The sequence below is a fragment of the Diuraphis noxia genome, unplaced genomic scaffold (assembly GCF_037042655.1).
Source record: "Diuraphis noxia isolate RWA-SAM2 unplaced genomic scaffold, SU_Dnox_SAM2 contig0005, whole genome shotgun sequence".
NCBI lineage: Eukaryota > Metazoa > Arthropoda > Insecta > Hemiptera > Aphididae > Diuraphis > Diuraphis noxia.
This window is the reverse complement of record NW_028301715.1, coordinates 27,959,473-28,072,500: the sequence shown is the minus strand read 5'-3', so window position 1 is coordinate 28,072,500 and position 113,028 is coordinate 27,959,473. Positions and strand designations below refer to the sequence as shown.

At 29.0% G+C, this 113,028-nt stretch overlaps 1 protein-coding gene across 3 annotated transcripts; it reads right to left on the bottom strand.

Annotated features, from left to right (window-relative positions):
* Positions 1–31,969: 31,969 nt before the first annotated feature.
* On the bottom strand, positions 31,970–104,400 carry slo (calcium-activated potassium channel slo). Of its 3 annotated transcripts, none has more exons than XM_089229328.1 (28): positions 103,316–104,400; positions 80,375–80,436; positions 80,197–80,293; positions 78,308–78,419; positions 77,998–78,149; positions 77,291–77,458; positions 69,506–69,597; positions 68,215–68,325; positions 67,864–67,969; positions 64,587–64,739; positions 63,834–63,989; positions 59,084–59,268; positions 54,386–54,541; positions 53,513–53,589; positions 52,341–52,397; positions 50,905–50,955; positions 47,166–47,228; positions 46,358–46,387; positions 44,953–45,079; positions 44,550–44,612; positions 43,663–43,834; positions 43,332–43,556; positions 43,044–43,227; positions 41,346–41,596; positions 40,276–40,388; positions 38,323–38,484; positions 35,264–35,357; positions 31,970–34,240 (listed from the first exon to the last, which is right to left on the bottom strand). In XM_089229328.1, exons 1-28 carry the CDS (start codon positions 103,658–103,660, stop codon positions 34,154–34,156), a joined length of 3,651 nt encoding a protein of 1,216 aa, XP_089085454.1. In that variant the 5' UTR covers positions 103,661–104,400; the 3' UTR covers positions 31,970–34,153. The 3 variants fall into 3 exon arrangements, with proteins under 3 accessions (XP_089085454.1, XP_089085453.1, XP_089085455.1); XM_089229327.1 differs by lacking the exon at positions 67,864–67,969 and adding an exon at positions 66,167–66,272 and having other exon boundaries at positions 103,316–104,399; XM_089229329.1 differs by lacking the exon at positions 67,864–67,969 and adding an exon at positions 66,167–66,272 and having other exon boundaries at positions 59,084–59,196; positions 103,316–104,396.
* Between the last annotated feature and the right edge of the window lie 8,628 nt (positions 104,401–113,028).

Sequence of the window (113,028 nt, the reverse complement as noted above, 5' to 3'; positions counted from 1 at the left end):
TCTTCGTATGGTCTGTCAACTGTGATCGTAGAACAGCTAAAATTTTATCTGTTGTACACGTGACCATCTTTGTAAAATTTTCTATTTTAATAAAATATATCCAATTGTTCAATGCAATGTATGCTTTGTCTAAATCTTCTTTTTCCAGCATAAATTTAATACTCACATCGTTACACAGTTCTGGTATAAGTTACAGAATGATCCATTAGACGAAAGTTACTCATTTGAAACACTCGAGCTTTTTTAATAATTTTGAGTTGATACGAAATAACATAGATGGTATACAAAAATTAAAATTTGGAAATGTGGCTTATTAGTTATAATGTATTTAAAGATAAAATAAGCTAATTAGTGAAGCAATATTTTATGAGTTATCCTATAATATCACTTCACTAGTTAGTTTAGCAGAGAATAGATTTCAGTTATAAATTCCACCCATAACATTTCTATAAGTAAATTTTAATAAATTATCGATAAAAAACTATGATAATTATAATTTTATTGTTACTAATTAGAATGGAAATTTAGACAATATTCACACCAAGAAAGTCTTGTAATGCACAAATATATCATTTGAATGATTGATGAAAGCGCATTGGATATCTATGTATATAGAGATGAAAAACCGAGCTTTGTCATCAACAACAAACGTCAAAAAAATTTTCCGATTTCTGAAAATCAAACGTTTACTGTGTCGGATTCGAAAGATTGTTATAACAAGAATGTCATAAAATATATAAAAATGTAAGTGAAATTTAGGATCGACCAAATATTATATAAGAACCAATATGCTATGATAATAATGTAGTCAACAAAATCATGGAGAATCTGGAAATAGCATTTCATAAAGGGTTGGCATAACGAAACTACCTACATATAAAAATGTGTTATCAATTTATGTTCACTTCAAAACAGCGTCTTAAATAAAAATCTGTCAATAAACTATTAAGTATTAATTAAATTATTTAAAGGATTTCGGCTATGCGCATATTTCAGGAGTACAAAAAAATGTTAGTGTTATATGTTACTGTGTATAAACGATTTTTAAGAATGAGTTTAAATAAAATAATAATCAGTACCTATAAGCAATTAGATTGCTAAATGCTGCCGTTATTCGATGTATATGTACACAAATAAACTTTTTTTTTTATTCTATTATTTAACTGATTTTTATTTGGTAAGTATTATATTACTATACAATATATTATATAATAAACGCATCAAAGCGCTGGTTTGAATTCAATTAATGGGGCTTTGGAATTTGAGTATTTTTTACAGATTAGAAGTACAGTGAAAAAAAATACGATGATATCTTGCGAAGATAGATATGTGTTATAAAGCTCTTCGTGGATTTAGATTTGTCCTAATTTCCTGATCAATATATATATTTTAAATGTCTGTTTGGAATTTTACTATTTTCATTGGTATAACAGTGGACAACATAAATTTGAAATGTTTTTATCTTTTATTTTAAAGTATTCAAATATGATTTAATTAAAACAATATCTTGGTATTTCAAAAAAATTAGTTTAGAAGAGTATCTTTTAGTTTTCAAATTATGGTTTAGTTAAAATATAATATAGTTTTAATGAATAATTAATATACAAAGAGTTCAAACTTTATTAAACAAGTCATTGGTATAAAGGTATTGAATATAAATATTGTAAGTTTGAATAATCCCTTAACAAGAAATTAATTAATTCATATTTGCATTGGCCCCTGAAAAGATAGCCAAAAAAAAAAAAAAAAACAGTTTTATTTCCATCTAAAACTCAAATTTACATTCAAATATTACAAAAATCGTTTATTCATACGAAAAAAAAAAAATAAATAGATATGGTTAGTAAAAAAATCTTAGCATTTTTAATCAAGATAACCATTTATCAACAAAAAGCTACAACGTTAAACACCATGTGATTAATATAACTAAAAAATCAATTAACTATTTTCATAAGATCAAAGTGATGGAAAAATTATGTTTAATTATACTAAATACTATTTAATTTCATATTTAATGCATAATAATTTTAAAGTAAAAAGTTAATTTTTTACGACAATATTTAACACTAAAAGATTGATGATGATGTAGTATAGTTTTAAGTTAATTAAAAAATTATCAAAACAAAATATAATCTAATTTAAAATTAATTTTCAGATATCTCGTAAACATACATAAAATTATTGCTATAAAAATATAAAATATTGATTTCAGTTTGAATAAATTGTTCTAATATTATTTCAGCCAACGAATGAAGAATGTTCATTTTTTAATTTATTTTGTTTGACATAGAGAACGGATTTTAAAAGAAACGTTTGTAATTGGCTGTTAATTATTATAATTTAATATAACTAGATATTTTCGTATAAAAAATAAGTTGACAATGTATAATTTACAAGGTTGTGTTATGTTTTTTAGCATCACATTCAGAAATTAACTCGATATGTGCATTTATTTAACTGCAATGATACACTTTCAAGACAAAATAAATTGTTCGCTTGTTTACGATGTTAACGTGCTTTAAAAGTTGGACGTAACATATTTTATGATACAATAGTCCCGAAAACTGCGATACTATAATGACTATGCTTTGGATGGGTGTCAAAAGTGTGGAATCTCCATAGTTTGTCGAAAAAAGAAAACTCGACAGCCGAATTTACGGTCAAACCTTCAACATATTATATATTCTACTTTTTTTTTCTGTTGTTTTATTTGTAGACTCTTTCAATGAGAAAAAAAATACAAGCGAAATAATTTTTTCCAAACGGCATGACCGGCAAGAAAGAAGTTATCTCTTAACAACCCATTTTAATACACTTGACTTTAATTACGCTTATTATGAATAATATAATAGTATTCATAATGTAATGATTAATCATTGTCGGCAATGATTTCTTTGCAATGATAATTGTGTGTTGTTTCCTTCCTCCCAAATAATTTGTTCTATGGTAGCCGGTAGGTATATAATAACTCATAATATTATATGTAGCAGATGGACGCCAACCACGCACCATGATAAGTCTTAGAACCAACCTCCTCTCCTTCTTCTGGCTACTCTTACACTTTTTAAATCCTGTTCGCACCAATGGTTTTTGATTCAAAAAAAAAAATATATATACTCAAGCTTTTGATATATCCACAAATATTATGACCTATCTACGACGCCTATAAGAATCATCTCAAAACGAAAACCTTTTCAAAGTCGAGTGAAGCCATATCAAAGCTACTCTGAAATATCGACTTGCATGTAAATAAACGCGCAAATAAAAACTTAATAGTAAAACTATTATTTTATAAATGATTAATGAACGAAAAAATTAGTAAAATGAAAATACAATGGATCTACTGCTGAGTATATATTATATTACAGGTAATTTCTGTAATTCGATATAAAATAATTACCAAGATAAATATTCTATAGCCACTGTTGGGACTAACTAATGAATTTAAGAAGTGCTATAAACTTTCAAATTAAAAACATCAGTCTCTCGTTAAAGTATCTATTCATTTCAACGACTAAAAACTTGGAATTTAACAACATTTGAATAACGATAGCGTACTTTAGTATGCTTGTAAATAATGGTTCAATTACAAACGTTTCAAAAAAAAACAAAAAAAAGTAGGTCAGCATTTCGGTGGTGTATGTTTGTCCATCGTCCCTTTGGTCCTCAGACAGGATAGTGTAATTTTACTGTATTCGATTTGAATGCAATGATTGCATTCGATAAAAAACAATTCTGAGCGGACAAAGGAATCTTTTTATTTAATTTTATTCGTTTCTGTGGTGATAAAAAGCGTTATAAGAACAGCTTAAGAACGATTTATATAGGTAATTTATATAATTATAATTATAATTTATAATTACGAAATATCATATAAATGAAAAAAAAAATAAAAAGCTCATAAGTCGCTCAAATATAAGTAAACAACCCAAATTTCAAGTTTTTACGAATGTTTTTAACCGAATTAAAACAAAAAACTCCCAAAATTAAAATGTCTATTAATAGCTCAAAAATGGCTAAAATTTTCCGAACTTTAATCTTTAAGGAACAAAATTAAAAAATACAACAAAAAAGATATATTGTCGTTTTTCATTTTAAGCAATATTTTTGGTAGAAAACGTCGTCTGTAATTATTTTATATTAAAAAATCGTGTAATCCTACGTTTTTTCTCCTTTAACTTCTTTTATTTCGAGTACCGTTTCGAAAATCAAAAAATGACTTGTTTAAAGTACCATCTCAAAAACATTAACTTTCAGAAAAAATGCTATACTTGATACTTTTGAGCGAGTTTAGAAGGAGAAAAAGTGTTTACAGAATAAAAAAGAAATAAACATCATTGTAAAATCAATTCATTCCTCACTACGCTCACAATCGAAAACTGTAGAAATATATTAGTTTTACCTGGTTAATGTAAAATTGAAACTATTAAAATTTTAAAATAACTGTATACCTATACATAGGTTGTCTCAATTTTAAAATTAGACATTTCAGTAACGATTTAATATGTTAAAAATTATGTGTTTAAATAAAATCACTGATACTTTGATTTTTTAGTCACAATATCCGGGTTGAAAGATATAGGAAATTAATTTAAAATATGTATATTATAATTCATCGGCTTAAAAAAAAATTGCTACTTTTTGTGTTCTTATACTCTTACCTAATAAAAACGAAGTAGATTACGAAACAGTACGTAAATGTACTTCCATAAAATATCGGCTTTTAGAAACGTTATACGTGCATATTATAATATAGAGTCAGAGGTATTGGATATTAGAGCTAAATTAAATACTAGGTTTTAAATACAAAATTTAACATAATGTTTCAATATTTGTGGCTTTATTGAAAATAGAAATTGTATTTATTTCAAATAGATGGTGAAAATGTGAAATTACTATAGTCTGAATATTACTATATGAATCTGAAAATCGAAATGAAAAGAAATAAAACGGGCCTTATCAATGGAACATTATAATATGGTTTATAAGAAAGATTATGAAAAACAATTTTTAACATGTAGATTGTAGGTTCATAAAAAATATAAATATTCGAGTTATTTAAATGAATAGTAATATTGATGAAAATATTAAAATATAGTTACCTAAGTAGGTACCTACTAAATATTATGTTTCAAAAGTTACAAAATTGTACAGAAATTCTATCTGTTGGTGGATTTTTTGAGTTTTCTAATAGTGAAATACATTTTAACAAATGTATTAGATAATATATAAATATAGGTACTTATAATATGTCAGACCATAATAATATGATTACTTTTTTCATAATATATATATTACATAATGTTCTTCATTATTTTGTATTCAATTGTATAGTCGTAATTCATTATAAACTAAATAAATCTACGAGTGGGTATTTTTTATTCAGTATTGTTTAAACAAAATTTCATAGTACTTGACATTCAAATATTTTTGTTTTATGAGTAATTATTACCATTCTTTAATAATTGCAAAAATATGATAACTAATAATTTTGTACACAATCTAAATAAAAATATTATTTCAAATTATCGTGTTTTATATTATTGCAATAAGTCTTACTAACAAAGAACAAACGAAGTTTACACAGGAAAGTTCCTATGTCAAACGTGTTATATGTTTTTCCTAAAGGAAATATTTTACAATTCACTTATAGTAAAAAAGTTTCAAGATTTATTACAATTTTGAATTTACTTAGCCATTGCACTTAACTTAAATTTCAAAACTTAATTGTTTCTGGATATTTTATTTCACGAATAATATTTATAAAAACAAAAACATAGAGTTTTTCCATGTAATATGTTTTATTTTATTAGGTAGCATATGTAATAATCAAAGTGAACAGTTGAAATTAACAATTATAGTTATTACTGCACAAAGCCTACAAAAAGAGTAACTAATTAACTAAGCATTAATTAAATATATAATATTATGTATCAACAGTAGTGACGCTATTGTATTGTTTATTATTTAAATAGATTCATTGTATGATTATTGTTCGAGTATGAATTATCTAATTTGAATGTAATATAACCCGTAACGAACTTGAAAATTTTTATTGAATGAAAATAAAATAAAATTTCATTGCTTCATTGTTTTCAATGATTTGAAACTTTGAACTTAAAAGCGCTTGATATTTTCTCATATTTTTAACGTGAATAACACATAATAATACAGATCAATGACAATAATTGTATGTATGAAGTTGGCTACAATAAAAAAAATTGTAAGGTTATAATTAAGTTTTTTTTTAATTCAACACAAGTACTAATACAAATATTATTTATGAACAACAACAATAATGAATAAATCATATTAAAATTATGTTTGTGAATCCGCATCGCGTGAAAACATTATTTTTACTTACATTTTTTAATATAACGAATAATACGTATGTATTAAGTTAAAGAGCAGCTAGGTTTATCGTAATGCACATGAACATTATTTGAATTTAATACTAGGTACAGAGAATACTTTTTACAAAAAAAAAGTATATAGAATTTAAGTTCTACATAAGTAAATATATGTCAAACAAATTTTTCAATCGTGCTGAGGGAGTTACAGCCCTCCAGACAATTTCAAGAAAATTTAAAAATGTTGTAGGTAAGTATATTTTGAATATATTTCTAGGACAATATAATCATTTATTAAAATTATAATTTGTATAACTGTCACTACATACATCAAATATTCAATATTAATAACATTTTATTTATTTTTCAACTATCTACCTAGATTAACTTGTCTTAAAACATTAATTATGTATAACCAATAACAGTATCATATAATACTTATTATTAACTCATAATATGGTGTTTGAACATTTCATTGTAACTGTACTCATCTAACCTATTGTAATTTTGCGCTTTCTTTAACTATTTAAAGTTACTATTTTAAGTTACTTATATTCTTTAGCTATTAACACTATATATTTGTATTTACTTTATATTGATTTACATTTCTATAGTTATTATTGTTACTTAATTTGTTCTACTTATATTCTCTATGCTCTTGGACGCTTATAATTAAAATAAATAAATAATATGTTGTATTATACTCAAGTCATCACCGTACCAATTTTATGAGAGATATAATTGATGCCTCCCCATATACGACAAATCATTAGATCCCCCTTGTCCAAAAAATCGAAATATATATTAAGCCACTTGGTTATATATTATATATTTTATATATATTTACAGCCATACTATTAGAACGGAAAGAGAGAATGGAAATGGTTCTTTGGCAGTGATTTAATGATACGATCAATAAAAATAAAAACAGTAAATAAAGTGCTTAATGCTTATATTACAATAATTTTTATGTAAGTGGGTATACGTGAAAAATAATTGACGTTTACGGCAATATCTTACACTGTAAAGTTTTTCAGCTTATTGTAAACTGTAGATTTCTCAACAGGAACTTTAAATTATGTAACAACAAATTCAATTTTGAAACTTTTAATTTGCATTTCCTTTATTTTACTTCCTTACTTTTTTTAGGTTATTTTCCCTTGTTTTATTTCATTTAAAACTGTTTTTTTATATGCATAACAATCATATTACATGATATCATAATAAAGGACTTTATCACAGTACAATAAGTTTTTTTTGTCCATCATAAGGCACTTACAGCCATAAACGAGAACAGCGCCAAGCTCGAATTGTGTAAACATTAAGTGGACGCAGTGACATGTACCGTTTAAATGATAAGCGTACATGCGAGTACTAACAATTATACGTGAACGTAGATTAACATATATGATAAAATATATTATATGTATAAGTGAAATGCATGAAAACTATTTGACTTAAAGAACGTATTATTAAAGATTATTTAATTGTGATGCTTGCTGTGTTATAAAGCAACTCATAGATAATTAAAACATGAAAATAAAATATTTTATCTAGCCATTATTTTGATTAGAAATTATAAGAGCAGAAAACGGTACTTCCGGGTTAAAACGATTATATATTGTAACCATTTATGTTATGAAATATATGCTAAATTAATTCGGCTAAGTAAGGTTCAATGTTTACGGTGCCATCCCTCGCTGTTCCTTATTTAAACATTAAACCGATCCTAAAGTAACTCAAAAGTTTGAGTATGTGCCCCGTGGTCGGAACTACAAAATGGTGAGTATAATATTGATAACCGGATAACTATTTCCCTCGGTGTTGTATGATGTGTGCCAACAATAATTAAGTAAATGGTCTGCCTTCGTTTACAATTTTTTTCAACTGCGCCGAGAAGACTTTTTACATTTATATTTCCCAGAAGTTTTATGCCAACTCCAACGTGCTCTTAATATGTTTCTTTTGTCTAACTACAGAGTCCTCCAAATAACTACTACTTTAAATGTATCCTTCCCCCGAGATTATTTTTCTTTTAAAAAATAGTCTTCTACTCACTTTTCTATTCTATCTATTGTCGATTTTAGACTTAATTCACGACTGTTAAACATTTTTCTTGTTACTAATTATTCCAAGCAATACCCGTACTCCTTTCATGCATAAATATTGTGATGAAAACCATTCATTATTACTAAAGGACGGATGTTTATGATTTTACATATTTGTTTCTAGTCTATGCAGTTAAATGGGAGTGAGAAATCTTTACGATTCATGAAACACAGAATAAATTCACAGTAAAAAATTTATTTTGCATAAAAAAGCATATTTTAGAGGTTAGAGAATATTTAACACGTTAGAGAATATTTGAGAATATTTTTCTAACATATACATTTCACGTATATCAGCACTTTGATGAATACAATGTTCACTAGATGATTTATTTCTGGGTTTTAATACAAATTAATCTCCATGTATTCCTTATCGATTGCGATAACAAATCGGTTATTTCGTTAGCTGTCACGACTATTCTCGTCGTCTACTAGTCGTCCGTCGCGTCGCATCGAGTGTTGATATCTGAGTGCGATATATTATTGCATACATACTATTTTCTTTCTACTCGTCTCATATTACTATAACTGTCTATAACATACAAATATGCCGAAAACTTCAAGCAGTTTAAAAAGTTTATTTGCTCAATGGATTTCGTCGTACAATAACCAACAAACGATTTTCACGACAGATGGTGCAACAATTTTTTGCCAAGTTTGTGACAAAAATATTCCTTGCACCAAAAAATCACAGGTAACACAACATGTACATACTAATATCCACATAAATGGTTTAAAACGTAAATTCAAATACTGCATCAAGACAATTATTTTTATCAGAAGCTACTCCCAATGAAAACAACTTAAATGATTTTAACAAAGATTTGTATCTAGCCTTAGTAGCAGCTAATATACCTTGGTATAAAATTCAAGTTACTCAATTTCGTACATTTTTAGAGAAATACACTGGCAAACATATACCAGATGAAAGTGCGTTACGTAAAAATTATCTCGAGCCGTGCTACTATAATACTTTGACAAAAATTAAAAATTAAACTGATGAAAATAATATTTGGATTGCTGTAGAAGTAGATGAAACTATAAATACAAACGGTCGTTATGTTGCAAATTTACTGGTGGGAATATTAAAATCAAATACTCCGACTCGCCCATTTCTCATGACATGCAAAGTTTTGGAAAAAACTAATCATCCCACTGTTGCTCGGTTTATCAATGATGGACTAAAATTAATATGGCCGTTGGGTGGAAATGACGAAAAAGTGTTGTTAATGTTATCGGATGCTGCTCCATACATAACAAAAACCGGTGATACACTAAAAGTTTTCTACCCAAATTTAATTCACGTTACGTGTGTAGCTCACATGATGAACAGTGTTGCAGAGAAGGTCAGAGAAATGTTTCCAAATATGAACACATTAATGAGTAATCTAAAAAAAGTATTTTTAAAAGCACCATACCAGGTGCTATGTCCAGGTGTACAAAGAAATATTGCCCAATGTGCCACTACCTCCAGAACCCGTATTAACTAGGTGGGGAATTTGGCTGGAAGCCGTTATATTTAATTGCGATTATTTTGAGGGTTTGAAAAATGTTATAGACAAATTAAGTGAAGAAAAGTCGTCAGTCAGTATTGAAAAATGAAAAAACATGTTACACTTACAGTCTGTAAAAAATGATTTGATTTTTATTAAAACTAATTTTCTTCAAATTGATACAACTATCAAAAGTTTGGAAAAATCAAATACTGCCTTAGTTGATATTATAAATATCATCGAAAACATAATAAAATTAAAAATAAAAATAATTTATGACTATCATTAACTTTGTTTTGTACTTTTTTTAAATCATATTTTTTAAAAATATGTTAGCTAAAATAGATCCAAGAATTTTTCTTACCTTCGGCAATACTTTGTGATTTTTTAATAACTAAAATAAAGTTTCTAGGTATGTAGTTGGAAGATTGAACAATAAAAATTGTACCTAATATTATATCCACCCATAAATGCTAATATTCTATAAATAACCATAGATTATCAAATTATGACTCATTGTTATGAGCACCACGGTTTATAGACTGTGATGTTACGTTATATTTTATATTGTGTCTTCAGTTATATCCGAAAAACGACAATTTGTTGTCCCGTTCTCTGTAGTAGAGGTGAAAACCAAATGATGTTTCGTATATTTAGGTTTAGAAAATACTACACACTATAAATTAATATAATAATATTTATGCTTTATTAACTCTAAGTTATAATTATTTATTCTGTGTTAGCACAATACTTAACTCTAATGAGTAGGTCACTGGACTTAACAGTTAGCAAAACCTATATAAAGTAATCACCCTATCTCGTATAAGCATAAAAGAGATTAGACGCCTACATACCAGCATCTAGCCATTTACTATATTACAGTTAACATAAAGATTAAAGACTACCTTTATTCTAAGTTAAACATAGTATTGGGTACATAACACTATTATTGTACGGATTATTATTATACAATATATCAGGCATAACTAAAATCAAGTTTAAAACAAAAACGAATATTTTTTTTATCAAAAACCAAACAGAAAATTGTTAGGATGTATAAATGTATATTATCTTTAATTTTTATTTTTTAAATTTATAAGCAGTTTATCTACAATATATACAATACATAGGTTCGGTCAGTAGGTAGGACAAAAATTAGGTTTAGTAGAAAGGCTCCTAGCGGGGCCACCTGACAATTTTATATATTACTAGCTGATCCCGCGCACTTCGTTGCCCGTTAAATATACTAAATTTATATGACTCGAACTTTGTTCAATTCGTTATTTAATAATCGGTGTATGGATTTCAAAACTTATCTTAACTTTTCCGTTACCTGGAATAAAAATTCTGATTAGCAGAAGTATAATATTATCAGGTAGGCAATCTACCTGCGGTAGATCGCGGACTTGGTGCTGTTTGTACGTAATTTTATGATTTAACTCTAAAGTATTAAAGTTATACCAAGTTTCCATTTTTACTTAATTCCACTAACGGTGAATTAATATAATCAATTAATACAAAATCTTTGATTATGCTAGCAGTATATTTTTATACATATAAATAGATAGCTGAATTACCCGGCATTGTCCAGGGAAAAAATAGCCCGGGAGGTATTCAACTATTTTATATAAAAAAAATGAGGATGAAAAAACTACTATTTTCTAATATTTTGTACCTTTTTTATTTATTTATTTATATATTATCTCTGTACATATTTCTATTAAGGTTATAATACTTCTTTGTAAACAATATTTATATTTTTTTTTTTGCTCATTTTTTGCTGGACAGATGGAAACACTGTCATTTCATCATCACCTCGTCGTATTCCCGTATTTCCCGGTATTCGTATAACCCGGTAACTTTCTCAAATTTTTCATGCCCAAAACCTTCTCTGCGATGACCTCTTTAATTTAAAAAAAATTGCAAGACGATCCAATAAGTAGTTTCGAAGCCAAACCGTAACAAAGATTTCCTCTTTTGCTTGATTTCGGTTTTATATATATAGATTATTTTCAGTTTAACAGGTTCGTGGGCCTATATTATTTTAAAATTAGGTGATTTTAAGTAGTGGGAATAATACAGAATATAACTTTAATATTGTTTAATCGTTATATTTGTAAATTCTATTATTCCGTAGTAGTCGTGATCACCCGAAGGTATCTGGTACAAAAATATTTAAGATGGTCTTGAAACAAAATTCTGATATTAGAAGGTAAGTAGTCACTATTCTCTGAAACTACACAATGAGTAATAGAAATAATATAAAAATTGCACGTTGCCAACAGATTACCAGACGCACTAAAAAACGATATCCAGAGAGACAGCTCGCTTGATTCGCATAACAAAAATTCTGTTTCCAAAAGTCAACCAATGAATATACAGTGCGTTCCAAAATTATTCATCCGATTTCAAAAAATCATATTTATTGTAAAATTCAATTAATCATATTAAAATAAATTTTACATTTTAATGGGTTATTTTAAGTTTAAGGTAAAATTATGCTTATAAGTTATAAATGTTCAATGTGACCCCCCTTAATGCACGACACACATCTAAGCGATATTCACAAATATGTGAAACGAAAAACCAGTTGAAGCATGTCGACTGTAACCAAGTTGATGGCATCTGTAATGTGACTTTTCAATTCGTCAAGATCTTTTGGAAGGAGAGGTACAAAACTATGCTTTTTATGTAACCTCAGAGAAAAAAATTACAGATTGTAAGATCTGGCAAACGGGGCCATTAAAGAAAAATGGTCCGTATACTTTCTTTCTGGAAACGGCGCAGAAAACGTTAAGTTTGGGCAAATCTCTTTCATGTTCGACAACTACCTGTAGATTCTCTAATCCCCAAATTCGCATATTCCGATGATTTTTAACTTCCCATTCAAATGAAAATTCGTCATTGAAAATGATACGATAGAAAAACTGTTCTACCTCTTCACTCGCCTCTAGAAAAAATGTATAAAATTCAATTCATTTTTGCATATCACCGTCATGGAGAGCCTGCAACAACTGAATTCTGTGCGGTTTAATTCTCAGGCGTCTCCGCTACACACGCCAAACTGTTGTGAGTGTTATTGTAAGTTCTCTAGATGCTCGATGAAATGATTTCTTACAAAACTTAGTCGAATATGTTCAACATTTTCATCCGAAAATCTTAATCTACCTGATGACTCACTTTACATAAGCAACCAGTTTCTTGGAAGGTTTTATGCCATCTTCAAATACTCTAGGGGTGTTGGATTTCAATGTTGAACTTTCGTCGAAAATCACGTTGCACGGTAATAAGAGACTTGCACTTCTCAAAGCGGCCTACACAAAACGCCTTTCGTCGACATTTTGATAACAACTAATATGTTACGCCACATGGTTAAACTGCACATAATCGCGACTTATCGGCAATCGATAAAAACTCGATAACCCCATCTTTCAGATGGTTGGTGCTTCATTTACCTCAAACTACAGGGACAATATTAATAGTCTACTAAAATCAGATGAATCATTTTGGAACGCCTTGTATAGCTTATAATATAATATACAAATAAAATATAATATTTAAATGACGCATGGTAATATTTTAATTTACGAATTTCCTAGGAAACCAAAACCGTGTGTAGTCACTATTATTGTTGAATGACTAAAATATAGTTCGTATTATCCAGTCAATCGAATTGGTGCTCAACGAATCTTTATAATTGTAGAACATTTTTGTAAGACAAACATATTTTCTAGTTCTCTATAATTGATACTTAACGTATAACAATGCTTGTATTGATAAACACTAATAATATTCGGCTTACGAGTGAACGATTTAAAGTCTCCGTCAATCTTTGTCTGTTATTTGTTATCGTTTTTTCGTGTTTGTTTGGACGATCGAATGGCAGACCTATACCAATTACACGTAAGAATATTATACATCTACTAATAATAAAACGTCACGATTCGAGTAAAGATTACGCAGTATAATATTTGTTCAAACGTCGATATTCTGATTTTACAGTACCGTCCAACCAGGATGGCATGATGACAACCGAGTCATCGACTTCATTCAACCAAAACAGTGGACTTTCAATGTACAGCCGTTATTGGATAGCGTATGTTTCGGTACCTTTGTCGTGGTCGACCACGGGTGACAACCAAAGCAATTCACCGACCCCAGACGATCGTAGTTCACCATCAACCGACGACAAACGGGATTCGTCATGCAAGCAGTCGTCGAATCACCGAGAATCGATTTCATCTCCCAACCAGTCGCAGGGTAGCCGACAATCATCGATTTCATCTCCCGACCAGTCGCAGGGTAGCCGACAATCATCGATTTCGTGCGACTACCAACGGCTGTCTCCGTCGCTGGATAACGGTGATATGATGACGTACCCGTCGTTTTCACTAGCTGAGAATGAAGGTCCGCTGTCATCCGATAACGATCCCAGCATTTCATCGTGGCAACCTTTAAGTTTTAACGACAAAGATCGCGAAATTCCAATGATTCTTTTCGATGAACACGGTGAGATGCACAAGAACTACTACGCATCATTCTTAAACCCGTTAATAAACACAAATAACAAAAACAGCAGTGATGAGGCCGATGCCACTTAATGAAATGGCATATGAAAAAGCATGTTTTTGAATTTCGTTTTAATTTTAAAGCAGCTATATCATAGATTAAATTACAGTTTAAATAATACATCGGTCATTTATGTTAACTCTTAATAATACGTTATTTTTCAGCGATTATTTTTTTATAAGATCTTTATTTTACAGAACATAACATTGTTTATATTACATTTTTAATACAATTATGGAATAGGTAATTACATTAAATGTTGCATACATAGATTAGGTAAATAGAGAACATACAATTTTCTCGTTCTCTATTTAAACTGTAAACTGTAACATGCCGTGTAAGTACCTACTGAAATATATAAATCCATTCCAAAGCTGTTTTGGTTTATATTGAAAATATAATTAATTACATAATAAAACTTTACAAAACAGACGTGCCGCAAGCTTAATATTACAATTCAAAAGAATTAGGTTAAACAAATGATTGAAGAATAAAAAGTGAAATAGTTTCTGTAGAACTTTTTGTTCTTTAACTTAAAACATTTACATCATCGTTTATATTACGTTAATTTTTACTTAGAACAAATCCAAATTACAAGTATTGACGCAAATCAGCCATGTTAATTTTCAGATATTTTGACAATCATTAAAAACCATTAATTTCGAAATATGATTGAACAGAAATTTAAAATTTTTCTTCTGAACAATTTGGTTTTTTGTAATAGCGCATTTTTTTCTAGTCCAATTAATTATTCAATCGTTTTCCCAGGCTGTTTAATTCTTTATTCACTCTGCCAAGCTAATGTTGGTGGGATCTATCTCATGATCTCTCTTCATTTGGTTTGTTGATTAAGACTTATATGTATTAAATTTTCATTTGATCACCAGACATTATCAGCTCACTTTACAGCAGTATTTTAGCTTTTGGCTAAATAAAATAAAATGTATGATCTGCTCATTTTTGGATTTAATATAATATGATATTATATATTTTATACCTACATAGTTTTATAAATCAATAAAGAAAAAATCCACTCTATTACAATAACCATAAGGCATATTATTATAATCTTAACTTTGACCATCACGTCCTTATTTTGCGTAAACAATGTCGTGGGCACACTTATATCAATCATTTATCATCAAATAACATTCTACATACCTACGTGCAATAATGTGAAAAACGCGTAAATCTGAGTTTATATATTTATACAATGTTATATATTATTATTTTAACTTGTGTTTTTCTGAGGAAACGAGACCGTAAAACAACAGACATGAAACGAAAATCGAAATTTATGTATGCGCGACGAAGGGGAAATTATTCTTAATGCTCGCAGAGGCCGAACAAGACCATGTATCATGGAACGGACGGTGGCTTTTCGGATCTCTGTATTATTGACATTCGGTCCAAGACTATTTGTTATAATAATACAGACCATATTTTACGAACTGACGACATCCAGAGCTTCCTCTCTCCCACACACGCGTCCGTTACTCAGCTCTTGAGAAATGCGCGCGCACACACTCGAGCACTTTTACTTTTCCGGCTGCTGTTCGTTCGTCGACGTATTTTTTTTGTTTTATTATTATTATTATTATTTTTTTAAAGGAAATTAAACCATAAATAAAAAAAAACCGAAGATTTATGATTCTCTCTCCGTTTTCGTTATAGTTTTTAGGTATCATTTATACGTCGTCGTATATTCGGGTGTGCTAAAATAATAATGTGAGCTCAGTGTGTTCCCGCAAGAGTCATAGTCAATTCCAATTCAGTTAGTAACGCTGCCTTTATCACGATATATATATGTATATATATATATATGTTTAATACAGTAAAAAGTGTTGATTGAATTTGATTTGGGATAGATAATCTATAAATATTTTAAATAAACATCGAACGTACTTATTTATTTATTTATTTTGTCATTAAAAATTCTACAAAAATATTTCGCGAACTTTAAAAGATCTTGTATACAATTTTTAGCAATTTTAAAAATATTTAAATATCAGAGATTATTAAGGAAATAACAAGACTAATTCGAGAGTATCGGGTGTGCGTGACATAGAGGTACGTATCGACTAACAAGATCTTAAAACGATAGTCACTACGTATGGATTAGTCGGTACGTTTTAAAATATTCTTTTTCAATATTTAATATTATGTAACCATCCTTATAGTCTCTATAACAACCTCAGCTTACTGAGACGACAATCATTTATATTTAATGTATATTTAATAAGTATCAATATTGTATTAATTTCTATGTATGTATATTTTATATAAATACATATATATACCTTTGATATTTTTTTTAAATGAATTTTAAATAATAATCATATAATACAATGGTTAAAATGTTATCTGAAGTGAACAATCATCACAGATGATATTCTATGCTGATTTTGAGGAGAAAAATATATGATCTGTTCCATAAACAATAATTGCTATTGATGGAAACAATCTTGAACAATTAGTATACAATCTTAAGAAAGTTAGTAGTATTTTAGAGTTTAAAAAAGATTCATTACCTTAGTAAATGTTGTATAAAAACTTTTGTGTTTCATGATTCTTCGTTACTTACTATGAAAGTATAAAATACAATAATTATTAAGGAATAAAAGGAATTTTACCGATTGCACTCGATTATTTAGCTTGGAAAATAAAAGCGATGATTAATTACAATATAAACTTTTTGCAACTTGCAATTATTTAATGCGATTGTTAAAAATATTTTTAACGGGTTTTTTAATTAGAGCATTTTTTTTTTAGAATACCAATATATTAAAATTGATTCAATAGTACTTAACATTATTGAATATAGTTAATAAAAACTGTAGTCGATTCCCAGTATTTTCCCAGTATTCCCAGTATTTCTCAGACAGGACGTTACTAACTTACACATAATATTATATTGCTACTAAATGATATTAGTATTTCTATAATAATGAAGCATTGATTTAATTTTTAAAGTATCAAAGTAAGCGCAAGTAATGTGATTTGTTGTAATAAAAAAATTAATAAGTAAAATATTATTAAGTAAATAATAAATTAACCATAGAAAGTGTCATCAATGTGTGGCTCCTTTTATCAAATTATTTTCCTGTGAATGTAGGTACTCTCAGCATTTATTCTTGTATCTTGTTGTATTAATAATGATACAGATTGTACATAACTTGTAAAAATAAAAAATAATAAAAGCATCAAAGTACATAATATTATAATATACGATGTAGTATACCTAACCCACCTATCAAAAACACATGGTGTTTTTTTTTTTTTTATCATTGTTTTGAAAACAGAACAGAGTTGGTGCTTATTTTTAACAATGATAGTGTAGTATTATTAATTTAAAATTTATATATATATACTAATTTTGTCTGTACGACACTATATTATATCAAACATTTATATTTCTTTGAGATAACGTTTATAAATATATTTTATTTTTATTATTTATGTGTTTGTGGACAGCCCTCGTGGCATGTACAACGTACTCGTTAAAATGAATTAAACAATTAAACGTTGTCATATATAAACTATAATCGGAAACTGTGTCGAACTATTACGTACGCTATTATGGATAACAGAGCTTAATCGGTGTACGTTTTGTATCGCGTGGAGCGAGATAGCGATCGGCTTAAAGACATCAACAAAATATTATATTGAATGCTAAGTAATTACAATAATATTATGTTTTAATGGATATAATGTGAAATTAGTACATAATAATCCAAAATAATGATAATTTAACTAGAAAATTAAAAATAAGCACCCCATGGGTTTTTAATCAACTAATGACATTACTAATATTATGATAAAATTTAATATACCTTTTTACTCAAGGTTAACGTTATATTATGGAGAAAAAAGTATTTTAGTTTTAACAATAACTTTTTTGTTACTATCGTCCGGTAAGTTTTTACAGATGTGTGCCAAAATAAAATTTTTTTTTTGTGTAACTTTATCATAAATATTATGATATAATAACTAGTAAATAAAATAATCTAGTACATTAATTACTAGTGATACTCTTCCTTGAAACCATAGTTATACAGCTTAGTTATATTATACTAATAACGAAATTCCTCGATGATCAAATAATTGAAATATTATGATTATCAATTATTGTATTATATGTTGTGTATGTTTTTTTTTTTTTAACACTTATTTTTATAGTAAATAATATAAATAGGCGTTAAGTTCAGTTAATCATAGATAAAACACTACGTGTACTTTATTTAATCAGGAAATACATTTAAGACCCTCGTGACTTTTACTATTATCTAAAACTATACTTTCGGAAAACTTTGGCCGACTAATCTTCAACAACAAACGTGGTCTCAATACACAATGAAAATCAAGAGACCTAAGAAAATATTAATCTTCCGAACAATACAATTTCATTTATATATATGGAGACGTCATATCCTTTGTGTAGGCAGGTAGGTAGAACAGACGATGAATAACATTCATTAAAGAAACAAACTTAATTCTATTGCGATCTTGAACACGACATCGAGCTAAGAGATAAATAGAGAGAGTGAGAAATTACGAAACAAAACACATTGCGAGATTCGGTGGCACAATACAATTTAAAATTTAAGCTATTGCGCACCACCCCTAAAGACGACTACGATGACTTTCCGAAAAAAGAATGATCGCGTCTAAAAACCTTGCTAGGTCTGCGATGGACTGAGGCATGACTTAGGTGAACCAATAATGCACTTTTTCGTAACGCCTATTAGAGGTCGAAACCGTCGCTTTCAATTCAATTTCATGATGCTCCCCAAGAAGATCTTCGAATATCATAATAGGTATTATTAAGGTTACACCTAATCCCGAAACAACCGACCAAATGTGAGACAATTTAGCCAACCAAAACAGAATTTTTAGTATCTGCCTAATTATTTTCAATAAATGTGTAAAAAACTATTTATGGCAATTAAATATAAAACTCTATGGTTTTATTTTATTCATTATTGTCTGTACATCTATTGACAAAACATATTTTTTTTGACTCCATGCATATCATTATATCGATAACAAAATTCATGACAAAACACTTGATACGTTTTTTGTATAAATCTTTAGTTCCAAAAAAAAAAAAATACACTCTTGTATTGTATTTCTCTTAAGAGAAAAAAATAGCACAATATTCTATTACATGTAATTTTTGTTACTTTCCTCGCATATGCTTATTGTGCCTAAACTATACAAATGTCATAACTCATAATACACAATAAAATTCAAAAAAAAAAAAATATACAAATAACTGGATTGTTAATTATCCAAATCGCACGATAGTTGTTTCTGCACATACGAATCACATAATATCGTAATATCGTCGTGTGGTTGAGTTCGTGAATTTAACGTTTGTATACACCTACCTTTCCTTATCGATTAGATTATTTATAATTATTTTTTCTACAATTTTAAAATTTCAGTATCTAAACAGTTAATGCTAATGTCTTTGTTATCTGAGCGTTCACACGTTAGTCCGTGTTGTTTCCATTAGTTCATCAACATATTCTCGCTCAGTCGATCTTAGTGTTGGTTAATATTTAAGTAAAAGTTCATTGTTCAGGTTCATTATATATGCATATTTTTTATTATTCTTAAAATTAAACACATTTTTGTTTTTTGTTCTCATTTCGTACCTGAAATTCATAACGTCAAACAATGCGAAACAAGCAGTTAACTTACTGTTCAAAGCTCTCTGGTGGCTATGCTATGTCTTTTAATATGTATATATTTATATATCTTACTGTTAACACGACTTTAACTTGGCGAAAATGAAAAAAAGAATTTGAAACAAGACGAGAAACTCAGAAAAGGTCATTAAAGAAGGGTAGAAACGCGTTGTTCTGCATAAAGACTCTTGTTGTTCGGTCTGCGTCGGAATTAACGATCGGTTTCTTTTAATATAATATACTTGAGCATATACCTATGATGAGTCCATTATACATTTTTAATTAACCGATTTTGTTCCGTTAGTAATTATTATAATCTGACAGCATTTTCATTCACTATTCTCGCTCTTAACTCTTGTCATATTCTATAAATTAAACGTCATCTCACAATAAAAGTTCCGTAAAAATTATTACTATTTTTGTTTTATTTTTTTTAAGTCTTACAAAAATTTAAGATAAATTGATAATAATCATATTATTCATCGGAATCATTATAACTAACAACAACAAAATAAGTTCATTTCTTGCATAATATTATGTGAATCTTCACCATTATCACCGTTAAATTTGATGTGAACTAACTGTTATCCATAATATCAGTATTAATAATACAGCAGTTTACATTATGAATAATAATAATATTAATTACTATAGTTTTGGATTAATTAAATTTTTTCGATTGTGTGCATATCATCGAAACTAATTATTATTTACCATCCAATCAAATCGTGATTGAAAATTGAGCATATATCTCTGTGCCGTCTAATACTTAAAATGTAAGTTACACATAATAATAATAATGACTAAAGTGTATCATTTATAACACATGTAATTATAATAAGGTCACTTCTGCTGCAGGTAATATATTTTGTCAAGCTCTATTATTATAATAATGAACAGTCACTTCATTTTTCTACTTGTACGACGTTGCAATATTCAAACACACTACGACTTTAAACTCGAGACCGATACCGAGTATTTCAACTATTTTCTCAAGAAGGCTTGAGAACTAAAGATTTAATGATTGTTCTCAGTGTTCATTTGATAAATGCTGAAATTACTTGATGGCAACGTTTCTTCTAACGCATTTGCATCCACAAATGCTATAGTGCACTTTGTACCGGTGATGTTCGTAATTAAGAAGATACTCGCCATACAAAGTGCTGGAGACGAAGGTTTGGGTGGTCGCGGCTGGTATCACTTTACCAGGATAGCCGAGTGCACCACTGCAGGAACCTGGATTGTAGTTGAGCCACGTACCCCGGTTAAGCCACAGGTTCAGATTGAAACACGAGTCCTGGTTGAACCATGTACGCCGGTTAAGCCATGAAGTATGTCGGGTTAAATACTAGTGCAGCGGTATCGATGCTTAACCACACTGCCAACTCAGATCTCTAATTTGGATGTTCTATTCATTTATTATTTCTTTTACACACAAATGCGTGTTTATTAGTAAAAACAATTATTACGAATAACATACATTAGACGTATCATTAGTATAATCAAGATAATATTAAATATATAGCATATTATTATTAGTTACTAAGATTTCAATCCTGAATTTTACAGTTTCATATATTCTAACCGGCTTTTTGATCTTTCTAAAACAAAAAACAAACGCGAAGCACATATTATTTCATTGGTATCCTTCATTGTATAGTTATATTATTACATAGGTAATATTTCTAAGGAAATCAACACCTCCAAGTTTTTCAAATTTGGCTCAAATAATTAAAACTATTAATTATCTCTACGTTTGCGATGCAAGGCTATTCAGTTCAGCGTCATGTACAAATACGTTATGTTAAAACAATAATTGCTAGCCTTTTTTGTCACGAGATAAATTAACACAAGAATTCGGTTCGGTCGTCTGCTCATGTATCGATTGGGGTAGCGTTGAAATCGAGATAAAAAAATGTATTTGCTTATTTATTCAATATTTATTAAGACATATTTTTTCAGTGTCTTTAGATCCCTTGCCACACTTTTTTCTACATCGCGTAGCCTTATTTCTGTATAAAACCGATTAAGAAAAATGTATATTATCTTGCGGTTAAAACATACACATGACATAATTATCTTATCATAACTTAAACAATTATTTACCTCTAAATCCATAGTTTTATTTTTTATACCCACGTTAAGCTCCTTTATACTAACGAACGTTGAACAATTTCTGTATTCAATTGCCCGTGTTAATCCTTTGTCGTAACTGACCAATATCATTGAAATAAACTCCTTGTAAAAAACAAGAAATTCTATAAAATTTATGGAATAGAAAGTGATTAACATCGTTCTTAATAACTATAATATTTTCGATGTTAGTAAATTACAGTGGGTACATAAAAAATAATTTTTTTCCGCTTAAATAAATAGGTAAAAAACTATTACCTACTTTAAAATGTCCATATTATAATATTGTAATTTTTTTTAATTTAATTTAATATGGAATACACTAAGTACCATCTTATATTGGTACACGTATTGTGTGTTTTGAAATCCAAGTAAATATTTTACAGATTAATTTTAATTGTTTTAATCATTATAGTTCAAACTAAAATATTTTATTTCAACTAACTAGTTTGGTTAGTTCTTATAATTAAAAATATAATAAACATTACAACTTTTATTTTAGAACATTTTTATAATAATGAAGTAACATCAGAGTTATTATCCTATTAAATATATAACTTTAATAAATATGTTTTTCTTTTGTTTTAAAAATAAATTATAAAATATAAACCTAAGACGAATTTCATTTCGTTCTTCGTTTTATATTTTAATTATTATTTGTAACTTACAACTTGTACTTTCTCAAAAATTTCCAATATTAATTATTATTAATATGTAAATACATTTTATATTGTGTTTAACTTATTTTGAGTTAAAAAAAAGTATTCCTAAAATGTCGATATTCAATATTAAAAATTGAATATTATTATATATCGTTAAATATCTAATAGAATAATTTATATGGCTGTATAAACGTTATATAACCCAATGAAACAAAGTATTTCAGTTTTTGATTATATAATTGTATATACATTTTAATTATTTGAACGATAACCATAAGTGTTAATAATTCTGCTGATGTTTGGTTTTCAACCTAAAATTATGAAAAATGCGTTGGGTTATTTAATATCAGAAGTAATAAATTAAGTAAACAACGTTAAATAATTTCGGTTAGTATTGATAACTACAGAAACACGAGCTATGAAAAAAAGTTCAAGTTTTTATAAAAGTTATTATTTTAATCAACCGTAATTAAAAATGATTATCTAAAAGCCTTGTCCTATATTATATTCTTAAAATACTTTTGAACGTCGAAAAAACGAAGTGCTCAAATTTTATTTCGTCTGAATCTTTGTATATGTTATTATAATCCGTATATAGTTTAAGATAAAACAAAATAGCTCTTCGTACACATTATTTGTACATTTAAAAGGGAAAAAAGAGATCATAATATGTATGTCAATTTATTGTACCTTTCGTTATTTATTTTTTTTCCAATACCATCGGCTATAATATGTTCTTGAATCCACAATCGGATTGCTCTAACTTCATAATTTCGGGTTTAAATCAAAATGCGCGTAAGTGGTACTTAAATGATATAGGCAAATGTTGTTGAACTTGTGTGATAGGTACACATTATACATGTAAACAATAAGTGGTTATTCAAGAATATTCTTTGTTATTTTCTCAAAAATAAATAGCTAGATTTTTAAATGTAAATTTCATAAGAGAATGAAAACCCGAATCGCAAAATACATTTGTTTTAAATAATTCGCTTCGGTTCTTGAACAAGGCCGGTATCCGAACAAAAGATCCTAACAAACTTGATTTTACTCTCAAGGCAGTAAATGACGTTATACTGGATTTCCAAGCCTTCTTATCGGCACAAAAGAGTTTTCGTCATAAGCGCCGGAAACAGGAAACTAGTATAATTAATATTCTCCGCCAAAATATTAATAAAGTATATTTTCTCCTTTATTACTTATAAAAATAATTACCACATAGTAAAAGATGATTCAAAATATTGAAAATTGATTATTAACTCGAAATCAACTTACATTGGACAAAATGTACTTATAACTACCATTTAAAATGTACCTGAACTTTAAACTATTAAATTTTCCAGCATCTATCATTCGTAATATTAATGTTAATCAACCCAAAGTGCTTTCTCTTTATTAAAGCAATAAACTGAGGAAAGGATTTTTAACGAAAAAAAAAACAGTAGTAATACAGAAAAATATGCGAAATAAAAAATTATATCACGTTTTTAATTATAAGTAGTGAATTTCAAACTAAGGAAATGAGTTTTGTTTCATTTCAATAATTAAAAAAGGTACCTTAAATATTTAATTTTTTAAGTCCCATAGAAATGCAACTCGTTTTACTTTAAAAATATTTTTCAAATGAAGTCGAAATAAATTAAATTATGTTTTCAAGAAATGATATAAAATTGTGTCCATGGAAAAAATATTAAGTGTAAATTATAATCAAGGTGTATAAAAAAATAAAAATTAACGGATAATTATTTAAATTGAATATTTTATAATCAAAAATATTACGTAAAACAGTATAACAAGAATAAAAATATTTATTAGTCTAAATGAAACGATTTCTGTATTTCATGTACTTGACAGTGGTTATGCGAGTTTTTTTCATATTTGTGTCTGTGACCTGTGCACACAAAAAATCATTGTACAAAAAATGCTTTGATCGTCAACTTTGCTTGCAAGAAATTGTAACTGGTTGGTAAGTTAAAACAAAAATTCACTATATTTTTGAAAATAAACAGGTAAGACAAAAAAATTTAACAAACATTTCAACGGCAACGTTTCAATATTTAGAACCCTCTCCACGGACGTTTGAACGATGGAAGAACTGTATCATTAGAACTCCTGAGTCCCAATCACGCACATTATCTAACTGATGCTCATTATCCATATACATACATAAGATTATCATTATTATAATGAAATAAAGATTTTTTTTTTTTTTTTAATTCTGATTTCGTACATTCCAGTTTTGTGGTCACTAGACTTCTCAAAAATTATAGACGTTCTAGCACTCGATCGATAGGTTACAATATGTTAATCTCTCGTGAAAATTCAAAAACATTACCACCGGAACGCGTACATCACCGTCGTTCAAAGGTCACGGGGTCAAATACGATTACTTCTGCTGTCGCGATGAAATGGCGATCGCGAACAAGTCATGGTACCACGCTTAGTCGACCATGACACCGGAAGATACTGTAGCCCACCCTGACGAGAACTATTGCGCCACACACCGAAACGCTAGTTGGAAGAGGTATTTACGCGGCGTTTTTACCCATCGGCGCCATCAACATCCGAACTCGTCGCCGGACGATCCGTCTGGGCTGGATATAGGGGGCGGCCATGCGACCCCGGGTGTAGTGTGGTTCTGGTTCGGTGCAGCCTACATGCAGAGGTCGGGTTCAGTGCATACGACGACGATGACGACTCGAAAAAGGGGGTGAAGGGGGTGGCGATGACCGCCGTAAATCTAATCTAGTCACGCGGTACGCACTCACAATCGGTCTGCTGCGGCGGAAGAAGTGACGGCATAGTAATAATACGAGAGGGTATTGTGATGTGATGCTCCTTTGAAAGTCTTAGACTCGACGCCGCGATCCATTGTCAACAAGCCCGCGGACGGTGACGACTTTACAACGATTCAACTCTAAGCATTGTCCCGGATTTGATACGCGTATGTATTATATTTTCAGTATAACAATACCGGTACGTTTTACCACATGATCGGTCGATAAAACGATAGAAATTTTATAATTTCAGTATTGAAACGTTGATCATTTTTCATATACGTTATTACCACACCTACGAGTTTTATTTAATTTTTTTTTCCACAAATATATTTTAATATTAATATAAGCATATATGCAATTTACAGAGTTTGTACTGCCGTTAAACATTTTACGAATACATACACTTTTAGTTTTTTGTATCACGAACAAAAAAATAAAATAAAATAATGGCATATGTCTTACTAGCGCACTCGGGTGCCGTGGGAGGTTAACGTACGACGAGTTTCCCGTGAAATTGTATACAAATATTTACCCCCTCGATGGTTTTCTTCTGTTCGATTAGGTTTATTTATTTGGCTTAAATATAATCTAGTTTGAATTGGGTACAGATATTTCGATTTTTTTGACTCTAACCGATGTCAGGTAACGTTTTTCGTAGTCACGATTACTTATTAACAAAAACGTATTTACGATTTATAGATTTTTCTTGTGGAGGAAAAATATCGAGTAGGTAGCGAAATTATTGTTTTGTTAGTCACTCGTCGATAATAAGCTGCAATATTTTAACGTTTACACACCATGCAAATACGGATTATATCCAACAGCCATTTGATCGGATTATTAAATTTGTACGGGACAATAAAAATTCGTTTCACAAAAGTGACGTTTGATTTAGATTTACCCGAGGTCGACGTCATATAACTACCGTTTTATTTGGCATCCAAGCGGTTTTGTAAATACGTATAACAATAATGTCGTACTCCCGAAGGTATTTGCACACAGCACTAGATTGTGAAATTCGTAAATTCGTTCAATGCGAATTACCAAAAGCTTGATCGATTTCCTGTATGACACGTGAACAAACACGGCACATAAAACGTGTCAATTTGACGGAAAAAAAAAAAAAGGAAGAGAAGAAAGAAAAAATACATCGATTTCACGTCTGACGAAATTTTATGAGGTGCGCGTTAAAAACGGAGTAATAAAATATGCGAGTCGTCGGAAATAATAAAATGAAAGCCAAATTATCTACAGCGCGTGGCGTCGCCGTCGAAACGTTTCCAGAGATAATCAGTTTTATTTTTAATTTTTCAGAATGTTTGTTAATAATATACTTTGTCGCATATTATACTGTACCTATACGACCGATTTTAAACGTCGAGTTCACCAAACGAATTTTTACGATGTCAATAATACTATACGATCGTAGCTAAGCTCTCGACAACTATTGAGATCGAACTGACTGCGTTGCGGTGCAATGTGAACGTCGTAGAGAATTATCTTGAATCTTAAAAAAAAAAAACTATTATATTATAGTTCCTAAACAAATAACCGATGAGATATCGAAACATACGTAAGCACACTTAAGTAAAATATTACACGCTTAAATGATACGTATTCACTTACAGTAAAACCGCGAAGAATTCGAAGACTTTATGGAGCTAATGATAAAAGTGTTTCTCTTGTCAGCAAGGTGTGATATTTATCAAATAAAATCGGTTTTACCTTGTGCAGCATAAAATATTTTTGAGGTGACATCTAATATTATATTGTTTGATTAGGTTGTGAGTACTTATATGTCTGGTAAATTAAAATTGTACTGTAAAAAATTAACACATTTATTATAATATTTCTACGATATGTTTTTTAATACATGGCAATATTAAAAATATTGTTACGCAATAACTTTGTAATTGCAACATACCATTGTATTAAATGTCCACATAATAATATACATTTGGTATTTACATGTAATAGATACATGTTTGTACACGTGTCCTGTAGAAGCATTTCAGGCCAGGTATTTACAAATTTACAAAAATGTAATAAATGATAAGTAAAATATCCAAAAAAGACCTGAACATACAAACCCTCAACGACTTAGCCAAATCCTATAACTTAAAATTTCACTCAAAGCTTCGAGCTCATCTAAATCCCATGGTTAAAAGTATATCCTCTACTTCAATTATTCCTAGAAGGCAAAAAAGACAATGGCCTAGAGATCTGCTCAATGCCTAATAAAAAAAAAATAAAAAATTTAACTAAGGAGAAAATACTAAAAAATTAAAACCCTAAGTTCTTGTCAGGTGACACTACTGGGAGCCTTCCCTTTCTGTATTTAATGTTATTTTGTTATCAAATTTACTTATTATACCATATATAGATTGTAAAAACGCCATTAAAAAAAAAAGTAAAATATTGACATAATCTAAAATACTAAACGTTCAGAAAATTAACAAGAAAAATTGTTAATAAATAATATTTAGTCAAAAAATATAGAGGAAACATTATGATTAATATGTATATTATGTATTCGTCCAATATTTATGAATTATTGTTTTGAAACAATTAAAAATAGAAAATGTATGTTTAATCAGATTGATACATTTTAAATATATATACAGGGTGTCCCACAGAGATCTGATATTCTGACAAATGAAATAACTTTTGTTCTAATCAATATCTTTAAAAAATTTCTTTTAAATATAGGCACTTGCACTACATTTATTTTTCATTTTTTAATACTGAAAATAAAAAACTTAAAAATTGATAAAAAATTTTTTCGAAATATTCAATATAGCCAATTTGTAAATCTGGTTTTTAGAAAAATTTATGTGGTAAAAAAGCGGGTAAGTCGTGGATGTCGCTCTGCTGTACAGCAGGTTACAAGTGGGTTACTGTAATGGATGGAATTAAATTTGAACCCAATGATATTATATCATTGTATACGAAAAACGATTCTGAGCAAAGACGATTTATCTGTCTAGGATATATTATAGATTATTAAAAATTTTCAAATCTAAGATTTGAAAAGAAAATTTTTTATGAATTTCTAGCTTATAATAATTTGCGAATTTTCGTGATTTTTACGTATGTTGTCAAAATTAAAATTTAAATGCTTGTAAAAAAAAAATGTGACTATACATTTCTTGTATTTTTCAACTACTATTGTAACAATATATTATGAGCCTTGTATTAAATTCTCCAATCTTAGAATCAAAAAAAAAAACTTTTATGAATTTCGATCTAAGATAATTTGAAAATTGCCGTAATTTTTACGTATTAAGTCAAAATTTGAACTTTAAATGTTTATAAAAAAAAAATCGTGTCTATATATTTTTAATATTTTTTAACTTCTATTGTAACAATGTGTTAGAAGCCTTGTATTAAATTTTCAAGCTTTTCTACCCAACAAATACATTTTTATCGATATTTATAGAAAAAAAAACTAAAAAAGTTGAAAAATGAAAATGTCAATAAACAAATCTAAATATTTTGAAAATTGTATCAAATGTAGGAAATGCCTATATAAACATTCAGTGAAAATTTCAAGTATCTGCGGTCATTTGTTTTAGAGTTACACCAATATAAGAAAATCGCTAAATGTGAAATCCATTGAAAATCCAATGTTGTAAAAATTTAAATTTCAAATGCTCATAAAAATTTAATTGGAATTTCCGGTGGACATTTTTTTGTGTGATAAAGATTGAAAAACTTTTAAAATTTTTCCTATAATGATGCTTCGAGTTTTCTCTTTAGCTACTTGAAGGAAAACTTATGGAAAACTTAGTGTTGTATTTTTAATCCTTAGTTATAAAGAATATAAACGCAAAAATTTTATGATTTTTCAACTTCAAAATTACTAACAAATTTTCGCATTTTCGACAGATTTCATAAAATTTTGAACTATAAATTATATTAAAAAAAATTTAAACTTACGATTTTTAAATTTTTTTTAGCTACAATAAGAACAACTCATAAGGAACCTTGTATTAAATTTTCAAGTTTTTTTGGTCATCCAACATTTTTTTACCGACACTTAAAATTATACAAAAAATTGAAAATTTCAGTGGTCTATAAATAACTCAAAAAAAGTCAAAACTTTTTGAAAATTAAACTGTATATATATAACACTAACATAAACATTTTGTGAAAATTTCAAGTATTTACAATGATTAGTTTTTTGAAATGGACCTTTATAATGCAACCAAGGATCTTCAATTTTACATCGGAAACCACCCCCAAAGTTTGAAATCGAAGCATTATTTCGACTAGTTATGCTGTACACAGACACAAAAAAAAAACACACATCATTGTAAAATCAATACATTCATCACTTCGTTCAGAATCTAAAAAAAAATATTTTATAAGAATATTTTTAAATAAGTGTATGTTAAAATCTAATTATTTTTTTTATTGTATTTATTTTAATGATATGTGATGTATAAACTATAAATTACTATAATTTACCTAACGAAAATATTGATATTTAAAAAAATTGTAAAAAATCAGCCTTTTGAGTTAAATAAGTGTTTTTACCATATAAATTTTTCTGAAAATCAAATTTACAAATTGGTTGTATTGAATATTTTGAAAAAAAAATATATCAATTTTTAAGTTTTTTATTTTGAGTATTAAAAAATAAAAAATAAAAAATGTATTCTAAAAATGTAGCACAGTGTTTATGGATTATATTTAAAAGAATTTAAAAAAAAATATTGATTAGAACAAAAGTTATTTCATTTGTCAGAATGTCAGATCTCTTTGGGACACTCTGTATATAAATTTAAATGAGTAACAGGAATAGATTACAGTATTCTGTATAAAAGTCTCTAAAGAAAAGAGAACGGTTTGACAATGGAAAATGTTGTATCTATCTGGTTTAAATGCTGAATTATTTGAAAATTAAACGCATAAATCATAATTATTACTTACAGCAGTTTACAATAAAATAATAATTATGACAGTAACATTATGAAACATGATGAATCATTCTGGAAATGTATTGTAGATAATATTCTTAGTTTGATTTTTATTCAAATTTAGGTTTTGTGTCGTATTATTAAATTATATCTACAGGAAAAAATAGGAACAGTAAACTTTTTTTTTTTTTTTCTTATTATCGACGACGTTGCCGGAACTGCTTGCGCATTACGTCAACACACAGTAAACATCTAGAAAATATATTAATGACGGTTCTAAATTGCCTATTTAAGGCGCCGTGTAATGTAAACACACAAAGAAACAAATTATCACAATATAATCATATGCCCAAAGGCTACAAAATATTCAATGAACCATGTTCTTTATTGATCTGAACATCGATTTCAGAACAATAATTGACTATTTTATATTTTACCATTCAAAAAAATTATATTTCTAGATTGAATGTATTTATGTTGATTGAAAATCATTTGACTTTAGTATAATCGTCAAATAATCATAATTAAATTTCATACATGGTAATGATTGGTAAGTTATTTTAATTACATTATAATTTTTACAAACTATATTCGTTGTTTTTTTAAAAATGACATATATTTTCATATAATTAAATACGCATATACAATATTGTATTCATCATGAACACTTAAACAGCTAGAAACTGTTGAAAAGTATGACGATAGCCTACATATTTTCAAAAATATACTCACGTTATTGAAAAAGCATAATATATTTTTATTTTATTTTTCAGCAGTCATTTTTTTTTTTGCATATACAAAAATCAACAAAACAATACTATGCATAGTTATTAAGTATTTTTTTTTATTATTATATAATTTTATTTCAATAGCAATAAACAACAATAATATAACAACAATAATTTCAAACATAACTGATTACAAAAAAAAAAATGATATCAATTTTTTCAAGCGATATTTTAAATTACTAACATTCAAAACTTGTCTTTTAAAAAAAAAAAATTTACATAGTATTATATTGTGAGGGGATATTTTTTTAACAAAAAGCTCGTCATTATGATTCAAGTATGTAATTTTTATAATAATTATTTCAAGAAATAAAACGTCCCATTATTATTATTACTTTTGTTAATAATTTTTTTTTTTTGTTTTTTGTCTATTGCGCGATTAAGATTTATAAGATTTTAACATGTTTCCTTAGAAATATTGATTGTCTCAGAAAGCCAATATTATATTTTGTTCGTATTTTTATAGATATATTTAATATTTTTTTTTTCGTAATAGTTATTTGTTCATTTTGTATTGCTATTGTTTACACGAAATTGCAATATGTAAAATGCGTTATAACAATAAAAAAAAATATATTTTATAATAACAAGCTCCCCACAAGCCCCCCAGATTCCCCCAATTTTGAATAAATAGAACAGTGATTTTGTAATTTCAACTATAACACTTTAATTTATATATACCTATATATACTTTTTTTTAATGAACTTCATTTTAAGTTCATACAAAAATTGCGTGTAAAAAAACTTTTAGTGCCGTTGTAGTGATTTTTGAAAATATTATTATGATTTTTAACAAGAATTCATAAACAGCCGCGATTTATGATGGTTATAATTATAATAATAATAATGATGATAAAAAATCGTACTAATTTAGTAGATGATAAAAAAAATAATTAAAATTAAGATATAGCTGCTCATGAACGAAATATTTTTTTTCTCAAAAATGATAACTTTCAGACTATTGAAATACAATTATAAATTCGGTAACGCAGTGTATAAAATAATGTTCGAAATCAATAATGTACAGTTATTCAACTTACACACTAACATTTTTTTTTAACCACTTTACATTTGATATTTACAATTATAAAAAAAAAAACAAATAACAATTTTGTTTTTATATATATAAAGAATTTTCTAAAGAATAATACTGTATAAGGTACAGCATATTCCGATACATTTTTTTCAAATTTTTATTTTTTTCTTAAATATTTTTTTTTAAATTGGCTCTCCTAAGATATTTTCTCATAATTTATTTTATAATACATAGGCGATTATAATTTTAAACTACACTCTTGACAATACTAAAACATTATACCGTACAACGAGTGTTATACATATTTCTTTCACTTTTGGTGTTCTACATAATACACATTATTATTATAATCAAATTTTATGATTATGAGACAATTATATAAACGATAAATTATTTATTTAAGTAAACTATTATACAACGAGATTTTATGCTGTACAGAAAAAGTTACCGATGGGTGTAGCGCTAACACGTTGTCCATTTTCGGTCTAAATCGCAGCGGCGAGGCTCGAAAAGTGGGGCAGATCACACATTGTGTACAACACGATCGAATAAAACGGAAAAAAAATTTTTAGTGGGAAGGGATTGTAGAAGATATCGGGGTTTGGGGTGCATCAAATTTATTGTTTCTCCTAGCGATAACGGTCATCAAAACAAACGAATTCATCAGACCCACGAATTGAAATGAATGTGTATACCCGGACCTGACCGTTAGCCGGACAAAAGAAAATTATATATTAGAGATATCATATTATTGTATCCTCTCTCGACGAGAAAATTACATTTTCTAAAACGCACATTGAACCATACTTCATTCCACTAATACATACAGGTAGGACATTGAAACATAGTAACACGCACGGACACACAACGACACGTACATATACACACAGCCACTTACCCAAAATAAGGGTACGTGCTCATACAAGATCGATGGAATTTTACATCGTAGGTTTGACTCTAAGCTATAAAATTTCAACTAACTGTACTCGCACGTACATATTATTTTGTGAATGTGTATTGTGTTAGAGAGAGTATATGAATATGCATATGTGTCTGTGTATGTGGGCTTAAATACTCGAATGCGCGAAAGAGTGAAATCGTAACACAGTGATTGGGTGGATATGTTCAGGGTGGAGTTTGAATCGACGATCACGTGCTTCGATGCGTACCGACCCGACATCTAGCGTATGGATCAGATGATGACATCATAATAGTTGCATATCAGACGTGTTCTAATATCGATGAGTGGACATACAACAGACGTTGAAAGGCCTGTGGTTCTTGGCGTTTTGTTGTTCAATATGAAAATAATTGGGAGTTTAAACATCAACATATTTTGGTAAAGAAAACGATTTCCAAAAATGGCACAAAAAAAATCGTCGTAGTGTAGCCACGTTCGGCGGAGACGGAGGTGTTGGAGATCGTGAAGGTTGTGGTTGAGGAGGTTGTAGTGGTCGTGATTGCGGTTGTGGTTGTGGTTGTGGTTGTAGTTGTGGTTGTGGTCGTGGCGGTTGAGGTGATCGTGTTTGTCGTGTGCGATTGCCGCGCAATCGAGCCCGGCCCCATGCGATTTAGATGTACGAATACGGACCGTCTGTGAGAGCGCTACAAAGCAATAGTCAGGAGTTGTCGTCTTTGGCACGTCCTCCATTCCGGCTAGTGGGTTTGTACTCGAGCCCAGGATCGAACTGCATCAGCACGAATACCTGAGACGAATAAACATTAATTAATATTGACAAACGACGAAAAGCCTATCGTCGCGTTCATATTTCAAAAAAAAATAAATCTTCATATTACAGTACAGTGACGTTATTGTCATCGTGAAAACAATAACAATATAATATTGCTGGGTCATATTGCGACATAATAACGGCTACCCTCGACATTTAAATCTAATAATCCGACGCTGTTGTACTTGCGCACGTGGACGCAATGTCATCTTGGCCCGGCGCCAAGTTCTTGGTAAAAGAGTATGCTTCGCACCGTTGAAAGCTGTGACCTGGTGCGTACCAGAATAGAATGCATTTTCGAATCACATTGCCTACAAACACTGCCGCGGTGGGAGGAATATAAATTTACACGCGTCCGCCCGCATCTATTAAATTGTGTGAATCTTAATCGACCGTCAGAAACAGCGAAGACCTGTCTGACACAGACAGTCTATCCGTCGTGGATAGGTTCGAAACTATATTAATAAATAAATGCATCGGTTCACTGCGGGGTTTTGATTTGAAGCGGACAACGTGTTCAAACCACGAGCATAGAATATGATAATACACATTTTTTATATATATATATATATATATATATATATATATATATCTTTTTTTTTTACTTCCTATGATTTTATTTCCTAACAACACTTTATAATAATGCATGCATACAATATATATTTTGCGACACATGTCTTTTCTATAATATAGACAAGCAATCAAGACATTCTTTACAATAGAACATTTTTAACAAAATTTACTTTGTATATGAATATTATGATATATTTTTATATGTACTATAATATAGTACTTTATATTATTATAAAGTGTGTTATAAGACGAAAAAATAGCACCTTCGTTTTCCCGTCATTATATAATAATGATTGTGTATGGTCTGAGAATTCAAACCTATGTAATAGGTACACTAAATTGGAAACACCGTGATTATAGGGATTATACGCTAAAAATTAAATAACAGATGTTCAATGACTTTTATACTAATATAAAATATGTTACCTGGTCCGTGGGCATTAGTGAGAAGTCATCTGGTGGATTCGTGATGACGTATCGTTTCGACGACGCGTCGCAAGACGAGCTCCTGTCTCTGAATCTGTAAAAACATCAAAGAGACAGGATGAGAATAGCGACGTCCGGTCGCCGACGTTACTACAAGCAAAAAAGGGACGACACTCACAAACAGTATAACTTAAGAGTACACCGACACCACAGATATACACACAGACACACATTAATGCAAACGGGAAAAGGAAGATGGTCAAATTAATAGGGGTCCGGTCTGAACCAAAAGACGACAATAGGAAAAATCAAACAGTCAACTTTTTTTTTTTGTAATATGCTGGTGATACTTTTATCGACATTCAATCACTGTTACAAAAAATAACAATGGTTTTTGAAAATATTTTTACAGCAATTCTTTGTGTTAGGTAATTATGATTATAATTTTAAGTGAACTTAAACATGCAGTTTTCATTTCTTGTTCTAAAACAGATAACCTTTCAGAGTACTTAAATAAATATTTTATGAAAGTAAAATTTTGGACGAGTAGCTTAAGATTTTTTAAGCAAGTACTTAAAATGGCGATAAGTTAAGCTGAGTGTCAAAAGGGAGTACCACTCAAAATGTTACTCATCAAAATTTTAAAAACTTATATTGCATGGAATTCTCGTAAAAAATTAAATTTTAAATTACTAAATACTTCAAAAAATATTCCTTAAATAACTTTGAAAAAATGACGCTGACAGAAAATGTAAAAAATATTTACTTTTTTTAAACATGTTATTTATTGTAACGCCTTAAAAAAATATTAATTTATTAAATGCTGTTTTTAAAAATGGTAGATTCAAAATTAAGTTTTTTGAAACAATATAATTATTTATCGATATAATAACCTCTTTGTAGAACATAATGTTTTTCTCATTACTTTTCTTTTGCACATAAAGTGGAAAAATCATTAAATATATTTATAAATTGTACATCTTTGAATGTTTTGTTTTCAGACCATTGTTAATTCAGCCCCGACAGACAGATAATATGTTTCATCTCCTCGACAAAACAGTAGTTGTATCATCGAAATGACAATATAAAATATAAAAGCAAGAGCAATATTTTTAAAACTTTTTGTCTACATACACATGCGCACCACTTCCACGGCTGACATGACGTCTATTATATGCTACGACTAAAAACAAGTCAAGTACTTGGAAATCGATCGAAAGTCGTGTTAATTTTTTTTTGTTATTTAAAAATCGAAAATCATCAGTCCATCAAATTTTCATTACCATAACTATATTATTTGGAAAAGCTAAAGTACTCTTAAATACGATCCCAAAAAATCATTATCCAATTTTAATTCGCAGATTAACAAGTGATTTTAAACCTACGTATTTGATACGTTTGATAAATAAGTTTATATTTAGGGCGTCCTATCATTTGTTACAGAAAAATAATAACGACCTTGTATTATTAAGATAGTATGTGTTATTCAATTACAAAATATTTTGTGGATGTGTAATAAATTTGTATTTATATTGAAATATAATAATACTGGACTATTAAATTTCAAGCTACCCAGTCATTAATAAACTACAGACAATATTATTATGATCTTAATCATATTAGATAGTAAAAATAATTCACGACCAGTTATTATTAACTCAATGTTGAAGTAAGCATCTTTTATTTAAGTTCACCAATCAGTATAATTTATATAATATGATGTTCTTAATATATAAAATCTCGCCACACTATTTTGTCCATGATAAACTCCGAAACAACTTAATCGATTTTAATGATATATTGTAAATTTCTTATGCATAGTTAAACTTGAGCGATAGGATTGTTGTTATTTATCGATAAGTGGGCCTTATTTATTTTTACTGCAAATTTAAGAAAGTATTTTAGTATTTATGATGGATTTTTTGTTTATAAATTATGGTCGTTATTGGTTACCCACTCATAGATTATAACAGTAGTAGGAGTAATTATGATTTGCTGTCATAGGTGATTCGGGCAGAAGCAGTAAACACATGCTTCTTGTTCGAATACACATAATATCTCATAAATCGTGACTTCATTATTTTTCCGTAACACCTTGTACATTCAATAACTAAAAGCTAAAACAAAATTAAGTCTATCATTTTTTATAGGTTTATCATAACTCAGGATCAAATTAGATCCCTTTCAAACAATCTGCTATCTCGTTGCTACAGATTACTGCAGACGTGGCCTCGATATCGTCATAAGGCGATGTAGTAGCATCGCAACAATAATTTTTACCAGTCGTTATGTCATGTGTAGTTTGTGTGCATGTAATAATAAGACATATGTAATAAAATTCGTCTTCTTATCGAGGAAACGAAATAACCATCGTGATATCATACTTAAAGTGAAAAAATATGTCAGGTTTTAAATTTAAAGTAAATGTTTTTTTAAATATTTTTTATTATTGTTCGTAACATTTAGTGTATATGTATCATACTTTACAAGTCTTAATAAAAATAAATAAATCATAGTACATCGTATTTATCATTGTTGTACTGGAAAACCATCTTAAGTATAAAATTGGTAAGAATAATATCTCGATTTCATTGTAACCGAAAATATGTCTCTAAAATATTCACACCTCCAATTGTGCCAAAAAAATTAATTTTAATGAAAAATATGGTCAAATAAATAATAATATATAATGTGAACGTTAAATTAATATCCATATCTATAAAATAACTCTTCAATAAATCTTAGTTTAATTTTTAATCTTTTCTACACGGTATATCGACTTACTTAAACGTTTTTCCAGCACACGCTATGATAACAACTTTCGATAGAAACTGAGTACCTACTACTGCTCCCACAGACCACCCCGAACGGTTACAATAATACAATATAAAAATGAATTCGTATTTGTACGACATAATAATATAACATCACGATGGTGGATCACAATCATGACGATTGTGTGTCGAGGACTGATTCGGGACCCCTGTTAATTCTTTTTGTGGTTATGGCACTTAAAGTTAATAGCAAACTACAAAACATGTATAGTTAGTTGTTCATACCGGTACCTGTATAGACCAATGCACAGCATCCCATACGACTTGAGGGCGGATACGAACAAATCACCGTACTTGCCGGCCTCACCGAATTGCGCCAAAGGCCCATCGTACAACGAAATCTGCCCGACCCGACACCGATCACGATTGGCCAAGCTCTCGTCGGTGCTGAAAAGAAAAACCATGCGCATGATCGTGTCATTAGTATAATGAATATGGAACACCGAGAACATGACGTCAAAATTGACTTCTACGTTAAATGTTTTTCCTATCGCTGAGGTTGGCTCCATTTTATTTGTGTATAAAAAAAATGCATATTTCATTTTTCTATTGCTAAAATGGAGATTTTTTTCTAAATTGAAATTTGTACTATATCAACCGTCAACGTCTTGGAATATTTTACAGATCAATATTTAATTTTATACTCCGTAGTCCGTAATAGCCTGTGCGGGATAATGGTTCAAATTTAGGTTGTCTTTGAATGTTTACTTTATGTATATGGCACGCAATAGATTTACTTGTAATAGTATACATTTCACAAGTAATAAATCATTTTGAGTCGATCGTTCGGTACACTTTTTATCAACGCTCGATTTCAGTACGACTATGTCATTATTATTTTTCACTTAAATAATAACTAAATTATATTATACTTCAGGTATTCTTTTTATGTTCTACAAAAGCCAAAAAACACGATAACTGCCTGTCGACATGCGGTATTTTACTGACGGTGCGGTACGAATAATAATAACCTCTGTCATATTAAAATAACGCCAGGTCATTTGCGTGTTTGAACTACGATATTCACAAACAATCTCCAGAGTATATTTTAATTCAAAAACTTTACCGCTTGCACCGTTATTATTTATACTATTATTTATAGCTGCAACTAGTCAGACGTGTTTGGATAGTTTGATTTGAGATTCAGATGATAAATTGTTCTACCAAGCTGAGCGAAAAAGTAATAACTCAGATTTCAATAAAAATCAATAAGTTATCACCTGGGTGAAAGAATATATAACATGTTTTTGTTTGATTTTTTCGTAACAAAAATCCACTATTTTTTTCAATAGGCGTACAGAACTTGATCATTGTTAATATTTGAAAATAAAGTCAGTTATATTTTTAAACTTGAAGCAAAAAAACGATACGTCATAAAGTAAGTCGACAAGCCATTAATCCGTAGGTGTTATTGAATCCATTTTCTGACAATTTGTTAACTACAATGCTAAGTAAAAGATTAAAAAGTTGAAATTTTTGATTAGTTAAACTAAGTTTTTCTGTATAAAATAATTACATATACAGTTGGTTTCTGTTCCTTGTGTAATAACTTAGTCGACAATTCAAATATAATATTATTGAGATTGTATATTATAAAATAATAATAATAATAATGTACTTGAACTATAATTTAGAAATTTAAAGGAAATTAAAGGTAGATTTTCTTTTCTATAATAGTAATGCAATGATGCAATGATGCAATGAGAGAGCATAGATAAAAAATATATAGATTTTTCACGTTCGTTTTCATTGAATCAAATAGAAAAAGACTGTTTAATCTGCAATTAGATTTCGTATGACTTATTGTTATATCTGAAATCTTAATAATATTGATTTCCCAATATTTTGAACTTACGGAGTTAGGATTTTTCTGTTTAGTTTATCAATGACAGAATTACTAAGGGCCTGTATTACAATAGTTGAACTCCGGTTAAACCACGGTATTCGGCCGGTAAAATCAGTGGTTCAAGCATAACCGAGGTTTAAACTATGATTGTAAAACGGGTCCTAAGCGTTGTATTTTAGTGGTATAAGTTACACAATTTTCGTACAGAAAAACGCATACAATACGCAATCGAAAGCTCATCACTTAGTTCAATCGTTCAGTTATTGATCCATGTAGTCAGGTTCCACAATTTTAATATATATACTAATTTTTATACCAAAATTGAAACTAACCTGTAACCACCACGGAGTCCCGCACCTTCAGCCAAAATGAGTTCAAGTTCAGGCGTTGCTCCACCGGTGATAAGTGATCGGATGAGCGTCAACGCGTTTTGATTGAAATACGTCTAAAAACAAAAACAAAAACAAAATATAACTTTATAGCCTGTTCATTATTAAAATATATTTTCTGCCATCAAATTATTTCGATGCTATACACTGGCAATAAAAATTCATTGCTGCAAAGACTTTCTACCTACTACTAGTAGAAAGATGATTTCGATTTAAATTGTTGTCCTCAAGAGCTAATATCCAACATCCGGAGTAAGTTTACGTATACCCGATGAATAACCAATAAAATCACGGAAACCGCAGTTCGAAAGTTAACGAACGAAATAGGGTTAGGCAAAATATGGAAAAAAGTACTATAATTTATAGAATATTTTTTGTATTCCATATACCAAGAGATTACACTAAGATAAAGTTCTTGTCTCAATCTTGTATTATTTTAATGTTATCATTATGTCACAACTGATTATGAGGAAGATTCAGGACTAATATCAAGGTGTTTATTAGTATTTCTTAATTATTCTTAAATAATTAGTATCCCCTTTCACCATTATGATATATTTTATATAAATGTAAATTTATAATTTTTATGAAATTTTTTTTAATCCAAACTATAGTAGGCATTTTTCCAGAATTAAGAATATAAGTACCTATGTATAAAAAATAATCTATAATCTTAATTATTATAATGAAAGAAATTATTGTGATTAAAATTTTAGCGTACAATCGTATTTTTTTTTAGTAGGTCACCTTTTAAGCGCAATCAGAAATAGAAATGCTAAGTCATGCACTGCAGGTCGCTAAAATGATACATTTATGAATATTTAATTAATTAATAATATACTTTTATGGACAAAGCTATTTTTTCGTAGTTTAATCTATAAAAATTGTAATGGTAACAAGTAAGGAAAGCGAGAGGTCCACATACGAAGTCATATATTGTTTTATTTAGATCACGTCTATGAATATAATTATTATTTTCTACGTTTGATTGAGATATTTTACAATATAATTACCGTCGACATGAGCGAGTCCAAGACGCTGACGGCAAAGGCCGTACCACACGCAAACGGCTGGGTGAGGTATAGTTCCGTATCAGGGTCATCGTCGTCGTCTTGGTCGAGAAACTGCACATTGCTGTCATTGACCAGTTCGGTAATCATTGGAACGTTGGCACCGTACACTGATCCTCGTCTCTGCAACACTATGGGTCCGCCAGCACAATTCAGACCGTCCGGATCGAACTGTTTGGTCACCGCGGTCTCATCTGTAGAACGTGTCAAAATCAAATTAAATATGAATGTGCCGTTTTTAATAAAGTGTCTGATATATTATTTATGTATTTGAATATTTATGTGTTCAGGTGATATTTCAACAAAAAAAAAAAACTGACAATATTAAATGTATTTTAGACTTCATATATATAATGTACAAATTATGATATATTTAAAAGTCAACAAAATAATAAAGAAGTTCTGCATCAAACAATGAATAGGTTTTGTTTTATTCAACTCTGATGTATTATTTTAAACTGCTTAAATTTTAAGATTTCTCAAATTCAAAAAAAGGCTGCATGCAATATAGTGATGGGACGAAATTATTAGACATATTGTTATGAACATGGCTGGAATTTTACTAAAAATATATACCAACCATAATCAACTTTTATGTTATCTTACGGTGATCTATCAGTTAGTATTTTTTTTGCTTACGTCTTAAAAAGCATGTAAAAATGCGTTTTTGATTTATTTTTATTTGGTTTTAACGACTGTAGTTATATACGATGCATAAAAGAAAAGTATGCATATTCAATTGGGATAAAGTATGTGTTTAGTAAAAAAAAATTGTAACCTTAATATTTAACAGGAGTGTACGTCAATTATGTTTTAAATAGTATTAGTGAAAGGTAAGCCATAGTATATAAATACGCGAGAAATTATGTAGAATCACATATTGAGTTAAAATTATTTGTCAATTCATTCGACATCCCATAAATATTCCAGTTAATTTTATTTATTGGTAGAAAAATTAAAGCGGTGTTACATATTTTTTTTTTTATATGAAATTTACAATCTATACCTCATGGCGCAATGAGTAAATGTTATACAAATAGACAATAGACATATAAGGTATTAAAACATACTTAATATTAATATTAAAACGGTTTACAATAAATTATTATATACTGATGTTACATATATCTTTCAATTAAACTCGTTTGGCTAGGCTGACACTTTATAAAAGCGTATTTTGTGTTGATTGAGATAAAACAATGTTGACACAGTCACCGTACTAATTTAAGTGAATAATAGGTTGCGGGATTCAAAACAAATTAGAATGGAAATTGAAATATTTAATTGGAAATCAAATCAAATAAATCTGAACAAACGCAACTTTAACTAAAACTTTGTGAATTTAATTTAAAACTATAAAATGGAAGATCCAATGAAAATTATTAAAGATAGGTATAATTGTATTATTTCACCTTTTAAAAGCTTTTTAAAAAAGGTTGGAATTGTAAATAACCGATGAGATTTACATTCTAAAAAATATTTGCAATTATTCAAATACGTTTTATAGTAATATAATGCAACAGATACTTTAAAGACAGCAGCGATGACATAAAATAATAAATGGCGTTTTTTTGTGAATAAAATACAGTGTCAGCTGTATTCACTTTTAAACTATTATTAAACGAACACTTTTTATTTTACCTTGCGTGAGCACTCCAATAGTGTCGTCAAAAGTCATCGCTTTGATGTTCAGCGATGCTAAAATGGCCTCTTTATCAGCCAACGTAGGGTCATCATTGCTAGGAACTTTTGCCGACAATATCACACACATATCGCATAGATTTACGTTTACCGCTCGCAAGTCAGCTCGACTCAGTGGCGATCCCTGAAAATTTTTAAAACAAATAACGATAAATTAATACTACACTTCTCGTAGCCTAATAACGAACACAAAAAAAATAGTAATTAGAAACAGGTCGAGACACATACGTTGAGCACCGAAATCTTCGGTAAATTTTGTAACATCTTCCACTCGCGACGGATGTAGTCCACAGCACCGACGATCACCACGTGCTTGAGCTCATGATAATGGAAATTTGACGCCCGCAAAGGCATAACTAAATTCCTTAGTCCGATCAAAGGCGAGTCTGGATCCGCGAACAAGCACACTACAACGTGGCCGTTCAATACGGTCATTGCGGCTTGGTTCCTGTCCTGAAATTATTGAAATTTTTGATATCAAAACACACTTTTACATACGGAATAACTGAGTGTGTACGACGCATTATCAAACGGCGTATGATTTTACAAAGTAACTTACCAAGATGCACTCTTCGAGGCTTTTTGCTGAACTCCAATGGAACATACCAGTGGAGTCGTACTTCATTTCAGTCTTTTCGAAATCAAAGTCTTTCGCCTGGTCGTCGGCGATACCTATTTGAATACCGTTGCTGTTTATATTTGTGCCTGCCGATCCTCCTCTGGTCGTCGGTCTTCAATCACACATGAAAATAATAGAACATTTTTCGATTAATTTAGCTTTGAGCACAAACACTATGATCATGTTCAACAATAATAATGTAAATATAATATTTTACTCGACAAGATAATATTGCTGCTACAAAAAAAAAAAATAATAATAATAATAATAAAATTAATAAAACAATATTTAATTTATATTCATTTCATTTTTGATAAAGAATAAAAGAAAATATATATGATGAAATTAATTTGAGTTGAAAAATATAACAGATGTTGTTAACGTATTATGGATATTGGATATAACTACATCTTAAATTTTTCAAAATTATGAAACTATTTTTCCAGTTATATCTTAATCAATTTTACATCAATAATACACTACTATTCTTTTGCATCAATATATAAAAATGGTCATATGAAGTGTAATCGTGTAATAATCAATTGTAAATTTGTAAGTCTTAAAAAATGGTGGAATAAAAAATAATTTTTGAAAAAATAACTCAAATAATTTAAACATCAAATATCTAAGACCCAATGTCACGTAGAAGACAATAAATCTAATAATAAAAAAAAAAAAACTTATCGAACTACAAACGTAAAATATATCTATAAGTCAAGCGAATTAATAATACAAAGCAAATAAAATAGGAGAAAATAACAACATATTATAGAAACAAGCAGGACAAGAATAATGGAATAGTATAATATATTAAGTAGAAAGCGTACAATAATTTTTTAACTTCGTATGCGAGTTGATATCCGGCGTAGCTTCCTTCTTCTTGTTGAGCTCTGCAATATATTCAAGACGACCACGATCAAATATTTAATTTACACCGAATAAAAAAGAAGAGAAAAATAGAAAATAATCAAAAAAAAATAATAATAATAATAAAACTAATTACATTAAATTTATATAATGAAGTATGTATTAGAGTTCGGATTCATGTAAGGAATTAATGCAACAGAATTTTTTGACAATTTGTTAGTGTGAAAACGAAAGTTAAAAAAATATGTTAAATAAAAACAACAAAAACAGTAAAAAAAAAGGCTGAATACATCGTTCGTACATTTATGTAATATTAATTATTCACATCAGTATCCGCTGTTTTTAAAAAGTTATGTATCTCACCGATTGTAGTTTTGGTTGGGCGACCCTTTGTCCGCCGGACGGTTGATTGGTTTCACTTTGTTCACCTGTTTCGCCGCCGACATTATCGAATTGGGCATAGTCGTTGATGTATTTTTGTTGCCCAACACTGAAAATATAAAGCGAAAATAACGTTGAAAAACTCGTGAACGTAACTCTTAACCGCAGTTATTTTTTCTCTATTAATTTTGGTGGCTCTCGCTTCTCTTTTGAACATCTTCTCAGCACTCCCACCACACTGCCCTACATCCTTCCTCAAAACTTTTACCCTCATTTTTAAGCTCGTTCTTCTCTCACCACTGAATTTGTATTAACAATGTATCAAACAAAGACCGTTGGCAGACTTTGAAAGTTTTCTCTCTCACAGCCATTATGCGTCGTTCCCCGGCTAAAACTGTCCGAATTAAAGCCGGTAATTTATCTCTCTCCTTAATCTTCTTTACTGGTTTATCCCATCCCCCGTATTACTACCAACACCACCACCTCCACCAACCACCACATACGCTCTTACTCATCAACGGTTCATCTCAAATACCGTCACCCTACCCATGATATAGTTCTCATTGTGAAGTTTAAATTTCGAATTTCGCTTCTTTATCACAATTTCACGCCACCTCTGGACCACTAGCACATTTTTCAAACCACATTTTAATGCTATATATTATGCACCGTACACCACCGGTTATTTACTGCATTAGTTAAGTGCTATTTTCGTTCGGGAAAACTGTGCAATACGCTTTGCCGGGTTCTATAAAAGTACGCTAAACATTTTCCATACTATAGTAATGGTCAGCAAAATCTTCCATTTAATGTAGCAAATAGTCATGGGCTGAAAAAAGGGGTTTCATAAATAATTGATAAAAAATATAGAGAACCTAACAAATAATTGGCTCTCAATCTAACGAGGATATAAAACGAACGCTAGGACGACGATGGTTTTATTGTTATTAATGTGTTATCAGCTGGGGTAGCGGATGTTATTATAATTACATTTTAATATCGTATACAGTCGTTGTGAAACAATGTTAGCTGACTTATAATACGGTGAAGATCTAATGGCGTAGGTAACTGTTTTATAAACAATATAATTTAGAATAACAGCGATTAATAGTAATGTATTTGTTAGTGCGTTTTATTTCAATGATAATTTAATACGAACTCGTCCTATCATTAAGGCCAAAATTTCACCGAATGCATCGGCCCTACCATGCTCCGTGGGTGATCTTCGGTTTACATTAATGTTATAATAATATTATAATGGTCCATAAACTTTTCAATAAAAGTCACTAAAACGGCCGTTTACTTTTAAACGCACGGCAAAGTGCATTGTGCAAAAACTATTGGTGAAGTATATTGTTGTGATTTATAGTATTGTATTGCAACTTACGTGTTATTTCCTTTTCCTTCCCGACGTCACCTGAGAAAAGGTTGAACAGAAAAAAAATACAAAGACTATTAAAAAGCGTTAGTGTAGAGAATAAAATGTTTAGTAGACGTCAAATACACAAAATAAAACACTTCAAAAAACCAAATACAAAAATACAAACAAATTTCACGAAAGCGATATTAACAAAACCCAATAATAATAATAATAATAATAATAGAATTATATATAATTAAGGCCAGCGCACATCAAGCAACCGTAAATATTATAACTTCGAAAAACAACGTTCTCAAGAGCAGTTAAATTTGTAAATAATAAATAATAATAAAATAGCAAGTGTATAATATTTCGTCATACATTGTTATGATGCGTAACATTGCACACAGCATAATAAACATATAAAATAATATAATATATTCTACAGATAAATTAAATAAATTAAAATTAAAAAATTAAAATCAATGTTCAAACAAACGGGAAGATATACATCTTACATTTCACACGGATAGGTTGATATATAAATAAATATATTTATGGAATCGAATAAATTTAAATTTTGATCGTGAAAATTGGCAGAAAACCGTATTGTTGTGACGCATAATGAGATTTTGTATAATATATAACATGTGCTTATTTCTTTAATATTTTTTCTTGTGAACAAAAACACGTGTAAGGATGTATATGTATTATAACATGAAACAAAGATGGAGGAATGAAGGAACCATCAAGAGTGCCACCTCGAAGACACAATGCACTTAAGACAATATAAAGGCAAAAGCAACAGCAGTTTGTTTTGTTTTTATTGTTGTACCTCTGATATTATGTACTCTTTTTGGAAGAGTAGGTGGAGTTTCCGTGGGGGGAGGATGATCGTCTGAAAGAACATACATTCCAAAATTCACTAACCGACATAATTGTTTTTATGTAAAAAAAATTAAATAAATAAAATTTAAGGATGTTATACTCAAGTATTGTAGTTTTATCGTTTATCCCCTACAAACACACTCGAACAATTTATTCATGGTCGTATATTACCATATGCAATTCACACAAAAACCACATCGTTTGAGTGATGATGAATAAATTACGAAATGATATTGAATTCTTTATTGAACATTTTGTTTCTTTTTACATCTGTTGTAGGTATACAGTATACACTATACATTTATTTTGCTTAAAAACCTAACGTGACGTATATTTTCAATGGAGTGAAAAATAAAATATTTAACTGTATCAACGAATACTCTTAACTATAAGTATAATGTAGTTAAATAATAATATTTTTAAATATAACCTAAATCTACCTGGTTTAAATGTTTGACGAATTTTATAATAATAACAAATGAAAATTCCAACAGATAAAATACTCAAAGCTTTATATCGATTTTAAATATAAAGTTATTAATAAATTTGATTTAAGATTGAATACAAATTTAATACATTTAATTTGTATTACCACGTCACGTGAGCAATATCGAGTTAAGTTTTAAAATAAGTACCTAACATTCTAAATAACATAATCAAAAAAAGTACTCAGAGTAGTATGACGACACACAACACAAATGTCATGTAGGAGATCACAAAAAAATTTTAATTGTCGGTGGATAAATTCTAAAACAAAATTTCACAGATACAATCATAATATGGAATCGTTTTGTGCAGTTGCTGTTATCAACTGATCCTCGAAAACATCTTCGATAAAGAATCATATTATTATTATCTGTTTACTGGTGCGTTGTCATATCGAGGTCAAGCCAACGCGCGTTTATTTCTACTCACAATTAAATTAAATATACGATGTTTTTCTTCATTTTCCGATATTTACATATAATTTTTATTAACTTACTTCAAACCATCCAAATCTGTTCAAAAAACAAATAATGATAATAATAATAACAAAACGAAAAAATATAAAAAGTACTCGAAAAGACCATGCAACACTATGCGTGCAAGATGCGTGCATCTTCAGAAACAAACGCGTAAAACTCATGAAGTAATGGTCGTCATAATTTAATATTAAATTTTTATCGTCGGATAATTGTAATAATAATAATGATATAACTATTATAGCTATGGTAATTTATAGTAAAAACGCATGTGATACTAATCAATCTCCGAACTGGATGTAAAAGTTCACCAGTAATCTCAATCATGCATTCGTATAATATATATAATAGGTACCTACAGCAACTGCACAAAACATGGACAAGGGCCAAAAACTTTGCGCGTCGAAAGTCATCGTCACCGACGCCGTCGGGATCTGCGTCCGCATTGTCTGACACACGCACGCACACGCTCGCACAAACACACAGACACACAGACACAGCGTAAGCCACAGCGCTATTCGATGATGTTTCAACGGCATCCGAAAGTGCCAATAAATGTCATTGTCGTGTGTACCCTAAGCCACTGCAGAAACGATGTTAGGAAAACCAAGACCTAAGTGTATCGGCTCTCACGTTTCACTACCGGGTCGGCCAACTAAATATAGGTGTATAATGGCATTGGATTCGTGAAGAATCACGGTTCGTCCACTGTGGTGGGCCCTCTCCACTGCTATATATTATTGTTTTATCGGGAAAATAACAATACGTAGAACCTATGTGGTAGGCATGGTATTGTTAAAATGCCCAGAAACTATATAGCGATGGAAAAAAAAAAGTCGAGTCACGATAACTCAAATCGTTTACTTTATCTTTGAAGTATTTTTAAGTTATGTTCGAGGTACCTACATAACTCGAAAAATTCATAACTTATCTTTATTACCCTTTAGATCTGAATTATCGAGACTGAACTGTAGTTTTATCGTTTGTTATTCGCGCGTTGATCAATTATGTTCCAAAAGTTTGGCGATACCTAACCTGCTTCAGTTTTATAGAATATTACGAACGTGGATATGATAATCGGCCAAAACAATATTAATATGATTCAAGCCGTCAAATTCCGTCGGTTATTGCCACAATGCCACAGTTAAGAGTATCCGTTAGTATCTTATCTTATAGCAGGAAAAAAGGATAAAAACAAAGTCAAAGAAATTATCGTTATGCTTTCACACGTAATTTTATAAAACATGTTGAATTTAATACAATTTTCTGAGAACATATTGTCCAAAAAACACATAATAAAATACAATCAATGTAAGTGAAAAACTATAACGTTGTATTAAGAGGACGTGATACCCGCATGTGTTGTCTCCGTCTTACAAATGCGTAACATGGTACATTTTTCGCTCAGCAGAACACGTGTAGTTCCATTAACTTAAAAATTAGAGTGAATTGACCTCTTATAAAATTTAAAGGTAAGATTATTATCTAGACAACTTCATATGCTTTTTATTTTATATCAAATTTAAAGCGAGTTATGAGTATTTTAAAATTGTGAATTTTTTGTGCATCTTAAAATACTCATAACTTCCTTTAAAATTTAAATATATTAAAAAGCATATGAGGTTGACTAGATAACAATCATACCTTTAAATTTTATAAGAGGTCAATTCACTCTAATTTTTAAGCAAACGGAGCTACACGTGTTCTGCTGAACGTAAAATTTACTATATAATGCACTTGTAAGACAGAGACAACACATGCGGGTATCACGTCCTCTTAAAAAAAAAAGTTGAAATATAAAAAAATATAAAACTAACAGATACGAAATCTATACCGGTCGACCAATGATATAATAGAAAAACCAATGTCAATCATATATTATCATAACTTTTAGAATTATTTTCATTACGCAGGTACCCAAATATTACATTAGCATGCTAAACCTAGTTGACCTAACTAATATACCTACGGATAATAGTAATAAACAATGAGCCCAATATGAAAACATGCAGCAGCCATCCCAAAACTAACTACGATAGTTGAGTCCAAAAATAAAAATAAAATAAAAATGATGAATAATTTATCATTTTTTAAATGATACTTAACTACTAAAATATGTCAGCCTGATTGCTTATGACAACTATATGTGTCCTACGCATTATGAAACTTTTTTTATATATATATAATTGAACAGACATCATAAGTACAACAAAAAAAAAAAATTGTTCATTGCAATGTATAGAACAATATTTGATTGTTATGTTATTATTATTATTATTGTTATTATTTTTTTTTTTTTGTTAATACAAATAATACCCACAATAGGTTTGTTGTATGAGGGTTAATTTTGTATTATTGGCTGTTTCAGGTAGAAAGCGTAAAAAGGGAAAAAACAAAAACCACACAAAGTAAAACGTTCAACAGCACAGAAAATACGAAAGAAAAATAAACCCACTGCCGATTAAAAACCAAGAGGAAAATACATTTTTATTAAATAGATAATATTATAGATAGATATATAATATATATATCCATATATTGTATACATCAGATACACACATAAATAAATATATATATATACCTATATATGTTTATGTCAAATATATATTATATATATATAAACAATATTTGTTAACTATAGAAAACCAGCTAAAAAAATTAATCAAAAAAGGCATCAATTCGTAGACAAACAAGAAATTTGATTTAAGGAGAATTTGAACGTACTTGCCCGTCCGACCATTTGTATAGCGCGAACGCCTTTCCGGAATGTCGCCACTGTGTTAAAATTAGAAAAAAAAACATACAAAAATTGAAAACGTGAAAATTATTGTGTTTTTTATTGTAATTTATTCGCTATTGAAAAACGTTTTATTAGTTTCAATCCAAGTACACACAAAACAATCTCACATTATTTAGTCACGTTTAGATAAAGCCGGAATACCTAATGTAGTAAAAAAAAAAAATAAGACATTTATATGATTTTAGTTAAATCGTTTATAATAAAAAGAAAAAAAAACGTAATTCTATGTTCCAACAATAAAATTGCAATCAACATTCATACAAGGTCCATACTCATACTCACGAACAAGGACCGGAGGTTGATCACATTGACTTAATTGAAAGTCTTCAAGTTTAAAAACAATTATTTAATACCCTCAAATTGATTAGTATTTTTAACAAAATTTTATATTTTTTTTTTGGGAAAAAGTTTTTCAATACAAATCAGATTAATATTAATATATTGTTAATGATTACAGGTTTGTATAAGCAATATAAATTTACGATTCTGATGTAATATTAACTTTTATAGAATATAATTAGTGATTCAAATTTCATAATCATGATTTATACAATCGATTTACATTTGAATAAATATAATTTAAATACGTGGAATATAATAATAATAATAATAGGTACTTCTATTTAAAAGAGATCTCAATTGAAATTAAAATAATTATAACTTAGACCTACATGTTATTTTATCATGTTTATATTTATATGCAGTGCATTGTTACCTTATACGGGTTAACCCATATACTTATACAATTTTATTTGATAGCAAAATTATAATACATATTACATTTAGAAAAAAAATTATCTGGGATAAATAAAATAAATTTATCTATATCTATATTCCGAACAATGGACATAATATAGTGAAGTTACACTTGAACACAGGTATGATAATATGCGTATTGAAAATGTAAACTATGAACGACATTAAGGAATTGTATATTAAAAAAAATCTCAACAAAATTAAACATTAGATAGGTATAAATGCAGTAAGGGAAGTTACTTTTGAAGTGTTAAAAAAATAAAAATATATTATAAAATATTATAGAATATTAAAAATATTTATATTCATATTGTGAATGTGTAACGCACCCTTCATATTTTTTATAATCAAATAATAGAAACTTGACTTAACTGTGTCGACTTCCGGACCTTATCTCAATGATTATTATTATGACTAACCAAAATTGCACAAATTTAATTCAGAACAATATTATATTATAATATTTACGGACGAGACGTTGTAATATTGGTTAAAAATATTAAATTGTTATTGACCAGGTATTTATGGACGAATTCAGGCAAGCGGACTTCAAAACACAAACACATGTAACTTTTTATATTTGTTTGAAACTTTTTATAAGTACCCTCGAAATTATAATTATGTGCCAACATTCCAGTCTCCATCATAATCATACCGACATCTGTAACATGGTGTCTCTCTCTATAACACTCGAACGTAATAGTAATAATAGTTTAGGTAGGTATGTAAAAAAACATAACCAGTATAATCATATAAACTTAATTATTTTTATGGGATTTTTTATGCGTACAAATCGTATAGTATATTTTACTATATAAAACGATTATGTTTTTTGGTTTTGAATTTCCATTCAGAATATTTCGGATATTATCGTATTTTTATTTGATGATAATAATAACATGTGTTAAAAAATGTAAATAAAAAACTATTACAGGTAGTGTAGTAGTCCTGTTGTTACATTACATGCAGCATATATAATTACATAGCTGTGTAATGGAAGAAAAAAAAATTCTACGATATGTATAAAAATAAATAAAATATAAAGCTGCTGAAGCTCGTAAAACGTGTGATCATCGTGAGCAGTATTCAGGTAGAGAACGAAAAATAATAATTTGTATGTTTATTGCTTATATTTAATATAAAATATACACAGTGTACAATATACACGTATACATGTATGTTGTATAATATGTATGTTCTATGTAGAATGTATATGTTTGATATATATATATATTTATATATATACGTAATAAAATATAATAATGGGTGTATATATTTCATTCTACTTTGGAGTGCAAATGGACAAAAGGTTAGTTTGTTTCATATTGAAAAACAAGTCAATTTAATATGCGCCTGAACTTAGTCTTAATACACATAACAATAATGGTCGTAATTGTATGAGCACGTAGTTCGAATTTATGAATTTTATAATTTTATATATTGTATTGTTCCGGCGCACAGTAAATCGGTCTACAGCGGCGGGGGATTGGTGGGCTAGACAAAAAACAAAAAATAAAAATATGAAAGAATGAAAGAAATGTGTTTTTTTTTTTTGCAAGGTTGCATTAAAAAAAATAATATAATAATAATATGGTAGGTATGCGAGTATATAGGTATGACAATAACAATCATTTAAATCGCAGGAAAATAAAAGAAATAGTACAGACACTTTATACTTAGGTACATAATATAATGTATAGATTTGTCGACCAGTGCATTTGAAGATTCACATACACAATAGGGCTGTAAAATAAAACTATCGCGAATGATACTCACAGTTTTTGCACTTGCACTTCTTGATCAGCGTTTCGTCTCTAATTTCTTCGTGACATGCCTTACAGTAATACCAAGCCCTAAACATATACACAAATAATAAATGACAAAACATTACTATAAACAAACACGCAGTATTTTAAATAGTTATTGTAACGTGTATATTTTTTTAAATTATGTTCTACCACTATTCAATGTTAAACAAACTTTGGGCGTAGATATATGCCGCCATTTTGTCAACGAGTTTAATAAAATTATCGCATGCATTAACAAGAGTAAATAATTTTTTAATAATATAAAATTCAAAATTTTCTTTGAATATTTAATACTTTAAAACAAAATGAATTTTATATGTAATTTAAAGGACCTATGTATATTACGACTATTTGTATTAATTCAATCGAATGTTGAAATTAAAGATCAAACTTTGAGTGCCTAATTTTATTTTTTAATATTTTAAAAAACTTGCAACACGGAGGTTTTTATTGGCGATAATTATTATTTAACACCAAATTATAAATAGAACAATTCGAGGTTTTTTTTATTTTCACATTAATATTGACTTTTTTCAAGCTCTTTGTTTATTTCTAATAATTTATTAGTAATCAATAAATCAATAAATATAAAAAAAACATTGATACCCAAGATGTTTCAACGACATATTCATAACGGTATTAATTATTCTTGAATAAATGCAATTTCACAAAATAATATTATGTTCATTAGTGGACAAAAAAATATTAATATCTGTATTCAAATCAGTGGCATAATTATCTATCACCCTCATCATCCCTTAATTAAATTAACCCCTGATTCAAATCGCATATAATCGATGCATAATGTGTTTTGGTACTCCCAGTAATGAACCGTACAAACCTTTTGACTTCGTCGGCCGACTGAGCGATGAAGAACCCCTGGGTGCTCGCCTGTATCTTGGAACCTCTGGGGTTTATTGATATCTTGCTGTCCCGTCCATCCTCGCCTTTTATTTCTATGGCCAACAGCAGAAGTTTCAGCTTAGTGAAGCACAACCTGCACGTTAAAACACAGACGAGCATTAGAGGGGTTTTTTTCGGAATCATAAAGAATGGTATGTGATTATTAAGTATATATATATTTTGTCAGAATATGTGTCGGCTGTTAAAAAATAAAATTTAAAACGTATATAATGCACAAACCACACGATTACAAGCACATACGACAATAATACAGAAAATTATGCACCATGCAACCATGCAATATACTTAACAAACATTTAATAAAGAAAAAATAAGCCACTTTTGTACATGCTGATTAATGTTTTCATCATGGGGTTCTTGACCAATTTCTATATAGTTATAATTAAAATGATAACTAAAAAGTATATGATAATAATATTATATTATATCCATCGAAATATTAATTTATTTATCATGCTGGGTTGTCTATAGCTGTTAACCTCACATATACGGTTACCCTTCATTAGGGTCGAGAATCTTATTCGTGACATGATAAATACATTCATATATGTAAATATTATATAGTTAATATTATAATCAAAAAATTAACGGAGGTAATCAGCTAACCCGTAAAAACAATATTAGTGTTAAACTGTTAATATTATTTTAAAAAAATGTATATATTTTATTATGTTTATTGAGTATGTAAAATAACTAAATGAATTGTATTAATAATTAGGTATAATAAATAAACGAGTAATAAAAGTAGCGTGTGGATCAATATACTATAGAAATAATATTAAATGCAGTTGTTTAAATCGATAAATTTTTGACATTATTCTTTTTCTTTCGACAAATATTAAACAATATTAATTATTCGATGTGAGTGTAGTAAATTATTCAATAGAAGGTATCAAACGGATGTATTAGAAAATTTCAAATATTTTTACAAATAATTGAACGTATTTAAAAATAATAATAAAAATTATAATGAGAGATACCTACATAATATATTAATATTGTTTTATAAATTATAGTATGGCTGTAATAATATTATTATTTTGAGTAAAATGTATTCTAATGTATATTATCAATAATATTTTCATTTACTATTTTTACATGCAAATACCGTGCTCAAAATACACGTACACGATATACGTAACATGTATTTATAATAGGGTATTTAATTTGATTGACACATATCATATAAATATATAAACATACAGGGTAATCCACCAATAATGCTCACCTCCCCTTTTATTCTTTAACGGCACATTTATAAAAATTCTGATTTTTTAAATTATTAAGTATATTTTCTTAAATACAATATTTATAGATAATTATAATTGTATATTATTGAATGAGCATTCTGTGCATGAGCTTTTTTTGTCAAATGAAATTCATCTTTATTTACTAAAAATGGTTAGGTTGATTATTTCACTGAAAATATTGTACATTTCATTCGAAATTCAAAAGAATAGTTTTTTTATTTATTACATTTTTTATACCCAATATAATAATCATTGTGATCGAATAGTTTTTCATCAAATACAAAATATAATAAATTATTTTTTAGTCTAACGCTGATTATAATACTCAGCTAGTTATTTCAATCATAATATTCGAACACATAATATTATGTCATATTAAGTACGTATTAATAGTATATCAATATTATGTACTATGTTTTAAATTCATACTAGCCCCATATCTCTAACCCTAATAAATTAAAATACAAAAATAATCTCATAAACAATAAAAAAGTATCTCATTTGAAGAAAATAAGTTTTTATGAACACAGGTTTATATTATACTCATTACATGGCCTAATTATAATACATTTTTTTGAAAACATTGTCTTTATTAATTTTACATCTAAAATCTAACAAAATACAAAATATCAGTGTTTTAATAAATCTATTATCAAAGAACAAAATTAGGGTGAGCATGCTTAATGAATCACCATGTATATAAAATAGCCTAAATAGAATAAAAATCTAACAAGGCTACTGGCAGCTGAACTACCAACATCATGCTTCGTTACATCGAGAAGTACAGAATAAAAAATTGAAAAATGTTTAAGACTTTTCATAACCTAGATATTTACGTCATACATAATATTATATATCACATATTATTTTAACTAATAATTGTCACCACACGCTACTAACACACCGGACGCAGTATTAGCGGCTGGATACACGGTTCATGAAACAAATATTAAGTATATAATATTCGAATAGTAAAATGATATAGACGAGACTTTTACCACTTGTTTAGTTATGAACAAATAAACAACCTAATATTATATACTGAAATTAAGATAAGTACTAAAATGCTTCTGTAATTTTGAAAAAATAAGAAAACAAAATTAATATATTAACTTAATCTTCGATATTTTTAGTACAAATAAAAAGTATAAAAGATTTTATATAATATGCTAGTTCATAGTTCATGGGGCTCAAAATTCCCTATTTACTTATATTATACTACAGTATAAAATTTTGCTAGAAAAAATATTTTTATTTTCATTAACTCTTTTATTTTGGACAAGTTAAAAAAAATGGAATGTAATATAGTATGTTGAGATATAATAACTAGGAAATAATGTATGTAAAAATTTACGGTTGAATTTTTTTTATTTAGTACTAGGAAATATCCACGCCATGAGAGAATTTGGAAGTAAATAATATACTAATATAATATTATACTATAGTCAGTTATTTTTCCAAATGAAATATTCACTGAAATCACAGTGAATTTTGGAACAAAAGAATGAGCATCTACGATTTTGTGGTGAAATTTTATTTACAAACATCGTATATTACGTGTTTTATTATGTAGTAGTAAAACCTGCCACCGTGTACTTTTAATTATAACGCATACATTGCCGTGCTAAACGATAAAAAAAATATGAATTCCGGTCACGAAACTAACTTTAAATTACCATTTTGAATATTAATGCTAAAGATAACTTGTTAAACCCCAATCACAGTTGGTGATATAGTTGTATTTTCACGAACGACAGCATTTCGAGTGGAAACCGTAAAAAAATTATGCCCTTGTTTTCCCGTTTCCCTGTAGTTTTTACCCTTATACGGTACACTATTATCGGTATACCACATCGTTACAATATGTTGTTACAACATACCGAACTTAGGTATATGTACCGCAAAATGCAAAAAAAGTTTGATTCAGAACCGCGTCGAACCGATACCGCGTCCAATATAATAAATAATATTTAAACTATATGTAATGTATTATATAGTATATAACTAACGTCTAATCCAGTGTTTCCCAACCAATGGGTCGGAAAATTCATCTGTCCGATCGCAATGGTATTGTAAAATAGAATTGTTAGATTATATAATTATACTATATATAGTACCTATTACAGTATAACGATACAACTGGAATTTTTTAAAAGTGTCGCCTGGCAGAAGAAGAGTCTAACAGCGATTCACCTTATTCTAAACTATTGGGAAACACTGGTCTAACCTACTGAAATAATAATGATAAATACAATACAACAAAAATATATGTATATTTATAAAATATTCGTTACAATAAACGTTAATATATTATTATGTATTATTATTATGTTCAGACAAAATAAAAAAACAGCTCTGCAGGGAATCTAAGATAAAGAATTTACGTATGTATATTGTATGGAGTAAAGTATGACGTGTTGTGTAATATGTATAATGCATATTATATATTTATATATATACACGTAGTGATCCAATTAATTGCCGACTACATTCGTTCTCCAAATCAATTATTGTTACTTTAAACAATAAAATAAATTATTTTAGTAAGTAAGTACTATATTTAAAAAATTATAATTTTTTAACATATTCATTTCACTAAGCAGAATATATGTTTAAAAGTTCAAATATTTACAGATATATTCAATTGTGTTATGTCAGTAATTGTTTATTTTAAATAATATTAGAGTAATGGATCATGATGTTTTCTATTTACCCTTGCTTTATTAAACCTATACATTATTAATGAAAATAGCTTTTGTTTAGTGTAAACATCAAGACATTTTAGAATTTAATAAAAGTTTTATGATTACTATTAATCGGTTATAAAATTAAAAGTATAGATTTTCGTTATAAAAAAAAAAAAATTACTACGACAATTATATGTTAAGAAATGTTTTTCAGGAATACTTGAGCCATAAAAACAGTTATTTTTCATATTAAAATAAAAGTCTTTGAAAATTATTGTGGTCAGTTAAATGGATCGCTTGTCTGTCGAAAATATAGAACAACGGAAAATATGCAGTGAGAGCTTTGGTGTGGTGTGTGTGTGTGTGTGTGTGTGTGTGTGTGTGTGTGTGTGTGTGTGTGTGTGTGTGTGTGTGTGTGTGTGTGTGTGTGTGTGTGTGTGTGTGTGTGTGTGTGTGTGTGTGTGTGTGTGTGTGTGTGTGTGTGTGTGTGTGTGTGTGTGTGTGTGTGTGTGTGTGTGTGTGTGTGTGTGTCTGTGTGTGTGTCTGTGTGTGTGTGTGTGTGTCTGTGTGTCTGTGTGTCTGTGTGTGTCTGTGTGTGTGTGTGTCTGTGTATGTGTATGTATGTGTATGTATGTGTATGTATGGATTAGTGTATGTGTGGCACTTGGAGGGACTTACTCGCTAGCCTGCGGAAACGTCATGCCGGTGAATGACGGGGACAGGGTCTCCGTATACATCTCGCAGCCGGTGCCCTGCAGATAGTCGTTCTGCCACGCTTGCGTATCCGGAGACTGAAATACACCAAACTCCACACTCTTCACAGGAACTATACACGGTATCAAACGCTCTATCACATCTCTACTCTACATCACATTCATCGGGTCGCAGACCGAAAATAAAAAAAAATGATAGAAAAAAAAACAAACAAACAAAATCAAAATCAAAAAATCGCAGGTATAACAAAAAAAAATAACAAAAAAAGGTAAAAAAAAAATAATTAAATAAATAAATCATATCATAACAATAATAATGTAAATAAAAGGTGTGGGTAAAAAACATTTTCCTGAGTTATGTTATATCATAATAAACCTATTATTGTAATTTATTATTTTATGACTGATGACTTGTTCTAAATAACAATCTTTTTTTTCTTTTTGACGGGACATGGAGATTATTATTTATTTTTTATTTTTATTATTGTCGTAAGTTAAAATGTTTCAGCATATTGCATGCTGATACAAGTAATTAAAATGTAAATTCAACAATTGGAATACAACATTTATAAGGATATTGTATCAGTTGATCGTTTTTACTATTTTAATTTCTTTAACTTGAATATTTATAATTATTTTCAATGTTATTATAGTGGTAGTCATAGGCCATTAAAATAATACAACTGTGTGAACTTATGGACTTTTAACCATATGTAAAAAATAACTTTCACATGTGTGGTTTGGCGTGACGCAGTGGATGCAATCATAATTGATACGTAATTGAAAGTACGCACCACCCGCTGTCACTAGTTTCTGGATGGGTGACCTCCCGGGTTCTTAGTTGCAAAAACCATGCTATACGTACGCATGTCTGTCATACCCTCCCTCACAGTTAAAAAAACCCGTACTAAAAAATATAACCACTCAATGACCTATGTTGCCGGGGGTTAATTTATAAAAAATAAATACTTTTTCATGAGTTTCGTCTAAAATAAAAGAAGTGTTCATAGTAAAAACCTTGTAAGAACATATCCCTAAAAACCATATGATATTGTAATTATATAACAAACACCTTCGAGTCATGTCACTAAAAATTATTACTATCATGAATAAATTTCACGGAAAACACGTACAATAAAAGTCAAAAAATAATGTTTTCTGCTTTGATCTATCTCGCATCGGAAACTTGCAGGTATTAATATGAAACGAATATAACACTCATGGGTGGATTTGGAATTTTCCACAGTTACTTCGACGTGTCCTTATAAATATAATATCACTGAATGGTCTGAATGTAATGCTGATGTTGAATAATATTATTTATTCGGCTGAACATAAAACGATAGTGTGTTTCTGGTCCAGTAAACCTATCGTTCATATAGAATTTACAGTACCGTGGAAAATTTCACAGCCCTTCTGTTCGTGACTACTGATTTTGATACGAATGTAATATAAGGTAGACGAGTATACGATATCATTATAATACGTGTCATAAGAATTCGGCTAACAGTGTGGTGGGTATAATTATTATGATTTTGTACGTAAAACAAAACGATAAGTGAAATAAAAATAATAAAAATAAACAATTATAAATTAATAAAAAAACAATCGTTAAAAAATTAAATAAATAAACAAAACCGAGAGGAACTGTCATGTATACGATGTGGTTCGAGTTTTGACTACGATGATATTATATAGGTAATATATTCTAAAATCTATAGGTACATATATTATATTATCTACACTCTATTGAGTACAATCTATTTTTATATATATATATATTAATATATATTTTGCATTATGCCGTTTGATTTGTAAAAAATACAACACAACTATTAGATTGTAATACTGTATACACGCGCGCGCGTTAAATAGATTTTGACTATTATATTTTGTTCCCATTTCATTTTGAATTATCGAACGCAAACATTTTTCAAGTGATCACGAAAATCCACCATGATAAAAAAATAAATAAATCAGGACGCGAAACCGTCCATCATATCAGACGTAAAAAAAAGGACAAGCCAACGTACGCGCATACGTGTGGCGTTTACGACGCGCGTACGTACGTGCAATAATAATAATAATAATGATAATAATAACAATAATTATAATTATAAAATATATTATAAGACAACAACAACAACAATAATAATAATAATAATAATTTATTATAAATTTGCAAGCTGTAATTTTTTTTTTCTTTGAACGACTCGCAAAACAGCAGTGTTTTTTGCGCGTTGCTTTTTTTTTGCAAAACTGGTCTGTTTACCCTGTTTTTTCAGCTGCGTGTCAAGACGAAAAAAGAGCCAAAAGCGAGTCTAACCTTAAATCATTTTTTTTTTTTGCTTTCGTTCGTATCCCGTACGCAAAATCAAAAACATCGTTTTATAAATTTAAAAAACTAACAAAAACGAAAACAACATTCAAAGGGTCTCTACTCAAACACAGAGTCAATCAATATCAATACTATCAGGGCGAAAACGTCATGATCTACACGATGCCCACTAAGTGCTGCAACGAATCTAGGTGTAAGAATATCCAATAAAATTCATATCAAAATATAATACTTTTGTAATGAAAATATCTGGGGAAAATAAATCCAAGATACAAAAATTAGGGATAAAAAATCGCTGCGGAAAATATGCTTAGGATGGGTAATTATCAATAAAAAGTTTAAAATAATAGTCTATAATATAACAGAAATAATAATTCGTATTGTTCATGCTGTTGCTTGTAAAAAAAAAATTAATCTTACATTTTATGAATAGTTGTTGGAAATTGCTTAATGATATGATAGCTATAAACAATTGACAAAAAACCTCACTTGATACATAACAACTACTATGTTGAATTTGTCGCTATACTTCGTTTAAAAAAAAAGTTTTCTTTAGTTATATTGTCCCGGGACTTATTTAACTCTCAGATATATTTTCCGCGGATTTATTTCCTGGATATTGCTGCAACGTAGTCGTGCACAGTCACATGTCACTGATTTTAATAAATCCGAATCATAAAGAATAATCAAATTTTTCTACGGGTAGTAAACGACGAGTATTAGACAACAATTAGAAATTTCATATTTCTGCAGTTATTGGATATATTATCAGTGTTTAGTATTAACTTGTTTAGTGTATGTAGCATTTATAGAGGAATTTTTGTTGTAGTAATAATGTTAACATATAGATTATAAGTTATAACGATATAATAATATGTATATTGTTAAGCACTTGCATACAATGTTGGGTAAATTAATTTTAAAAATTCATAAAATTATATTATTCACAACCCATTAGGCACATTAAAAATATATTTTATTTAAATTACTTTTACGTTAAATAAAGTTTTTATCAGGTTTCATTACTCTAAAATGTAAGTAATTACAAAGAATTTCATCCAATTTTTTCCAATTTAAAACCCGACATGACATTTTTAACGATTTAATACTCTGGGAAATTATTAATTTTAAAACAGAAACATAAATATAACACCTAAAACTCACTCAACATACCCAATACGAGTATTATTAAATAACATGGAATATAATGCATTATAATTCATCGAAATTCTATTTTAAAAATAATTCTACTACCTGTAATGATTGAAATTGAATTACTATTTTGTTACTGAAAAATACATTTATTTTCGGAGATTATAACTTGCGAATTTAGTTACGCTACAATAATAATACCCAACACTGATTGTATAGAGTTATTACAGTATTCTGTGATTCAAGTCGAGCCCCTTTGAACGCCAATATAATATCAAATATTATTTAAATATAATATAGCAACTTTAAACGAACAGAAGTGTTTCATAAAATATCATAATATGCTGCAGATTGTAGATAAGTCTAATATTAGAGGCGCACGAAAAAAATAAAAATAAAAACACGTGGGCATAACAACAGACTTGAGATGCACAAAATCAGGTACAATTTCCGAAGGATAAAAATTTGAAAAAATAAATTTAAAAAAACAAAACAAAACAACAACAACAACAACAACAGTATCGGCTGCTGGTACAATATTTTGGACACGTTATTAAAGTCCACTTACTCAGTGGCATGCGCAAACGGCATGCCAATGAATGTCGGGCTCAGCGTTTCGGTATACATCTCCATGCCGGTACCGCGCAGATAGTCATTCTGCCACGTTTGTATAGCATCCGGTGCCACGACGCACCTCGTGTTCTGCTAACAAACATCGTCTAACACGCTTATTCACCACAACCGATAAATTGGGTTCAATTTTATTTTTTTAGTTTTAATATGATTATGTTCGTTTTTAAAATAGTTTATCACACACGCACAGAAACGTAAATTCACACGGGAGAAAAACACCAAAAGTACCTAATAGTGTCAGTGATGCAGGTATATAATTATTATGTTATTATTTTAATAATAATGGTAGGTAACTACAGAAATTCAGGTCGGGATGACGATTCATGCGTTTGAGTCCTCAGAAGTCAGAATTTAACGGATAGAAAACACATCATTTTTTTTATATTATGCATATGAATCGATAACGTGAACGGTAAACGATACACTATAATCATAATTACAACGTTTTCTTTTCCATTTGGTATTTCTTTAACTTTTTTTTTTTGTTTACGTTTAGTTTCGTCTCTCTGGATGGATGTGAGCGCGTGCGCGCGACAAGAGTTAGAGAAGTGTTTTCTAATAAGCTCAAGCGTACTGGTTTAGAATGACTCACCGTTTTGAACGACCTCATGGCAAACAAATTCGCCATCATTGTAGAAAAGCCTGGTGCTAGACAACTCTGCGCAATGAAACCGAGTTTTAACTCGGCTAAGCAGATCACGTCGTCTCCTTGTTTCCAGTCCCACGACGGAATGTTGAGTAAATACGCCTGTCGGTTAAATTAAAAAAGATTTTTGAAATGGCACACATTGACAAAACCCGATAATATGTACATCACGAAAATCACAAAGATAAATACTACCAAACCTTAATAGAACCATGAAAATATATAGCCCGAATTATATGTAAATATAGTTTACAACTTTTGTAAACCAAGATAAAAATTTTCAACCTTTTCACGAAAAAAAATCTGACTGATACATAATTTGTTACCAATACCTTATCCTATTTGCTGAAATGTTTCACATATCGCATCTACTTTCATTTGCTCGTAAGCTGAATAAGTGCTGATTTAATTTTTAGATCCATCATATATTATTATATTATTGTTGGTATATAAAATAAAATATACAAGATGTACTTAATATGTAACATCAAACTATTTTAAAGATTTATTAAAATGTTATTAGTTTATAATGATAAATGAAATTATTTGTATTTTTCCAAAATTTTGATTTAAAAAAATGTATTACCTAATTAATTTAATTAATTTCATGATCCCGTTGGATCTCAATATCAGTTTATATTTTAAATGATGCTTATAATATTCAATTCAAAATAACTTTATTTTGTGACGTATACGCACTTTGTTGTGATACTGCATGAGTTGTATAATGACCCTTATGTCGTCCGAGTAATTTTTGATAGAAATGACCCTCATTATGTTCGCAGCGTCTTCGGCGTCTGGGTCCTGGCAGTACTTGTTCGCCAACACCAAACAGGCATCAGCCTCATGGACCTGAAACGTCATTTTAAGTGTTTTACACTGATAGTATGGTTTCATGTGCATATTGTATTATATTATACAGATTAAATCAACAGCAACAACTTCGTTTGCGTATATCGAATTTAGAAATTACTTTTTGTTTAACTTATATACGTTAAACACTAAAGCTCATTTTCCAAAAAATAGTTTAATCATATGATTTAATATTATGATGAGTTCAGCTACAATTATCACACTCTCATGCACTAAATTATTTATAATATATTATAAGCACACAAATACACAAAATACATAAATACCATGCTGACAACAACGGGCAACCATGATTACGGTGAAATAATAATATGTCTACAGAACTACACAACGCGTATTATTAACATTATTAATATTATTATTTTTTTTTAATTGTATATATACCCTTGGCTACATAGGCCATTGGGCTTAAAGCGAAATTATTACTATTATTATTATCATAATAAATTTTAGAAGTAAAGAATAAGTATGATGAACTGTTTGATTTGTGAATACGATACGTTGGTAAAACATAATTTTACTAAAATATGTATGAATTAAGAGTATAATAATATTATAATATACCACGTGTGAGAGACAAATTTTACACTATTGTGTAAAGAATGCATTATTACGATATATGACCATATGTGTACAAAATATGCAGCTAACTATGCGATGATTGTATGATTATATTATAATATTATATATATTGTATAATATTATATATATATTATAATATTATATATATTGTATAATATTATATATATATTATAATATTATATATATTGTATAATATTATATATATATTATAATATTATATATATTGTATAATATTATATATATATTATAATATTATAATTCAATATTAATGAAATGTAATGATGCATTTTATATCTGGGCAGTAATAAATAATAATGTCTGATTTGTCGAGTACAGTAAGTGAGGTAGTAAAGTTCGGTCTGTGGTTGACGGTTGTCGTACATATTTTTTTTCTTCTCAATAGAATACATATAGAATACAATATATAAATGCATGCGCCGTAAAAACGAATTTTTGAAAAACATCGTACTTATAAACAAAAATAAAACGAAAACAAAAATAACATTTAAAAAAAAAACAGTCGTCGATTAGAGTTAAATATTATATAAACAGTTCGGTTCGTTTAATTATTTCGAGCCATGTAAGTATCGTAAAAATGTTCGTTTAAGTTAATAATATATGTATACATATACACTTAAAAGTTATAATATACATTGCTTATTATATATATTATACGTTTATTTAAGTATATATGTATGCATATTTAATATTATGTATATATATATTTATTTATTTAAATCACAAAAATCCATCACCAGCGTCATACCAATCCAAAAATTGCAACCGTCATTCAATTTGTGCTAAAGCCATTTGTTTGGACATACCTTTACCCTTTGCAAATCAATAGGGTTCATTATAGAACCTTGGAAGAACTCGACAGTGGTAAAATGTCGCTTGAAAAGTCCTTCCAGTTCCAGGTCAGGTGGCTTCCTACGGTTTGGAAAATACCAAAAATAACTAAATTGAAGCACAACTAATACTGACATATCTTCTATATATTGCACACTGTATCGTAATTATTTATAATATAATATCATATAAATCAAATATCAACAACATAAAATCTATAGTTCAGAAATCCGTTCAAAGTATCTAACTAGTCACTAGGTGGTAAAAATAGGTACAATAATTTAATCAATAAACGGCTATATGAACGCTAAATATGTAATAACTCTTATTATTTCTTTTTTTGTAATATTATAATAGCAGCCATAAACGGGTTCTTATGCTTCTACCAGTCTGAACCTGCACACATATATTATATTATATATATATATATATAAACTATAGGGACAGTGTATCAATTTCAGAATAATCACTCCTCCAATACTAAGCTACATCCCTCTTATGTTTTATATTTTTTATATATATTATATATAGATTTTAAACAAAAAAATCATCTACCTAGTTCAAATAATAATAATAATAATAAAAAAAAAATTAAAAAACATTACCATCGTCAAGGTCTGTTAAAGTTCCCGTCTTAAGTGTTTAGTATTTGTATTTATATATAAGTATATATATATATATATATATATGTGGATGTATATATATAAATATATAATAAATGACAGCTAAATACATGGTTCAAAGCAAAATACATTAACTCTTTACAGTTTCAACGGCTTTGTTATAGCCTATACTAATATGTAAATACGGTTTGATCAAGAGGCTTAACAAATCTAAATGACGATAATAGTTAATGTTTGGTGTAAATAAATAAAGGAATATTATTTAAAATAAAATTTATGAATAATAATATAATATACGTAACTATATAATATATGTATTTATATATTATATAGTGTACATATATAATATACGAGGCAATTTTTTAAGTAAAACACTAATTTTCTCAAGAATTACTAACATTTTTCGAAACCATTTTTATTTAAATAATTTGAAGAATGCAAAACAATATTTTTTGCTATATCTTATCATTATTAACTTTTATTTTTTACTTTTTAAATTGCTATCCCGAAACAGAATAATTTTCTGAAAATTTAAATACAAAAAAAATCAAATTCAAATTAGTAGTTAATTAGTTAGAAGTATTTTGTGTTATGAGTAAAAAAGTGGACCAACAGTTATGAGGTCACTAACACTTGGAACGTTCAAACTTTACAAAGAAAAATATTCTGATTCGCAATACGATATTAGGTATGCTACAATTAAAAGAAATACAAAACTATAAATATAACGATAAAAAGTAAGATATAATATTTTATCAAGAATTTTGTTTTGTACTTCGAATTGTGTAAAAAAAGATCCAAATCTATTAATACAGTAGTGTTAAACTTTAAGATAATCAACTCATATATAATATATTACTAATACACAATATTTTATTATAATCTATCTCTAGAACTAATAAGAATTGTTTCTATTTTGTATCAGACTACATGTAGCTGTTATAATAATAATAATAATAATAATAATATTGATCTATGTATGGAAACTGAGCACAAATCGATAAGAAAAAACGTCGACAGTAAGAATCAGGATGAGAGTGGGTATTTACCTTCACCCTCTCTAGATCTACTGCGTTCATCATTGTACCCTGAAAAAACTCGACAGTGGTGTAGTGACGTTTGAGCAGCCCCTCCAGTTCTAAATCTGGCTCTTTTCTGCAAATTACACACAACTTCGTACCTAATTTTTCGACTTAAAAGCTTTTGTATAGGTATATTATAATGAAATACGTATACATGATCATATAGTTCAGCATTAAAGATCTAAAACGAGATCTCAACAGATATATTAATTGCATCTCGTATTTTTTTTAACCATCGTTCATTATTGATTATTTATTACTTTGTCTTAATAATTATTCTAAATAAATACAATATTATATTAAACTGTTTTTTCGTACCTGTGTAAGAATACCACTTCAACGTCTACGTCTTCTCTGTCTTCATGTAAAAAATCTTTCAGAAAATGCGACACTGACTCGTAGGTAATGTGTCCGCAAACGACGATGTGCCTATTTTTATAGGAATAAAAACATATTAATGTAGGTATATATTTAAATAATTCTAAAAAAAAAATATAATATTTTTAATAAAAACTCATAAAAATAAAAATAAGATTTAAAATAAATATTGTATATGCACCGACGAGGGGCACTACGATCAAATCCTAATAAAACAGTCAGGATGAGACTACGTAATAATATTATGTATGTAAGCATAATGATTGCTCGGGTGAAGTGCATTTTTGAAAAACAGGAAATAACTAAATCAAAAAGTACGAGTTTGTTATATGTATATATAAATGTATCATGTGTTGTGTAATCGCTACGTTCCGTAGGGTTCACACAGCTTTTGAAAAAAAATTAATATTAATAATGTAGTAAATATAATGTCAAACTGCTTTAACACAGTTACATTAATTGCTAATGAAATTTCTGCCTAAAAAATATAAATAAACATATAAACAATAAAGTTATAATTAATACATTAATTTTAACTATTTTACCATCGATATAGACACTACGGATTTAAGCGTGTTTACTGAGTATGTTCAAGCTACATAATAATAATAATATAATAGTTTTTATATTACAATCAGTGATATTTACATGAATATTAATATTTTTGGTCTAATAATAGGATTCAGGCAAAATTAATATTGTTACGTGCAGTTATTTATAAAAAAACAACAAAAATTAATATACATATACATATTATATGTATACATTTTTTTCCTTCAAATTTAACCTATTCATTTGCGAATTTGTGTTATTAATGACATTTTAGCCACACAACAGTTGAATTACATTTCATTTAGCAACTCGGCACGGTAGCTAAAGTTGCATGGTAATTCGTAAACAGTGAATACATGGTATTATAATCGTACAATATTGTCATCAGGTACTATCCATGGATAATGTAAAACGATTATATATCATATTAAATATTATTAATATCATGTTGTGATGACAAGTAAAAAAATTATTTTAGAATATAGAATAAAGTGCTTTAGATTAATTGACGCTGAATATCGTAGGCCTAAAAATCCATAGAAAAATGTTGTTCGAAGCTTGAAGCTTAGTAAAAAAAAAATTAAAAATTAAAAAAATTAAGTACTTAATATTATATATATAAAGGTGTATAAATGCTAATAATAATATATATATATATGTATGGTATGTAAAATATTACCTCCTTCCACGTTCATTCTTCAGGGTTCCTCCGTATTTTGGTCTAGTTCCGATCAGGTCAATTATCTCGGGTATACAACTCGCAAAAATCGCCTAAGGAACCCCAAATCATTCAAGGACAGTGCAAAATTTCAAGAAACATACATGAGAAAATTGCGCCACGTTATAATATTATTATTAGAACGTATATTATTATCACATAAGAACCTATTCGATTTGTATTTATGTGGTGTTTGTGTGAATTTTACATTTGCCTATGCTAGTGTATATAATATTATTATGTATTTATGTGTATATTTAAAAATATTTGTTTGTATGTGAGTGTTTTCCTGTGATTTTTGACAGCATTAGTCGAGTGCACGATGACAGTTAGACGCACACTGAACGGCATGAGAACGGTTAGTCGGAAGTACTCGGGTAGGATTGTTAAAGTATCGTTCAGGATGCATCTGTTAGTAGCCAAATAAATACCGTATTTTATAATTATATTTTAATTTTTTTAATTTTTTACGAATAAGTATTTTTTTTTTTTTTTTTTGAGATCATATTGTCAGTTTTTACCGCCAATAATAATACCCTTAAATTATTGTATTTTTGAAATTAAAAAACAAAATAATAAAAAAAACGTACATTTAAAAAATAATTTTAATTAATTTTTTTTAAAGAATAAAACACCTAAAGAGAGCACACCTAAAGAAACGTGGCTTGTTAGCGATCAGCAGTAACACTTTGTTAGATATTTACGTAAAAACAACTATAATACATCGTAATTTGAAATTATTTCTATACATTTTGATATAATTTCAATAAATTCACGCTTACAAAACCTTACGAAATATTTTAGTCTTGTTAAAAAAAAGGTTACATTCCAAAAAAAATTATTCATGCTTTATTTTTATTTTTTTGTAATAGCTATTCTATCCTAGTTTTTTGGTTAGATCATGTGAGTGTATAATTATTATTGTTATTATTCATTCGGAAATCTACCAACGAGCCAATGTTTCTTGGTGTACAAACAAAATAAAATGCAAAAAACAAAATATGAAACACACAACAACTCATAATAATGCACCTGCTATTTTAACATATTGAGTTTGAAATAATAATAATAATAATAATAAAATTTAAAAAAATTAATAAAAAAAAAAATTGTGTGGCGGAAAAAACTGTTATCTCATTTTAGGCACCTTACTTTTGTTAGCGTCTTAAAAGTACGAAATAAAATATAAAAATTGAACTACCTTTATCGTTACTAGTTAAGCACCATTGCTCCTGTTTTTCTTTTAAAATCTATCTAGTTATAAAAATGTTAACTATTTATTTTTTTCATGACGAAAATAAAATATTTTAAAAATATATATCCGCGCCGAGTTGTTTAAAAACAAAATATAAACTTTCATTTTAATTTTCAAGTATCCAAAAAATTATTACAAAAATAATAATAAATAAATAAATAAATGATTAAATAAATAAAATAAATATGATTAGATATTTTCTACATTTTTTCATGGCACGTAATATTCGAAAAAAATTAGATAATAATGCTTAAAAAACAAAAATGTTATTCATGATGAAAAATAATATCCTATGACAATAATATATTGATATTATGTATATTATGTTTTTATTACCGACAAAACTAATGAAGCTATTAAGTGCGAATTCTACATGTATTGGGTTTGCAAAAAAAAAAAAAATAGAAAAAAAATAAATAATAATAATAATAATATAATAACGAATCTAACATCTAAATTTTAGATATTGTTTACTATATATATATTCTAAACTATTTTTTTTCGACTATGTTAGGGAATATTTTGTTCATGCCACCAAGATAACTGATTTGGCTACGATGGTAGATGTCGCGTGATGTTTATGTGACAATGTATTTTCACGGCCTGGCTTTACAAACTTATATTATATTTTTAGCTTGAATCTCATGTACACGTGACGATTGCACCTATGATACTATAGATCAACATCTGTTTTTACACTTGGCCCTCAGAAAATCACATTTTGTTCCGAAACGACCGTTACGGTAGTGGTGCGGCAGCAGCCGTTTCAGAAAACCCGTACCACGCGTTTTACTATAATAATACCTAGTAATGATAATTTTCATAATAGTAATACTAAGTATAATAGTTTTAGTAATAGTAATAGTAATTATAATAATAATAATGATAAAATAGTTATTGTATAATAATTATAATATTAGCGTTGTTGTATTATGCACAGACCACGGAAATAATAAACGAATTTCCACAGGTTTGAATTAATTGATCGTATATTTATTTTATATATTCTAATAAAAACTGTAATAATAGAAATCAGATAATAAAAATTCACATCGATCGATTGTTTTATTGTCGTAGCAATAGTATTATTGTTTTAATCGTTTTAAAATACATAAAACACGCTCCGAAATATTTTGCAAAGGTATAGGTACCACCATAATACTACTATTGTCAAACCGTACACCTGATAAAGGGTGCAGTTTTGGCATCGTAAATGGAAACACCCTCGGAAAGACCGAGCCCAACATTCATTGCACGATTGTCATTAAAAAAAATAAAAAAATATGAAATAAAATAAAAAAAATATTTATCCATCAGAATCGTATCGCAGAAATACTCCGTGAAAATACATTGTTTCCATTTTGCATTATACTCCAAATTTAAAAAAAATTATATACATATATATGTATGTATAAAATTACAATATATTATGTAGCGTTAAGCGAACAAAATGCAATCTAATCGATCGTGAAAGACTAAAGGAAAATATTATCCCCATCGAAGCGTATAACAAATGCGGTCCGAGTTATTTCAGAAGATTACTTTTTTTGTAAATAACAAATTAAAAAATATAAATTTATAAATATATACTATAGTATATAATATATATTTATATATTATATATAATGTATGTAATGTACGAAATACGAAAAAAAAATAATAAGTCATTGGCGATTCTTGCCTTCGCCTTTCTCGCTTGTACTCCCCACCATATCGCTTCCTGTTGCCAGCGAGCTCGGTGATTTCGGGTATCCAGCTTGCCATCACAGCCTATCACCGTTCGGTTAACAATACAATATTAACATAATATTAAAAAAAAACCCAAACAAAAAAAAAAACAAAACAAAAAAAAAACAAACAAACAAAAAAGAGAAATAATAATAATAATAATAATAATAAATGCTATATTATAATAAATCGTGTACATTTTTCTAAGATCGTGTATGAATGTATTTTATTATTTATTTATTTTTTCGTCCGTTTATCCGATTACGTCAAAAATTAAGAAATATAATACTATCATCTATTGACGTGATCGATTTATTATTATAGAATTAGTCGTATTATTGTAAGTTGTGTAACAGTCGTATAAAAGCCGTCAGTATCGACGAATCGCGTCGCCTGCGCCCGCCCCACGAAAAAGTCATTAATATCTTTTAAACGCGGTCGCGTTAAGTCTTTTGGCCCGTTCACGTCGTCAGACGATATAGAATTTCGAGACACACAGAGATAAAGGAAGAGAAAAACAGAGGCAGAAACAGAGAGACAGAGACGCTGAGAGAGAGAGATATAAAGAATAATGGATTGCCGAATAAATGAAAAAAAGATTATTTCCGACGTAACCGAAAGAACCGATTAATTATTATTATGCGTGTACATGATAAGTATCGTATCGGCTAAACGTCAGGTCTACAACTAGTATAATATGGTAAAGTATATAGCCAAATAACCATAAAACATTTAACATAAAAACGACATTGCAATCATTCATTAGTGATGCGCCGAAGACCTTTTGTCGTCGGTGTCACCCAGGCTGGTACGGCAACCGCAGTAAACTCGATGGCCCGTTTTTTATATATATATAATAGTTTAAGGGGTTAATCGCACGTTGAGTAATACAATAATATATTTAAACTATTTTCGTTGCGTACACAGACAAAAAAAAAAATATATGTTATGAATTATGATGTTATTGTTGTATAGAATATATATAATTTGATATGCCTAATTTTCAGTGTACATAAAATTGTTTTAATAGTATTAGCGTAGTTAGAATCCTATTAGTCATCTTTACTTATAGTAACCTATTTTACGTGAAAACCCATGGTTGGTACTTAGTCGATTTTAAATTACACACAAAATAATACTATGTGATATCCCAAACTTATTAAAACAATTATAATACATAGGTATCATATAAAAACAATAATAATAAAATTTAAAAAATAACGACTCCAAATAATATTATATTATACTGCTCATTGAAAGCAATAATAACAAGGTATTTTCAGTTAATACGATTTTGTCTTGGAGTTTATGATCAATAATCAAAGTCACGTTAGAAAACCTGATTCTGATGAAGTAACCTGCATAGAGTAAAAGGTCATTGATGACTATTATATTATTATATAGTTATTACATTAATAATTGCATTTAATTGTTTCTGACAATACGTTATTTACATTATAGCTGTACACTTCTAAAATCAAATCTCACCAATGATAATAATTTATTTAAAATACCCATTACAATTATATGATGATAATTTTTAAATTAGTCTACATTATATGTTATTACCTCAATGTTTTATGATATTTGTGTTTAACTATATTATGTATGTGGTTCAAATACAGGATTATGCAGCAGACAGAAATCTTATTGTGAGATAAAAATTAAAATAAAATGGCATGACCAAGAGTAAGAAAAAAATAACATAAAACAAATTACATGCAAAGAGAGGTTTCTTCATTAGGTATATTAATTGTATATTATGCAAAAAATTTGGACCAATAGAAAATAATTAAAACGTCAAAAATGTTTATGATTATAATTAAAATATCGTCATTTATTTAAGAAAAGAAAATGGAACAAGAAAAAAATGAAATAAAACCGTATTTTTTAAAAAATTTAGGTCATTAACAAATGCATGATTAAATAAAAAATAAAAATCTTACAAAAAAATCATCTAAATAGGTGGCAGACAAAATCAAAAAAAATGTTTAATATTATATTAATGCGGTTTCCATTTTACGTGTATATTGTGTATACCTCTTTCCATGTTCATGTCTGAACTCTCCACCATACTTTGATCTAGTTCCTACAAGTTCTATAATTTCTGGTATGCTACTAGCAAATATTGCCTAAATGATAATAAAAAAATAGATATAAAAAAAAATATATATATGAATTTATATGTATTATGATAATAAATTATTTTAAAATATGTAGGCATTATAATGTCTATAATATGATTAATAATGACAGTGTAATGTACAAACTCATCAAGCACACTAATATGCAATAATAAAAATATATATTGAATAATTCAATGGCCATTGTATAACAACGTCGTTATTGATATAATATAAGTTGTTATAGTAGGTATACTAATTATAATTTTATACAATAATAACTTATTCTATGTAAATATAATTAGTTAACTATTATTTATAATAATTATGCAAAACATGTATGAAAATTCTATTTAAATAGCATAATGCACACGTGTGTGTGATATATATAAACGATCACATATTATCATATTGTATTGAGAGATTTTGTGGATGAATTACAAAGAGACGTCATTGAATTATCCTAAAATATATCATTCTATGATAAAAATAATAAAATAATAGGTAATAATAAAAATATGGTCTATGTAAGTAAAATATAATATATATTTTGAAACGCCAATAACCCCGGTAGCTGAGACGTATTTGTTAAATAAAAAAAAAATATGATCAAACAAATTCTATGCATTGTAATAATAATATGTAACTTCGAAATGTTATATTATTTCGTCAACTGCAATTGTGTTCTACAATAAATGTAATCAAAAATAATTGATTCAGCGCGCCATAACCACCCTCGGAATTAAAAACGACCCCACTGATTCAAATCCAAAGCTAAACAGAACGCACAAATTTAAACGAATATTATTATATAGCCAAATAGTTTAACGATTCGTATATTATGTTCAATAAGCTGCCAAGCATTTTAGTGGTTACCTTGACATGTCAATGTTATATAATGTATTTAATATAACAACATATTATGTATATAAACAATAAAAAGCACCCAAAATATAAAAGATCCCAAGTATACAGGGTGATTCTTTTATCATTCAACACTCATTATTTAAAAAAGTATTTACTTTTTTCAAAATATTTTTTTACATAGTTTCAAGTTATTAAAAAACCAACGTTTTTATTAAAAAATTATATTTATAAATATTTTTTATCCTTATAATTTTTTAAGTTTTTTACTTTTTTTAATGACAACATAGAGTTTTAATTTCATATTCCAAAGCAGAATATTTTTCTAAGTATTTTGATTCAAAAAAATCGAATTTAGGACGAGTAGTTTATGATTTATAAGTATTTAAAGTTTAGACAAGCGGAGTAGTGGACAAACATTTTGCGGGGTAACCCCGTACCACTCCACTCCGCTTGTCTAAACTTTAAATACTTATAACTCATAAACTACTCGTCCTAAATTCGATTTTTATGAATCAAAATACTTAGAAAAATATTCTGCTTTGGAATATGAAATTAAAACTCTATGTTGTCATTAAAAAAAGTAAAAAACTTAAAAAATTATAAGGATAAAAAATATTTATAAATATAATTTTTTAATAAAAACGTTGGTTTTTTAATAACTTGAAACTATGTAAAATAATATTTTCAAAAACATTAATAATTTTTGAAATAATGAGTGTTCAATGATAAAAGAATCACCCGGTATATATATATATAAACAAAGCAAAATTAAGTCAATTAATAAATCAAAATACATAAACATATTATTACGTAAACTATGATTTAATTTTATTCTATTGATTTGCATTATGAGCTATAATAACTATAGTGGATATTTGTATAGTGAAATTATTTATAAAAGTAATAATAATAAAATTGTGTATGACCTTTTACTCCAATTTTTCTTTCATAGGCGATTACCTTACAAGTGGTTCGGGTTAAACTGGAGCTTTTATAGATGCTCATACTTAGTAATTCTAATGTGTGTGTGAAAAAAAAATTAACAGCTAGCTTTTTAGAGCTTTAAAAAAAAATAGTAATGATAAATCTAACTAAAAAATACGTGTATTATAGCGTTTTACCTGCTGAAAGCTTCTGCCACACAAAGATTATTCATTTATTCTTATTTTAATAAATAAATGTTTTAGTACAAATAAATATTATATAATTCTGTATTTAGCGCTAAGTAAAAATAAAATATTTATAATGTATTATTTATTGTGCGTAAAAATTCTATTACATCAATTTGGTGATTTTTATAAAATTAAATGCATCCATTAATCTGTTGTATTTTTATTATTATTATTATTATTATTATTATTATTATTATTATCTATGCTAATTCCAATATTATTTAAGCAAACTTAGATGAACGGCACTCTTGCACCGCGAATACTTATAATAAGTGACAACGGTTGGTAGTATTATAGTTGTCTTTTTTTTAAATTATTGTTGTTTATTTTTTTTAGCACATTTTATTTAATTATAACGTATATTTTATACTATTTTTTGCAAATATTACGACATTATCGTCCCCGATTGTGTAGTTAAGTCATGATTTAACCAAAGAATAACGACCTAAATATATATATTATACGTCCCTAGATTCACGTGGCACGTGACATTATATTTTACGTGATTCTATATTACAATTATGTAACACTTAATGTAAACAAGAGGCAAAATATAAGAAATTAAAATATAATGTAATTAAAAAAGAAACATAACACTTACGAGGCCGACGAGTAGAAAAAATACTAGAAAAGTTCTGCCCAAAATAGTCTGACAAAACACATCTCCGTATCCGACCGTAGACATGGTGACAATCAAAAAGTACACACAAGTCCAGTATGATAACCGTTGCTGGTTTTGGAACTCAAATGGATCTCCCGAGTTTTCCAGCTAAAATATTCCAAACACCATTGTCGGTTTAAATACATATTTTGTGCCCAAAGTCGTATCTAAGAACGTATTTGATAAAGGTACGAGTCCAAATATCATGCATTTTTCCAATTTATAGTGTTGTAATCTAAGTATAGTTTATGAGGTAAACCCACAATTTTCATAGATAAAATTCACATAAATTGGTCAATTTAGATTGGTAAATATTTTAAATTAAAAAAATGAATATACACACCACATGTTATTATTGTGCTATTCCAATTATTTTACTTCGTTCAAAACGTTATTTTTTTATGTGGGCGTAATAAATATAGTATGAAAAAAATTGGCAATGATAATACTATATAATGTCTAAACATCACAACACTCTTCTAAGATACGACCTTTATTCGACGTTTATTTCAGAGGAAATTGTAACGTCAGACAATAGATAGACAATTTTGTTGTAGCTTTCCCAGTGACTTTTATGGGATGATTAATTATTATTTTCACAATCAGAAAAAATACAATTAAATTCAGTTTTAGTAGGTAGTACTTACGAGATGGATGATTCCGGCGGCGGTCAACCACACGGATATAAAAATAGACACGAGTTGAGCAAGTCGAATTGAACTCGACGTTTTTAGAATGTTTAAATATTGCAAAATATCAGGCACTGTCATTAGGCGCAGAGCTCGGAGGAACCTTAGACCTAGAAAAAAACGATAAAACCTAGTGTATTTCGAAGGTTAGAACGATAATATTAAACGATACATCTTTGTGATCTAACAGAACAATAATATAGTTGATAAACATTACATTTTTATGTTTTGTTATTATCGTTTTCCTTAAACATCTAATTACACTTACCGATCCAAGTTCGACCCAAGTAAATCGAGAGAAACGACGGTGGAATCGTGAAGTAGTCTACAAACGAGTACATTTCTAACATAAACCATAACTTATCACTGGCGGCTATAAACTATAAGCAAAATTAAAAACATTTTAAAAATCCAAAGATAAATATTATTGAAATTATGGAAATATAATTACGGTGATAATACGCATAAATTAATAATTTATAGTAAAACTGACATTCTATTATGTAAAATATTAAAATATTAATTAAGTATTTAATAACTTTAGGATGCTGGGTAGTGTGTATTGTGATGCATTTCACTTTTTCAGCCTGAAAAAATATTTATTAAGTTGAATTTACTGTGAACTTTTACTATCGCTATTTACTAGTCAATAATAAGTTAGAAAATGTTGAAAATTGTACTCTAGTATGAAAATATTCATCGCAAGAATATTATTATACAATTTCTAAACTCTCATCAGCATTTCATATTATTTAAATTTGTACTCATTTAAATAATTTCTTATTATACAATGCATAAATAACGAATTATATTCAAAACATTATACAATTTTTATTACAATCATTAAAGCAACAGGAAATTGCATTGTAATATTTTTTAGTTTCGTTCACAATAATATCAATTTGATTTTCTTTTTCTCATTTTCACATTTATGTATGTACATTTTTCAATAATTGTAGAACGTTGACTATAAAAAAAATTACATCTCCTATTCGTAAATGCGTTATCTTAGTATACTTTATGATACTGTAATCACACAATATTATGACTACATTTAATATTTTTTTTTTAATATTTGCAGAGAACAAGTTATCTCCTAATAATAAAAGTACCAACTAAGGAGCCCATCGTGACTACCAGATTCTGAGGAACATTTTATAGGCAACATAATAATAAGCATTCTGTTGTCCACCGCGTCATTGTATTAGTCATGAATTATCATTAGTGTGAATTAGGTATGCGTTCGGGTCATAGAGTAATATTACTCTATGATTCGGGTGAAGTAAACGTATAAGGTATGATTCTACACAATTGTACCCATTATAAAAAATAAACATGTCAACTTACTATTCTATGTCGAATAAAGCAAAATGGTAACTAATTCATATTAACGAACGAAATCAAAATATTCCAATGGTACATGACAATCCTTAGCGTCTACGATGGTTCTTAAAATGAAAACATTTGAATTTTCCATACTAGTTTTTACAATTTACAAGAAAGGAGTTAAGCCCAATTTTAAAATTATTAAAGAGAAACTTGTTTACGGAGGTAAGACAAAAACTTAGCGTCACGCTGAGTTATTTTTCTAAGAAAAATATAACATGGAAGAGAAAATAAATAAATTATTTTCCTTTTTATTTTCAAATGTAGTTGTACACTTGAATTACCGATAGAAAGCATTGTAGGTATATAAGAAATTATTAACTACTTTTATACATTTACACTATGCCGAAAAAGACATGCTGTCCCATATTTGCCGTCTCTCATTATATAGTGGTATATAACATAGAGGGAATTTAGAGGTATGTATATATTATTATATTTATATATTTTATTTCACTTCAAAATAAACATCCTATTCTATAGGTTGAATGACTGAAAAAATATCACTTTATTCGCGCTTACCTAAAACACGCTATTTTTCAACTGATAAATGACAATTCAAAGGAAGAAAAAGAATTTTGCGCACATCGTGTAAATTTTATGGATAATTTTAATATTTTTCAGAATTAAAATTGAAATAGTCGTTATTTTGTTCAGTTATTGGAAATTAGAATGAGTGGTTTTCACTAAAAAATAAATATGCTAGTTCGCGAGACACTCCTTGGAGAAATATACAATCATTTAGCATTAATTAAGAACAAAAATACTTACTCTTATAAAATAGTAAACCATAAAAAAAATATTGAACGCTAAATCTACTTGTTGAGTAACATTGTGACTCCACTTTTGGCATCGTTCAACCTCCTCGCTGGAAAAAAACCCGTTATTTAAATGAATGGTTCTTTGGACACTGATGTAAGTGTGTTACAATTTGTGTTATTTAACTTACTTGGAGGCGTCGATAAAATATATAATTAGAGATGCTATACTTAAAATGAACACAAGCACCACCTGAAAAAGAAAAAATTTACGATATATTAATAAAAAGTCTGTTTCTACGAAATAATTATACATTTCTACTGCTGGCCTGTATATGTCACTCGAGTTTCAATCTCGTTTTATTTAATTGGATTACCCAAATGGGTGTTTTATCAGTAAACATAATATAATAATATTAAATTAATTAAAATTGGAATACATAGTGAAAAATTTGTGAAAACTTCGTTACATAATATGTAAATTACTTCGATCCAATTTCCGGCAACGAATTGGCGATCCGATTAGAAGTCGGAGGAGAATTTGAAACCGTGTATTTAATATAATTTTGTTACTAGTTTCACGTAGTAATTTCCTAAATCATTACAATAATAGTGATGATCTCCGCCTGATTTTGGGAATTTACGACGTGTTGGGTTGTGCCGTTAATATAGTATACAAGTGCATTAAATTTCGATGGCTGACAATGGTGTTTAATAAACCGTGACTAATTCTATCATCGAATTTATATAATAATGCAGTTTAACAAACTAAAATTTGCACGTAATGTGATAATGACGAGCCGTTCAAATTTTCTAATTTTCCCAAAAACAAACACAATGACAGACGATTAGTTATTTTCTATTCATCCACACTATTGTGCGCGACAGGTGAAATTCGTTGATTCGTTTTCAAGCTCAGTGAGTTATCCAAGAACATTTCGTCCCGCCATGCGGACAAGTAACTGTTAAACGTAATCGCTAAATAATTTTGTAACATACGACGGTATGGTCACCGTCATCGTCCATCATGATGCCGCATGTTTTATATTTGTCGTCGTGTTTTTTGGTGTCGTCTGTGACAAGAAAATATTGAAAGGCACGTTATAGACAAACGACATCTGGCCGGAAAAACTAATGAACAAACAAGCATTTTAACGTGCATTCAGCCGGTTAAGAACTATATGCAATACACATCTAATTCCAGGGGATGACGCATCATCGCTGCAAAACACGCCTCGTCGTCGGCCCGTAAATATTAAAATAATTTGGGCACTGGACGGAAATCTGATTTTTTATACATCAACAGCCACGAGTTCGCAGTATTGGGAGTATATCAATATCAAATGGTCTTAAACGTTTCATGAAATCAAATAATTTATAAAAACACTGTACCTATATTATAAAGAATATGTACATTTTGCGAAAGTGTGTTGTATAATAGGTATAATATTATATTAAAGTGTATTCAAAATCATAAAATATACTGTGAAAAAAAACTTACTCTATATTTAATTTCTACAATAAGTCAATAATCAATAGACATTATTAATATATTTGAAAAAAGACCATAAAAATCAAATTTATATTATATACAATGTAAAATCTGTATAGTTATTATTATGTACCTATGTAACAACGCCTAAGTAGGTATATGAAGAATATCCAAAATATCTGTCACTAAATTCAAATTTTTTTTACAGATTTTGCGATCATTTCCGAACAGAATAATTATCGTCTATCGTTTATGGATATATTACATATCTACCTATAATAGTTATCTACGTATACCAGCTCTGTGAATGAGTAGATTGGTATAAATAGTCAAAACAGCTGTATTTAAATATGTTGCAGTAAACTCACGATACTCGTGAATGCCACCGAAACGTAACATTTTAATAAATTATAGAAAATTTCATAAACGAAATGAAAAAACGAATTTAATAGCCTTATTTTTTCATACTATCGTGCACAGTGACAAATAATATTATTATACTGTCTGAATTGGAACAACGATTTATTTTCTTCTCATAATTTACAATTTCCTTTTAAATATATACATATATCTGAATGTGGCTATATAATGCATATTAAATATAATATAGACGATAAAACACATAGGTACCTAATACATAATAATGTACATACTGCAAAGTTCAAGGTAAGCTCGTATATGTAAGTTTACTATGATTTAAATTCACCTTCCTCTCACCATCATCGTCGTTATGTAATATACCAACTGCTGACGAAATTACATGCACATTTTTTTTTCTGATTTACAGCATGAAACTGCTACCTCGCGACCACGTGGTAACCGTAATATTTCGTTCTGAGAAAAAAAACTAACGAATAAAAAAAAAAAAACGTTTCGGGTACGAGTTATATTTATACAACTACTGCCGAGTTGTCTACCCCACTCCCCCGTTCTACCCTTTCGTGAGCTACGCAGTAATTTCCGGAGACACAACACTACTGCTGCAATAACCTAATGACTAAACCACTATACATTTATTATCTTTACATACGTTTTTTTCTTCTTTTTGATAATGACACGTATTATATATTATAAATAAAAATATTCTTTGATGATTCGGCTCGTGCGTTTATTTGTTTTATTTAATTTAGATTTTTTTTTTAGGACCAACCGACGGCTGTCCTAGAGGGCCAAATAGACGCGTTTTTCGCCAAGTCGATATTGTATCGCTGCCAAACTCGTATAGCCTAATAGAAATTGATTATTTTCAGTCCCCCTCTCGAGCATCTCTCACCGCTCCACTCGTCCACAGTGACCACGATATTTTAACCTCTTAATTTATTTACAGACTGTGGTATTACTAAAAAAAAAAAAAAATACCATTCGACCATTCGACCCCCAATGGTTGGATGCAATAATAATTGACGTCACTGATCGTTTCTGTATTTTTGTTGTATTATTATTCTTTTATTAAGAGTAGTCACTACTCCAATAGGTATTGCATGCACTGACCAATCAAAATTTTAACAACGAGCAATTAAAGTAATATATATTTATCAAAAACACACACAATTTTTTAACTTTAATATACCCGCATAAATTTCTATTATAATAATGAACAATCCAATGTTTCTAATCTATCCTGAATTATTGCTACAGTAAATTTAAAACAAACAATTTTGTAATACATATTTGTTTAAGTGACTGATTAAATAGAATAAACAAATTGCATTATACCTATATCGCGTACGTTTAGGTATATATTGTAGTATGCGATTAATGCAATATATATAAGTGTACAATATTATTCAATACATTTTATATAGATATGTAAATACCATATAATAATAATAGTTTAGGTACTTACAAAGGATCTTACAAATAATTAGTATATATATTTGGTTTTATAATATTAATAGTAGTAAATATTATTTTATTATTGTAAATATCGACAACTTAAATAAATAGACAAATATTAGTTAGATTTTGATTAAAATTGAATAAATTATAATTATTAGTTTAACCGCAAAAGCTATTAGGTACTCAAAATGCAACAACGACTTTATTATTGTGATTGGGTAAAAAATGTATTAAAGTAATTTTTTTTAAATCTAATAATATTTTTCTAAAACGCTTTTATAAACAATTATAATGTACCTATTCTTTTAATATTTTTTAAATTTATAAAAATATATTAAGTACTAATTTATCATCAGTATAATATAGGTACATAAATTATTATATGAAACTTTGAAATTTTAAATAAATGTAATAATGTAATAATATGTATACTTATTAAAAATATAAAATACGCATAGTATATCCGATACCTACATCTTTTTTTTTTATTAATTTCATTAGGTACATTAAATTCACTATCATCATTTTCATACCATTGACTAAACGATGACTAAGGTCACTAATTATTAAATTATAACTTATAAATATAAAAATAAAACATAGTATACGTTTAATGATTAAAAGCCTAATTAGAAATATGTAAAAGAAGACATTATTAAAATTAAAAATAGAACGAGTATGCTTCATTTAACGTATTCGTGAAAAAAAACAAAAATAGGTACATAAATACTGTTTTATAATATTAAAAAATGTTAGCTGTATATATTAGGATATGCACCAAGCATGTATTTTATAATTCAAGTACGTATCTATTTAGATCAACTAATCATTTTTATTTAGCACAGATAATGAACTAAAAACACTAGCATTGATGCAGATAATAATGTTATAATAGACCAAATAAACATAACTTAAATAAACAAAATTTAAAAACATATTTACTTTAAACAATAAATATGCATGATCATTATTATTTTAAGTTCTAATATTATGTTTTTCGTGCAAACATCGAAAACTATAGAAAAACTATATACCTTATATTATATAATAATAAAATAACACTTGCATGTATAATATATGATAACATATTATCTACACATTCGATGCAATTCAAATAGAAAGAATTTTAACGCAATAGTCTTTCTTGTCTCTATGGTGACTAATTGTCGATATAATATAATATACGGTCATAAATTCATAATAACAGAGTATTTCAACCACAATATATTTTAAATATTCTTGTAATTTGCTTATTAATTTGAAAATTCGTTAATTCATCATCAATAATTTTAATACGTATATACATATATATAGCAAATAACAGTGATTACAGGAAGGAAGGGAACTCATTATTTTAATTATTATTCGCTCATTCAAACCGAACATGTTAGCAAAATGGGTTAGAGTTGTTAGTAAAATATAGCGAAGCAAATTTTCATTCATATAATTCGTTTTTTATGTTTGATCATTTATTTTTCAATGCATTGTAAAAAGATTTATAAAAGAAACAGTCAACCGTTTGTCACGTTTTAACTCGCTTCGGTTGATAAAAGTCTCTCGGGAATCGCGTTTTGGAGTAAGTCATTTAGTCGCTGGGGAGGTCACTTTAGAGATATGAGTTTTTGCCTTTTTAAGCCCTAAAGTGATTAATCATAGTGTACTAAAAATGATTATAAACGGACCTCCGTTCATCATAAGTTCGACTGTAAATTTAACCTATTTCGAACTTTTTGCGATCTCTCGAAAAGCGATGTTAAAACAATCACATAATAAAAGTAAAGTTTTATCTTTTATTTAATCTATTTAATCTACTGTTATACTACTGAGATAATACACATGCAGGAATGTTTTTATAGTGCATAAATTATAATAATTTATCCTAAATTCTGTTAAATGGAAAAATTGACACAAAAATCGTTGCATATAAAAGGCACAGAATTCAAAACGATGTAGTTTACATTTACTACAAAGTATCTTATAACAATTAAATCAAGTAGAGAGCAGTTATATAGGAATTGTTATTAAAACTTTTGTAATTGTAACGATAATAAACTTAATTATAGGTACAGACAATAATAATTATTATACATCATTCTACGTCATGCGTATTAAATAATAAACTGAATTAATATTTATGAAAATAATTGTTTGAATAGGTATATACACTCCTACGTACATTGTGCGATTTTATATTTATTGTGTTATCTTTTTGAGGTATGGCAACTGATTAATTTTATAGCCAATTATGACTTCAAATAATACTTAATAATTGAAATAAAGGAAATATTACCATAATATTCAACTGTAAATTATAATTACTGACACTAAATTAGATGATTTAATATTTACCAAGTTGTAGAAGAAATAAAGCGGTATATAACAGATAGTAATACTCTAAAAAGGACATCAGTCATATGACATAATACATACATTCATTTATTTCATGTTTTATTTAAATCTATTCAATATAAACATTACCCATATCATATTAAAAATTCCTCGAAATAACATACAACACGGCAGATGTATATTTTGTAATGTTGAGACGATTTTATTTGAAAAATGTAATAATCCGAATTCGTGAATGGCATGATATACAAATCCAATAAATCCATTCACTTTTAAAATAATATTACGTGATATTAAAGTCAAGTAGAAACCAAAAAAAAACTAACTATCACTTACAACCATATTAGGTGCTGTTTGTTAGTTTTTTTTTATAAAAGCCACCCAAGAAGAAAAATGTATGGGTATGTTTATGATGCATAATACATTATAATATAAAATCTTAACTATTTCTATCAGATAAGTAGAGCGTAGAAGAGGTCTAAAAGTGCTAGCATGACACAGTAATACACACACTCAGACCATATATATATATACGTATGTGCATCGTAAATATTTTATTTTTTATTCATAAAAAAGTTAAGATCACGAAAAGTATAACGAAAATCAACACAACAACGTATAAAGAACAAAATAAGAGATAATATCATTAACAGAAAAGCGTTGTCACGGCAACTTTGCCAAAAATTTGCCAGCGGTGCATCATGGTTGTATGCACGACACTAAAATATGGGCATAGCCGTTTTCGACCAAAAACGTACGCTTCCCTTTTCGGCCGATTCACTTTTCGACCAAATTTAAAAAAGACTGATTCCCTTTTCGGCCAAAACAAAAAATTATATAATATATGTAAAAAAAATAAAAATAATTGCTGCTACATAATATAGTTTTTTATAAGTTGCATAAAATGTCGTAAAATAACAATAGTCGTAAAAATACAATTCGCGACAAAATTATTTACAAAACGATATTAATTTTACACACATACTAAAAATTATTCCTATTATTTCATTTATTTAAATTTTGAATGTTTTTCAAATCGAATTCAAATTTATTGGTACTATTCAGTACCAACTTATACTTTTAATAATTTGTTAAAATTACATAATTATATAATTGCCATAATTTTACAAAAAATTTTGTTTTTGGTCGTAAAGGGAATCGAACTTTTTTAAATTTGGTCGAAAAGGGAAGGGTACGTTTTTGGTCGAAAACGGTTTCACCCTAAAATATCAGTACACGGTCCGTTGTCAGCCATAGCCTTTCACGGTCGTTATGGAATTAAAACCGTACGATAACATAATAATTTTATTATTATTATTAATGAAATCATCCAGTTTCAGACGAACAGTTGGTACCTACGCGAAAAATGTTTAAAATTATATTAATAAAAAGCTCCACAAGTACCTCTACGTATAAAAAAAAACATTAAAACTCGAACGAGATGAAAACACATCGCGATAAATGCATTATAAATAACCCGCGAGTAGGAGGTAGCAGCCCCGTAACTGATCGTGATAAAAAAAATAACGGATTAAGGTTGGCGTGCAATACCTGATCGTGTGTACATCGGAAACAAAAATAAAACAGTTAACCCGACTCGCGCAGGTTGATAAATTCAGCCTCTTCGGCGGCGGGTACAATATCAACCGCGTCCGATGAGATTATTACAACAATACGATACACGATATTATTTTAGTACGTTTCGCTAAAAGTTTTTATCGATAAGGTATCCGAAAGTTTTTAATAATAATGGTACATCAAGTGTAGTCGCACACACAGTTTTAGATAATGGTTATACCTATTCTATGATTATATCGTCACACCAAGTTTTCGCAGACGAAAACAATTGGTATACCGCAAATATCCGTGATCGAACAAAACGATTATGACATGTTTTACGAAATGTTTGCAATATCGTCGATATATTGTTAGTCGTTTCAAGGAAGTGCATAAATATAATATAGTGACATAGTGTTCACTGGGAAATGCATCTCGGGCGCAAACAAGAACAATGTCGTTCTCACTTTTCTCACGTTCTCATTTCGGGTATTCCGTTTGCAAAAATCAATATAGGTAATAATGTAGATTTTCCTGGTGTGTTTTTTTTTTTAGCAGTGTTTGATTTTTGATTTTCCCAGTGTTTTTTTTTTTATTATTGAACTGGTGAGGTAGTTATCGATATATTTCGATCTTTCTGGTCCGTAATTAGGATGTAGGACAATTCACCGTGGCTATTTCGACGTGGCCCTTTCGCCGTGAGGACATTTAGCCGGGGCCATTTCGACATGGTCTATAAATATTTTTGTCATTATAATAATAATAAATTGCTAAAAAATAATAATACATTTATAATATATATTTCGTCATATTCAAAATTAATAACAATGGTAAAAATTTATAAGAATAATACATTTTTTATAATTTATTTCGTCATAATAATATTAAGGTAAACAGTAATCATGGTAGTGAGATATTATTATATGCTATGCTTTTTAAATATGAAATGTAGTCTCTACTATCATATTGTTTTACTATTTTCAAAATACGTTTATCTAGATCGGCAAATTTTTTTAATTTTTTAGGTGGACTTTTTCCTGCAGTTAACTGAGAATAAAAATAATCATGGCCAGATTGAACTTTTTTTAAACAATTAATAAAAAAGTTAATTTTGTGTTTATACACAATTTTTCAAGCACGGCGAAACGGCTCACGGCGAAATGTCCTACCGGCAAAATGGCCACGGCAAAACGGCCACAGCTAAATGTCCCATTTCGCCGCCGTAATTATAAATAATACAATGAAATTTAAAATATGTCCACATCAGCCAAAATGTATAAACATATAACCTACTATATTATACCTAACCTACTATAGAGCCGTAGTCATCACAGTACTTAAATTTGCAGACATACTTGTATTTTTTTTTTAATGCTCGTAAGTGAAATTTATCAGATGCCAACATTAAAATTATATTACTAATAAAACCATTTTTTTTAAATTTTTTTTGGAGAGCCACGGCGCGTCATATCAGAAGCAGATCTCAAATATACCTACAAAGTAGTTGGAGACCTTTAAAGATAATAAGACAAGGACAAATGCTCACTTCACCCGAACACCCACCCGAATGACACGTCAGTATTCGACAGAGACATTATATAATACAAATCCGTTATTTTTCGTATTAGACGTATTTTCTATAGATATTTCGACGCGTCGAGTCGCGGTGCACGTGGGTGGCCGACAATTAGTCGTTGAGTGTTAAGATAGTATTGCAAACGCGAAATAGTGACTTGAAAATTAAATTAAAATATTTAATATCTGAAACCACAGCCTTCACGTATTCAAATCGTTAAACACCTGCACGTGTGTGTGTTCCAATAGACACGCTGTTATTGTTTTACAGAGTAATTGCGGCAATTCAAGATGCACAATATAAACCACAGTGACGTTCGAGCTCTATTATGGCTGGGTTATTGCGTATCGAATCATCTAATGTCAATCCGTTTTACTTGTGATTAGAGGTGAAATAAATGCCTATGTGATGGAATCAACTCGGGTCAGCCTACAAAATGACCCTAGATCATTATCGCTGTTCTTACCCTTTCGTTTACCGTCGAAATAAAATACAAATTATTTTCTAAATGCCCATTAGGTGAATGTTCTGTAGGGTAGACATTAGGAGGAAGGGCGTTGCCGGACGACCAACGTGCTGGTGATTTTCAACAAAAATGAATCTACATATATGTGACTAAATAATATCACATAATAATATGCTGGTCTGTTTGACCGAATATACGATTGTGGTCGTCAAGGTGACCTACAAAATATAATATTAATATGTAATAATATACTAATATTTATTAAAAATTATCAAGTGTCATAATTAAAAAACACAATATTTGTCACCAGCCTGCAGACATAAAAATACTTAATATTTAGATAACAAATACGATAATTACGGTTTACCATGAAAAAATATAAACAATTTAATGAAGACCATAAGGTATTATAAATAATAACAAATTAATAAATTATGATAATATTTTAAATAAGATATTTTTGTAACTATACACAAGACACTGTCCAAAAAAAATACAGTTTTGGCACACATTTATCATGATAATATAATGGTTAGATTTCGAAACAAATTGAAGTTTCGAATTTGTTGACATACTACGAAAGATAATTTATTATACAATCTATTTCTTTATAAACGCCTACCTTACCCACATAAAAGTAGCAAAATCTGAAACGGAAATCATTGAAATTAATGCACGTGAAACTTTCTAATCGAACTTGCCCTAGATACCTAATAGTGTATAAGAACTATTATTTTCTTCCAAAATAAACTTTGTCGAATATTTAACTAGATATAATGTATTTGCGATAAACCAAAACTACACATACTGAAACTAGAACGTTTGGTTATATACCTAGTGCTCAAGAGATTTTTTTATTACAGACGCTTCTTATGCTATTAATTCGTCTAAAAAGTTACAATTCTAAACGAAAAACTATCACGGTAAACGTTTTGGCCGAGTTCTTGTACCGAGGGATTCGTATTAAAATAGTATTTTGATTCTAGTTGAAATAAAATCAGGAATTTGAATTCTCAGGCGTAAAATTACCACTGACTGGGTCGAGTATCAAGATATTATGGTCAATGACTATTAGTCATTATGGCCGAAAATAGAAACGCACATAATAATATTATACGATCGTAGTAATAATCTAATAGAAGTGATGCACTTTTATATAGACAGAGCATACGCCAGTGGTGACTTGACCACGATAAAACGAAATGTTTTCCACCCGTGGCAAGACACGTCTTTTGCCATAATAACATTGTGTTTGTGTACAAACAAATCGGAGTGGGAAAATGAGGGTTAGGTAGAGGTACCTATCTACCTACCTACCTCTGTAACGATCCAATAAAACGCTCACCTGCGATGATAATATTATATGAAGGGCATCATTGACACGGAATAGTCATTTCTAACAACGCGATATTACGAGTTGCGTATACATATTATATACTTTACACGATGAGTGAGACGTTTTATGTCTGGAATGTTGCAGCGGTTGATTTGAATTTCGAGAAAGGTTTTTTTCTTATTCGCAAATATTTATCCTCCGTGAAATTACGAAAAAAAATGTATATATATAACCAGAGCATCGCCGGGGATCGTAACGTGTATATTATAGTGTCAATTCGGTATATAAACCTCGTGGCGGTTCGTGCATAAATAACCACCACACAATATTATTATTAGATTTGTTTACCTGGAAACGCACACCCACGCGGAATACGCGAACGGTTCGTAACAGTAGTTTATTGCGATATTAATTTATCAACGGGGTTACACCGAGTTCATTAAATAACGTGACTGAGAGTCATTTATGAAACTCAACAATGTTGCGTTTTCGACTGCATAATTCCGTAAAACCATAGTAGGTAATAATTTAATATTTCGACTTTGGTTATTAGTATTCAAATTATTTTGGTAGATTTCAGAGGCACCCGGAGTATAGGTGTTTTCTTCCGTGTTCCGTTATTCCTATTGAACCCTTACACGTGAAAAATAAACATAATATTTTATACTTCATACATCTTAGGTGTTGTGAAGCTAAATTGCTCATAATAATTGTTCACGATATTTTTATAATATTCTGCCAGTATTGTTTTAAAGTTTTGCGCAGGTAATTTTGGTCGGCTAAGAAATTCGTTTTTCCTATGTCTGGACAAACAAAATTAAGTTCTAAAGTAGATAAAAAGTATTCTTTTCGAGTGAAAAACCATAACTATATAATATTATCGTATTAAATATGAGCCGAGAAATGTAAGTAAATAAAAATATTATTTACTATGCCATGACGAAACGATGATGTACAGTGCACGTTTAATATAAATACTAGTAAGATTGAGAATACCATCTTGAATAAAAATAGGTTACAGAAAATATTTTTCATAAAGTAGGTACAAAGTAATATACATTTTGGTTGTTAAAATTCTTATAAAACAGTAATAATTGTCAGTTAAATATAGAACTGCCATACGGTACATAGCAGAGAAAACATAAACGATGATAATGATGACTCAAAATGATAATACGTAAACATGGGAGCCAAGAAAGTCACAAAAAGCTTCTCATAAAAGTTAAATCCTAAAAGTTGATATAGGTTGAAAGCATCAGAGTATTAAAATTTATTACAATGTACCTACAAAATAACGCGCATCTATAAAAATATATTTATTCAAATAATCGACGAGTTTTACCGGGTTTTGAATAGATTTGGTGGATTTCGAGTGGTAAAGTTTAATATTGTCACGACGAGTGCACGACCTAAGCACCATCAATATAATATTTTATTAAGAACAATACTATCAAAGATATTTTTTTCTTGTTTCCCAATCGTCCGAATTTTCGCGATGTTCAAAACCACGGAATATGACATCGTTATCAATCATCTTGAAGTCGGGGATATATGAGTATGCGGAGAGTGTTCTAGTGTAGTGTGTAGTGAAGGGCTTGGAATGAAAACCAATCACGTAGGTGCCTATAACAATATTTTATGATATTAATCAATTGGCACTCGATTGTTGGAGTATACGTACGCAATAGACAGGTTTAGGTCTAATGGTATAACCATGGCAGCAGGAAGGTACCTACCTCCTAACCATGGTACTATAATAGATAATGCACACGACCATCAGTCGTGGTTTGCCAATTCGAAATCGACCGATCAAGCGATTTTCAACGTTTGATTAATAGCCCCCAAATAACCACGACAAGAAAATTAATTATGATAATTCGTCATAATCAACGTCGACAGCGCTGTCAGATGTTTTTTTTTTCAATTAGTTTATTATAAATTATTACATTGTATATATATTATTATAAAAGATATAAGAAACGGTAATGCGATACCAAAAATATTATTATTCTGCGTGCGAGAAATGAATAAAATGTTATATAACTTTGAATGCTCGAAATAGGCGTCACTGTTTTATTATTAACTAAAATCAACCTTATTTTTTTAGCTGAAATATCTTCAACAGCCGCAAATGATACTAACATATGGACCCATTTTCACTAAAATATACATGAGCTTACATTATAGACCACCTTACGGCCAGTTATGTATAACTTTGTTAAAGTTTCACAACATATATTTTCATTAATATGTAAAAAAATGCATGCTATTTTATTCATTAAGAAGTTCAAAACTAGAACATTGCGGTACGTAATTTAAATTACAAGTTACTGCTCTTGCAATTTGTAACGCATTCAATATTTTGTTATGTATTACGTATGTTAGATTAGTTATATTTCAAATTAAATGCAAACTTTAGTTTAGTATCTATTATATCATTACATAGTGCATAGGTAATAAATATAAGGTAGGTTAATCTCATTTATCTACATTCATGGGAAATAACTAAAGCTAAAAAAGATATATATATATTGGTATTACATATAGTACGTTATATATTATTCACAGTATACACGAAGAAACCTTTTGCGCAATATTTGTTTTCTCTCTGAAATTTGCATTCTGTAGGACTCAGTAAATAATTTATAAGTCATTACGAAAAAATCAAACAATGTTAAAATAGCCACAGTTCAAACAACACAGATACTATTATTTACTTTAAGTTTGAAGGTATATCAATTCGTCTATGTATATATCAAATCAAACAACACAGCAATTGATTCGTGAACTCAAATTGGCAACTAAAACGTAAGAACTCGGGGTCAAAGAGAGAGAGAGAGAGAGAGAATGAGAAAAAACAAATAGCCATCTTATTAATATAGAATGGACAAAAACTTTTAGAAACAACACCATCTTTATTTCCTTATCCTTTTTCGTTCAAAAAGGTTTTGTATTTGAAAAAAAGAAAAGGCTATTTTCAGCTGAAAAAGGTACCGCCCGCTCAAATAGAAACATCCTTCGGTGTTCTGTGACCCGTCCCCTACCAATACAGCACTTCATTAAATCAAACTCTCAGCGTGCGTATAAGGGTATTATAGTTTTAAAACTTCCGTCTTTGTAAGTTATAAAATATAATAATGGACATTCCGTGTCGTCCGGTGATTTTGTTTTGTTTTGCGCATTATATTTACGTCTTGTCAGCGGGGGTGCGCGTGTGGTGGCGCCGGTGGTTATTTGTTTTCCGGCCGAGCACTCTTTAGTAACGATTACGCTTAGGGGTCGAAAAGGGTACTACCCAGCTCAAACAGAAAACGTGCAGAGAGGAGAAGATGTACAATTAAATTTGGTTTTTGATCTCCAAAAAAATTTGAAGAGCGTGGATTAATGCCTGCAGCGTTTATATAAGACTTCCGTACAATTTTGCAAGATGTAAAATTATAGTTTCATTAATTTTTTAGATATAAACAACATTCATGCATGTCTTATAGGGCATCTGTTTCATTTTTGATTAATTTGTCATGGATTATCACTTCGATGATAATGATTACGTTTAATATCAAAATATTTTCATGACAAGCTCATATTATGTTGATGCTAAGAATGTATTTTATTGGCGAAATGAAAAGAATTTTCGCGAAATATTTATTGAAATATGGTTTTTTGTGTAGCCATTATTATACTATGGACCTGAAACAAATTTGAATTTCCGGTCTACCTGTGCCCGGGACCTTTAAAATCCCAGTAACCACGACGTGTATGTATAGTGCAGAGAGGGGGTTCCTCGGTTGAACCAAATAAAAACCACCCAAAAAGACATTTAATCGATAAGCCCAGGCCTGGCGGGGATGAACGGATACGACCTTATTGTCGTTTTCTTACGCGGGCCACAAAAAAAAACAACGTATACACGCGTTTTACGCCATAAAAGGGTCACGACGACGTTCCACGGCGGTACGCCTATCTCTATTATCATATTATATTATATATTATTATACATAGTGTCGTCGTCGTTCAATTGACGGGCACCCCATGGAATTTGTTCTTTAACACAAAAACACGCACACAAACGAGAGCACATATACAGCTGCAGGTACGTAGTATAACATACACTAGAGTGCGACAATTTGCAAACCGGGGGAAAAAAATAAAAATAAACGTACGACGGGCACTCACGACTCGGCGGAGGCCGCTAAAAAACCGATCGATCGATTCGAGCGCGCGTGGGTGGTGCCTCGCCCCACCGAGCAAACTACCCCTCGTGACTAGAACAAGTGTAACCTACATTCAGAGTGCGCACACGCGCGCCCGCGCATCTGTGTTTATGTGTGAATGTATGTCATTGTGTGCATGTGTGTGTGTGCGGATTATGTAAAACCAAATGCGGTACTTAAACATGACAGCCTTCGAGCGCGCGTGTAACTTCCTCGAGACGTGTTCCCACTACCCCTATAAACCTTATCGCCTTCTTATAATCCTCTCCTCCTGTTCAGAGTCTTTTCATCCATGGCCAATCGATGTCGTTCGATTTGTATTTTTAATTTCTTCCCCTCGCCACCTACACCCCTATACTCCCAATCCTGTTGGTAAAACGGGACACTGGTAGAAAATACCCATCATCGTCAAATGATAGCAGACACGTTTTCGTCGGATTTATCACACACACGTTGCATTTTTTTTTTCTTCGCACGGTGCGTTTCATCAATTTAGAATATTTTATGGAAATACAGAAGACGCTCCCGTTATCGTATACATGTATATGTGTAATATATGTTATGTTTTTTCCTCGTCGTATTTTATACATATATATTTACATGTGTGTGTTTTTCCTCTACGTTCTCGCATATATTATTTGTTTCCGACACTCTCCTAGAAATAGCGATTTTACTCAATTTATATAAACATAATATATTGCACGTCATCCATGGTATTGCATTATAAATTATAGTATTGTTTTCTGTTTTTATTAAATTTAAATCTTTCAACGTGTTTTCCTTTTACATTTTATTAATGCGATGGAAAATTTGAATTTAAAACATTTGTAAATTTACAATTCTTGTTGCAGACTTGCAATATTCACTTAGGTATTAGTGTACGGAAATAGTAATGTTCCAAAGAAAGTCTATAAATAATATAATTTTTAACTGCTGTCAGAACTAAGGTACAAATCCCTCATTTCTACTTTTCAATACCTAAACTAAATATAATGCATCATCAATGATTACTGAATGTCGACATACTTTACCTATCGTTTCAATATTATTATTACCTTTTGATTAAAATCTATTAAGACCACAACTATTTACACTCAACGTTTTAAAGTGTACTTAAAATTTTACCAAGCACGTTTAATTTCAAAACAATATCTAAATAATAATAATTTCAATATCCTAAATGTTCATATGAATATGGTTACTTGAATAGTATTAAGAATTTTATTGGTGATTTTACAAATCTTATTCACAAACTTCGATGTATGGTGCACCAATTTACAAGTTGAAATCACCGTGTAACTTATTATAAAATATACTATAATAATTATTTATAATACTTGTATTGCAAATAAATAAATGATCTTCGATGATTTTGTATACATATATGAAGCATTTAAAATGTAATCAATTGTCGTTTTTAGTTCATATTTAAGTATTATACCTTACGAGATTCATAACACAAACAATAATATGAAAATAGCTCAAGTAAAAAATGAGGGAAATTAAATTTTGTATACAAGTTGATGAAATATTTTTTTATATACTTATAAAAGAGGGAAATAAAACGAATGTTAAATTTAGCGCATAATAAATAGTACGATATATTTTGAGCAAAACGGGGACAATAACATTAAATAATTAAATATATTTGATAACCAAGCGTTTATAATATAAAATGTTATACGATAGAAAGGAAATTAATTTATTATTGTTTACACATGCATTGATATTTTTAAGAATACAATATTATAATATACATATTGCAAAAAGTAATGATTTTTTAGGTCACAATTACACACATTAAATATAACCATAACGACATGATAATCCTACAATACTTCTTATTCGATTTTGTAACTTAATATCTTTCACATGATGGGTAATAAATCGAACTTTGCGGAGTATAGAAATTCGACTTTACAAAACCTACATTTCAATTAATCAACGGAATCTTACGAACGATTCAGACAGATGTCTGGTCTCAAGGTACATATGACTATGTGAGGGTGGTAAGTAAAAAAAAATCACAAACGACTATCACGATTTAATGATGAAGTCGAAATCGTATTATAAGTGTTGCGTGATGGTTGAAAGCGCATCATCACGGCGCGGCGTGTTATAAATTACTCTTGAATGAGTCAGAAGTCTTACATACGCCACTTAAGTGTCTTTTAAAAAATACTCTAGATGATGACGACAATCCGGGGTTATAATAATCAAACCGTTTGTTCGCGAACAACGGGTACCTGTACGAGTTACATTTAAATGTACGCAGAGCTTTTCCCTACAACGGCTGCCAAACAAACGGTTGTGACGAATACAAACTCGAAATCCGTTTCAAGTTTTTTTTTTCATTCAAGAGGTCATCTGTTGTGGTCTGTCTCATCGATCGTACAAACTACAAACCCGTCAAACTGTGTCGCTGCCGGCTTTTCATACTATCCCTAAATTGGAAAATATATTTTGTCCCATTTATTTTCCAGATAACAGAAAACGATTCGCACTACTCCCCGAGGTAATGACTTTGTAAAACCAAAACGACGCATATTGTTCTGATTAAGCAGCCTGCGTTTTCTACATAAACACTATACGATATTTATATTAATACCCGGGCTGAGGGATTTAGTTCCAATCACAGATCAAATCTTATATAAACTAAGTATCAAGTAAAAAAAAAAAAATGACATTATGAAATATATAATGATGAACACCTATTTATAATAATAAATAGGTACAATGTAGTTTTGTAGGTATATATTATTATATTATTTTTCAAATTATAGTGTTTTATCGTATTTTAAGATGAAATTTGTTTTTTTACACTATCACACGATAAAAAACATTTCAAAAAAAAAAAAAAATAAGAAAACGAAATCTTTACATCGGTATTTTGGCCTATTTTATATGTATATATCTATTTTTCGGTTAATAATTAACCGTAGCCAAATTATTTATTGTTTCACCCATTCAGTGTGTAATATAAAAACCTTATTTAAATAAAAGTTCATGTTTACGATACAGTCTACAATTATGATTTATAAATTGATAACCATTAGCTCTGCTGTACTAAAAAATAAAAAAATACAAATAGAGTTTTATCATTCTGTGCACGATAGATGTTTCGCAGTTGCCAAGTTACGATTGTAGGTTGTTATTTTGGTATACAGACAACAAAAATAAATATTCAATATTCAATCGACCGTTCATGACAACTTTATTCATATATATATTATATCCAAAGTTAATTAATCATCTGTTAATGGTTATTCAATATTGTATTGTGTCGAGGTCGAATCTAATAAAACGTTAATATAATATTTACCCAAGATAGTATGACATGAAGTCGTGAAATATTAGATTTCCACGCATAATTATACATCAACATAATACGGAATCATTTTAAACCAAAATATTCTTAATATAATGCTTGTAAAATAATATATTAACCAAAGAATAAAATGAGACTTATTATTGAGAACTATTGGGTTGTTCTAAATTTATTATTATTACTTATCATTCTAATTTATTATTGAAAGTTTGTAAAAATTACCTCTTTTTTAGAAGCAAAATTTTTAAATTAATATTATATGAAACGTGGTTAATGATTAACAATTATATTTTCCCTGATTTCTAATAACTTAATTAATTTAATTTTTTCTTTAATAATATCATTTAAGTAGGTTTTTTTTAAAAAAAAAAAAGAATATTTTTATTATTATTTTGATATGGATTCTTGAATTATATTTATTAATAATGAAGATTGATTGTATAGTATTTATAATTTAACTATTTTGTTTTCTGGCAAATATACCTAGCTAGAATGACTGAAAAGTTTTACGAAAAAACGAATTAACTCCCTTGTCAGCGTGTGTGATAGTAAAAACTTTTGTTAATACTTTGTTACATTATAACATTTTCCTGTTAGTAAGAACTAAGAAGTATTTGCAATCATTATTTATGTTTTATAGGTTATGGCAATATAAATGCATCATTAAAATATTTGAATATTATGTATTGTATAGAATACTTATTTAACTTCATCAAGTTCGTGTATTCAAATAATAAACTGCAATATTTTATTAAAGTTTCAACATTTGTACGGTTAACAAATAAATTATATCTTGTAAAGTTGTAACTAATTTAAAAACAATAAAAAATAAGTAAAATGTTCATTTAAAATATTTTATAACATATATATTATGTATTATATATTATATTAATGTTTACTGAATATACCTAGCTAAAATTAAAAGAAACTAATCTAAAAATAGAATCACAGCATGAAAAATGTCTAAGCACCTTGAATTTTGGATATGCGCCGAGAACTTTATAATTATTGTTTTTAATCCAGCATCAACCATAAGATTAATTTTCTTCGATTGAAAACTTTTAAAATCATCTTCATGCAGAACATTATAATATTGTAAGCGTTTCGATTCATATCAATATATTATATAATCTAATGGTTATTAATTATTATGTTATGCTCTATATAAATATAATACGACGCCAACATTCGAATGTCAAACGTGAACATTATTGCGAGCTATCTGCACGTTATAAAAGGATACTCACACTGTAGTAGTTGATAAAGCATTGATTAAATACCAACTTAGACCTTTAACAATTATTATTTAATATCTATAGTAAATTATATGGAAAAATACAATAGAATAATAATTACGATGATAATATCCTTCTAGTATAGCGAGCAAATGATAATAATATTATACGCGTAATGATGTTAGCACATTATAAACCACAATAATTGCGGTCTACGGACATGTTTTATGGTATCTTGCCGAGTCGGTATAGGTATTGTATTAATGTGTCTGTTATTACGCGATAATAGTCGCGTATAATAATAGATCTTGATTTATTTCCAGTCATAAAGTACGTGGGTAGTTCAACGAGAATGAAGTTTGAATAATCCCGCGCAGTACACCATTTTCGCAAACATAATAATTACTCACGTTTAGCTTGTTGAAACGTATCGGATACAATTTGAAATTAAACGACCGTATACCTAGGTAAATGTGTACACTGTACAGGTAGGTATATGAATATTAATGCGTAGAACTTGTACTATAGTAGCGAACCGTTAATTAATCGAACCTCTCATAAAACATTAATAGGTACCGGAATGGTGTTTTGAACTGTTCATTATCATTCCACTGAACGACCATAAGCGATATCCTACATGACGTATTGTATAGTGCGAATAAATGCGATGTAGGTTGAACAAAATTGTTCGTTTTAAATGCATTTTATTTAAAAAAAAAAAAGCTAATCGATAAGCGTCCACCATTCAGAAAATTACATGTTATTCAAATCGAACCTTCTATTTTTCGTCACACCTTTTATTTTGATTGAACCGTAAAAAACAGTTATCCATTCACCGAAAGCACACAAAAAAAACTCATAAATTCAAATCAACGGTTGTGAAAAATATAATATATAAAACACGGTATCAATATCATGGTACCGGTACCGCATCATCGAAAAAAAAACATATATTATTATTATCATCCATCCAGTTATTGACTAATTATTTATCAACACCTAACGCCATTCAAAAACATAATATATTATATTATATTATGTTTGTGAATAGGGGGTAGGGATGTAAAATCAATAATGACTATCAACATACATTTTGTTTTGAAATAATAAGACTTGGATTATTTGCAACTACTATTTTTTTATATTTTACCTCCAATGAGTTTAGAAAACTTTATTTGAAAAATTATGTTTTACACCTCATAATATTTTATACTAGATAAAAGTTATCACTCTATTTTACTTTGTACACATGTCTTTTATATAAGACAAACGCATAATTTATTTGAGAGTAGAATAATTAACGTAGTAAAATGTCATTAGTAGATTTTTTTATAAAGTATTTAGGAATCCATGTGACTATAATTATTATATATGTCTTATGTATGGATTTTACAATCACTATAATAATATCGAAATTATTTATAAACGTTAAATTAAGCATTTTAAGAATTTGGAGTTTAATCATCGTTAACTGTAAACTTTTGAAGTCGTAAAACAAATGAAGTAAATTATTGTCATTTTCAAATACTGATTAAACACATCCGTACTTTACCCGTATTATATAACACACCCGTTTGTCATCGAATTAATAATGTATCGAATAAGTTACCTTCTGATTGTTAAGCGATTAAAAATCATAAGTTTGTTAAAATCCTTAACTTAAATCACCATTATTACCAACTACAGTATAATTAAAATTATTTTTCTAAAAGTTTTATAATTCAAGTTTTTTATTTATATTACTATACATTATTCGTTTTAAAGTCAACACTAGTATTGTGTTATCATGTACGAACTTCAAATGTGAATTATTATCATGAATTGTGATTTTTATTTAGTCTAATAGCGTTTTGATTATCAAACTACACAATACAAAACCAGTCACCTACTTTTAACAGTTTGAAAAGTTGAAAATATGTTATCTGTTGTGTTGTGTATTATCCTTTATAAAGATAAATACAATTAAAAGTTTTAACTGTCTTAAAATACAAACACTATACATTTAATCTTTAGCCATAGTTATTTTATGTGTGTGTGTGAGTATGTGTTCGAGTAACGTTATGCAGTTGTAATCAGAACTCAACTTTTGTTCTCATTCTCGGAACTGAAACTTTTATAAGCGGCTACTTATACATTTCATAGAAAAAATAAATCAGTTAAAAAAATCACGGTAACCGATACGGAATTACTTTGAAAACGTTAGTCGAGATATCTGCACGCGATGTTATTGTATTTAAATTTACAGTAGTGGGTTATATAGTAGGTAGTTGTCTCGTCAAACAAAATATGATATGTATATATTATAATAATGTGTATTTTGATGGCATTAATAATTTGTCGGTACCGTATGTCTATTATATATCACCAAATAATTTACAACATAGTAATGTATAATTTCATCAAACACACACACACACACACACACACACACACACACACACACACACACACACACACACACACACACACACACACAATACTTTGCATACTCATGACAAACGGTGTATTATATTATTGTAATATTGTTATTATTTAATCGAGTTTTATTATGCTTTTACGCTTTCGCGATACGTACGACACCGTTCTGTCACAATTACCGTCACCTGGTACAGACTGTCACCGAGCTTTTTATTCAAATATAAAAAACATTGTCCCGTCATACGCCATTTTTCCCAAGTCACAATAATGGGAACCATTTTAATATCCAAACACGTTCAGTCAATTATTACGGGTCATGGCCGTTAAAAAATGGATTGTGTATTGAAATGGATGAGGGTTACTGACTGTAAATGATTGTGTGTTATAAACGTATGATCGACATGTAACCTGAGAAAATCCAGTTTTCTCGTGTGCGAACTGGCCAAATGTTCAACTCACAATCTGTAAACGTGTGTGATTGTAGTCGGCCGAGAATTGTCTGCAGAATGTTTGAGAAGGTGGGAGGGGGGGTTATCACGATTGTGGCGTTAGCAGAGATGGTGATGAACATAACTTTTATACGCAATAAAATAGAGCTTTCATTTTAACTTCTGACTTACGATTTACAATATTATTTGTCAAACATACGAAGGACGTAATTATTGCATCCCTCGGAATTGTATTGAACGTTTTACAAGCAAACCATACTCGGCAACACAATATATTTTGGCACATTGACATGTCCACCAATAAAATAATAACTGATATTACAATACTTATATTTTCTAATATTTTTCCCTAGCAAAGTACAATACGGCGGTGCTGAAGAGATACTGGCAGAGTGAAATAATAGTATCTACGTTATTCAATTATACGCGTAATATAATATTATAGCAATGGTAACAATAATAATAGCACAACAATAACGACGACATCACTGCGGCACGTGGTTTTTCTCCCAGAACATGATTTGCGCGGTGGTCAATCCCTCGCCACAACCACTGTAAGAACCCTTTCCACACAACCACAAGAACAGTACAACATTAGTCATACTTACATATATATTTTATTAAGTACAAGGTACAACATCGTGATAACCATTCATATATCATATTATTTATAGTAGTATAGTACCTAATACCTTTATAAAATCAAAGTTACTTTACCAAATTAAATTTATGTGTAGGTACACAGTAAGGTTTTAGGTTGCAGGTGTGCAACTATACAAGGGATACAGCGAAATATTAGATGGTATAGGTACATAGTAACAATTATAACTATACCATGACGAATGATGATAATATGATATATGTAATGAATCTTACCAATATCCGCCCGGTAGTGGTCTGTCCGGATATCAGTTCGCCCGCCCAGTCTTTGGCCTCTGTCATGAACGTTCCCTCGAACTCCTGTTTGCCCTGTCGCTTCGGTTCCTTCTTGGGCTCGCTGTTCGGGCAACCGGGCGCCGCGAGCTCGGCGGGCTGCTTGCGCGTGAACAGGAACGCGAAGAACCGCCATAGCAGCACAATCAGCAGTCCGGCGAGAAACGTGAACACGCTGGACAGCAGGAAGCACCACCACTTGCGGTCCTGCAGGCACTCGGTCTTCGGCGGCATCGTCGTCGCCTGCACCGGGCATAGCTGCGCGCAGCATTGCCTTTCCGGAAGCATTGTACCTCGCCGGGGTCGTCCGATCCGGAAACATCAAATACCACGATGTGGCCAACGTCTCGTCGTCGCCGCGTACCACACGAGTGGTATCCGGCCGGCACGCGCGCTGTTACCTCGCGGCCATGGCCAGTCGGTGGTTCCGGTGTTGTTGGTGGTGCGGGTGTTGCCCCTACCGCGACTTGGTCAGCGGGCCGTGGCCGGCCACGCGACTGGACGCGTGCCGTGCGTGTCAATGAGCGCTGTCCGCTGTATAGTGACCGATCGTTGCAGTGCAGACCTGATTCGATTACGGTGACTCGCGACGAAACAAAAACTTTCGCTGCAGGTGACGTCGTATAATATATTATTGTTATGTTCTCACGCAGTAAGCACTACGACGAACTTTTAAATTACTAAATTTGCGCGTGCACGTCCTTGATATATATAGAAATTGCGTACGTAACGGATAATACTATATAATATGGTATTATACGCGTGTTTCAAAGTTAGTTTGTGTGTGTGTAATTTTTTTTTTAAAATTTTTTCTCCTTATAATAAATGATATCGTGCCGATATTATTATCGTAGTGTCCGGCATCGAGCGGGCGGATGGTCACAACTCGCACAAGCACACACACACATCACACACACGCCACACACACGCACACACACACGCACGCACACACGGTGTATTATGCGCACGACACCGTCGATGGGTAACGAGCGACTGCCGCGGATCGGCTGCTTGTCCCCGGAACTTGCATGTATAAAAGCCTCCGGCCGCCCGCCTACCGACAACCATCGCACGCCGTCCCGCCGCCGCCACCGCAGCGCGCGCGCGCGCGCGTAAGAAAACCGACAACCGTGTGACGGCGGCGGCGCGCGCGCGGGTCGCTTTTGTGTGTGCAGTCACACGGGCCGCGCGCCGCCGGGATCAATACTGACCTCTAATACCGGACCGGCGCGCTCGCTCACTCGCTGCTCGCTGTCTCGCCCGCCCCTTATATGCCGGCGGTGGCGTCGGCTATACGGGCCCTTGATGGGGCGACGACAGCCGTGGCCGCGGCGTTTGCGCTACGCGTTTGCCTATACCCACGTATTATGCGTATCTTTCCCATTTTTTTCTTCACACACCCAATCTACACCAAAACATCCACCGACAGACACCACCCTCTGAATAGCGGACGATTATTTCAACGACCAACAGTGTCTGCTGGTATTTATAATAAAGTAATATCACGACTATCCTACCCCTCCCTCTATGAAGATTCGGATTTGATGGACATGATTTAAGCACGCGAAATTACCGACCAGTCGCCAAAATTCGTGTATGAAATCTGAGCTCAGAAAAGTTAGCGCGGCGGCCTTGATCGCGGTGGACGGTACGCGTTCAGGTGAGTCGTTTTCGAGTGCAAGGTGATGGCATACAATAGGGGCGGTCGTGTGCGTAATATATGTAGGGTAGTGGGATGATAACGGTCGTGTCTGTGTGTGAGAGTGCTACCAGGTCGTCAGAGATGGCCGGTCGGAGGGGTTGATGTTCTACTACGGTACATACTACGTCGTATCGTATATAGTACAGTCGCCGCCGCCGCCGCCGCCGCCGATGCCCGGGCAAAACGTTTCGGGGTCACGGAGAGGCGCTCCAGCGACGGCGGCGGCGTTCCAGTTCCGCCCTTGCCGTATTTGGGTTTTCCTCATGATGGTTCAATAGGCTGGACGGGTTTTTGCACCGGGCGCGGGGACGACGATGAGCGGGGCGGTGGCTGCCGGTTGAGAGCGAGAAAGGGCGGCCCCTCGGGGTAACGGCGTATAGTCGGTTGGATTGTGTGCGTGCGTGCGTTTTTGCGTGTGTGTGTGTGTTTGTGTAGGATGAGTGGGGATCGAGGGGAGGGGGTATACTTTTGCTGCTGGTCGCTGTGGTGCAAACGACGGTGGTGCCCTGCCCTCGCTATGATACCGTGCAGAGCTGGTGCACGGTGGCGGGGACAATTGGATTTTCACTCTCAAAGTTCACGCGCGCGTTTATTATATATTATACGCCACGCCGAAACGATATCGTCCGGTCCGGTCCCTGTATATACATGTACCCAATATCATATATGATATATTATGTATATGATATACGCACGTACGAGCGGATGGGATTTCTTTTTACGTATTGGCATTTTATTTATACGTACACATATATCTATATCAATATGTTTCTTTTTACTTTCAATGCGACGACTATAGTGACTACGACGAGTGCATATCCCGAGAGGGAGACCTGCAGCAACACGAGCGCGCCCCGTAATAAAGATGTAACGCATAATAACATCACTGTATTATACGTATATAATATGCCTCTATCGTGTGTGTATAATGTATATAATATACACATCGTACTATAATATTATATGTATGAGTATATTAATAAAACGTCTGCGGTGGACGACTGCTCACGTATAACATTTCAACTGCACTAAAACTTCGTCTTATGTATATATATATGCATAGATATAAATGCATGACACGATTACGGCGCTATAAATATATATATATAACTATGTGTACTTATACACTTTATATGTAAGCCACCCATACAGATGCAAAAATACGTGGTATCGGGGTCGGTGCAGGCGGGGTATAAAATAATTCCATAAACGTTATGATAACGACCCAGTGTTTCGGGGTCGACCCACATTCGCGAAGTGATTTCGCCCTGCGAACTGCGTTCTTGCCGCGGCCACTACGTTTTTATTATATATGTGTATATACACATGGAATTTCTGCAAGAACGAAAAAAAGAAAACTAGAGTTTTCAACTGTACGCGAAAATCGTGCAATGTATGTGCGTCGTGTGCGTGTTTATGTACACTGTATATATACGGACTTTCTACTTTGATAAATGCATTTTACGTTCCATATTCTACATCCTTAACGACAATGAGAAAATAAAAATTTTTCAAATAATACATGGATAAACATCACTTCAATGAATTGTTCACGATCTATACAGCTTTTATCAAATTTCATGAATTAGGTACAAAAAGAAGATAACAGAAATATTTCGTACCTATATAGATTGTTTAGCAATGAAAAAATTATTACTTCAGTGTATTTATATAAGGATTCGTTGAATAACTGATATAATATATCACTTAGATAATATAGTTGATTAATAATATGGTTACAGTACGGTAGCCAAAGTTTATTCAAGATTATGATTATTTAATATTATATATTTAAATTGTACTGTTAAATTAAATGAGTTTAAAAAATGTTATTTCAATATTGCTTATGAGAAATTTCATTTTGTGACGTTTTAAGTTATTTTTATCAAAATTAATTTAAAATTCTAAACACAATAATATGCATAATTTAAAATGTTCGACGATATATTTTTTTGAATATTGTTTCCCTTAAATATGCTTGTCATGGCAAAAATTTAAATTAGATGCATACAAGTATGCAGTGAATTTGATTTGTTTTCAAGTTTCAGCTGAAATTTCAATAGCTTTTTTCTTTTGTAACGAAAAATCCTTTATCAAAATTAATTGAAGTGGAATCGGTAATAAAATAATGACTCATAACATAATTTTGTACTTTACTATGTGAGTACTATGATATTATGTAATCAGATTTACTAACCAATAAAATATAAAAATTATTTGAGTTGTAAAATTGTCGAACTTAAATAATGTTATTAATACAACACGTTTCTGTTTTGATTAAAATATATATACTATATATTAAAATACTCAGAAGAAAATACATTTTTAGACACTACACCAGTGCACTTCAATTAACAACTAATTCTCTTTTATGGACCTAGAGAAAAATAATTCCATATCTGTGCAGTGGATATTATTTTTATTATTTGAATATATTGAAAAAACGTCTTTATGACAGCTAATTGATTACTGATTTCATACGTCTATTGGGACACTTTCTATGAGTAAAAACAATGTGACAAGAGTTGAGTTTATAAAATAGCAACGAATGTCAGTAAAAAAAATTACAAAATATAACCTTAATATATATGTATATATACAAAGTGTAACAAATAGAACTGACTTTTGAAATTATTTTTGGTTAAATTGATATATTTTCATTTATTTATTTACTAATTTTTTTTTTTTTGTTTGTTCATTAAGTGACCCTAACACTACATTTTTATGTTTATTTTTAGTACTAAAAATAAAATTGTTTGGATAAATTCAAAATTGTCTATTTGTGAATCTGATTATAAAAATAATTTTGATGATAAAAAGATTTATCTAAATCAAGTAGCTTACTTTTTTGAATTTTTTTAAAATTCAATATTTTTTTTAGTTAAATTAATTTGGAACGTAATACCTTTTTTAAAATATGATTTTTGAGAATTTGCTGACACAAGTATATATGTTTCTTTAATTATTTGCTTATCAAATAATATTAACAATTTTTGTCATATGTTTAACTAGCTTAATTTTTTTTTTTGTCAGGTCTTTCTGTTACACCCTGTGTGTCTGTATATACATATATAAATTATATATTATATATTTGTAAAAAGCCAATAAATTAATGTTTTATTGTCGTTATTTAATTTCAAAATAGTGGAGTCACCAAATGTGGAAATAAAAAATTATATTTTGCTCTAGTTCATTCACTTGGTTATCTGATAAGTTTCACAATAAAATCTTGTGGTATAAAGTGTATATATTAATAAAACAATTTACAATGAATTTACGAAATTTAGAATTTATCGATGTTAGTAATTTTTTTGGAAAGTAATAATAATATACAATTAAATTTGATTAATCATAATGTAATACAAACATTTTAAATTGCTACAATGCTTTCGTTAGCTTATTCATGATATAACAACGTACATAATTAAAGTACACGAACACGATAACCATTAAATAGGATTGTTCGGACTTTATATTATTTTTCATCTAGCACAAATACGCATATTTCAACCGGTGAAATTTTATTATTAAAACACCCAAGCTCGTTTGATAACAAAATAGAAAACAATATAGTTACGGGTTAAACCTTTAAATAAATAATTCGTTCATCAAATATTTAGATGTCATTACGCACTTTATGAATCAGTATTATTTAGTTGGGTGAGAAAAATCAATTTAAAAACAAATTTAAAACGCAATGTGTTAAATATCTTATTTAATTTATTTATTAGGTTACTTTATTATGAGCTGAATAATTTTTAAGTTGTAATCGATTTTACACTGTATCAATATTGTCATTTTTTATCAATATTTATTAAACCATCAAATCTATTTTTAGAAATCACATATAATATATACTCCAATATTCTTTAACTATAATAAAAATGTATTATACTCATGTTTAATTATTTGTTTGAATTTATACCTTGTTAAAGTATATGTACATGGAATTATAAGAATAGAATGCACTTAATTATTGGTAAATTAAAATATATTATTTTGGTGTAATTTTAAAATACTATTTTCTTATAATGATTTTTTAATTGAGAATAAGACATTATTATGATTTAAAATAGATGAGTATTATAGGTCTAGATATAGTTAAAATATAATCAAATATAAGAACTGTGTAATTAGTATCGTATATATCGTAAACATATCGTATAATGCTTATAGAAAATTAAATTTGAATTTTCGAGTTTTTAAGTACAATGTTGTACATTTTTTTCAAAAGGAGAAGATTAAGATATCAACTGATTATTATCCAATCTTAAATATTTTTACTTTCAAGATGTATATTTATATTATCTATATATATATATATATATTTATTTTTACTAATTTTAATTTATAAAACAATATTATAACTGTTATAATATTAAGTATAATTGTTTAATATATAAACAATACTATTGTAAAACTTTGTAATATTATATAAATCTAATATGTTCACGTTAAAATAATATTTTGAAGTTAAATAACCTAGTTATTACTTTATTTTATTAATTTATTATTAGTTTAGATAGGCTTTGCTGATAAATATCAACTTATACTTTATAAATCTGAAAATTTTAAAATTATGTTTAACTTAAATTGACTATAAAAAAGTAGTACTTTTCAATGGTCGGGATCGGGAATAACAGATTACAGCCGATACATCACATAAAGCGATACAGATGAATAATTTGTTTCCGTGTAAGGAGAATTTCATATTACCCATTTTGACACGGATTATACCTAAACCTAATCTCAAAATGACAGCTTGGATGCATTTTGATATCACAGCATATAAAAAGGTTTATGACCCATAAACCCATTAACACGATAACTTATAATATATATTTAGCTGTATGCTTTGTTGGACAGAATTCGCTGTTCAAAAATGTACTAACCCAAATTAGGAAAATTAATGGCAAATCCAAAGCGATAATATAAAACAGTTTAAAAACTAGGAAAACAAAATATGGTAAAACGGTATAAATTGAGCAATATTTACAACATTGTAAGATCGCAACTTAAATTCGATAATTTGTCATATTCTGCTTATACGAGTTTTAAATTATTACACAATCCTAACAATTTTATCAAAACAAATGCATTGTTATTTTCTAGAAAATTGCAATGAATGTTTTAAAAACAAAAATAGAATTTGATTAAAATTGAATTTAGTTTATTGATAGTAGAATAACGCAGTTTGTGGACGTGAACAGAATCGAATTAATTAAGATATTGACAGATTATTAACATTATTATTAATATTATTAATATTATTAACATTATTAATATTATTATTATAATATTAACATATTAACGTTTACCGATATACCGTAATACATTATTTATTTTTGATAACAAAAATATATTTCAATAAAATTAATTGATTTTTAAACATCCGTTGAATGCAATTTGTTATTTACACTTTCTATTTACAGTATTTTAAGTTAATTCATATATTATAGTAGGTACTCATTATTTTATATAGATCTTGTGTAATTATTCGCTAAACTTGAGGTAAGTTTTGTTGTAAAATTCGCATTTGTTTCAATCAAATTAATTTAAGTTTTCACTAAGAACTAAAATGTATTACTTCTGCTGTGAAAACACTAAGTGAGATGTAGGTACCTACCTACAAAGATTTCAAGACTTGAAACAGTTTATTACTTGGTCCTTTACACTATCACACTATTTTATAATTAAAATTCAGCATTTAACGAAAAATGTTCAAATTAAATTCTTAAAGAACCGAAAAAAATTATAACATTTAATTTAATATTATAAAATAAAATTCATCCTGCAATATGAACTTACAACTTTATAGTTAATAATTTTTTATTTTTCATCCTTCACTTTTTGACTACTAGATCGTAATATTTAGTATAATTTCTTTACTAAAATATTGCGATGTATTTGTTTATGTTTATAAATGCAGAAGGAACTGAACTAGGATCCTCATTTATTCCTTGAATACAGAATTTTAATTGGTTCAATGTTAATTTTTGAAGTATTTTCAAGGTCTATATCAAGTATTAACATTTTATACAGTATATTTTTGAGTAGATTTTTTTAATGTTGATCTATCTAAATTCAAATTCAAACCTATCAAAATATGTACATTTAGATAATGACCTTAAAAATGATTTTGCAAAAGTATAAAATAAATGTATTATTTAATATAATACTAATATGATTTAGACTATGTTTACAAGTTATAAAATCTTAATAGATTATAATGAATTACAATAATTTTCAAATCATCATAGCTCTCATATCTTCCAAATTTATTATCGTGAGCTATTATTTTTAATATAGAAACTTAACTAATTAAAAAATTATTCATTTAAATTTCTATTTAGGAACTTATATAACCATATAAGTATTTCCAAAAATGTCTACCACTTGAAAATTTACTAAATGAATTGGTGACTAACATCTGAAACAATTAAAAAGTCAACTACAATGCTTAGTAAAGATAGGTAATCTTATTTTTTTCAAAATATGATTCTTGGGTGTAACAACTCCAAAACTCAGTATTTTAACTAATTCATTATAAAGATAAATTTGGTATACTCGTACATGCTAGATGAATCATCCGTTTCATGGTATTATTTCACTTACTTATAATATACTGTAGGAGGAAAAAATTATAAGAGATAAATAACTCACATAGATTGAAAAATTTAAACTAAAGTGTATATTATTACTTTTTATATATAGATGGTAAAAAAAAATATAATAATAATAATCTTAATGTTTATCACATAAAGTATTTAAATTTCCTTGAGAATATTTTTATGCAGTTGTCCATTTTATGACCCAAGCATAATCAGAGAGCAGGGTACTGATTTTGATATACAATTTTTTATTTTATATTTTCATATTATATGTAAATAAATATTGAATATAAATTATAATATAGGTATATTAACATATAGCAGACTCTTAAATTGTAATTTACCATTAAATATATTGTAAATAATGTTATGGATTATTATACTATCAAATCGTGATTATGTTTTATTTTTATTAATGTATTAATAATGATGAGTACAATGATTTATTATAATATTTCACAAATCGAAATGAGCAACTATGTATTATCTAAATTTTAATTATGTTATGGCAAATTATTTAACCTCTAACAGCTATTGGCAGTATGCCGTTTTTGTTTCTATTATTTTGTATATAAGAAAAACTTCTTTATCATTATTCATTATCAAAATGTAATTTGGATGATGTAAATAATGATTATATACTAAAATTGTATATAAAAAATATTTAACAAAATTATTACATAGTTATCATAGTATCTTTGTATTTATGATGTTTGATGTTAAATATGTGGAAACTCCGTTGCACATTAATAAAGTATAATACATGTAGTTAGGTTGAAACTCAAAAAAGAGTGATTTTGAAAGAATAGTATAAAATGTTTTTATCTACTAAAAATGTACACAGGTTATGATAAAATAAATTATGCTAGTTTTTTCTTGTTTTATATTCCGTAATCATACTCGTACTGTTTGACAGTATAATATTGTTAAAGAACGTATAACAGCCGTTATTTTTCATATAAAAATATTCAACATTTTCTAGATTTAATTGAAAGTTGGTATCTTTGTTTTTTATTCTGATTGCTTACATACATAAATTAAAATATTCAATTTACTTAAAAACAAATAATTATTCTAATTTATCTGTCTAAAAATAAGACATTTGAGCAAATAAATAGTATTACAAAATATAATTTTTGAAACAATAATATAATACAGTATAAATATTTTGATATTATTAGGTTTCAAATATTAATCTTGCTCATTATACAGTCAAAACACGGCACATGCTTTATATTTATTTTATGTAGTTGCATATTACACTATATCATCGAATAATATTAATCGTACCATAAATGTTACACAGTATTTAATCATAACATTTTTCTCTGTCAATTTCACAT

Bases quoted from the DNA above. Each gene is read 5' to 3' on its own strand.
- slo (XM_089229328.1), bottom strand. From the start codon at position 103,660: ATGCTTCCGGAAAGGCAATGCTGCGCGCAGCTATGCCCGGTGCAGGCG. The intron at 46,388-47,165 runs GTACAACAATAA...ACCTTTTCTCAG, and splicing joins AAGAGTACATAATATCAGAG to GTGACGTCGGGAAGGAAAAG. The intron at 40,389-41,345 runs GTAATTATATTG...TTTTGTTTTTAG, and splicing joins TGGACTCGCTCATGTCGACG to ACGTATTTCAATCAAAACGC.